The sequence below is a fragment of the Cynocephalus volans genome, chromosome 18, assembly GCF_027409185.1.
Source record: "Cynocephalus volans isolate mCynVol1 chromosome 18, mCynVol1.pri, whole genome shotgun sequence".
Lineage (NCBI taxonomy): Eukaryota > Metazoa > Chordata > Mammalia > Dermoptera > Cynocephalidae > Cynocephalus > Cynocephalus volans.
This window is the reverse complement of record NC_084477.1, coordinates 6,768,535-6,912,713: the sequence shown is the minus strand read 5'-3', so window position 1 is coordinate 6,912,713 and position 144,179 is coordinate 6,768,535. Positions and strand designations below refer to the sequence as shown.

The 144,179-nt window shown below is 40.0% G+C and overlaps 2 protein-coding genes, 1 non-coding gene and 2 pseudogenes across 3 annotated transcripts; 2 read left to right on the top strand and 3 right to left on the bottom strand.

Moving 5' to 3' along the window:
- Positions 1-39,077: 39,077 nt before the first annotated feature.
- LOC134366380 (immunoglobulin-binding protein 1-like) lies at positions 39,078-40,874 on the bottom strand. The gene has a single exon (XM_063082709.1). It carries the CDS (start codon positions 40,241-40,243, stop codon positions 39,230-39,232), a length of 1,014 nt encoding a protein of 337 aa, XP_062938779.1. The 5' UTR covers positions 40,244-40,874; the 3' UTR covers positions 39,078-39,229.
- Positions 40,875-40,893: 19 nt separating this feature from the next.
- On the bottom strand, positions 40,894-143,721 carry EFCAB2 (EF-hand calcium binding domain 2). Its single transcript, XM_063082710.1, has 7 exons — positions 143,408-143,721; positions 96,745-96,829; positions 59,873-59,945; positions 46,143-46,222; positions 45,511-45,553; positions 45,337-45,403; positions 40,894-41,009 (listed from the first exon to the last, which is right to left on the bottom strand). The coding sequence occupies exons 1-7, from the start codon at positions 143,430-143,432 to the stop codon at positions 40,894-40,896; spliced, it is 489 nt and encodes a 162-aa protein (XP_062938780.1). The 5' UTR covers positions 143,433-143,721.
- Positions 70,291-70,852, top strand: LOC134366470 (large ribosomal subunit protein uL6-like; annotated as a pseudogene).
- Positions 73,566-73,668, bottom strand: LOC134366539 (U6 spliceosomal RNA). Its single transcript, XR_010022336.1, has one exon. It is a non-coding gene; the product is annotated as a U6 spliceosomal RNA (small nuclear RNA).
- On the top strand, positions 90,605-90,958 carry LOC134366474 (large ribosomal subunit protein eL34-like; annotated as a pseudogene).
- Positions 143,722-144,179: the final 458 nt, after the last annotated feature.

The following is a 144,179-nucleotide window of genomic DNA, read 5'->3' as shown; positions in this document are numbered from 1 at the left end:
TGTTATTGACAAATTTACACAGACTTATAAAGCCGTTCCCTTGTGCACGTTCACATAGCTGAGATCCCTGGAACTGGTGTTTCTGCTCCTTGGAGGGTGGTGTAATCTCATGTTGAAGGACCTGGGCTTCCACGTCAGACCACCTTCAAATTCCATCCCCCAGCACCCTGGCTCTGCAATCTTGGGCGAGCTACTCAGCCACCCCCCTCTTTCCTCGTCTGTAAAAAGAGAACGAATAGTAATGCTTAACCCTGAGGACTGAACAAGGTGATTTATATGAAAGACTGAGGACTGGGCTCAACCCACAGAATAGCTCCATGAATTTTAGCTATAATCATCACCTTTTGGTAATTTGAGGTAGGTGTTTCTGCCACATGGGGACACTGATGTCTGATAGAACCTAATCTTTGAAATCGGTCTGCATCATCGATCTCATTCTTGGAGAAAATCTCTTCCACTAAAAAAGATGTAACTGGGGAAAAAGCAAGAAGAGAAAACAGGGTAGACATTTTCTGCTTCTGATGAGAGTCAGCCCATCTCCACTCTGGTAATCTGCCCTTTGTATCGCAGGAGCTAGAAACCTGGGGACTACATTTCCCATTCTGCCAGCCAGGAGGCTTCCAGGCTAGGTTGTGCCCATGAGTGGCACTCACTCCAGTGATATTTGGAAGAGGAAGAGCTACAAGCCGCCTTGTTCCTCCTCCTTCCTCAGGGGGCAGACACGGGGACATGACTTTGGGTCTGGCGTCTGCGTGGTTCCTGGTGAATCCCACCTAGTGCTGCAGGCAGATGGGACACTGGGAACGGGTCCTGCAGCTTCTGAATCTTCCTGCTTTCCTATAAGCGATGGTGGGCCTGAGAGCTACTGATGGCTTTCCCTGACCTTTGCACCTGCACCCTTCCAGAGGCTTTGCAAGCCCCTAATTCCTTGTATTAAATCTCTAGCTGTTTGAAGTACCTAGGGTGGTTTCTGTTTTCCCCGACTGATTCACTGCCTAAGGGGTATCCCAACATATTCATTCAACAACCATTGATTGCAGGCCTGAGTGTTAGGAATTCAGCAGCAAACCCAACAGGAAAAGACGTGCCCTCCTGGAATTTACAGTGTAGAGGGGACAGTAAACCAGAAATCAGCAAATAAACTAACAAATGTTAGAAGTTGATATGTATAAGGCAAAGTGGATTGGGGGTGGAGTAAGGGACGTCATTGTTTTATAGGGCAGTCGGGGAAGGCTCCTTGCTAAGCTGAACTCTGAGCAAAGACCTAAAGGAAGGGATGGAGCAAGCTCTGTGGGGAAGAGCATTCCCAGCAGAGGGAATGGAAGGAACGGAGGCCCTGAGGCAGGAGTGTGCTTGGCTTCGCCTACTCGAGGAACAGCAAAGTCAGGGAAGGGGACAGTAAGAGATGACAGCAGAGGGACATTGGGAGCCAACCCAACAGCACCATGTGGGCATTGCAAGGGCTCTGGCTTTCACTGTATGGAGGTTTTTGATACAATCCGATTTATGTTTTATCCAGATCATTCTCTCGTGCTAGGAATAGAGTAAAAGGGGCCAGGCCAGGTCGGATGTCACTGCAACAATCCAGATGAGAGATCAAGGCAGCCTGGACCAGGCTGGTAGCTGTTGAGGTGATCCGTGCTAGCCGTGTGTGTGTGTGTGTGTGTGTGTGTGTGTGTGTGTGTGTGTGTGTGTGTGTGTGTGTGTGTGTGTGTGTGCGTGCGTGCGCGCGCGTTTGATATATATGTAGGAATGCATACTTTTTTAATTATGGTAAAATGGACATACCATAAAATTTCCCATGTCATGCACTTTTAAGTGTGCGGTCAGTAGCATTAAATATGTTTGCATTATTGTGCAACTGCCACCACTATCCATCTCCAGAACTCATTCCATCTTGCAAAACTGAAACTATATCCAATAACTCCCCATCCTCTCCACCCCCAGACCCCGGCAACCACTTTCTCCTGTCTGTCTCTGTGAATTTGACCACTCTTGGTACCACAGATAAGTGGAGTCATACAGTGACCGGCTTATTCCACGCAGCATAGGATCCTCGCGGTTCACCCCTGTTGGCTGGCCATTCTTGGAGGGTAGAATTTGGCAGATGGAATGGGGAGGGAGAGGGGAAAAGAGAGGAGGCCAGAATGATTCCAGAATTGGGGGCCCGAGCTGGCTGAATGGAAAGGAGGGCTAACACATCTGTCCACGGGATGCCTAAATTCCAGCATGTTCTCTGCTCCCCTTCGACACCTCCACCCCTGCCCAGCTCTGGGTGGGCAGAGGAGTCTTCACGCCTTGCTACAGCTTGTGGGTCCACAGGGACTGGTAAAACATTTATATCTTTCCATCATCCAAATGAAAGAAACAAGGGGATTGGGATGGTCATGCTCCCCTCCCCCAGTGTGAGTGAAACTGAGGACAACTCCAGGAAGGAGTCATTTGATCTGCGCATCCTCAGAATCAGCAGAGCATCGCGAACTAGGAGACCAGAGGCCGAGCAAACCACAAACGCATCATCTGAGCCTGAATAAGCAGTGAGCCTCCAAGCCCACAAGGGAAGCTTCCCCCTGGATCTGGCCCCACTGGTGCCAGGTGGCTCATGGTGGGCTTCACAAATGAGACCTCAGAGCCAGTGGCTTTTCACTTCCCACGGCCATTCCTGGGGTGGTGGCAGTAGTGTCCCCATGGTGGTGCCATTTCTCTGCTCCAAGCTTAATGGCTCCCAGAGTGTCAGTGCCGAGAGGAAGCACACTAGACATTCTGGAGAGCCCTTTCCAACCTCAAGGAGATTCTCAGACCACCCTCCAGGGCTGTGCCCTCTCTCCCAGTCTGAGAATGATGGTTTTGAGGACTCAGCTCCTTAGCACGTCCTTCAAGGCCTTCCCAGAGACAGCCTCAGCCTGCATTCTCCACGCTTAATTCCCACTGCTTTCTTGCACAGACTCCAACGTCCAACTGCACTCGACCAGTCATTAGTCCCCATGCATGATATGAGATCTCTCACCCACGCCTCTGTTTTTGCCTTTGCCTAGAACGGCCTTGCTCCCATCACCACAGATTCAGACCTTCCCTCTGACAATGCCACCTCCTCCAGGAAGCCCTCCCTGTTCCCTCCAACCTGTCTTCTTCCCCGAGTCCCTGTGGCCGTCTCCTGCTGATTCCTCTCTCGGGGCTGTGATTTCCTATGAGTTGGTTCCTTCTCTCCCATCAGCCCATGAACTCTCCCACAGTGCCATCCAGTCACATTCCAACGGGTCCCCTCGCAAGGCCTGACACATGTTTTTTAGGCTTCAGAATTTGTTAAATGAATGAACAGATGAGACAATCATTTATATTAGTCAAATATACAATTAGGAAACACAAGGATTCCTGAAAGTGTCCGTACATGTCTGTCTCCTTGCTCTATGTCTGCTGCGTACATTGGTATTTCACATGCAAAATCCAATGAGATGGCAACAGAAAAACATCTCTTCTATCTCAGGTTTCTACCAACTTTCAGCTTCTCAATTGCCCTGTTTTGTTCTAAATCATACTCCAGATTTTTAATATGTTCTCACTGACCCGTTCGTTTTTCTTTTTTTGCAAAACAAAAACAAAAACTTTAAATTTTGTCCAATAGTCCCAAGAAATTCTCCCCCTAGAGAATGTCATTTAAGTCAAAACAAGGGTAAGTAACTGTCGTGGGTTGAATAGCAGCACCCAAAAAGATATGCGTAAATCCTAACCCCCTGCCTTAGTCGGTTTGGGCTGCCATAAAAAATATGATAGAACAGGTGACTTAAACTACAAGTACTTATTTCTCACAATCTGGAGGATGGAATTCTGGGATCAGCATGCCAGCCCGGTCAGCTTCTGCTGAGCATTGCAGACAGCCGGCTTTTTCCTCTAGCCTCACGTGGCTTAAAGAGTGAGAGCTAGTTCTCTGGACTCTTCTAAGGGCACTAATTTCATTCATGAGGGATCCACCCTCCTGGCCTAATTACTGCCTAAAGCTCCACATTGGGTATAGGATTTCAACATGTGAATTGGGGGGGGACACATTCAGTTCATTACACCCCTATACCTGTGAATGTGACTTTATTTAGAAATAGGGTCTTTGCCGATATAATTAAGGATCTCAAGATGTGATTATCCTAGACTTAGGGTGGGCCCTAAATCCAATGACTGATGTCCTCATGAGACAGAAGCGAGAGCTTTGAGACTTAGACACAGGAGAGAAACACAGGCGAGAAGGCCACGTGAAGCCACAGACAGAGCTTAGAGTTACTTCGCCACAAGCCAGCGAGTGCCTGGAGCCTCCAGAAGCTGGAAAAGGCCAAGAAGGATCCTCCTCTAGAAACTTCGTAGAGAGCATGACCCTGCTGTTGCCTTGATGTTGGACTTCCAGCTTCCAAAACTGTGCAAGAACCCATTCCTTCTGTTCTGAGCCATCAAGTTTGTGAGCTTCTCATGCCAGCCTTAGGAAACCAACACATAACCGGCTGCATCAGGCCACCAAATGACACCCAAACTCTGTTGCCCGGGTGGGCCCTCGCCTCGCCCCCCACCCACTGTGCCCTGTCTCCCTTTCTCTTTCCTTGTTTCCCTCCCCTTCCTTCCTCTCTCGCCCCTCCTGTTTTCCATTTTCTTTCTGCTTTTCCTGTCCTAACCTCTCTTTGTCATGCCAGGGGGACTCTGAACCTCACGCCACCTCCCAGAAGGCCTCCACAGTGAATGCAGGACTTAGGCCTCACATTTCACCAAGTTGGAGCCGAAACCTGTCATTTGTAGTCAAAGCCTCAGCAACGAAGCAAACAGCTGCACATCACGTCATCGCCAAGTCTTAGCCCATGTCCACCCTATCAGACCGTCACCTCTCCTGATATCCAGTCATGTTGGTCATTTTCTACATGTGTGTGTGTTGGTCTTCTGAGAATTCTTGTTTTCCAAAGTAGAAAGGCTATATCGTCTTTTCTGAGCCTGAATGTTGCAGGGGTTGCTGTGCTGGGAGGGACTACAGTGTGACAAGGGGTGGGGTGGGAAGGTGTCACCCCATTTCCTACGACCCTCCGCAGCAGGGAGAGAGCAGAACAGACAGAATGTAAGATTTAAAAAAAGGGCTTTCTAAGTACTCCATCCCAGTGTCCTCTCTTCCCTGTAGCCTGTCACTGCTGTCCTCCCTGGACCTCTGGGCTTTCTGTCACTGAGCCTGAAAAAAGCTCAGTGAACAAAGAGTGAGATGTCCTAGCAGTGCATGTAGGATATCAGCAAAAGAGGGGTCCTGGGGCAGGAGGTAGATCATGCCCACGTCCCCGCGGGGCTCAGCCATGTCCCCCCCACCCCCGCAAAACACCACTCATAAATCACCTTTGACAGTTTTGCATGAATGTGCAAAAGTCCTCTTTTTGTGTCCTTAAAATTTCTTTATCAAAGAAATACATGAACAATAGTTTCAAAATCAAATATCAAAAGACTTATTTTTTAAAATCCCTGTCCCAGTATCCCTTCCCCTCCCACCCAGGCCCCTCTCCTCTGAGGCCACCATTTTGAGCTTTTGGAGGTATTTACCTCCATTTTTCTAAACATGCTTACGCTGCTATTTCTTGATTGATCCCTTCGAGACATGCGCACCCTATTCAGAATCATAACCCCCACCCACCCTGACCTGGAGATCATGAGTCCCTTTGCCCTGCTCTGTTTTTCCTTAGCACTTACATGTTGTATCAGTCCATTTTATGTTGCTATAACAGAAACACCTGAAACTGGGTAATTTATAAAGAACAGAGGTTTATTTGGCTTACAATTTTGGGACAGCTGCATTTGGCATGGGCCTCAGGCTATTCTCATGGCGGAAATTGGCAGCAGCTGGCAGGTACAAACAGATCACATAGCAAGAGGAAGCAAGAGACAGGAAGAGAGGAGGAGCCAGGGTCTTTTAAACAACCAACTCTCATGGGAACTAACAGAGCGAGAACTCACTCATTAATCCCCCTTCCCCCAGGGAGAGCACTAATCCATTTATGAGGGATCCACCCCCACGACTCAATCAGTTTCCAACACTGCCACATTGGAGATCAAATTTCCACATGAGTTTTGGAAGGGACAACACATCCAAACTCCATCACATGTTATAACATACTTTATAATTTACATATTTATTATATTTTTTGTTTATTAACTGTCTCCCAGTGATAAATTACACAAGGGCAAGGAATTACTGCAAGCACCTACAACAATGCCTGGCACATAGTAGGTACTCAATAAACATTAGCTGGTTAAATACATAAGTTCTTTACACAGATCATCTCCTTTAATCCTTACAACAACCTCATGAGGTGCATATTATTATTATCCCATTTGACAGATGAGGAGATTAAGGCACAGAGGCATTAAGTAGACTGTCTAAGATCACACAGCTAGCAGGTGGCAGAGCTGGAATTCAAACACAGGTACCATAAACGGTGCTTACATGATGGCAAACATCATTCACTTCTGGAACATTTATACCATGAGCTATTTGTGCTGGGATGACATTGTCTCTCTTGTACCACCTCTTCTATTTTCTAGAGCTGGTAATTTCTTCTTTTCCCCCAATAGTATAATTTTCTCTATACTTAGCTTATATTTTCTTCCAAGTGCTGCATTAGATGTAATAGGCACTTAGCAGTGGCTGGTTTGAACTGTTCTCTCATATCAGGTCACCTAGCAATCCCCCCGTTTTTTCCTCAAGCCCCCATCTCCAGCTCCAGTCACATTTAGTTGCTTTCTACATCTGCTAAACAATTGTCACTGAGACTTTCCTTCTTTGCTGACCTGACTTAGATCCACTATTTCCTCCATCCTATGGCTTCCTCTTTCTTGATTTTCACCCTGATTTTGCTGAAGTTGCTTCTTAAGAAGCCAGGGTCAGGGTGCATGCCTTTCTGAGCTCTTGCTCAGCTGGGAATGTCTGTACATTACCCTTACATGGGAGTCAGGGCTTAGGTGGGTTTAGAGCTTGGACTGCAAATGCTTAATGGTATTTTGGCATCAGAGCTGCTGGTGAGAAAAGCCACGCCATCTGACTCGTCTTCCTCTGTACCTGCCCAAAGTCACACATCCACAGGTAGAGCGTGGGATGAAGTGTGGGATTCTAGCTCTTTCCCCACGCTGTGCTCCAGGCAGCCCAGTCAGAAATAAGGAAATGAGAGTAATGAGGGAGCCTTTGTTGGAAACACCAAATGTATTGAATCATTTCCGTGGATCTTTGATTCCGAGGCACACATCGGGTGCCAGCCACAGCGGCCACCTCTTAGCACTCTCTGACTCACCAGGCCTCACTATCAGGGCATATTTGGGCAGAAGACGGACATCACCCCCCCAGATCATCCCTTCTCAGCCCTCACTCCTTCCCCCTCTCCCGCATCCCCTCCACCCAGGCCTCAGTGGTGAGGCCGTGGCTCTAGAAGACAGAGACAGTGTGGCTCAGTGCTGCAGGTACAGGGCTGTTGGGGGGAGACCTGGCCCTGCCACCTCCCAGGGTGTGGCCTCTGCTGAGTGACTTCAGTTCTCCGGTCCTGAGTGTTCTGCTTTGTCTCTACAAATGGTGATACAGTAATACCCGCTCTTTCTACCCCATGGGTTTGTGGTGAGAACCATGTCATGGGAAGAATGTTGTCAATAGAAAGGCCTCACTTTAATGGAATTGAGTGCTCTTATTTTTGTCCTCCATGTTTCCTTTTTTCTATCTCAGTCTGTCCCATTCTGTCCTTTGTGATCGTCATTGTAGTGGATTGATTTATGTCCCCCCAAACTCATTGAAGATTGAATTGTGTCCCAAGGTTTATGTATTAGGAACTTAGCCCTCACCGTGTTAAGAGGGTGGGAAATCCTATTACGGTCATTGAAAGGTGGGGCCTTGAAGAAGTGATTGGATTGTAGGACTGTGTAGTAGTGAATGGATTAAAAATGGTGATCAGGGGCGTGGTTCTGAGGGCTTTAGAAGAGGAGAGTCTGTCTGTCTCTATCTCTCTGCTCTCTCTACTTCCACCGTCTTGCAATGTGAGACCCTTGGGTCACTGTCACCACCACCAGATGGACTTCGGATTTCCCAGTCTCAGAAACTGTAAGCAATAAATTTCATGTTCTTTATAAATCACTCAGTGTCAGGTATTTTGTTATAAGCAACAGAAACGGACTAATACAAGCATGTATTCCACAATCACTTACTGAGCACGTGGTATGTGAGAGGCACGTTGGGAGACACGAACAGGGCTCCTGCTGCCCTTGGGCACAGCCTCAGTCTCCCCAGGCCTGTGTGCTCATCCGTCCTATTCTACTCCCTGTTTTCTTACCGTTTCACTACATCCACCTTAATCCGTATTAGGGAAGAGATTCTTCTCTAACAGGTCCCATTCGGTAAGTAAAAGAAATGTTTTTTTTCATTTTTACTGAAATCCGTGATCCTTTTTAAAAACATGGGTGAATACTATCTGTATCTTTTTCTTTCTTTCTCTGTATATTTTTTCTTTTTCATTTCATTTTGTTTAGTTTGGTTTTTTCTTGTGAGTTTTTACTATCCGTTTCTTAAAAAAAAAAAAAAAAAAGTCTGGGGGCTGGCCAGTCAGCTCAGTTGTTTAGAGCACAGCCCTGTAACTCCCAGGTCAAGGGTTCGGATCCCTTTACCAGCCAGCTGAAAAAAACAAAACAAACACCCACCAAAAAAAAAAAAAAAAAAAAACCCACAAACCTCCAGTAAAATAAAATGATAATTAAGAAAAAAAAAAAAGAACTTCTGTCTCTAAAGCAAATTCCTTTTTACTCAAGGAATATTTGTTTATTTATTTACTCATTCATTTATCTGGAGTATCATTGACCCTCTTCAGAAATAAGGTTCTCGGCAAGTTTGTTTTCACACTTGCAGGCAGAAACGTTCAGTCATGTCTGTGTCCTTGTCAATTCACAAAGTTGTGCAATCCTTGAAGTGGTGGATTATCACTTTCACGTCATCCTAAATAAAATTGCAAGCCAGAAAAACAAATATTCCCTTACAAAAACTCTTTAAGTGTCTGAAGAGTTTGTGGTGATAATTATCTCTACGGAGTGGGACAGTTCTCTGAGGCTGACCGCAGTCTTCTAACCTGAAGTGTTATGCCTATTGCATTTGTGAACATGACCCCATCCTGTTATTTTTACCATCCTAAATGTGCCCCATGGCCCCTGTTTGGTCAGCTGAAGGCCTCCTTTTCCAGTCTGCGTGGTCCTTCTGTCTGCAGAAGCGCAGGATCCTGCCAAACTTGCAAGGACACTCTGGCTTTCTGGGAAATCCCATCGCCCCAGCCACTAATGGGGCCAAACGCACTGGGAGGGATGCGTGGAAGAGCCCTGAGGTTGTTCCACACGTTGAAGGAAAGAATTGCTATGCCAACTGCACCTGCTTCTGCCTTCCAGGGAGGTATTGTGATTCACACAATGTGAAGACTAAATCTTGGCCTTCCCTTTGGAGAAGGCAAAGAGAGAATTTGATTAAGTTAGAGAATATTATCATGGGGAAGTTCGTGCTAGCACTTGCATTTCTAAAGGGAGATGCACAGAATGGGTGGCCTAAAGGGGAACAATTGCTCTAGGAGGTGAAGAGAGGAGCTGACCCTGAGCCAGAGAGGGAGAGGCAAATCCTGGGGGGAGGTTGGGGTGCGAAGAGAAGACAGGGGTGGTGAGAAAGTCCCCACAGCAGGTATGATGAAGACAAATCTTTAAGTGGGCTGATATCACAAACGCTCATGGCCCGAAGACATTGCAGTGGCTGCCGACAGGCATTTCCCTGGTGGAGGATCCCAGGATCAAAGTGATCTCAGCCAAGCACAATGGAACCACAGTCCAGGTTCCGATCTGGACCCCACGCAGAGGAATTGGTGGTGATCGCCAAGTCTGTGACACTGGAACACATCGCTGAGCGCTTCAGGCCTCTGACTTTGAATGGAGCTGCCTGGAGATGAGTATTTTACTCGGCTGCAACTAGGACTGAGGGGTTTGCACCTTGGTGGGCAGTGCCCCTGCCCTGGGTACCCCTTCAGTGCTGAGCTACAAAGCTGTGGATGCCACTCTTCTCCAGGTGACTGACACCTGTTTTCCTTGCTTCCTTGTATAAAGTATTGATACATGTTACAGCACGGATGAACCTTGAAAACCTCTCAATGAAAGAAGCCAGACACGGAAGGCTACATATTGTATGATTCCACTTACATGAAATGTTCAGAATAGGCAGATTTACAGAGGCAGAAAGCTCATTAGCAGTCGCCAGGGAGTGGAGGGGACAGGGTGAACTGCTATTGGGTCTGGGGTTTCTTTCTAGGATAATGAAAACGTATATAAGTAGATAGTAGGGCTAGCTGCATAATTCTGTGAATTATAAAAGCCTTGAAACTGTACACTTTAAAAGGGTGAGTTTTGCAGTGTATTCATCCTTTTTGTGTTAGATCTGGGTAATTTACAAAGAAAATGAAATCTATTTGCTTACAGTTTCTGAGGCTGAGAAGTCCAAAGTCCATCTGGTGGTGGTGACAGTGACCAAGGGGTCTCACATTGCAAGATGGTGGAAGCAGAGAGAACAGAGAGAGAGAGACAAACAGACTCTCCCCCCTTTTAAAGCCCTCAGAACCACGCTCTGTTCACGATTTTTAATCCATTCACTATGGTACAGTCCTACAATCCAATCACCTCTTCAAGGCTCCACCTTTCAATGACCATAATAGGATTTCCCACCCTCTTGACGGTCACAGTGGGGGCAAATTTCTGACACAACTCAAGCTTCTGGGAGCTTTGGGGGGACATAATTCAATCCACTACAGTGTGTGAACTATATCTATAAAGCTGTTTTGAAAAAAATGGGCTAATATTAAAATTTAAATTGGGTGCCATAATGTGCTACTAAGTAATGCCAACCTTCAGCTAAGGCATGCCACATACAAAGTGTCAGGGTACTTTGAAGCAAATGAAGGAAAAAGAGGTGACGTTCTATGTTTGGATGAATATGGAGAGAAGAGAACAGCTAGAAAAAGGCAAGATGCAGAGAGGAGACGAAGAATTAAGGAAGCGAAAAATCAGATCAAGAGGTAATGAGAAGCCTCAGAACTGTGAGGCCCCTAGAGGTTTGCAGTAGGGGAGCCACAGGCAGGACTGGATGATTTACCTCCTGTGAGAGGTATAGGGACTGCAGAAGATATCTGCTCATTTCTGCCCTGCAGGCAGTCCCTGGCTTCTGTTCGGATATGCACCTCTCCCCCACCCAGCCCATGCACTGCGTGGAAGACCAGCCTGCCTTTGGTTATAGAGGTGGGACATCGCCATGTGCCTGAGCTAATCAGTGATGGTTCCAAGATAGACTTTGCTTGTCAAGTCAGAATAAAGTCCAAGACTATTGTTCCATGACTAGGGATCAAAACACTGTTTCCTGGTGATATATCTCTGCAAGGGTAAGTCAAGAGCTGCCTTCAGCCACTTTGAGAATATAAGGGAAAGGGGTTGCCTGAAAATGGAGCCAACCCAAAGAAACAGAACCAAGAGTTAGACACTAATGATGGCATATGAGCCCTGGATCAAGCTGCATCTGATGCTGTGTCTACTATGGGACTGTTCAGGTATAAATGAGTCAGTTAATTCCTTTTATGGGTTGAGCTTTCTGTTACTCGGAGCAGCAAAGATCACATCTACAGTCAGGTGATAGAGTGTGAAAGTACATAGATTGTGCAAAATGCACCTATTTCCCTGTCGTGTTACTTGTTTCTTTGTTCGAGGTTAATAAAAAGGAGCATAAACCTTCCTGAAAATTCTGCTTATGAAATATTTGCATGAGTTTCATAATTAACACAAATATACAGAAGTTTCAAAACTAAAGAAAATGTAGTTGACCAAAATTAATTTTGAATTGTGTTTGTTCTAAATATTTTCAAAGTAGAAGTCTATGTTTGACAAACCCAGATTTGAACTGGTTTCACACCGTTCCTATCAACACCTCCTCCGTCTGGTTTTTGTAAAAGGCTGGGTGTCACATTGGGAGTTTAGTAGATTACGAAGTCAGAGGGGGCCGATCCTAACATGGCTCTTAACTGTTAATCTGCACAAATTGAATTCAATTTGTGTTTTCAGGTATCAACCACGAGGTGCCTCCTACCTAAGAAATTAGCTCAGAAGCTCTTCATTGAATGTGCTAAGTGACAAGTGTCTCTGCATCTAAAATGGAGATTATAGCAATTGCTGAAAATGTCACAATCAGTGCTTGGGTATACAAGAGACACACCCAAAACAAAATGCTTGAGAAATGTTGAAAATAAAAGGATAAGCAAAAAAATTTCCCAGGCAAAAGAAATAAGGAAAAGGCTGGGATCTAGTTATATACAGACCAGAATATTTACTGCCACTTATTTCGGAATTTCTGAAAGATTGAAAACAACCTCAATATTCCTTAAAAGGAGACTCGTTTAATTTAATACAATATGGTACATTCGTTCAATAGAATACGATGCAGACGTTGAAATGAATGAGGTAGACATTTCTATATCTATGCACTGAATGTAAGGGATCTGCTGCTTAGTGGAAAGCACATGATGCATAGACATTTTTAAAGAACACTACCTCCACCCATACACAAAAACTCCATAGAATCGGTGCACTCAGGAGACAGGGAACTGAGTGCTTGAGGGACAAGTTTACAAGGAAGAATTCATTTTTACTCTGCATTAGTCCGTTTCTGTTCCTTATAACAAAATTACCTGGAACTGTGTGATACATAAGATAATGAAATTTACTTCTTACAGTTTCTGAGGCTGGGAAGTCCAAAGTCCATCTGGTGGTGGTGACAGCAACCCAGGGGTCTCAGATTGCAAGATGGTGGAAGCAGAGAGAGCAGAGAGCAAGACAGATTATCCTCTTCTTTTAAAGCTCTCAGAACCACGCCCCTGACCACCATTATTAACCCATTCACTACTGCACCGTCCTACAATCCAATCACCTCTTCAAGGCTCCACCTTTCAATGACCGTAATAGGATTCCCACCCTCTTAACAGTCACAGTGGGGGCCAAGTTTCTAATACATAAAACTTGGGGGACATGATTCAAGCTTCAGTGAGTTTTGGGGGGACATAACTCAATCCACTACACTCTATGAGCCTTTATATAAAAATACCATGTGTATTTTTATTCATTCAAAAAATGAATTAGGTAATTCATTATTTTTACGTTCTTCAGGTTATAACCATCCATCTTATTTTAACTAAATGGCCAACAGCCTCTCTCTGATGCCCCAGCATATACACTGAGATCAGTTCCTTCTTTGTTTTTATTGAAGCATAATTGGTTATACATATTTTGAGGGTACAGCATTGACTACCACCTCCTGTGTACAACATGTGATGTTCAAATCAATACTATTAGTATATTCATCATTACTAATCACGATTATTCTTTGTGCCCCTTATCCAGTCTCTCAATTCCTTTCTCTTAATGGTCACTTCTATTATGAAAAAGAAGTAAACTCTCTCTAATTTCTTACATATTATCTTCTGATGGAGTTTGGGGTTAACTAACCCTTAATGCTATGTTCAAATCTGTGGTCAGTTATCACTACTAAAGTCATCAGAAGTGAGAAATTATTTTACTGAAAATTATGACTAAGCCTTGTTGAAGAGATCATACTCTTTTTTTCTATTTGTTAATTAGAAGCACTTACTATAATAAACGGTAAACCTACCCATGATTTTTATTCTTCTTATTAATGGTCCAGCAAACTGAAATTCTCCCATTGCCACATCACAGCCAGAAGCAAATTGGGTCCTGCCAACATCTCAGAGCCACCAGCAACCCAAGAACACCCACTTCCCTACCACCACGGCCCAGCCCCTCTGAGTGAGTAATGACACCCCTCTCCCCAGCTGAGCGCTGTCGCTGTGCAGACCAAATTTTCTCTTTATATAACGTCTGCTGGAAATCAAAGCATTCCACCAACTATTATCATCATTATTTTACAGCAGGTAGCATCTTCTGGGCAAGGGTTTATAATTAGTTCCTACAATGCTCCAGAAGGAGATACATGGGGCTCTCTCAGTTCTCCAAAGGAAGCTGCAGGGGCAAACTTTGAGGGCATCCTAGAAACCACATCCTCCCTGGCCTCCAGGCCAGCCCCACCCAGCCCACCTGCCCCTGCACTGTTCTGGACCCCTTTTCTTTCCTTCAGAATTTACTGATGGCTCCTGGAACAAACAAGGCTGCAATTTCAATCTCAAAAATGCACCATAGAAACTATTGTTCATCCTCATGTTGTTATGGAATGGACTTGACAGAGAAGCAGTGGCACTCAGAGGGTTGGAGAGTCAGGTGTTTTATTACACCAGCGGGCCCACATGAGCTAGCACACCAAGATCTGAGCCCCGAGTTTAGGTCATACAGGGTTTATATAGGCAGACTCTTCCAGGTTCTTTTAAGTTTTGTTTTCTCAGCATTCATGTAGCTAGTGCAATAGTAATTTTCATTTTCTCAGCATTCATGTAGCCAGTGCAGTAGCTATTGCAATAAGCGAGCACGTTCATGAAAGCAGAGAGGGCAAGCAGTTGATTAACAGTGAGGCTGATGCAATAAGCAGGTACTATTTCAAAGGCACAATAGGCTACCGAAAGAATTAATTTTGAATTTTCCCAACAAAGTCCCCTTCATCTATTTCTCGTGGAAAATCTTGGATATTTTTTGACTCTAGAGTCTTTCCATTGTCAGGATGATGTAAATATGGAAGAAGGCGGATAGGGCAGGTCCATCCCATAGTTTCAAACTCATTCCAACTTAGGTGGTTCTCAAGTACCATCACTGAGGCTTTTGCTTGAGTGACCATCCCACAGCCTGATAGTCATTAATTCCCATTTGGGGCACATTGAAAACTAAGGGAATGTGCTTTAATTTCTATTATCACTTAATGGTAGAAGGAAGCCAGATTTAGTAAAATGCATCTGAATGCAAATTGCTTAACCCTGGATATCTTTAGAAGCTTCTCAATACTGGTGAAAAGAAAGATGAAAAACAGCCATTTTCTTTACAGGGCTTACAGACTTCTATATTGATATTTCTGAATGTCAGATAAAAGCATTGCTGGCTTGGCTTTGTAAGTATTATCCACAAGACGAGAGATCAAATAAAATACTTTCTACCACACAGCACACAATAAAAGCTAAAGAGCCAGGATTTTATTATACAGTTCTTCTGTGTGTTTCGTTGATAAAATATTTCAACAAGACTAGCTTTTATGCTGTTTGGACAACATTAATCTTTGTATCTATAGTTTAAGGCAAAGAAAGGTTTTAGCTAGACATGCAAGGTGGCTGAAAGCCTTAGAAATATATAAATAAAGATTTTATATTTATGGTACGAAACAGAAACAAGAAACCCAGGCACTTTCTTCTTGCCCCAGATGATTTCTTGCTTTTTGATGCCTGCATCTGTCTGATGAGGCCTAGGTGAGCTGGTTCTTGAGGTTTTGTGCCCTTGCAGATGCTATTTCTACCCTAAACATCCTCTCTCTCTCTGTATTAGTCTGTTTCTGTTGCTTACAACAGAAATACCTGAAACTGGGTTATTTATGAGAAAACAAAATTGATTGCTTACAGTTTCGGAGGCTGGGAAGTCCAAAGTCCAGAGAACACATCTGGTGAGGGTTTTCTTTGGTGGTGGCTTTACAGCAATACAGGGGTCTCACATGGCAGAAATGGTGGAGCAGAGAAAGAGAGATAGCTCCTCATGCACTCTCCTTTTAAAGCCCTCAGAACCACACCCATGACCACCATTATTGACCCATTCACTATGGCATGGTCTTAAAACCTAATCCACCTCTTCAAGGACCCACCTTTCAATTACCATAATAGGATTTCCCATCCTCAACAGTTACAGTAGGGATTTAAGCTTCAATGAGGTTAGGGGACGTCCAATCTATAGCACTCACCCACTGTTTCTCTAGAAACTTCCTATTTCTTCTTCAAAACACAGCTCAGATGTCAGCTCCTAATTTCTAGACACCCCAAGCCAGGGTTATTTTGTCTTCTGGGCTGCAGCAGCACTGTGCCCATCATGTTACCTGGCACTGGCCCCTGGTGGTGTGATTTGCCTATTCCCACACCTATCTCCCTCACTAGATGATGCGCCCTGTGAGGTTAGGCTCTCTCTGAGCCCTGCTACGTGTTTGGTGTCTTCAGTCAAGGAAGGAACTGACTAGCAAATAAATGAATGAGAGTGATTGACAGAGTGAATGAATGAGGTACTAGTTTCAAAGCTGGGGAACTGAGCTGCATTGGGAACAAACAAATCCGTGGTCACCAGGTCACCCAACTGCACTTCTCGGCCTAAGAGTGCACCCTGGTATCTCTCGGGCAAACCCTGGCATGCATGCCAATGAGGGACTCGACAGCAGAGGCTGAGCAACAGCATTCTAAAACCTTTACGTCCTCTTTTTGGATGCTTTTTAAATATATGGCTCCCTTTTTATTTCCACTTCATTAAAAAATAAAATACAGCAGTGCAAAATCAGCTCTCTTTTATTTCCTGACCAGACACCTCCATGATGTCATGGTGCACCAATGGCTGTCCTAACAACCATGACAAGCACCATGCGAGGACCCTGGATTCAGGCAGATCTGAGTTGGGATCCCCATTTCCTCACTTCCTAAATCTCTTGTGTGTCAGCTTTTTCAATAGCTGTAAACTGAGGAAAATTACAGTAACTAATTGTAGTGTTTTGTGAGGATTCAGTGAGATAGTATAAAATGTCCAGTGTGGTGTCTGGCCCATGACAAATGCTTAATGACTGTTAGACATTATTATTATTGCTTTAATATATTTCCAGCCTTCGGTCCCATTTTCATATTTGACCATACAAATGTTCATACTGTATGTTCATAAGTGGCATATTAATTTTAGATTAGAAAGTGTATGTTTTCTAAAGCCAGCTCTAAAGGAAGGGCTGACATATCCTCCTTCTGCTGCTATTCCAGGTGATAACCACACGTTAAACTTTCATATTTCCCACAGTGCTTAATACAGTGCAGAGCAAACCAGTGGGCCTCGTAAAATGCTGCAGAATTGAATATATGCTGAATCAAATAATGAAAAGACAACAGAGTGATGTAAGGATATAGTCCATGCAGTAGACGGAGTCTGTGGTCAACAACCTCCAAACTAACTGAGTTAAGATCACTGAAAATAACTCTCAGATAAATGCCTAATAGCTTTTCTCAGAATTGTCATAGAGGAGTACTTGGAAACCTCATAAAATTGGCATTTTGACTGTATCTTGTTTGGCTGACTCACCTGTAAAACACTGTGATGAGCTTTTCAGGGGGTACAACTTTACAGAAAAAATAATCTTGGAAGCGCCACAGAATAAGCAAACATATTCTTTAAGGACCAAGGTAAGGCGTATCCTGGTTTTCAAAATATAAGATGTTCTTATAAAAATTACACTCAAAAAAGCATAAAGAAGTGATGTGGATTGATTGTCCTCCCAAACTCATTGAAACTTAATCCCTTTAAAAGGAGAGAAACTGAGAAGCTTAGTTCTCTCTTGCTCAGCCATTTTGCCATGTGACACCTGCATCACTAGAGAGTCCCCACAAGGAAAAAGCCTTCACCAGACATGTTTCCTAAACTTTGGACTTCCCAGTCTCCAGAACTGTAAAAAATAAATTTGATTTCCTTATAAATTACCCAGTTTCAGGTATTCTGTTCTAAGAAACAGAAATGGACTAACACAAGAAGGTATGGGGAGTTACTGTTTAAAGGATACAGAGTTTCAGTTCGGAATGATAAAGTTCTGGAGATGGACGATGGTGATGCTTGCACAACAATGTGAATGTCTTTGATGCCACTGAACTAAAAGTGGTTAAAATGGTAAAATTTTGTGTTATGTATATTTTACCACAGTAAAAAAAAAGTATAAAGAAGGTTAGTAGTTTCCTTTTTGTTTTCCTTTATAACTTACTAAAAGCATCTATTAGCATCTGGTTTAAGAATGTAAAGTGATTAGCAATGTAAATAAGATTATCTACTACAAAAAGATATTTAAAACCTAAAAAAAAATAGTTTAAAAGTCACATGCTTTCACACATCTCTCTAAACATATGAACACACATATAGAGTAAAATTTTCAGCTATAGATATCTCCTTTAGATAATTTGGAGTTTCCCAATCATCTTAAAGGTGATCTTAAGCAATAAGAATCATCTATACAGGAAATTTCAAAGTTGGAAGAAAAAAGTTGTCTTTTATGAAAGTGCAGAGAAGATAGAAAATAAAAAAAATAAAATAAAAGAACAGGCACTGGAAATATTTTCAAGAGGAATCACCAAAATTGCTAAATATCATGCAAGTAAAAAATATTCCTGTCACCTTCATTAATCTATTCACTTTTGCAGCCCTACAGAAGTCCAAGTGCACTGGGAAGAAAGTGTTCTTTGCTCCATATTTTTTGCAAATGACTTGTGGAAGATTCGACTTGTGGCTGGGGAGGAAGGAGCCATACTTTTCTTTACCAATCATACTTTTCTTTTCTTTTCTTTTTCTTTTACTTTGCCCCACGGTCAGCAGGTAGGCAGAGGCTTGGGCACTGCTGTCCCGCAGGTCACCTGGCACCAGACGCACCCACGTGCATTTGGTGGCCTCAGCTCAGTGCACATGAATGTTTGACCAACACCCAGACCCAGGTGAAGAAAGGAGGAGGAAGTCTGTCTCCCTGCTGCCTGTTTTATATCCTTGCACTTTCTCATGATGCCCTATTGCCAAAAAGTGAATTATAAAGTTGATTTTTAGCAGCAAACTATGCATTGTTTGGTCTTTGGTCTTCTGGGATATATTTATCAGCAAATTCACTCTTCTGATTGTGAAGCCAGGTTTTTACAAGTTTGGACACGCACTTGTTTCTTGGGTTTTTGTTGTTGTTGTTGTTGTTATTAAAGGAGAAAAGTATTCTTTTCTCAACTCTCTGTGAGCTGGTGTACTATAGTTGACCTGGGTGGAAGTTTCTTCCTAGTAAGAGGCTTTCTTCCCTGCCATTTTATGGTGGATAGGTCCACACTAAAACCTAGCAAATCCCTTAGGCTTTTGGTGTCAATTCAGTAGTTCTTTAAGGAGCAAAGATGGCAGAATCCCCAGGACCAGCCAGCCACTGACATGTTCTCTTACCACCTTTCTGTGGCTGCAGAACCACTGGCCAGTGGGACTCAAACATGTCCTATAAACATGACCCAAGTCACAGAGCCTGAAGAGCTTTCGAGGAATTGTCTTGTTTTGGTCTTCTATGCATAAGCTGGAAAGAACACTAGACTATTCCTTGATATGAGTGAAGATTTTGCTGTGGCCCTTGAGGAAGCACTGTCTAAGTTGAAAGCCACTTAACATTATGTGGACTTTTGCTAGAACCCAGAGCATGGTCCATTAGAGTTAACACTCCTATTTCTTTCCTGCCCAGTAGAATATACCCAGCAAAGTCAAAACTGGATTCTGTCTTATTTAGGAAGTCTCATTCCTCAGTGTTGGTATGCCTGGTATTAAAATGAAGTCAAATTTTAAAAGTTAACAGAGGCCTAACTCTAAGTTAGACAATGGGCCAAGCACCGAAGATGAGAAATTAGGGGCCTACAGTTTAAAAGGGGAAGTTAAATAAATCCATAAGTAATTATGCTACAAGAAAACATATAAAAAGGTAGAAAGATACAGAAGGAAGCAGTTATGCAGGGTGTGGAGGCAGGAGGGTGCTTGCCTTCAGGAAAAATCTGAGAGCCTTTGAGTGAGTGGAAGGAGGGTTTGCAAGGTACGGGGCAGGGGAGGGGGCCAGAAAGGCAGGCTGTGGGTAATGGGGACCTGTGGGCAGTGGGGACCACAGCTCCTTGGGCCTTTACCATTTTAATAGCTGGCTTGACTTCCGCTGCCTGAGGGCTGCAGGGGCTCCCTGCCTCCAAGCGCTGCAGGAGGGGAACGGATTGCTGCAGAACTGACCCCTCTCCATGCCTGCTGAGAGCTGGAGTATAAAGGACCTAGCTCCTTCACCCCTTCTGTGGGATCATCCGAAGCTTCACTTCTGCAGTGACTCCATGAGTCCCCAGCAGGACACAGCTCCAGTGACCCACAGTGGTAACTGGCTTGATGACACACCCTTTACCAGCCGGCTTCCCTTCCCTCTCTCACTTTCCTACTCCCCTGCTATTGTTTCCTGGGATCACCTCCCAAATAAATCCTCTACGCCACACTCGTTGTCTTCAGATCTGCTTTCGGCAAAACCCATACTAGGACACTTGCCATGCCCATACCTATAGAGAGATACTTCTGGAAGCAGATGGATAATGGATTGGACTGGGTAGCATGATGGAGCCTGGAGGCAGAGTTAGGAGGCTGTGGCAATCGTCAAGGATGGAGGTGATGCAGGCTGGAAGCATCTGGTATTGTGGCCTTAGAGTGAAGGAACGGTCCCCCGACACACTGAGGCAGGCCCTCAGTGACCGATGCACGTGATCTAGGTTGGGCAAAGAAGAGAGATGAGAAAGAAGAGGAGCAGGTTTTGCTGCCTATGAGGGGCATTCAACTGCAGAATGTCTCAGGGAAGTGTTAGAGCTCAGGTTTAGATCTGGGAGTCCTCGGCTTGCACGTGGTAGGTGGCGTCATGAGGCCACTTGGGGAGAGAGGATGAAAGGCAGAAGAACTAAGGCAAGCAACTTGGGGACACTAATACTTAAGGGGGGGGGGCAGGGACAGAAAGAGTGCGTCTTTGAATCCAAGGAAGAATTTCAGCCAGAAAGGGTGACCAAGGAGCATGAAATGTTGCAGTGAATTCAAACAGGTTAAGGGACTGGGACAGGCTAAGGCTGCTGGTATGTCTCTGGTGACCTCATCGACAGTCTCAGTGGAGTGATGAAGACGGAAGTCACATTGGAGAAGGCTGAGAAATGGAGGGGGGGTGCACAGGAGCTCAGAGAGTGTAGAACATGCTTCCAAAATGCTGGGTGGCGCCGGGAAGAGGCGAGAGAGACCGTGGATAAAGGGGAGGTAACTCTGAGGGAAAGGAAGGTGTTTTTAGAAAGATGGGGTAGACCTGGAGAAGGCTGGGAAAGCAGGGAGGGGATGGTTGGTGGCGGAAGGTCGCCGAGGGTGTCGCAGCGGTGCAGGACGTGGCCTCGGTCTCGGGCGCCCTCTGGTGGCCAGACCCTGCTCCCTCGGTGCCTGCGCCGCGCCTCCTGCCCGGAGGACACCGCAGGGGCCACCTGGTTTTTGAAAGGGAGACCTGGGAGTGATCCAGCCTAAAGGATCCAGGTCCGCGGATCAGATCAGAAGGCCCTGGGCTGGGGTAGGAACCTGAAGAAGAGTTGTCCCGAGCGGCCATTCATTCAGTGGTGGGGTGCAGAGAGCAGTCCCAGCGTGCCCGGGCCGGGGACCAGCCCGAACCCTTGGCACTGTGATGTCTGTTACATGCATGCACACACATTCATTTTTCCCCATCTTGACTCCACCTCCACTTTTGCAATAGGCAAGTGCATCGAGCAGATAAAACTTCACGAACTGACCTTCCCTGGCATGGGCTCCGCAGGTTTCGTGGTTTCCATGTGCAATTGGTGCGAGAGCTCCCTGACCGCCCTCCTCCCAGCATGGTTCTCCACCATTATCGACTGTGCCTCATTGCTCACTTTTGGATCTGTAGCCCCGCTTCTGTCTCTGTCGCTGGCTGTGATGCCTGCAGGCCTGACCTCGCTACGGCGTGGTGGCTCCCCAGCCCTTGATGTGAGCCACATAATTGAATAACATCCATCAGGAAACCAGAAGTGCACCCTTTCTTTGGAGTTCGATTACAACTGTTTGGAAATAGTCCTATTTTCCATACATGAATTCGTAATTCTTGCATTAAAAGAATTTTGGAATTGTCCGGTTAATTCCTCGTTACTGCAGAAATTAACTCGAATTTCTACCTGGCTTACAAGTTCAAAATCTTTTTTGGGGGGGGGACTCAAACCCTTGACTTTGGTGTTATAACACCACACACTAACCAACTGAGCTAACTGGCCAGCCTTCAAGTCTAAATTCAGTGGTAACCAATGCATGTTGCTGATTGGCCAAATTTATAATGAAACATAGAAATAACAAGGTGCAAATCTGAATTGTGTGAGCAGTTTTCTTATTTTTAAATATACGCTATTTAAAATGTATAATTTAAATTATTGAAATATATTAAAATGTGTGTATTAGTTGATTATTTAACACATTTAGTTGGGAAAAATATATATTCAGAATTGTTATGAATTCTTGGTGTACTACTATCATTTATCAAAATGTTCTAAATCATCTCTTTCTTAACCCTAACCCTATGTTCTTTGGGACCTGTTTTATCAACCTGCTATAGCTTCATTAAATTAAGTCCAAACACTTCACTTCCCCCCATGAAAAACAGATTCACTGTGACAGAAATAGCAGTGGAACTGCTAATGCAAACACTGTAAAACACAGAATAAGGTAAAAAGAACGTTACTGGGTGCAGCTTGGGCTAGCACACAAGCCAAAGAGGGGCTTGTGCTTCTCATAAGGGACACGAGCAATTTCAAGGCCCCCTTGTGACACATAATCATAAAAATAAAATGCACATTTTTTAAAGAAATCAAGAAATATTTATTTTGAAAACTTCAAGAAAAGAAGCAAACTGCTGTACTGTTGCTCTATAAACTGCATTTTAAAGAAACCATAGTCAAGGTGGAAAATTATCTTTAATAGAGGAATTCCATTGCATAAATGCAGAAGGAATAGCAGAATCTTTTAAAAATCACCATTTTGCAACTCCTAATAAAATAATGTTTATGGCAAACATTAGGTGACAGGTTGATGGGGAATTTTATATTGGCTGAATCAGGCTGACAGCAACCGAGCCTGCATAGTGACACAAAGAGACGATCCAGACATGTGCTTGTGGAGGGAAGGGTAAAAAAGTTCACCACCTCCAATGAAGCTGATTTGCAAACAAAAACAAAAACAAAAAAAAAAACTGACCTTGAATTTAATTAAGCCTCTAGATATAAAAATTGGCCTAGAGGAAATACAGAGAATAGAGGGACATGTTAAAGAACACCACAGAAATGTAATCAGACAAGTCCAAAATGTGGACAATTCTATGGGATCAAAGACTGAGCTCTTCAACAAATAAATGGCAAGAACCAAAGGGGAAGGGAGTGTTACAGATTAAAAGACACATCAGCTAAATGGACCTTGTTTGAAAACTGACTGTAATAAACCAACAGCAAAAGCACATTTGAGACAACCATGATAATTTGAACAATGATTGTATCATATGATTTTAAAGAATTATTGTTCTTTTTTTTCTAGGTATAATAATGGTTTCATAGTTGTGTGGGGGGAAAGTGAAGGAGGTCCTTACCTGGGAAAGATAATACCAAAGCGCCTACAGATGAAATAATGCTATGTCTAGAATTTGTTTTGAATTAATTCAGCAGAGGTGCAGATGGAGGGGAAAGGAATTGTTTGTGGTGAGAGAACAGTTGAAGCCAGACTGGCCATATGTTAATGGGTGAAGGACACGTGGGGATCCGTTTACCCTATTCTTTCTGGATTGAGATTTCTTAATAGAAAGTCCTTTTTCAGTCACCTAAACTGCTGATTAGTGCTTTGCAAAAGTAATTCCAAAATAACTTGAGTTTGGTTGTGATCCATCCAGACTCCTCTCCTGTGTCCCATCTTCCCCATCAAAGCAAGCACCCCCTCTTAGTTCCCCAAAAGAAATTTGAACCAACTGGTCATTGCCTCTGGCTCTGTGTATTCAGTCTACAGTGTCCTCTGCCTCTTTTTACTCTGTTGTATCCCTGAACCCACTTTCCCTTCTCAGGTTCAAGTTTACAGATTTTAGAGCAAGAATGTGCTTTCTTTTTTGTCACAATCGCCTTCTCAGCTTGCAGTAATAGCCACTCTTCCTATCCCCACCTTTAATGGATCTAGCTCTGGTACCAGGGAGTTCCGAGCCACACAGTGGTTTGCAGGCCTTTTTACTCTGGTCTCACCTCCTGTGACCTTCCTCTATCACAGGGGTAGGGGATGAACATAAACAGTTCTTACTCTGTCTCACGGCTTCCTTTCTCCTACCCTTATGAGGAAGACTAACCTGATTGATCAGAGACAAGGATAGGTGTTAAGCTTGGCTTTTAACACTTTTTTGACAAGTCCATACTGGGCCTGCCTGTTACTCTGTTTAGCATTTTGTAGATGTTGGTGGTGTTCTACCAACAAATGGGAATTTAAGACAAACCTATAAATCCTCCTCCCACTGGGATTTAAAAGTCACTTGTTACATTGATTATTACAATGGATTCAGGGGCTCTGTATACATTGCTTTCCCTGTAGATGAATCCTGTGTTGATTTGAGAAATAGGAGGCCCACACTTTGGCCTCTGGTTCCAGACGCATTCTCTATTCTAGCTTCTAGAGTTGGGAGATATTTGGCTGCTCATAAACTGTGTTAGAGATTCCTGTGATCCCTATTTAGCCAATGAGTTTTATGTCTGTGCACTATTGTGTAGAAACGTGGTGGAAAAGCAGGCAATGGGATCTGTATATTTCTAAATGAATCAAACATTTCCTCCTCTACTTATTCCCCAATAATATACCATTAGGCCCACTTTGGGCCCTGATTTCAGATCACCAAAGATTGACAACATGCCATTAAAAACTAATTGTTGGGAAAATGGAACAATATGGTCAGGCTCCCCTTGCCTCAGAGCTGGTTCAGGTTGGTTCAGTAAACATTGTATGTGTGTGGGTGGAGTACATACACCTGCGAGGTTGTGCCACTTTGGCTGGTGTTTTACTGCCTCAGGCGCCCACCCTGCGTGGCCATGTTTTTTCCAGACCTGCAGCTTCCAAGGACCGTGTGGCCGGTTACCTAGCTCATAGACCTGCGTGGAGGGGTCTGGTGACCCAGCCTGGCATGTGAAGGGTTTGTGATCCAGTCTGTGAATGGGCTTGAAGGGTCTGGGAGCTCCAGACCCAGCTCTAGCTCAGCCATCAGCCCAGTCGGTGCAGGATTACCAGCAGGTAAAAGAGCCACGACAACTAGTGTGGTTGCCTAGCTTTACAGGCATCACGAGCAGGATTAAGAGCTAGACAATTGAAACTGTGAGCAGGATTTGCAACATTAGCCTCGCAGTAGCCTTTGTCATAGCCAGACACTAATCTTGTCCAAGATGAACCTAAAACATCTTATTAGCTATACCCAGGAAGCTCTTAGAGCCAAACTGAAGAGGCTTCCACTAACCAAAGATGGGCCATGAGCATCAAGAACAACAACAGTGGATTGAAACATACAAATCTTCATGAGTTTATAAGGATACTGAAAAGCAAACAAACAAAAGCTAATTGGTCATGGTTAGAGAATGCTAAGAACACCCAATCTTTATTTTGAAACTGGTAAATAAAGGAAAATACTCAAATATTCATCCTGCCTTTACTACAGGACTGTGCCACAGGTAACCAAATACTAGATAAGGAATATTTTTCTTTAAAGAAAATTTTCAACTAATAAATGGAGAAGGAATGATACAATTAGATTATCACCCTTTTGCAACCCCTGATGTATTAATAGACCTAGTACTCATCAACAACAGCATTGACAGCACAGAGACTATCAGATATCATGTGCTTCCTGATGGAGGAACACAAGGCCTATAAAGCAATCTCCCCCCACCCCAAATTAAACCTGAAATTGGTGGACCCTAGATCCAACTGCCAATTTACTGGTTGAAGAGCACAGAGGAGCCTGTTCAACTAGAAAACCATGGGGGTGAAACCAGCAAAACCCAGCCTGGGGGAAACTACAAGAAACAACTTGGTGTCTTCAACAATGAAATTGCATGGAAGAAGAAAAAGCTGCAACTGAAAACTACACATTCCAGGAAACTTACAAAACATGTGAATCAATCACAACAGTGGTGAAGCTTGACTCCTAATTCACACTGTATTTTTTCTTTAAAAGTCACTTATTAGATTTGTGGGAAAATTGATCATTTGAACACTGGATATCTAATAACATTAAGCAATTATTTTTTTAGGGGTCATCATAGTATTGTAGTAAGGTTTGTTTGTTTGTTTGTTTTTTGAGTCCTTTTCTTTTAAATATACCTATTGAAAAAATTATGGATAAAATGAAATGATATTTTGGATTTGTTTCAAAATAACAAGGAGGGAGTGATATATTGAGACGAGGACAGGATCGGCCTTGAGATGCTGGCTGTCACCTAGGACGATGTCACATGGAGATTTACTGTAGCTTGTCTACCAACGCTCCCTAATGAAACATTTTACAAGAACACGTATATTGTAGTTTGAAAATGGGAGATTCCGCTCTGCCTGGCAGGATAATTTATAGAGTTATCACTTTGTATTTTACTTTTACTGTTAAAAGAGGAAAAACAGCAATTTTTCCTCACCTCCTCTGCTTTCACTACCCCCTGGACAGACCAACTGTGCTTTGAGTTCCCAGGGACTCTAGGGCTTCCCTGGCAAACGCAGAATTAACAGGCTTTGTTTTCAAAAGCCTTTGCTCAAACAAAGAACAGAGCCGATCTGTCTGGAGAGAGCAGGTGGGATCTCTAGGCCAGGAGTGGGAGGCCTGTGACCTTGTGTCAGAGGAGGGACTTGGTTCTGACCACAGAGAGGGTGGGGGGTTGGGGGGAGACTATCAGATAGCTTTGCTCTTGGCTATTGGGCAAATGGCCAAGGAAAAAAAACTTCCTTTTTTTCTATGATTTGGCTTTCACACAGCTTTCTTTCCTATAATTTCACTATAGTCTTAGCAACTATCATGTCAATATAATTCCCTTTAAAAGTCTGTTGAAAAGCCCCACTTTCAGAGATGTGCTCAGGTTCCTATGGCTTTCCTTACAGTGGCCCAAGATGGTGACAGGACTTCCCAGTTGAGGATGACAATGACTGAAACCAATTTTGATGGTCAACAGTTGTCATTTTCTTGGTCAATACTGTTAGGTTTTAGAGATACCATGTGAGCCCCCAGATTCCTGTATGATACAAGGTAAACTGAGGGCTCTTCATACAGTGATCGGCCAGTAGGGGCTTGGAGTCAGACTTGATTTAGAAAAGTGAAGTGCGGTTTCTGGCACACAGTTGGAGCGTGATGTTTGCATTTCACACTGGAGAGTCACATACTGCCCATTAATTCCTTTCTGATAGTTTAAAATTAAGAACCCCAAATCTCTATGTGCTTACATTTAAACACAATTTTTGTTAATGGTTTACGTTTGGAAGCCACCACACTGGCTTGGCTAGATGCCACCCCTTTAGTTTGTAATGCAGCCAAAAACAATGCCAGTGGGGCCGTGCCTCGACATCCTTCCACTCAGGTAAGAGAGGGGATCAGGACTTGTGAGGAAAATGGAGTAGTTTAGTCAGCCCCCCTTGCCTCAGGTGCAGTTGGGGGTAGTGCAACACATTCTTTGTAAACAAGTTGTGTGGGGTGGAGTTTGTGCACATGCACACCTGTATATTTTTAGCTTGTTGCTATTCTGTGTTTCTTCAGAGTGTGTGCAGCAGTAGCTCTGAACTGCTGGTTAGCAGAGCCCATGTCTAAAAATAGAGCATGTTTACTTTGCTGGCAGCTGTTCAGTTTCTCTTTGGACTGCCTAGCTCTTAGACATGTGTGTGCGGAATAAAGCTTACTATCTCTTCAACCAAGGCTCCAGGGACCTTTTTCCTATTACCTAGCTCATAGACCTGCGTGTGAAGGGTTTGTGACCCAGTCTGGGCAACATGCTTGAGGGGTCAGTGAGCTCTAGACCCAGCCCTAGCTCTACAGGACTGAAGATCACAAGAGTTTCAAAGAAGCTGGGAAACCATGAAGATCATCGTGATAGTTTCTTTGGTATGTGATGAGAGGGGATGTTCTTAGATTTCACAAGCAACTAAAAAATTTGGTGTTGTCGTTGAGCTGGACACAAAATACCTGCAGTATTTTCTAATCTAGGTGAATCCAACTTGTCTCAGAGAATCTGAAGATCATTGAAACTGGATGATGGAGGCCCTCTCTGGTCCTGGGGAGGAGGGACAGAATAGGATCTGGGATGGTCCTGATGGTGTGTTTGCTTGGTGTCTTTGCTGATCTTTCTCCTTGGAAAATGGAGTTAGTTTGGTCAGGTCCTCTTGCCTCATGTCATCTGCTGTAAACAAGTTATGTAAGAGTAGTGTTAGTGTGCATGTGTGCCCATGTACTCCTTGGCTCGCTGCCACTGTTGCGTACTTTGGTACATAAGGCAGTGGCTCTGAACCGCTGGGCGGCAGAGCTTGCATTGGAATAAAGCATGTCTATCCTGTTATCGGCTGCCAGAATCTTTTATCAACTACCTGACTCATGCGACCTGCACAGGACAGAGTAGAGGGATCTGTGATCCAGCCTGACACTCCTCTTACCTATGTCTAACTTTGGGTTGCCCCCAGGTTCAGTGCTCAGAGCCCTTCCCTACCTACCCTCCCTCCTTAGGTGATCCTATCCAGCCCTATAGCCTTAAAGGTCATCTGTACACTGACCCCTCCAACCACAGGCTCTCCTGAGCTCCAGGCTCATATAGCCAACCTGGAGGTCTAGTTGGCTTCTCAATACAAGTGTGCCCCAAACCACACTTTTGATCTTCTCCCTAAACTTTATCTTCACTAATGGTACCAAGTTGCTCAGACCAAACCTTGTGGTCATCCTTGACAGTTTTCTTTTTTTCCACTCACATCCAATTCATCAGGAAATCCTTTGGGTCTGCCTTCCAAATGGATCCCAAATCCAACCACTTCTCACCACATCCACCATTGTCACCCTGGTCTGAGACTCCATCTCCCTTGTGACAGCCCGCTAACTGGTTCAACACCCTTCCATGGCTTCTCTTCACATTTAGCAAGTATCCTAAGTCCTTTCCCTGGTCTACAAGACCCTCATCTTCTGGGCCCTGCCTACCTCTCCGTCCTCATCTCCTACTTCTCTCTCTTGGACTACTGAGGCAGGACAGAATAAAGACACGCCTCAGCGAGGCTGCTCATGAATATTCAGACTGGATCAGCATTAGCCACCTTTTTGTTTTGCAGTTAATAAACCTATAATGAGTTGATGACAGCTTAACCGCAATCAGCTTAACCCTGGAACTTTGCAGATTCTGAACAGAAACTTAAAACCAAAAAAAATTCACAGCGCCTGCACTCCAGGAGGAACAAAAGTGCAGACTAGACCAAGAAGGGCAAAGTTAAGGGAAAAGTGACCCCACTGCACATGACCAAAAACTTCAGAAACTTGGGAACACATGACAGGAAGCTGAATGCAACCTTGTGTCCACCTGTCAGGCCTTAATTACCCTAGATCCTCCCCCACAGCCTAATATTCCTCCCCTTAGCTACTATAGAGAAACACCCCTGACCCAGAACAACATATAAGCTCTCCCCTTAGGAATCCACAGGACATTCCTCACTCGCGAGGATGCCTGCACACCCTTCTGCACGTACTGTTGCTTTGCAATAAAGTCCTATTGTCTGAGTGTTCCATCTGTCTGTCCCTCTTCCTTTTCTTCTGCTGAGTGGATACTCTCCATGCACACTTCACTCAATGCCATGAAAGATTCTCCTTCACAGTTTGACCCAGAACCTAAAAGCCACCATCTGGTATCACCACCATGGCCAGGGGGGCCTCCTTGCTGATCCTTCAGGCTGACAAACATGTGGCACCTGACATTCTCTCTATGAAGAATGCTCTTCCCCAGTGCTCCGTCACTCCCTCCAGGTCCCTGTTCAATTGTCCCCTCCTTAGAGGGGCCTTCCCATATCACTCTGGCTAGCACAATACCCCCTCACTGTCTTACCCCTTCTCTTGCTTTACTTTTCCGTATCCCAACATGATGTATATTTGTTGATGTATTTATTGTCTGCCTCCCAAACAGAATTCAAGTTCCATAAGGGCAGGGATTTTGTTTTGTTTACTACAACAGTTCCTAGCACTAAATAAAAATTGAATGAATGAAGTTACAATGACATGTACACCCTTTCCATGAAGTCTCTGAGGTTGTGAGTTCAGGAATATATTCCTTATTCCTAGAAATCCTATAAGCGTATGGACCCAACCCCATTAAATAATTGAAAAAGATTTACTACATAGAGAAATTGTTTATATGGTATTCATTCATTCAGTAGACATTTACCGAGCATTTTGCAAATGATAGACACCACCCACCAAGCACTGTGTGAAGTTAGCCCTTAATGCTCACAGTAATCCTACTGTGATTTGATTTCTGCCACTTTACAGCTAGGTAACAGAGGTACAGATATATTCAGTGACTTTTCCCAGGTCACAAATCCTGTACCATGCACAGCTGGAATTTAAAAGCAGATCCATTCTTTCCCTAAGCCATGCTATAAGGTTATTTTAGCATTAGTCTCAAGCCATCTCATTCTGTAACACCCCCAAAAGGCATTTGTGGTTCGTCCCATCAGTTCCTCTGGGAGATCCTCTATGAGTCCCCCAGGCACAGCTGGTGCTGTCCCCTCTGATCCCAAAGCACTTTGCTTAAGTGGCTGGACAAGTGTTGCTCATTGTTACTATTTGTCTCGCTGTCTCTCCCACAGGACTGAAATCTCTCTGTCTTATATTCACTTTGGCATCTCTGGCACCGAGCACAGTGCCTGGCACACAGTGGGATTCAGGAAAAGTTGACTGGATGAGTGAATGAGTTGCGTTAGGAAACGCAGCCTCAGAAGCTGGCGGTGCAGCAGATGGCCAGAGGGCCCCCGCCCTGGCTGTGATCATTCTTCAGTTGTTATTTGCATGCTTATTTCCCCCGTTCCTATTTCGTTGCTTGAATATTTGTGACATTTCCTGCTAACTGTTCTGTGCAACAGTGGCCCATTCTCGCTAATCGCCTCCTCCAAGTAATAATCGTTCTGAATGAAAACGTATCTCTTGTGTTCAGATTCTGTCTGTAATGTGCTTTGTGGGACTCCATTTCACAGCAGCCAGGGGGTTGTCATTTCTATCTGAGAAAACAATCTGTGAACCTCAAATGGGGTGCCTCCTGGAGCTAATCCAATTGAATCCTTCAGTACATGGCCATGGGCCTTTAGGAGGCTCCAATAATCAAGGGAATGCCAATTTTAAAAAATCAACAAGACACTATTTTTTGCCTTTCACATTGTCAAAATTAAAAACAAAAATATGCTAAGGATGGTTTGGGATATGGGAACATTCTTTCTCTGGGATAGATTGAAACACATTAACAACAGACTTAAAAATAGGTCCCTGTCATTTTAAAGTTGACCCCACAGTTCCACTTCTAGAAATACAGCCCAAGCAAACAATTAAGATTTAACCACCCGGGGAGTTGGCCGGTTAGCTCAGTTGGTTAGAGTGTGGTGTTATAACACCGAGGTCAAGGGTTTGGATCCTCGTATAAGCCAGCCACCAAAAAAAGAGTAAAAACAGAAAAAAGAAAAGAAAAAGATTTAACTACTTGTATGTTCTTCACAATTTATTATAATAGTGAAAAATTGAAAATTATTTAAACAACCAAGAATAAGGAACTAACTAAATTAAGGTATGTTCAAACAATTAGAAACCATTCAGTCACTAAAAGTTATGTGTTAGGTGAGTACAAGAAACCCAGAAAGATTGCTCATGATGTATTAATTTAAAATAGCAGATTATATAGTAGCATGTGTGGTATGATCCTGTAGTAAATACTTATTGTATTTATTTATTTATTCATTTCTCCTCCTCAATAGTACCCTGATTTCTTACTAGAATATTTTCTCCCTCCAGTTGGGTATAGTTTTTTGTTGGATGATTCCTGCCTTCCATGATGAATGCCTAGGAGCAAGGTCCCCCCTGGGCCTGCCCATGCCAAGCTTAGCCCAGCTCAGCTCAATGGGGACCAATCCTCTCCCAGGACTTGGACCTGAGCCAGTGCAAAGTCATCCCCTGTAGTGGCAGCCCTGGCCAGGCTGTTCCAGGTATGGGGTGGTTGCTATGGTCTTGCTCCCTGTTTCTTTGCCCCTGGAAGCCCCCTTGGCTCCTGTCTGCTCCCAGCCTGGCCTCCTAGTTTCCTGTAGGCTCTGTTAGCACCCCTTCCCCCAGACCATGTGACTTCCAGTGAAGTCCCTTTTGCTTCAGACAGGCCAGCTTGCTTTCCATCCTTACGGTCAAGAACCCCAACTGATAGGCTCCATAGTGATATTTAGAAGTTATATAAAGATATATATTCTTGGGAAAAGGTTTCAGCAGAGATGAAGCAAAGTGTTCACAGTGGTTAACTTTTGTGGAATTAAGGGGTTTTCCTCTTCTTTTTTATTTACTGGTATTTTCCAATTTTTCTTTAATAGCTACATATTGCTTTACAACTACTGTAGACATTTTTAGAGTATATTACACGTTACACTGTTTTTCCAAAAGACCCTTTCCTCTGGAGATCCTTTATAATAGTCATCTTGACAGGGAGACATATGTGCCTGCAGGGTGCAAGATAATTGATTGGGGTGCAAGAAGAAAATTAGAATTTCTGTTTTAATTTATGTTATCTTATATGTTAGGATCAGATCTCACTGACATCTTCACTGGGGCTGCACGTCGCAGAAGGCAGGCAGATGTCCTAAAAGCAGCAAGGGGGAGCCTTCACCCATGTGGGCACTTCCATCTTACTATTGCAGGGTAATTACTAAATTTATGGATGCCCAGTTGAATGGAGGATTTACGAATGTTAACTAGTGTATTAGTCTGTTTCTGTTGCTTATAACAAAATACTTGGAACTAGATAATTTATAAAGAAAACAAAATATACTGCTTACAGTTTTGGAGGCTGGGAAGTCCAAAGTCCAGAACATATCTGGTGAGGGTCCTGGTGGTGGCGACAGTGACTCAGGTGTCTCCCATTGCAGAAATGGCAGAGCAGAGAGAGACTAACCTTTCATGTTTTCTTCTTTTAAAGCCCTCAGAACCACGCCCCTGACCACTGTTATTAATCCATTCACTATGGCATGGTCCTGCAATCTAATCACCTCTCCAAGGCTCCACCTTTCAATTACCATAATAGGATTTCCCAATCTCAACAGTTACACTGGGGATTAAGCTTCAACGAGGTTAGGAGGGCATCCAATCTACAGCAACTAGCTGTAACAAAACTAGCCCTCGTAAATTTATAAGAGGCTTAAAAAGTTTCCTACCAAGTAAATTTGAATTAAAGATGATACTAACACTGTAAGTACAGGCCAGCTTCAAGGCGACAGAGCTAACAATTCTAGTATGAGCTCTTGATCAGCTATGTAACAAGATCAAAACAGTTAACAGTCTAATCATATTCGATAAAGAGTAACTAAAAAATCTTGGAAATTATCAGAAGATCCGTTGGAAAATAGATTTATCTTTACTATCATTCACAATGAACTTTGACTAAGTGAATATCATGCCTTGAGCTGGTAACCAGGGTTGGAAAGTAACCACTGCAGCTAGCAAGGTATTTTAAAACTAAGCATTCAGAACATAAAAACAAACCTTGACTTTTTAAAAAAACATATTCAAAGTTATGTGATACTCAATCCATACTTGTATTAATTCCATGAACTTAGTGATAGATGGTTAGAAGCCTCTTTTGAGATTTCTTTCTGGGTAGCTGAAGACTTAGTAGGGAAACAGCAAGGTGTATGTAGCACGTTGTCCTGCCACATCCTGATTTTCATCATGTGCTGTTTTATTTCATCTCCTTCTCCAAAGAACTGGAGTTGGCCCCAATTTTTCAACTTGTGATTTTTTTTTTTTTTAGAAAAATAACAGTTTCTCCAAATGAATGAGCATTTTCTCCGGTAGGTGAGGTGAATAATTCACACGGCTCTGAAAGTCCTATGACATAGCAAATTCAAAAAAAGAAGAAAAAGCAAGCAAGCATACCTCTGAAAACATCCTAATTCCACATTATAGAAATAAATTTAACATCTTATGATTAATAGTGCCATGACAGCAAATCTGGTACCTCGCCCCCAGCACCCCAGGCAGGCTCACCACCTTCATGTCACCCCATAGATTAATTCGCTGTTAGCTACCTACTTCCCCACACTCTCTGACTGTCCATCTCCAGGCAGCATACCTCCATCTATGTCCCTTCCTCTCTCCTTCCCTGACTAGGTGGCTTTCTATAATAATTTGTGTCATACCTTACAGCTTTTAAAGAATTTTCACTTTCATTATCCCCTTTAGACTTCATATCAGCCCTGTAAAGTGGTTGTTCTTTGCATTCTACAAATTAAGATGCAGAAGCTCAGCAATATTAAATGCTTCTGTGCCAATCACATGATCAGTAGATGGCAGCGCCCAGCTCCAAACCCCACACTTTCACAACGTAATACTGCTCCAGGTAGTGGTTCTTACAGCTCAGTGTGCCTAATGCTCCCCTGAGAGTACCTGTTAAAAATATAAGTTTCTGGGCCTGACCTCCAGAGATTCTGTTTTAGGGTCTGAAATAGGGACTGCCTGAATTTCTAACAAGCAACCCCACCCCCACCCCCAGGTGCTTCTGAAACAGGTGATTGACAACCAATCACCTGTATATTCCAAAATACACAGGCCTAGGAGACAGCTACCGTGCCTGGCATGAGCCAGGCATAAGTGACCGTGAGGCTCTCTGCTTATTTGAGCTGCCTAGAGGGTCACGTAGTGACATGGATCTTCTTCAAGGGATTGCCCATATAAACAAGGTACTTTGTTATATGGATGCAGTTTGGAAACAGATATGAAGGAAGACAGTAACAAAGGAAAGATCTAGACACATTCCATTCCACAGAAAATAATCCTGCCCTTAACTACTAGCCATAATCTCAACTACCCTACCTTGGGCCCTTGTTTTTGAATCCCTTAAGCATTTGGAACTTGGACATTGGTTCCTGCAAAGGGGAGTAAATCCCTGCACTGCTTCTGGAGGGAGGACTGGAGTTGGGCTTTTCATTTTACAGGGGTGCACAGGAGGTGAAGTGCCTGACCAGTGAGTCACAGGTAAAGCCAACCTCAGAGTTCAGGATCGCCAGGCTCCCAGGCCTGCACGGGGCTGAGTCATGCAGCATCCCCAGCCCAGAAGTGTGAGAAGAGTGGTGGCATTCCACAAGGCCCAGCAGAAGCCAAGAGTCATAAAGCTATGCAAACTTTCTGCACAACAGACCAAGCACTCTTTTTACCAGGATGCCACTGTGGTTTAAATCGGACGTGGAGGACAAGCCAGGAAAGTTGAAGAAGTAAAATACACATGGAGATGGTTTGAGTATAAAGAAAAATGTTCCCTTTGCAAACGTGGTATGCTTATTCTGCAGCTAGGAGAAATAAAATGAGATTTCGGTGGGAAGTGTGTGTTGCATGTTTTGGTGGCCTTAAAGAAAAACACACCTCTATGCTAAAGATAAAAATTGATCACATTCTGTAAAGCCAACTCTATGACTACAAAAGAGAGGCGATTCCTTTGAGACAGGGTGTAAAGTCGGACATCAGGCAGAACTTTTGGAAGGATTCCAGCAGGTAGGACTTGGGGGTACTCAGTCCTGCTGTGTGATGGGAACCCTTCTCTATGCCTGCGGTGTGTGGGAGCCTGTCCTGCAAAGATGATGTGATGTCACCACGTGACTGTCCAGAGATGGGGTTGATTCACTAGATCGCATTTCTTTGGCATAAGCAGGGCTGGGCAGGGTGATGGGCTTACGGAAGACAACTCAGAGCTGTCTTCTCCACTCCAAACAAGTCCATGCCTGGGTCTGTGCGTGACACACCAGCATGCGCTGTTGCACTACATGTCGGTGCCAGCCAACTGCTGGCGAGTGACATGCCCCTGGGAAGACTTATTTCATGTCTCTGCCACCCTCCTTCCCGGCTGCAGTGTGTTGCCTATCATAAACTGCCTGTCTGTTAATGCTCTGAGGGTCACCACACCCCCTGCCTCCTGCTTCTCTGCCCTGACCTCGAGGCACGTGGCTCAGTGTCTCTGGGTGGCCATCCTGACATGCGTGGCTGAGTGAGTTGGTACTTCAGTTCTCCATTTGGATTTCACCTTGGGGAAATCTCTGGTCACCCTGGAAAAACTTTATCCCGGGAAACTATTGAAGGAAGAAATGGCCTCCATTACTACCATTGCTGTAGTTATTTTTCATAAACCCTTCCATGAGTGATGATTCCTCACCATTCACTACTTGTTTTTAATGGGATGGCCACATATTAACTATATAAACAGGGACACTTCTGTGAGTAAAAGGGAGATCTATTAATAATTATGCTGGGACCGCAAGGGCAGGCTGGGACTACCCTGGGCAAACCAGGACATAGGGTCACCCTGCTTATGAAGTAGGTGACGGGAGCAAAGAAGACACATGAAGCAGAGTCTCAGCTGATCCCAGCTGACAGAAAACTGGAGCAAAAAATAACTTTTATTGTTGTAAACCACTGAGATGGGGGATTTTGTTATCACAACATAACCCAGCAAAAGCTGACTAGTACACCCCATACGGCTGCCTAACTTCTCCGTTACCACCTCTGTAGAATGTGGGTAACTAACAGTTCCCATATCATTGGGAGGTGTGAGGATCCAGGGAGTCAATCTATGTAGAGCACTTAGAACAGTGCCCGGCACAAACGAACATTCTAATAGTAACATAAGAGAATAAAAGAAACACTCTAAGAACCCAGTGAAGCTAGATTTCCAGCAGAACAAGTGACTCACGGATGGCAGGAAAGACCACCACCCCTGCACCTACCCCACCGGCTGTTTGCCCTTTAAGAGACCCTGAGTCCCTGGACCCCTCTCTTCCTTTTCCCCTAGTGCTTTAACCCCACAGACCATCCTTACAGCTTCTTTTTTGCAGATTCCTTGGCTCCCTCATATTCCTTCCATCTCACCCACGTGACAAACCCTTAACCTCAAATCCATGCAGCGATCTACCACTTTTGCTCCTGAGCCTGGGCGACTGAACAAAACCCCCCAGGATTTCTTGAAAATCCTCACATTTCTCTACTCTTTCTCCTATTTCCTAGAAGAGACACTTCAAAATTTTATCATTCTTTTCTCACATGGGCTCTTTCTCTACTCTTTCTCCTATTTCCTGGGAGAGATACTTCAAAATTTTTTCTTTTCAAGCTCTATAACCTGCTACCTTTCTCCCCAAAAGACATTACAGGCCACTAGGCAGGGACTCGATAAATTGGCTCACTGTTCCTACCTAAGGCCAGTCCCTTTTTTGCTCTGGAGACTGGCCCCTCCCACCTTCTTGGTGTCTTCAACTTCTCTGCAGGTTTTTAGTTTTTAGCATATGAACATGCTTGTCCCTGTCCCATCCTCCAAAAACCACTCCCTCAACCTGCTGTCTCTCTCCTTCTCTTCTCTTGCGAGAGGTCCCCAATGAACTCTTCGTTGCCAACGCGTCTGGGCGTTTTTCCATCTCTGACCCAGCTCACCTCTCTATGACGTGACATGGCTGCTATCTCGCTTCCTTGTGACTCTCTCCTATGGTGGCTTCTAAGATACTTCTCTCTGGCTTTCCCTCCTCTCAGGCTCCTCCTTCCAGTCTCTTTTTTCGGCTCTTTTTCCTCTGCCCTCCCTTAAATGCTGATGTTCCCCCTGGTCCTGTTTTTGACCCTCTTTCCGAGGCATTCATTGAATGTCTCCCCGGGGTGTCCCAAGATGTCCACAATCAAAGTCATCATTCTGCTTACCAACCCCCCACCTGCTCCTTGGGTTTCTTATCTAAATGAATGGCACTATTACTATACTTACCCATTGTCCCAGCTAGAAACCTGGAATCCATGCTTGACTTTTCCCAATCCATCTCCCACCAACCAAATAGCCTACCAACTGGTCTCTCCTCACTTCTAGTCTTGAACCTTTAAATCTATCTTCCATGCTGCTTACAAGTGAGCTCTTTTTCTCTATGATCTTCAGAACTGTCCAAACTCTAACGCTAAGAGCTGAACTCTACACCTAAGTCAATATCTGTAATGATACAGCTCCTGTCTGCCACTCCAATTCTCTCTCTCGTCGTGTCCCCCAAATCTCCTACATGCCAAACGTACTGAACTATTTTCAATTTCTAGATTGTTCCAGGATTCATGATACCTTGGGTTATTGTACCTGCTGCTCGCCTGCTGAAATGCCCTGTGCTCCGGTGCCCATTTAGTAAACTACTCCTCCTTTTGAAGACAGGTACTGCCTGTTCTGGGAAGCCTTCTCTACTTATGAGCACATTTCATCTCCGAGAAAGCTCCCTCTCTCCCAAAACTGAGTTAGCTGCCTCTCTTATGCACATCCACAGTATCCTGAATGTGCCCCTATCTGAAATGTGGTTGCTGCACCTTATCTGATGATCCTCATTAAATGTTTCGTGAATAAATGGAAAGTGACGAACAGTCTCTTGGGTAGCAGCCTCCTCTCTTAGGGGCAAGACTGCATGCCTATGAGGCAGAATCACAAGCAATCTTGTACGTACACACACATAGCGGTGAAGCCATCTTTAAACAGAGGGTTTTGTGTGTGTGTGTGTGTGTGTGTGTGTGTGTGTGTGTGTGTGTGCGCGCACGTGTGCGCACTGCGCACGTTTGTTGTATAAAAGAATATACAGGTTATGGAATATTATTTTCCTCTTTGCTTGTAAGTCCCCGTGTATTTTCCCATTATGACTCCATGTGCTCAGATAACTTTATCTGTTTCATTCAGCATCTGTACCTCCTTGCACACCAAGAAATTTCTCAATATTCTTATTCAATATTCAAAACAATATTCCCATTCATGAAAGATACCCTGAATAAGTAAGAATCTTAAAGGGCAGGAGAAAATTGCCACTACCTTACATTATCAATTTCCAGTCAGACTTTTTTTTTCTCTGCACATGCCCATTAATAGAAGGGACTTCTATTATTTTTTAAAGAGAATTCATACAGACATTGATTATACAGAACCATTTCTCAGTGCTCTTTTCTTTCCATTCAAGAAATTAGAATACCTCATGATGAGGAAGATAAAGCCAGAACAAGACTGCTAGTTCATTATTCAGGGTACAGGCACACAATGACTCATTCGACACTTTATTGAATGCAGAGTAAGATTCAGCATCTTGGCTTTCGTTGAACACAGCTGAAGCAGGATTCTAGGCAGGGGAAGACCGCACAGTTTTCCTTGGCGGGGAAGATGTGTGGCCTGTCGTCTTGTCGCGCTGTGGGAGATCAGCCCATGTTCTGGCGGTTGCCATAGCCCCTGGGATGGGCGTCCTTCCAGTCATCCCACTCCCGCGCTCTGTGAAGCGTTTGCTCATCATCCTCTTCCTCCTTTTGTTCTTGATCTTCCTGGGCTGCTCTTTTGAATTCTGGCGCTGCCTTGGCTATTCCCGGATCTGGCAACGTTCCATGTTTCTGACGCTGATCATACCACTCACTCACTGTCATGGAGGCCACGCTTGGATAACCAGCTCCAAATACCTTGGCTTGGGCCGCGTCCCGAGTGAGAATAAAGGGCTTCACTGCCGGCCTCTCCTGACGGGATGAATGAGAAGCTGATGCCTCTCGTGAAGAGCCTCTTTCTCTCAGGATCTTTATCTCCTGGTCAATGCTCTCGATCTCCTCTAAGCTGAGGCCAACCCACCTCCGAAGGTGAAGGAGGTGGTATTCACGAACATGCTCGTCATCTGCTTGACCATTTTCCACAGCAGTCTTCAGTGCAGACAACCTTTGCTCCACCTCCTTCTTCTGCTTGTATCTCTCTATTTTAGCCTGTCTTTGAGATGCCATAGCAACGAGGCTAGGATAGGCCATGGAGGAACTAGCAGCGTTATTTTCAGCTGAGTTGTTCTTGGCTTGGGGCAGCTCAAACTTTGCCACCTGATAGTAATGGCACTGAGTTAAGTAGTTCATAAAATGTTCTCGAGCCCACTGCAAATGATCTAGACGCTTGCTGGGGTTGACTTGTTTCAGGGTGAGAGCTCCTTGAAATGCTGGCACCATCAGGTACTTGAGGTCGGTGGAAGCAATCTCTTCCAAATCTTCATTTCGGCTGAACAAGTCGAGCTCCAATAACATTTCGGCAGCCTTCTCAAGGAGGTCCAGTCCCTTCGACACCTTATCCTGGACTATCCGGGAACCGGTGGGTTCAGTCACTACTTCCATTTCATCCAGGAGCTGCTTGCTGGTTTCGAACAGCTCGGGGAGCCGTGGCAGCAGTAATTCGTCTTCAGCAGCTGCCATCTTGTGGGGGAGCTTTAGTCAGTCTTCTTTTCTCTAGACTCACAATGATCTCAAGTCCTTTCCTATTCCATACATGGTAACATGCTGGATCAGCAAATTCAGAGTTTTACAAGAAGCTGTTATAATCTCAAATGAGATTTATAATTGGCACTCATAAGGACTCAATCACCAATATTCATTTCAATAACTCTCCTTCCACATTCAGATTGCTGAAGTGTTTGTGGTTTAAAAAATAAGCCTTCATTATAATAAGCTATTTGTTTTCAGTTTCTGGTCCTTTTGCCCCCTCTCAAGATCTTTATATGCCAAACCTTGGGACATTATAGTCATTCTCCATTTTGTCATTCTATTTGAAAGTAATGTGGGTTTTATTGTAGCAAATAAACAACAACCCACTTTAGTGTTAAAATGTTTTAAGAACAGTTTTCAAGTAATTAGCAATTTGTCATTCCATAAGGCTAAACATACTAAATAAATTTGTGTTTTAAATTATTATAATCATCTCCAAAAAGCAAAATATCTTGAAATACTTATGTCGCAAGGCACTAAACATCAGATATAGGAATTACAAGATAAAATGTAACATTAACAAGGAAAAGCAATTTTTTAAAAAACTGTCCTTTTGATGAGAAATTTAGTCTTTAGAACACTTAATTGTCATCTACCACCATCATTGTTATATAGTCCTTGTAATGAATTACATTTGATTCTGGGTCAATTGCAGCAGACAACATTTCTTCCATTTCCTCTTGAGAAAAAGGCTCACCTGGGAAGAACAAGAAAGGAACTCATCATTTGCAATCATCTGATTTTTTTTTATTTCTCTTTCCACTAGCCAGTGTCACTGTTGTGGTGCCCCATGTGCTCCCACTGTGACTAGTTTCTCTCCCCGGAGCTGTCCAGCCAGCACCTCATGACAGTCCAGAGGCTCAAAGGGCACACTCTTGCATACCTTGGCAGATTCTGGATTTGTTTTTACCCTGCAGATATCACAGATCAAACGACATATACAATCCATCACTTCTGCCAAAACATCAGAAAGATGTAAAGACATCATGAACAATGTTGTTTATTTATTTAAATTAAAGCTATTGAAATTACCAAAGAATTAGCCTGAAGCCTCCATCCTGCAGGGATTCTAATCATTATGTTCAGTAAGAGTATAAAGAGATGATTAAATGGCTGCTATGCAAAATTGCTGAAAAGCAGATAACAAAGACTTGAAACTGTAATGATTTTATCTCTGAGTATTTCCCAACCAGGTCTGGCCAACTTAGTGATGCCAGCTGAATGAACCCAGTGAGAGATATTCATCGACTGTTTCAACTATAACAGAATTTGTTATAGTTTGGCCCAGTGTTGGTGTCCAATGAAACCAAAAGTTGGATAGAAAAATCTGTGGACTTTAATTGGATTGGCCTCACCAAGGTGAGAAGCAAACTCAGGAAAAATGTTGGAAAGGCTGTAGACTATTTAAGATAGAACTTTGTCCTGACATTAAACAAAAATACAGAAACATCCAAAACACCATCTTATCCCTAAAGAGTTTTAACCAAGCAAGTGAGTTACCAAGGCCCGAGGCTTACCTACCTTATGAGCTTAATCACCTGCCACTACGAACAATGCTTTCTAAGATGAAATTCAGTTACAAATACAAAAATTATTCAAACAGGGATTTTGATGACAATGAAGACAGTACTATCAAACAAGGGAAATGTGCAGAGTTCTTTTGAAACCATGCTTACATCCTAAAAAAAGAAAAAATGCCAAACATGCTAAAAAGAAATTCTGAATCTTTCTTACATCTGATTGTTAAATACTAAATACAATGCCAAATGACTTACTTTTAACGTAAGTCCTAAAAGAATACTAATAACAAACATTTATTGAGAACTACTGTGTGCCAGGCATTGATTTAAGTGCTTCACATATATTAACTAAGTTAACCTCCCAACTGCCTCAGGAGTGACAAGAACTGGTATTAACCTCATTTACAGCTGAGGACACTAGTACACAGAGAAACAAGGCAGCCTGCCCTCACTAGCGAATGGAGGAACTGGGTTCTGAATGCCAGCAGTCCACCTCATGGTCTGTAAGTTGAATTACCACACCCTACTGCTTAGAACAAGACCTTGCTCACAGTAAAATACAGAACGTAGTTACACCGCTTCCTTGGCCAAGAAAAGAGATGTGCCATTTTGATTAAGGATGAGCAGAAGATAGCTTAATGGGTAAAAGCATAAGCTTGGGTGGGATCCAGACTACGTGGGTGCAAATGCTGGCTGTCTCTTACCACTGTTAAGATCTTGGACAAGTCACTTAACTGCTCTGTGCCTCAGTTTTCCTGTTTATAAAATGGAGATGATACTAATACTACCTATTGCATAGGCTTGTTATGAGGATTAAATGTGTTATTATTTGACTAGCACTTAGTACAATACCTGGCACATAAAAAGCAACATGTAAGTGTTTGTTTAAAACATTTTTTTGAAATCTTCCCTGATGCTAAATACTATCTGATGCAATACACATTCCTAGACACGTGGACCTCTGTCTTGTAGGAACTTGATTCAATGTGATTTATTATGTTTATTATATGATATCCTGGGCATTTAGAACGCATACTCTCAAACTGATTAATGTGTCTGATGCTCTGTGGTATTGTGAAAAAATTGTGCAAATAACTTTAATCCATATTGTTTTTCTTTTTTTCCCCTTGCAGAACTCACAGTCTAAATCCATATTGTTAAAAGCACAGATTACTTAAAAACAACCCATAGAATTCTGAGAATCTCAAAGCACCAATTCTTCAGCAACTATTTTACCAGACTAGCCAACTGTTATACTTAACTGATGGGTCTGTTACATTTAATAATAATACCTTAGTTTGTATAGTACTTTACATCTTACATATCACTATCAAACATATTAGCTCATATAATATGAAAGATATTTAATATTTGTTGAATGAATAATTGAAACCATGTGTACTCTTATCTGAAAATAATCATTCTATGTTTAGTCCACTGAGATACCCAATAGTTAACTTTTAAGTACTATTAACTCTCTGAAAATATAGCTTTTTGGAAATTATCACAAAGCACCTCTGAGAAAACCACATGATTGCACTCTCTCTGTACACACTGCAGTCTGTTCCTGATTGCCCTATTTTAGTTAGTAGCATTATCATAGTACCCATCATGCAAGTCAAAGCCTTGTCACTTTTGACTCTGCTCCCATCTTTGTCCCCTGCTCTCTGTTACTCAGCATGACCCATGGATCCTGCCATAGAGGGTCCTTTCCCTTCTTGCCATTACCAGGGCAGGCCCTTATTAGGGTACCTTCACAGTGGTGAAACAACCTTCTAACTGGTCTACATAGCCTAACCGCTTTCTCACTCATCTAACTAACCTACCAGCACTAGAGTAACCTTTCCACAACTAGTCTTAGACCGTGTGACTCACCTTTTCAAAACCCTATAATATTTCTCCATTGCCCATGGGATGAATTCCCAACTCCTGAGCCCAGGCCTCCACAGTGTAGACCGAGTAAATCTATCTAAACTAATTTCCTACTGTTTGCCAACATGACTCTCTTCTGAACACCATTGCTCATTCCTACCTTCCGGTTTTTGCTCACAGTGTTTTGCACATCTGTGTGTCTCCCTCTCATCACCCCCTTCACCCATTCGTCATTCATCTGCTCATTCATTCGTTCATTTAACAGATGGTTTTTCAGATCTCTGTGTGAGGGTACTGTAATGCGTAAGATTTTACCTCTGCCCTCGACAACTCACCTGTGTAAATTCTACCGTCTTAAGGAAACTATTTTCCCTTTAAGTCTTCCCAGACCAAGCTTTCCAGGCTCATCCAGCCAGGATATTTACTTTTCTGTTGTCTTACATTATGAATTGTTTTATAAGTTAGTTTTATTTCCCCCAACACGACTGTAATAACCTTAAGAGTAGGAGCAGATTTCAGTATCATTACACCTTACTACACTTACTAAGTACTAAACACACAGTGGGCACGTGATATTAATGAAACTGGACTGTTCTGGGCCATTTTGACTAAATTCACCTTGCCTAATATAATCCAGGATTTACTTCCTTTAAATTAATCCTTAGGATTAAGAGGCTAATGCTTTGAAAGTCTAAACATTCCCATAAAAGTTAATCCCTAAGATAATTTTAACAATGTCCTAAGAGTGGCAGTTCTGACTGTCATGACTGGGTCACTCTTACTCTTACTTCCTCCTGTGTTCCCAACTAAGCGTGGATCAAAGATGGTCAAACCAGCTGTGCGTGCAGACAGTCTTCATTTTCCCTTGTGGTTCTGTCTCAAGTGACTAGCAAGTCTGCACCATTCAGGACTCAATCTGCGAACCAGTGAACTGAACAAAGGAGACAGAGCTCTGACTTTGTATGGGAGGAGGGGAGGTGACCAAGAGAAGGACGGTTTCAAGAGACTGTCTATCAGGCTACTGACCTTCAGGGAAAACAAATTTACACATCAACTTAAGCAGAGAGAATTGCCAAAGGAAATATGTCGGCATATATGTGTGTGGGTCTTATGCATACATGTGTGCACACAGTCCATGTTCAAAACAAATATATATGGTTGCATTAGCTGAAATTAATGAAAATTTTTGTATAAACTCATATTCAGTGGAGGCTGTATTATCTGTAACTTCACCAACTGAAAAGCTCTTTTAAAAGGAATTTCTATATACTCTAGATATTCAGTCCAGTAATAGGAATTGATTTATAGTGATTGATAATTCATGTTTTCCAGGTGGCATACCTTTTATTCTGAAAATACTCCAAGTGAATGGAATGACAACAATTTATAGAAGTGAAAAATTATTTTACAAAGTCCTGGCAGGTAATAATCTATCTCCTTTACCCTATCCTTTGTCCTCTTAACCCCCACAAAACAGAAACCATCCAAAACCAAAATTATAGGAATAGTAAATAACTCTATTTAACCAGAACGATTGATTTTAAAGAATCCCCTGTAGCTTTTGCATAATTATTGTTAAAAATGTATTAATTCCTTCCATAAGTCACTGTCATAAGTAATGAATCATTCTACCTTCTTCAGTCATATACTTGATCAGTTCTTCCTTAGTAAGAAACCCACGTTTAGCTGGATCTAAAACCTAGGGGAAAAGAAAAGGTACATGTTATATTTTTTGCTTGGTAAATAAATTCTACATAATGAATTTTTCATATAACTATGTATATAAATAACGTGGAGTTTACATACCTCAAAAGCTCGAAGAATGACATCTTCTGAAACTGGTCTGTATCTATAATTACGCAATTAAATAAATAAATGCCACAGTATTTATTTCAGTCTCTACATAACAAATGACGACATAAAACAAAATAAAAGCTGCTAACATGCTGGGATGACAACACTTCCCCCACAGAAATCATTGGATTTCTGGATATGAAAGTTGAAAGTACCTCACCTCCACAGGAAATATTTAGTGCAAAATCACTAGCATGTTTGATGTTATCTATTAGCTTTTTGGAAATCAATTTATCTGGCAAAGAAACATCTACAATAAACTGACTATGGGGACCTAATGCTACACTTTTGCTAGAAGAATAATTAGAATTAATTCTTATTTATTATCAATAATTCAAAACAGAAGGTAAAAAGAATGCTGTTGATGTACGATCTTTGTGGTTTTACTTAGGTTGATACTAATGTGGTTGATATTTCTAAGTACATATCAACTGGCAGTTCAGACGGATACTAAAAGGTTAGAAGGAAGCTTACCCTGAGATATATTGGTTGAGTAAAATATACAAAGTAAAAAAGCCAAGTGTGTTGAAATTAATGTAGTAGGATCGTTAACTTTGCCTTAACGATTTCATTTACTTACTTACCTTTTTTCCAGTAGTACTTTGGTCATTACTGGAAGAAATTTTTCATATCGAATGTATCCAGTGGGTTCTTCTTCCTCTACCTAAACATTCAATAAAGAAATAGCCATTTATTCATTCAACAAACATATGAGGGTATTTCAAAACATTCGTGGAAAGATTCAGATTATCTTTTCATTCTATTTTTGCACGGACTTTTTGAAGTGCCCTCGTATTCGGCACATACTTTTTCCAAGCACTGTGCCTCTGCTGAGGATTTGATAATGAGCATACTTGAGCATGATCTGTGCTCACAGAGCTTATATTCTGGTAGGGGAAACATATATTAATCAAGAAACAACCAAGTGGAGAGTCTAATTATAAATTTATGGAAGCTCAATGAAGTAAAGGCATATGGGTGTTATGTGCCATAACAAAGGAAATTTTTCTAGACCAGATCAGGGAAGTCATTCACTTGAGCTGATTTGTAAAGGATACGTAGAAGGGAACAAGACACAGACAGCAGGGAAAAGCCTCCCACGTAGAGGAAATTACATGCATGGGGACTCCATGGGGACACTTTAGAGGTCATGAGCAAGGTGGAGAATGTCTCAAGATGAGGCTAGACAGAGAGACAGGGACCAGACCTTGCAGGGCCTTGTCGTCATGAAAGTGATTTTGGTTGTTATCCTCAGAACAATGGGAAATCACTGAAGGTCTTACGGCAATCTAAGCAGATATTACAAGGTCTTGGATTGGAGGGGAGACCATGGAGAGAGAAGTGGATGGTTTCAAGAAATATTTAAGAAGTAAAATTGATAGGACCTGTGCTGCATCCATTCTGACTGGCACAAATGGCATGAGGGATGCCTTTCCTGAGATGAGGAGCACTGAATGAGGACCAGGAGAGGAGACTGATCACTGTCTCAAGGACCAAACTATACCTAAAGTCACTGCAATATTTATTAAACACCTACATGGTAAATGCAACTTTGTTATACCACCACTAAATTAAAAGAACACAATACCTGAGAAAAGGAATTTTGGGTACCTAGCACTATTCAACGAGAATGAAACAGATCCTTGCCCAAGGGTTCAACTTTGATGGAGTGGCTGAGCAAAACAGTATGGATCTTAGCTTTCTCATCAGGGTATTTATGAGGCTGTAAATTTTCCACTCCTTTTCAAAAATCCTATTAAAAGGCTCATAGATCCCAGCTCAACAGATGAGTTTTTAACAGATTTATTCTTTGAGCAAAAAATAAGAAATCTATAAGCTGCTGCTAAATGACAACTATTTTTTACTGTTTATACTGAATTCATACTTAGTGTTAGTAAAGCCCTCAGACTCTACTATCAGCAGAAAATTTAATCCAGCTAATGACAGAATAATATGCTGCAGAATTTCTGAGCCCATCCATACATGAGCAATTGTCTACAGCTGCCTCTAGGTCCAAAGTGAGCATTTTGCAAACTAATGTTCATATGGTTCTGCTGTGCCTGAGTGGTACTCTGTAACTCTCAGCCCCAGGAGCCCCTTAAAAATAAAATGTCAATCTCATGAGATTACCTGCAGAGCAATAATTAAAATTAAAATGTTGAGTTTCTATTCTGATTACTCCAGAAATCTGCTCCACAAGCCAGAGCAATGACCTGCTTTCTTTCCCCCACTCCTGACAAACCACTATACAACAGAGATTGGAATCCCTCTATCTTACGACATCCTCAGGCATCTACAAACTGTTCTTAGTTTTCCCAAAGGATTTTCAATTCTGTAACTGTCTCTCCATCACGTGAAAACTCACAAGTGACACATGATCGCTTCTCCGTGGTGAAAACTCTGCAGATCATTCTTGCCTAACAGGTCTTTGTGGAGCCAAAATTGCACAAAAAGAATAGGTTAAAACAAGATCTCCAACTAATCAGAATAGCAGAAGAGGAATAAATTTTCCTTGGCTTTTTAAAGAGGGATAATAAATAGGAGGCCTTGTGGTTAAAAAGTAAGAAGAAACATGGTAAGTCCATCTTCAACTTAGAAACTGTAAAAATCTTTCTATGACCCAACACTGTCCTCTAGAGGCCACATCTAATCTGTTCCTTTGCACAAAAAGATGCACAGTATAAGCAATGACATTAAAAACAATATAAGTCGGCTGGCTGGTGAGCTCAGCTGGTTAGGGTGTGGTGTCCTAACACCAAGGTCTAAGGGTTCGGATCACCGTACCGGCCTGCTGCGAAAAACAAAACAAAAACCAAGTATAGGATAATTCTAACTACAGCATTCAAGGAATGTTTAATATTACCAGACACCACTATATTATAAAAGGTTCTTCATGTTTAAATAACCTTTTTATTTTAGAATAGTTTTAGATTTACAGAAAAGTGTGAAGATACTACAAGAAGTTCCCCTATACTCCCCACCCAGTTTCCCCTATTGCTTTTTTCTTCTTTTTCCCAGATTTATTGAGGTATGATCAGCCAATAAAAATGTATATATTTAAGGTGTACAACGTGATGGTTTGATATACACACACTTTGTGAAAGGATCGTTACAATCAAGCTCATTAACATACCCCTCGCCCTGCTGAGTTACCTTTGTCAGGGGTGGGGGTGGAGAACACTCAGGGTCTACTCTATTAGCAAATTTCAAGTTTAGAACAGATCATTGTTAACTATAGTCACTATGCTGTCTGTACGTTAGGTCTTCAGAAATTATTCATCTTATAAGTTAACAGTGTGTACCCTTTAACCAACATCTGCCCATTTCCCCCACCCCTGCCCCTGGTAATCACCCTTCTATTCTCTGTGTTTAGATTTTACATATAAGGGAGATCATGCAGTATTTGTCTTTCTGTGTCAGGCTTATTTCACTTAGCATCATGTCTTACAGATTCATCCTTTTGAGCCAAATGGCAGGAAGTCCATCTTTTTTAGAGATAATATTCCATCGTGATATCACATTTTCTTTATCCAATTCATCTGTCAATAGACAATTAAGTTGCTTCAGTATCTTGGCTATTGTGAATAATGCTGCACGAACATGGTAATGTAGATAACTATGAGATTCTGATTTAATTTCCTTGGGATATATACCCAGCAGCAGGATTGCTGGATCATATATTCTATTTTTAGTTTATTGAGGAACCTCCATACTGTCTTCCATAATGGCTGTACCAATTTACCTTCCCACCCACAGTATCTAAGAGTTTCTTTTTCTCCACATCTTCACCAACGCGTATTATCTCTTGACTTCAATAATAGCCATTCTCAGAGGTGTGAAGGGATATCTCATTGTGGTTTTAGTTTGCATTTCCCTAATGATTAGTGATGTTAAGCACCTTTTTGTACACCTGTTGGCCATTTGTATATCTTCTTTGGAAAAATGTCTCCTCAGGTCCTTTGCCCATCCTTTAATTGGGTTATTTGTTGTTTTGTTTTGTTTGCAATTTTGTATGCATTCCTTATACATTTAGGATATTAACCCCTTATGAGATGTATGATTTGCAAATATTTTCTCCCATTCCACAGGCTGCCTTTTCATTTTCGTACTGTTTCCTTTGCTGTGCAGAAACATTTTTATTTGATGTGGTCCCACTTATACTTGCTTTTGTTGTCTGTGTTTTGGGTGTCATATACAAAAAATCATTGCCAAGACCATGTCAAGCAGTTTTTCCCTGGTTTCTTCTAGTTTTGTGGTTTCAGGTCTTACATTTAAATCTTTAATCCAGTTTGAGTTGACTTTTTTATATGATGTGAGGTAATGGTCCAATTCTATTCTTCCCTACACAGATATCAGTTTTCCTAACGCCTTTTATTGAAGAGACTGTCCTTTCCCCATTGTGTATTCTTGGTGCTCTTGTCAAAGATCAGTTGACTATCTATGCATGGGTTTATTTCTAGGATTTCTACTCTGTTCCAATGGTCTATATGTCTGTTTTTATGCCAGTACCATACTGTTCTGATTACTATTGGTTTGTAATAAAATTTGTAATTTATTTTATAATGGAATTCTTCTACTAACTCTTACATCACTATGCTATACTTTTCACAACTAACAAACCCATATTAAAACATTATTATTCACAGAACTCCAAACTTTATTTGGATTTCATTAGTTTTTCTAAAATGTACTTTTAAAACATAATATATCCCTCTGTCATAAAAAGAAACAAGAAGTACAGGGTAGAATACCACTTCTTGGAATTTGGAAACAGGGTAAGGATAGGGGAGGACAGGAGGTATCATTTCTGGTGCAGGACAAGCTAGTTAACTTTGTGAGCCCATCAGTAAGACAGAATAAAAACACTACCTTCTAGAAATCTATACAATGATGCCTCAATGATTATTTAAATCCATAGATTAAAACGTCCTTAAGATTTAGTAAAAATATATCAAATATTGAACCACAGTTTATTATACATAGAGAGAAACAGACAGAGTGTTATGGGTTGCGTCCTCCCCAAGGTTTATCTGTTTAAGCCCTAACAACCCTGAGTACATCAGAATGTGACCCTGTTTAGAGACCGGGTATTTACAGAGGTAATCAAGTTAAAATGAGGTCATGAGGTTGGGCCCTAAATCAATAGGTAGAGTTTGGATGCGTTGTCCCCTCCAAAACTCATGTGGAAATTTGATCTCCAATGTGGCAGTGTTGGAAACTGATTGAATCATGGGGGTGGATTCCTCATGAATGGATTAATGCTCTCCCAAGATGGGTGGAGTAATGAGTGAGTTCTCACTCGATTAGTTCCCATGAGAGCTGGTTGTTTATGGGACCCTGGCACCTCCTCTCTCTCTTGCTTCCTCTCGCCATGTGATCTGCTAGCACCCACCAGCTGCCTGCCGCTTTCTGCCATGAGCAGAAGCAGCCTGAGGCCTGTGCCAGATGCAGCTGTCCCGGAATCGTAAGCCAAATAAACCTCTTTTCCTTATAAATTACCCAGTCTCAGGTATTTCTGTTATAGCAACACAAAATGGCTACCTACAGCTGGTACCCTTATAAAAAAGGGAAAATTGGACACAGATATGCACATAGGGAAAACACCAGGTGAACATGAAGACAGCCATCTACAAGCCAAGGAGAGAGGCCTGAAACAGATCCTTCCCTCACAGCCCTCAGAAGGAACAACCCTGCTGTCACGATGATCTCAGACTTCTGGCAGTCAGAACTGTGAGACAATATACACTTCTATTGTTTAAGCTGCTTGGTTTGTGATACACTGTTACAGCAGCTCTATCAAACGTTTTACACACACACGCACACACACACACACACAAATAAATATGTATGACATATTTTTATCCAAAGACTTTGAATCACTATCATCAAGCAGAAGTCCCTACACCTATCAACTGGAGATTAGCAAAACAGATATTCAAAATTCAGAAATGTATTCACAGTGTTGATACTGAAAAAATGGTGCAGTCCAGAGCTACGTTCTCCAGGAGACAACTCAGTTAACCAACTTATAATGAAATGAATACAAGAAAGAGTCCCTAGAGTATAGCAGACATGTTTGACTAGACTACAAAGTCCTTGTCATTTCTTCAGTAACAGCACAGTCATACTGTGAAAACCTACTTAACTTCTTTCTGTATTGGTTAGGGTTTTTAAAAAAAATAGACAATGCCTTTTTTGTACAGATATATCACAATAAATTCATTATGTTAGACCAAGAATAGTTAAAAATATTCTTATTAAAATTCATCCTCCAGCTTCACATCCTCATTTTTAATACAGGGAGAACAGTAATATCTACCCTACAGGGTCGCTGCGAAGGTTGCACGAGATATGACACACAGGTGCTTTGTGAACCGTGGGAGTCTTATGGTGATGATGATGATGATGATGATGATGATGATTTCTATCAGCAGCATTTACTCTTCTGGTTCTATGACACACAATGACACCTCTTCCTAAAAGAATTAATCTCTGGTGCTGAAATTTCAGGCACATCCTCGATGACCCACCATACGGACCTAACAGTTTGTACAGAAGTTTGGCCCAGCCACCCATCTGTAAAATCCATGTGGAATGTACTGATTAAGATAATGTATTAAACTGCTAGGCATGTTGAATACCTTGTCCCTCCCCACAGGTCTCTTTGGACTGAAAAGAGAGGGACAGGAACAGACATCTACCAAACTCCACCTCCCTCCTCTTCAAAAGACAAAAACAGACAAAACAAATATATCCTGTTATTGTAAACATGAACGAGGCAAAGTTAGTTAAACCTAGTTTGTTTCTTCTAAGAGGAGGACCAATGTGCTAAAAAACAGGTAAAGATTCGACAGTAACCAAGGCAGCATTAATGAATATAAAGGGAGAAAGCCTCTTTGTGGGAAGATCCTCCAGGTGTAGCCTGCTAAAAAGTACCATTTCCAGTGAATTTATCTTAATTAACCACATGCCAGCAGATGTTGGCCTGGAAGACCAAGGCCCTGATATACCGGCTTCTCCTCCTCCAAAGAATTACGGTGGAGTAGGAGAGGTGAAGAAAATATACTGCTCCCACTGCTACCCAACATGGCCCACGTGCATTCTCGAGACCTTCACAGAGCAGTCAGGCATTTCCAGTCTCTGCCTCCTCTTGCCCAATACGGAGGCGTCTCAATAAATACGTCAACTCAGTGGGACTTTAAAAAATATCAAAATTTATCTAAGCCGCAAAGCACTCAACAAATACTGTTTCTTACTCTACTTTGGTGTTAAGTCAGTTCTCTTAATCTATTTTGCATTTGAGGATATACAGGCACAGGGAAGTTAAGTGCCTATTTGAGGTCCTAAAAGTCAGTCAGGTGTTTTGATTGGGATCACAGCCTAGAGTTCTTCCATTTCCATAGAGAAATCGTCAGTTCATCTCTTTTCCCATTACAGCATTATTTATTTTATTGCTGAACCCACTGAATAGGCACAATAAAACACACAGTGAAAATTCATTTCTCCCCAGTGACATAACAATCAGTCAATAAACTGAACTATCTCATGCTTCACAAAAAAGCAAGATAATATCAGTAGTTAAGATGGCTTATAAGGCATCTGCATTTCAACTAGTTCCACGTGACCAAGTAAGATATATATACAAAAAATTTTTTAACTGTTTGTAAAAAATATAAAAACCATGAGATATTTCCTGTTATGCTCTAAACAGTACAAACACAAATTTTGACATAAATCATGTTTCAAAACCAGGACATACATACAAGTAAGAAAATATTTCTCTAGCTTGGATAGAATAAGAAAAATTCATTGGCATTTACCAAAAATGTTATCTTTACAAATGAAAATTTTTAAGGCCACCTACTTCAGAAAAATTATTTAAAAATTCCAGAGGTGGTTGTGCAAAAGTTAGGATGTGTGGTCCTTCTGGGTTATAAATTCCTTTCCTATTACTGGAAATATTAAAAATAGGAAGAGGGCTGGCCAGGTAGCTCAGCTGGTTAGAGCACTGTGCTGGTAACACCTGTACCAGCCAGTCGCCAAATAAATAAATAAACAAACAAATAAATAACGAGGCTCCCTTCTGTCTTGTTTCAGCTGTCATACTGTAAACAAGTGTCCTTTTAAAAAAATAAAAATAAAAATAGATTGAATCATCTCTTGGTTGGACCATCAGAGCATCCAAAGATCAACAGGTGGCTAAATCAGGCAACAGGCAAGTTCCCTTGCAACTGTGAGTGTCTATAATTTGAAGTGATGGGGAGCAAGGGTGAATCAGGGGGAGCCTATCAGGGGCTCCAGCTACACTAATTAGTTTCAGGTTCAGTTTCTATCTAGGTGTGAGTGTAACTCTAGGGGTAGAGTCCTCTTGTATTTGACAGAGCCAGCAAGTGTTGGAGCTAAGGAACTCTTCAACTCCATTCATACCAAAAAAGCAATTGTTTCAATTTGTGTTGCAATAAGGTTGGAGGAAAAGCTTTACTCTGGGCTGAGATTTAATTTAAGCAAAGGAATGGTGTGAACACGACAAATATCTGACTGCAGTGATGCATAAAATGTGATCCCCCTTTTTCCTAATAAGAAAAATCCTCTAAAGTAGTTACAGTCAAGTGAAATACATAAATTTTACTAGGCCCACAGATATATTTAAGATCATGTACATAAGGGTATGTTAATTTTAAAATATTGCTCTTCATTCTTACATTTTAAAGAGCAATTTTATGCAAATTTTCAAAATGCATCTTCGACAGTGTCTTTTTGACCGCTAGACAACTTGTTCTTTTCTTCCCTTTTTCTTATTATGAGATAATACATGTCCTTTGTGGAAAACTAAGAAATACATAAAAGCATAAACAATACAAATCACCTGTGAGTTGATGCTGTCATGTAGAGATTACCTCGCTATATATAATGATGGAAGATTTTGTTTTATTTACACAATTCTATATTCACATAAAATGTGTGTATGTGTTAAATATATATGTATGTTTATATTTAAGCAAAAACAGAATTCTAGCCTATCTGCTTTTTTACTTAACATATTGTGAACATTTTACCAGTGCATTAGTCTTTTTGTTTTAATTAATAAACTTTATTTTCTAGAGCAGTTTTAGGTTCACAGCAAAACTGAGTAACAAGACGGAGAATTCCCATATTCCCTTCTCTGCCGCCCTCCCCCCACACCAAGCTTCCGCTACTATCAACATCCCCCACCAAACTGGTACCTTTGATAGAACAGACGCGCCTACACCGACACATCATCATCAGCCAAAGTCCGAGGTTTACATTAGGGTTCACTCTCGGTGTTGCACATTCTACATTTAGACAAACGCACAGTGACACGTATCTGCCATTACAGTATCATACACAGTAGTTTCACTGCCCTAAACATCCTCTGTGCTCCACCCCTTGATCCCCCACCCTCCCCAACCCCTGGCAACCCTAATCTTTTTACTATCTCCATAGTTTCGCTTTTCCAGAATGTCATGCAGCTGAAATCATACATACATTTAAACAGTTTGATCTCTAAAACGATAACAAAACATTTCACAATATGGCATTTACCCCTAGATGTCCACTATTATGGAACTTTGATTTTCTAAATGTATTTGATAAATACAGACAGTACTTCAAAAAGTTCATGGAAAAATAGAATTAAAAGATAATACAGCCTTTTCATAAACTTTTGAAGACCCCACATATGTACTTTTTTTCCCTCATTTATCTGGGAAAGTTCAGAAAGCATACTCACAAAGCTATCTGAACATATTAAACAGCTGTTTAAGTAGATTGCTAGAATTTAATTAGAATAAATTGTGTTGGTATACAAATACAGAAAAACATTTACAGAGCTTAGACAGCTCAGTGATCCCCACTGGTCCATACTGCTCCAAATACCTGTAATTTACAAGGTTATGTCAATGTGCCTAAGGAAAAGGTAGAGATAAAACTTTGCACCGAGTACCCAACAATTAACAGTTGGTTCCTCACAGTCAGTAAATGTAATCCTCATTTAAAAAACCACTTTATTATTATACTCCTTTTGCAGCTATAGAACCAGGCTTTGAAAGACTATGGGACTCACTGAAGGCCAAATAGCTATAAGTGGTACTTGAATCAACATGCTCTTTGTTTTCTTAATTGGTTATAAATATTCATGAGATACAAAGCTGATTGTCACCCCTCATGCCCAAGATGTGAAGACCAGATGCATACTGGCAGCATACCCATTACCACAAATTTGTAATGTACCCCGTGTCCCCTATCCAATTAGCCCCAACCTCCCTCTCCCTCCTCCTTTCCCCCCCACTCCACTTTGTATCCCTAGGTATGTTCTCTCCCTCTGCAAGTCCAATGCACCACTGTGGTCTTTCTTTCCTTCCTTCTTTCTCTCCTTAGCTCCCACTTATGAGTGAGCACATGCAGTATTTATCCCTCTGTGCTTTGCTTATTTCATTCAACATAAGTTTTTCCAAACTCATCCATGTTGTTGAAATGGGAGAATGTCATTCTTTTTTATGGCAGAGTAGTATTCCATGATGTATATACACCACAGTTTCCTTATCCAGTCATCCATCGATGGACATTTAGGTTGGTTCCATGTCTTGGCTATTGTAAACAGAGCTGTGATGAACATGGGAGTGCAGGTATCTCTTCGACATGATGATTTCCATTCCTCTGGGTATATACCCAGAAGTGGGATTGCTGGATCATATGGAAGATCTATCTGTAGTTGTTTGAGAAACCTCCATACTGTTTTCCATAGTGGTTGTACTAATTTACAGTCCCACCAACAGTGCAGGAGCATTCCCTTCTCTTTACACCCTCGTCGGCATTTGTTATTCACCATCTTTTTGATATAGCCAGTCTAACTGGGGTGAGATGGTATCTCAGTGTAGTTTTGATTTGCATTTCCCTGATGATTAGTGATGTTGAGCATTTTTTCATGTACCTGTTGTCCATCTGTATGTCTTCCTTTGAAAAATGCCTATTCAGCTCCTTTGCCCATTTTTTAATTGGGTTATTTGCTTTTTTAACTGTATAATTGCTTAAGTTCCTTATATACTATGGATATTAATCCCTTGTTGGATGCATAGTTAGCAAAAATTTTCTCCTACTCTGTAGGTTGTCATTTCACTCTGTTGGATTGTTTCCTTTGCTGTGCAGAAGGCTTTTAGTTTGATATAGTCCCATTTGTTTATTTTTTCTTTTCCTGCTTGTGCTTTCAGGCTCATGTTCATAAAGTCTGTGCCCAAACCTAGTTCCTGAAGTGTTTTACCTATATTTTTCCCTTAGGAATTTTACAGTTTCAGGTCTTATACTTAAGTCTTTGATCCATTTTGAGTTGATTTTAGTATATGGTGAGAGGTGCATATTTAGTTTCATTCTTCTGCATATGGATATCCAATTTTCCATAGTACTGGAGGTACTAGCCAGAGCAATCAGGCAAGAGAAATAAATAAAGGGAATCCAAATTGGAAAAGGCAAGTCAAACTGTCTCTATTTGCAGATGACATGATACTATATATATAGAAAAACCTAAAGACTCTATCAAAAAACTCCTAGAGCTGGTTAATAACTTCAGTAACATTGCAGGATACAAAATAAATGCCCCTAAATCTGTTGCATTTATATACTCAAACAATGAACTAACAGAAAGAGAAATAAAGTAAGCCCATTCACAATTGTCATGAAAAAAAATAAAATACCTAGGGATCAATTTAACAAAGGAGGTGAAAGATCTCTACAATGAGAATTACAAACCACTTCTGAAAGAAATTAAAGAAGACACAAAAAGATGGAAAGATATTCCATGCTCTTGGATTGGAAGAATTAACATTGTGAAAATGTCTATACTACCCTAAGCAATCTACAGATTCAATGCAATGCCCATCAAAATACCAATGACATTATTCACAGAAATGGAAAAAACAATCTTAACTTTCATATGGAACAACAAAAGACCTCGAATAGCCAAAGCAATCCTGAGCAAAAAAATAAAGCTGGAGGCGTAACACTACCTGACTTCAAATTATACTACAAAGCTATTGTAACCAAAACGGCACGGTACTGGCATAAAAAATAAACACTCAGACCAATGGAGCACAATTGAGAACCCAGAAATCACCCCTCAGGCTTACAGCCATCTCATATTGGACAAAGGCAACAAAAATCTACATTGGGGAAAAGACTGCCTTTTCGACCACTAAGTCTACATCTTCTGACACTATTTGTTTTACTTTGGCATAGAAACCTGTACAAAAAGAGTTGGCAAAATTTTTCTGTAAAAGGCCAGATGGCAAATATTTTAAGCTTTGCAAGCCATATGTTCTGTGTTGCAACTACTCAACTCTGCCCTCACAGTAAGAAAACGGCCATAGATAATATGTAAATAAACGAGTTTAGCCACATTCCAATAAAACCTCATGTACTGTCAGGTAAAAATTATAGGAAGTCATTGTTTTGTTTGAGCTCTGTACTCGGCCAGAACAGGCCAGACTAAAAATCAAAATGGAGTCACCCTGCTGAAGTTCACCAAACCCAAACTAAATTGTTGTCTGACCTTTGGAGAAATCAGGAGAGAGAGGTAACAGCCAATTTCCCCAACAGTCCAGTTTAAATCTTCAATCAGCATGATCATGAAGTTTCCTGCACTTTAATCCTTACACACACAAAAAGAAGTAACCTGATAATCAGTTATTTTTCTATTGCTCTGTCTCCCTGTACCTGCCTTAAAAGAAAAAGTAACCCTGAGAGGTAAAACATTCTCCATTCTTTGCTTCTGCTTTCTTCAGTCCTCCTCTGTCTATCAAGCTAACACATTGGATTACTCATTCTATTTTATGGAATGAGATGTTGCCAGATTCTAGAATCACAATATAGCCAATTGAGATCTTTAAACTAAATTTGCTGTAATTGTGTCCTTTGACATTACACACAGATGGTGGGCTAGATTTGGCCCAGAGGCCATGGTTCATTGACTCCTGAAATAGTTTATTAAAACATGCAAACAAACCACAAAGGAAGTACGATCTAAAGATGCTCCTTTTCTGAATGTCAGAGGCATTTTTCATGACTGTTACACCTACTGTGCTGAACGTGCATCAGTCATGATTTCACTGTAAATTCACCTTCCAGTTCCTATCTCTTCCACAGAGCCAGCCTGCCTCTCTGTAATGCCAGTTCCAGCTTTGTGGATATAAACATTTTAAGTCCGTGATCGGCAGCACCTTTTTTTAAAAAAAAAATGTGAGCACCAATTCAGGAAAAATAAGCTTTTCCCTCTAACCTTAGTAAAAATAGCTTTATTGAGCCCCCAAATGGAAAAACAACGTATTCTTACAACTGAGATTCCTTTATCAAATATTTAGAGATGTTTTTAAAATATTGATACTGCTTTTTAGTTACCAAGGTACTAAGATCTAGGAAGAGTCATCTTTCTAATCTTTATATAGTACTTTAGGATTCAAAACGTGTCTTCTTGCACATTATTTCATACATCTTTGAAGCCGACTTCGAAGTAGATAACATTATGGAGAAACTGATACTCAGCAGAGGTTAAGTGACTTGCCCAAGGTCTCCATTCCTTCTCTTCAACACTGAACACTGCACATTGAGCAAGTAAATACTATGCTGGGTACGAGGAGTGAGGAAATAAATAAGACACCACTCCTTGCCTTTTTGTCAAACTGAAAGCTGCATTTGAAATGAGATCAAAGACCTTTCTGGAAAGCCAAACGGGGCATAAAGTTCTCATCGTGGGCTGCTCATCCAGTGCTTTATCAGATAATTCTCTCCAGGGATGCACCTACACTATCGCAAATAATCATTTTTTTTAAACTCTCAAAATGTCTGGTCAATGTAAAGTTAGTTCTCATTATTTTATCCTATTTACTACTTGTTCTGAAAGTTAGTTTTATTTCCCCCAAGTAAATATAAATTCCTTACATTCTCTGTTTCTGTCCCCTTTGAACCGATATTATTTACTACATTCCTTTCATCTGTCAATAGCCTTTCTCGTATAGTCAGTCCCTTGTGTCTACTGATCTTTCTTCAACTTCATAAAGAGAGGATAACTAATGTGGATTCTTTACTTGATCAGTTGTGGAACTAGTTCACAGTCATTTCTTCAAGATCTGATCTTAATTCTTTCAGATCCTGCTGGCTGGCTAATATGCATAGCTGTCCTAGTATTTTCACTGAGCACATTCTGCAGTTTGGGGCATTTCTGGTTTCAGGTAAGGATCTGTTGTTAATTTCAAAGAGTAGCTGTCACACAGAGTCTGAGGCATGAGACCCTCTTAGCCCTGCTTACCTCTGCGATCAGATCGTGGAGCTCTCCTTCACTAGGGCAGCATCCTAAGGACCTGACAATTGTTCCAATCTCTCTGGAAAAAGAAGTTGCCAGTAGTGTTAGAAGGTCAACTCTGAAAACATATCTGTAAATTATTTCAAAGCATATGTCACAAAGCAAACCAAGTCACTCAAAGATTGCCTCATGATTATAAAAGAGACTTTCTAGGGAACCAAAGAGAGATAAAAGAAATGTTTTCATTGATTGGGAAATGAAAACTCTAACTGGGCCAAAATAAAAAAATCTACAAAAGGAACAGAAAGGGGAGGGGGAGAGTAAGAAAAATAAATATCAGCCCCTTACCAGGTGATTCCAAGTGTCACATAACTCTTTGGAGCCTCAGCTTCCACACCTATAAAATGGGGATGATGATGTCTACCCCAGAAGTGTGTGGTGAAGTTATGTTAGTGGCAGGGTACTTAAAAGCATGGCTTCTAGTACTGAACTGCCCGGGTTCAAATCCCAGCTGTGCGACTTGCCAGACTGAGCAGGTTACCTACCTAACCTCTGTGCACACAAGCCTACCTGGTAGGTAAAACACAGCACCTTCCTCAAAACACTTAGAACTGGGCTGGGGACACACTAATGGGGTCAAATAAGATGAGCTATTGTACTATAGAGCACAGCTCTTGGCAGAGTAGCACTCAATAAATATTAGTTACTCACCTCACCTGCCCCCATAATTTAACAAATAACCTAAGAAAAGTATAAATTCTATTCAATACTCTCTGGATACTAAGACGGGGGATCTGAAATAGATTACTAAGTATTTCCATTCAAAATGATTAAAATGAAAGTTGTGATATTTGAATGTCAATTTTATTTCACAGATATTCACTTAACTGGAATACTTAATTTCTTTACTATTTTAGATAATTTTAGTGGAATTATATTTACTCCCTATTTTACTGAGAAACATTTTAAATAAGAATTTTTAAATTCTTCACTTAAAGAGGTTGCGGGACAACTACCAACTTAAGAGAAAAACCTCAAGTTGATAACTGTGGAAGATAGAATTCTTATTTTTCTTTTACTGATTTTCCTTCATAATAAACGAAGGACCAACAAAACATGTTATGTCCTCATGCCAACTGTATTTCGTAACTCCCTCAGCACCTCAGTCTCAGCATTTCTACATGGTTTTTCATGTCCATATCACCTACCTGGTCAGGATCTGAATGTGATAGTGTTACTAGAAACTAATAACATTTTATCAGATGGTACTATCGCTCATTAAGTCCCTAGAGATGTTCCATGAAACTGGAGAACACCAATGTAGTAAATGTTATTGTGACATCTGTGGAGGACACTGAACATTAATAAAGCAAATGTATGTTACAGGGCCTAACTTGTAGCTTAGTGGGGCTACAGCCCTGTAGTTTCAGCAAGGCCAAAGCCCTGTAGTTTAAGGTAAAGCCTAACTTTTTAGAATTGCACATAGAAACTCTAATATTGGGAAAAACAGAAAACTTTCCCAGGCCTAAAGTCTCTGTTGCAGATTAAAAAAAAATTGTAATTGGGGGGGAGGGGGGAGGGAGAAGGGAGGGAGGTTATGGTGATGGGGAGCAAATAATCAGCCACAATGTATATCAACAAAATAAAATTTTTTTTTTTTTTTTTTTTTTTTTTTTTTTTTTTTTTTTTTTTTTTTTTTGTCGTTTTTTCGTGACTGGCACTCAGCCAGTGAGTGCACCGGTCAGTCCTATATAGGATCCGAACCCGCGGCGGGAGCGTCGCCGCGCTGCCAGCGCAGCACTCTACCGAGTGCGCCACGGGCTCGGCCCCAAAATAAAATTTTTTAAAAAAAAATTGTAACACACTAAAATTGCTTGCTCTAAGGGCAATCATCCTTGGTGTTGCTAAACCTAATGATGGGAAAGTATGTGAGCTAAAGGCTTCAAGGTTGATGGTTGGGGGATGTTCCACATTTTGTCTTTGCTTGTTTCTTTAAATTGCTTGGGGAACTAAGTGTTGCCATGACGATTATCTCATTGTTCTTTTTGTAACCACCTGTGTTCCTTTTCTGTAACTTTCTTGCCTGGACAATAAAAACTGGGAGAAAACCTGATTCAGGGTTATTCCTAGGAATTCTTATCTCTTGAAGGAATCCTTCCTGCGATTAACCCCTTCTGGGCCTCTCACTGCTTTGGGTAAATGGGCTTTGAGTAATCCTTTATGTCTCCGTCACCCTGGGAAGAGGTGACATCAGACCTGCTATTGTATACATTAGAATAAATAGTTAATGAAGCAGGGACAGAAAAAAAAAAAAGGATTTGATAAGTATTCACAGATTTATATCCTCCAAAACATCCTACACCTTTTGGTGTGAGAATCAGAGAATTGCTTAAACTCCAGAATCAAAGAGATGAGAGTAAAATCTGCATTAATTAACAAAATGAAAGGGAGGGCAGGAAAGGAGCAGGGGAAGAAAGTCCTTGCAGGCGAAAATTTTGAAGAGATATGCGGAAAGAAAATTCTTGTCCTATGCTGTACAATTCAGTAGCCACTAACTACATCCGGATATTAAGCATTTGAAACATGGCTAGTCTGAATTGAAATGTGCTGTTAAGTGTAATATACACAAAGATTTTAAAAACCTAGCATGAAAAAAATGTGAAATATCACATTAATAATTTGTAATATTAATTAAATGGTGAAATGATAATATTCTAGACATATATTGGGTTAAATAAGACATACTGTTAAAATTAATTTTACCTGTTTCTTTTCTACTTTTTAAAAAACGTGACTGCTAGAAAATTTCAAATTATATATTAAAAACTCCTTTTGGACAGTGCACTTCTAGGGAACAGCTGGATCCAGGCTTTGGGAAGAGAGGCGGATAAAAAGAAAATCAGAATTACGGCAGGCTGTGCCAGCAGTGAAACCCCCCTTGTGCTTCTCTGAGAAAGTTTAAGCAGTATTTGAATCGTTTTTCAATGTTTGGGGGATACTGGATTGTGGCTTCTTTCTAATGTGAAGACTGCACCCAGGGTAGCCATTTTATGCTCAGGTAGCTGAAGTACTGTCTCTGAGATTCTGACACAAATTTCCATACTTTAATAATAACGCATTAACATTTTCTTGATACTTGATTTGCACAATATTTAGAAAGTACTTTCACATACACCATTTTACTTGATCTTCACACAGCCCTGTCCTCGGTACCTAGGTACTATTATCCCAATTCACAGAAAAACAAACTAAAACTCAGAAAGGACCGATGGCTTGCCCAAGGTCGGACAGCTAGTGAGTGGCAGCACCGGAGTTAAAATGCATTTTTAATGATTCCAGATCCCATTCATTCAACAAACCAATTATGAGTGCCTGCTGTGTGCCAGAGACTATGCCACGTGCTAAGGGTACAATGACAAATAAGATACAGAGTGTCCTTGCTCTTATGGAATTTATGTTCTACCACAGAATAATGATGAACAAGCGATTACAATACAGAAAGTAAATTGGGAAGGGGTGTGGTGGCTGGTAAAGGATGTCATGGACATATAGAGAAGGGGCACTAACCTAGACTGCAATTATGGGGCCAGGAAAAGCTTCCATCAGAATTAAATTTAAGACTACTTAAAGCTTACATGGGAAGAGAAATGTTTCAAGCAAAGGAAATAGCACATGCAAAGGACCTGAGATGAAATCGTGGGATAGTCAAGGAATCAAAAGTTCAGTGTGGCTGGAAAAAAAGATATGAGAAGGAAAAGCAAGAAAGTGAACTGGAGTCCTGAGAAGTGGGCAAATGACATGTAACTTTGAAACCATGCTAAGGAGTTTAAAGTTTTTCTAAGTGCTACAGTGTGATATTGAAGGGTTTTAAGTAGGGTGGTGACAAGATCAGACTTAAGTGAGGGCTCTATAATCAAATATGGCAGAAAATGATACATGTTCAAAGTTGTTCAATGCAGCATTACTTGTAATAAAAATAGGCTAAAAACAAACTAAAGGTCCAACAACAGGAGACTGACTAAATGTTACAGTTCATCCATGCAATGGAATAACATTCTGAAAACAAAAATGAGGTTCTTTACATTCAGATTTGAAATGATGTCCAAGATACATTATTTTATGAAAAAAGTAAAGTGCAAAGAAAAAAAATTTTATAGTTACAATTTGTATTAGAAAGAAAACAAAAAGAAATGATAGCAATGTATCTCTCATCTCTGGAGCGACACACAGAAGCCGGTGCCATGAACTGGTGGGTGGAGAACGCCTTGGCAAGAGCAGTGGCAGGGCCAAGGCAGGAGTACATCTTTTCGCCACATACCTTTTCAATTTCAAACAAATGAACACATACATTTTAAATTAAATAACTTAATAAAATGGAATGAGTATTCTGGCTGCAAGATAAAAGGCTGTTGCTTTAACCAAGTAAGTGGTCTGACCAAGAAACAAGTAGCACGGGCCAAGAGGAGAGAACAGACTCAAGAATTATTTAGAGGGATTCATCAGACTCCATGAACAGCTGAACCTGAGGGAGAAGAGGCTCAGAAAAGAATTGAGGATGAATTACCAATTGGTAGTGAGTTACCAATATCAAGGACCATTACCATTACCAATGTCTGAGTTCGGAAAAAGGAAGGAGAAACGAGTTTAGGGGACAGGGAGATGAAGAGTCCGATTTTGGACATGCTATGTCAAGAATGCAAGACTCTGACCATTTTTCAGGGTTAAGTTTGCAGGAGCAACCTGCAGAAACAAGGTGATCTGTCCGTCCAGGACAAAGAGCAGCTGGCTTACTACTTGCTATGTGAGCTGTAGATCCCTCAGGCTCAGTGTTCCCTTCCTGTGACGTCACCTGCTGGCTGTGCAGGCATCCATCTGGGTGTCACCGTGGAACTTGGAGGGCTCAGGAATTGACACCAAGAAGCTGATGCTCGTGATGCCTGCTGTGCCAGGAGTGATAATGTCCTTTGTCGCTGACCCAAGAGTCTCAGGTCTTCTGTCAATATCCATGAAACAGTAACAGGCTAACTTGCTGGCTTCCAAGGAGGGTAAAATCAAACCACAGACTTGACCCTTAGGAGAGTGTGAAGCTCAGGAGAAAGATCTGAGCGGGAGATGCAGATCTGGTAATGAGGCCAGGGGAGCAGAAGGGCTCCTCTAAGAAGCATGTATTAGCTGGAAGGGACAATGGTCCAGAAAAATGCTGAGTGCCCACATTCAAGGCATGGTCAGAGCAAGAGGAACCTGCACAAGGGACAGAGAAGAGGAGCCAGAGGGGTAAGCAAAAATCCTGGAGAGGGAAGCTAAGGAAAAAGGTGGAAAGACACGGGGTCATCACTGGTGGCAGGTGCTGCTGAGAGGCCAAGGAAGAGAAACTGAGAAATGTCCACTGGAGTTAGCAAAAAAGGAGATCAGCTGTGATTGTGATGAGGGGAGTTTCAGTTGAAGGAAAAAAAATTTTTTTAATTGAAGCTTAGTTGATTGTACTATCTGTGGGGTACAGAGTTGAATACCAACACCTGCGTGCAGTGTGATGCTCCCATCAGGATAATTAGCATATTCAGCATTACACAATGTGACCCTTTTTCATGGCCCTTTACTGTTTCCTCCCTTACCCCCTCCTTTCCCACCTCTGGTAACCCCAGTTCTGTTCTCTCCTGGAAGTTCAATGTATTATTGTGATTGTTCTTCCTTCCTTCTTTCCTTCTTTCCTCCCTCCCCCCCTCCCTCCCTCTCTCTCTCTCTCTGTCTCTCTCTCTTTTTTCAGTTCCCACTTATGAGTGAAGATGTGCAGTATTTCTCTTTCTGTGCCTGGCTTATTTCACTTAACATATTTTCTCTAAGTTCATCCATGTTGCTGCGAATGGCAGGATTTCATTCTTTTTCATGGCAGGCTAGTATTCCATTGTGTAGATATACCACGTTTTTGAGAGAGAAATCTGATTGCAGAGGGTTGAGAAGGACAGATCTAAGCAGTGAAGGGGAAGGAGGATGCCTGGGTGGAGGTGGGGGGGACGTGGTGTCAAGGAAAACTTTCAAAAACTCTTTAAGACCAGAAAGATGTGAGCACGTTTGAATGTTAATGGGAATGAGCCAGTGCAAAGAGGAAGGCTGAGGAGGGCGTCGTTCACTGAGTGGGTGGGCTTCCTGAGCTGGTGGGAAGGCCAGGGCCAGGCACTTAGCTAAGCTCAGTGTCCACACAGCCACCCTCATCCTCGGTCCAGCCACCTGCGAGCTGCTGCATGTGAGAGGGTGGCAGCCTCTTCCTTACAGTCTTAACAGATCCCCCCCTCACTCTTTCCACTTCCCCTGGAAGATCTATCATCATCCTCTTCTCTCTGAGCTGATCTAACTCAATGTCTCACTTTGCTTTAGGTACACCACGGAAAACAAAGCCCATGTGACATCTGGGCATTGAGCAACTTCTTCCTCTCTAGTCCTGAAACACAAAGACCTGACTGCTGTAAGCAAAAAAGCAAAGGTTCATTTGTTGATGAGCCCACAATGGCCTGGAGAACAATACAACAACTTTCTCAAGAACTCACCCTGCACACCTGCAAGCCGATCCACTAGCTCACCTGTCCTTTGCCCAATACGACTTTCTTAAGAACTCACTCAGTATACCTGCAAGGCAATCCACTAGCTCACCTGTCCTTTGCACAATGCGACTGTCTTAAGAATTCACTCAGTACACCTGCAAGCCAATCCACTAGCTCACCTGTCCTTTGCACAATGCGACTTTCTCGAGAACTCACCCTGCACACCTGCAAGCCGATCCACTAGCTCACCTGTCCTTTGTTCTTTGCTTCTGTTGATACTGGATGAGATGCCCTCCCCCTGTAGAAAGCTCTGGGGCCCTGGAAGCTGTGGTCAGGCTCCCTGCAGCCGAGCCTGGCATAGAGGGCTGCTGTGCCCCTGCCTCGGGCCTAGACCTCTCGGCAGCACAGCAGTTTTCCTCCCCCGTTTCTCCTAAAGACTGCACTAGCCTTGGGGTCCTGGCACAATGTAAGAGAGCAAAAGAGGAGCCATAGAAACTACTAATAGTGAACTTTTTACTGGTCTTGACAATAGGGAAATGGGATCTGACTGGACTTAGAAAAGTAGAGACACGTGACTTATCTGTTACCTCAAGTCTTAGTGTGCAATTCACATCTCCAACCCTGGAGTGAGGTTTGGAAATCGGATGATGAAAAAGTTCCCCTGTGAAGACGTCTTCCCTCGATGTGGCACAAGGCACAGCCGTCTGCTGCGAGGGGATGGAAGGGAAGGAGAGAGACATCTCTGCTGTTTCTGGGTGCTCTCTGCCCCCCCACTCCCACCATGACTGGCTTCTGCAGGCACCTCCTCCTCAGGATGGAGGCTCCGACTGTACTCGGGCATTCAAAAGCCTCTGCGTCACCTGATGTGCTGGACGTTTTCTGTGTGCCCCTCCAGAATCCTCTCCATTCTTCTCCCCCCACCCAGTTTCCTCAAGGGACAGAGATCTCTCCTTGTGCCTCAGTCTCCCTTGCCTCAGGCCACACAAGGCACAGCACCGCAGTCTGCTGTTGCTGCATAACGAGCTGCCCAAAATGCAGTGGCTTCGTCAACGGTGACTTATTATTTCTCATGATTCCTTGAGTTTGCTGGGTGGTTCCTCCACTAGTTCCTCCCAGGCTCATGCATAGAGCTGCGTTTAACAGTTAATTCGTCCGCGCGCACTTGCTCTATATTCTGCAGTCAGCTGTTCGAAACTGCCATCATCACCATCCTCAACTCTTGGCCCCTTCACCTTCTCTCCTGCCACTCTGTTTATCTGAGCATAACCCTGAGCATCTCTAATCGTCACTTTCTGTGTGCCGGCAAATCACTGCTGAAAAAAAACAATTAACGGAAAATCAGAGCTCACTACAAATTCATGCCGTCCAACATCAAATGTGTCCTGGACGTGGCCCAACAAGCCTTTCACTCATGTCCTGTTGACTTCCTAGCAAACATGCCACAACAGCTATTCTGGATCATCCCTTGCCTCTGGCTCCAAAGCACTGACTCCACCCCAGCAGAAGTCCTCATCAGCCCCTTCGCTGAACAGGTGCAGCCTTTGGGCCTCGTTAGAGGTGTGCACTAGACCTCTCGTGCTCTTGGCCTTGGAGGAGTAGAAAGTGCTCTTCTCTAATAAAGCAACCCCCCCTTAGCTCTTCTTAGTTCAGTCTCCCTGCTGTCCTCCCTCATCCCTGTCCCCTCTCTTCCTCCCGTAAACCCCCTACTGCCCCTGCCCACATACCCCTGGATGCGAGACAATCTCTATGGTTTAAAATATGCTGGAAAGCTAAGAGAATAAGCAGAATCATAGAGCTGGACAAAAATAAGATCACCGTGACCTTAATAAGAGTACCTGCAGAGGAGAGGGAAGAAAAAACCCAAGAGTACCAGTGGTAAGAGAACTTAGATCGCAAGTGTAGACAGAACACACAGTGGAGGAATATGGCTGTTAAAGAGAATGCACACTGTATGAGTCTGTTTCTATTGTTTATAACATAATACACAGAACTGGGTATTTTATAATGAAAATAAAATGTATTTCTTACAGTGTCTAAGGCTGGGAAGTCCAAAATCAAGGGAACACATCTGGTGAGGGTCTTGGCGGTGACTTCAGTGACAGAGGGTATCACATTATGAAATGGCTGAGCAGAAACTAACTTCTCACTCACTCTCCTTTTAAAGCCCTCAGAACCACGCCCCGACCACCATTATTAATCCATTCACTACTGCAGGGTCCCACAATCTAATCACCTCTTCAAGGCCCCACCTTTCAATTACCATAATAGGATTTCCCACCCTCAACAGTTACAGTGGGGACCAAGTACCTAATACATAAAACTTGGGGGACACAATTCAAGCTTTGGTGAGTTTTGGGGAGACACAATTCAATCCACGACATACATTGTAACTAAGAGCTAACACAGAGCACTTACTACATGCCAGGCGCCATTCTAGCTCAGAGCACATATTAACTCATTGCATCCTCACAACAGCCTTACAAGGTAAGTACTATTGCTGCTCCATTTTACAGATGAGGAAACTGAGGCCCAAAGATGTGAAATAACTTGCCTGGCACCACACACAGCCAATGTATTCAAGCAGTGACTTCCTCAGGACTGGGAAATCTCAGTAGCTGTGCAGAAGTCTGACGTGAGAAATGAGTTAAAAACAGGGATGAGAACAGGAACAGATTCTCTCACAATGTCCGAAAAGACTAATTAGCTTCCTGGCTTAGGAATGGACATGACCTCTAAGTCTTCAGGAAGAACAGTCCTCACATCTCTCTTGTATCCCTTGACCATGACCATGATCTGCATGAACATGAGAATAAATATCTTCTGGCTGCCAGGTTAGCATTAGTAGAATGCGTTTCTACAGAGTTTTATTATTATGTGCCAGGCCCTGTTTTAAAGTGCATTAAATATTCTTATTCACTTACTCTTCACAACAGTTCTGTGAGATAGGTTATTATTTTACAGATAAGAAAACTGAACCGCAGAAAGGTTAAGAGATTTTCCCAAGATCACACCATGAGTACATAGAGAAAGTGGGATTCAAACACACACAGTCTAGAACCCACGCTACTAACACTGCAACTCCTGCCTCTAATAAATCTCAATTGAGTATTTAGTTAGTCTTAAAGGAGAACTTTTTTTTTTTTTTTTCAGTGGCTGGCCAGTAAGGAGATCCAAATCCTGGGCCTTGGTGTTACCAACACTGTGCTCTAACCAACTGAGCTAACCCGCAAGCCCCAAAGAACTTCTTGAGTATAACAAAGAAAGCTGTGGATATTCTACCTCACAGGAGCTTGCAAGATAGATCCAAGGGTCACACACTTTTGACCCAAGGGACAAATGTGGCCCTCAGATAATGTTTTGTTTAGCATAGGGTTGGTCTGTTTATTTGTTTACATGTATACATACATGTCATGAGTACTGTCCTGTACTCTGATTCACACATTTATGTTACAGGCGGGTCCTCGTAAGAATCTGTTTATCACTACTAGAAAATACCAGTTTTGTACTGTTTAGGAATTTATCTGCGAGAAGCAGAGGAATGAGCCAATGACCTCTTAAAGTTCTCCCCAAGTACTCTAATTTTAAAATTATTTTTAAGAACATACAAAGACACGAAACCTGTGGCTATGTAAAATAATATTCTTAGAAGATCCATACTGGAGCATTTCAGGGAAAGGTTACAGTGTCTACAACTTACTCTCAAATGGTCCTATAAAATGATGATTATGATGACGACTATAATAATAAAATGTGTGTGTGTGTGTGTGTGTGTGTGTGTAGAGATCAAGCAAAAGCAAATATAGCAATTTGTTAATAACTGTTAAAACTTGGCAACACTGGACAGATCTAAAATACTGTCTCATGCTCTTTGCCGCATCTACTGTGAGAATGAAGACCATTCTCAGCAATCAGACTGTCAACATTCCAGAAAATGCCGACATCACTCTGAAGGGATACACCCCGGAGGAACCCTGCGGAGGGACTTCAATCACATCAACATAGAGCTCAGTCTCCTTGGAAAGAAAAAGCTGAGGCTCTGGGATGACAAATGGTGGGTATATAGAAAGCACTGGCCACTGTTCGTGCTGTCTGTGGTCATGCACAGAGCATGATCCAGGGTGTCACGCTGGGCTTCTGTCACAAGATGAGGTCTGTGTGCGCTCACTTCCCCACCAATGTTGTTATTCAGGAGAATGGGTCTCTTGTTTAAATTCAAGATCTCTTGGGTGAAAAATATATCCACAGGGTTCAAATGAGGCCAGGTGTTGCTTGTTCACCATCTCAAGCCCAGAAAGATGAGTTAATCCTTGAAGGAAATGATGTTGAACTTGTCCCAAATTCAGCTGCTTTGATCCAGCAAGCCACATCAATTAAAAACAAGGATATCAGAAAAATTTTGGATGGTATCTCTGCCTCTAGAAAAGGAACAGTTCAGCAGGGTGATAAGTAAGAACTAAGAGTTGTCCGGCTATAGAAACAAGATATAGGACGATTCCCAAGGCGTGCTTGTAAATTTTAATGATGGAATAAAAGTCCTCTATTGATTTTGGGACTTTTTCTTTAAAAAAAAAAAAAAAAAAAAGATATGTGTGTGTGTGTGTGTGTGTGTGTGTGTGTGTGTGTGTGTGTATGTATATCTATATATCTATATAGAGATACAGATAAATATATAGTTTCATGAAATGAAAGTTGAGATGAGGTGGGATATCCATCTACCATTCCTTGCAGGTAAAAGAAAAGTATATGGAAACGATGAAGCGCTTTCATCCCTCTACACACACAATGAAAATAGCCCTGTGAACCATTCCTAGTCCTGCAGGATGAGAGCTGGTTGTCATGACTGGGGCTTGTTGAGCGCTGTACTCAGGTCATCAGAAGTGGAAATGACTAGCTCCCTAAACATGAGCAGCAGTTGCCAGCTGAAGGGTCTGACCTCTGGCTCCAAAAGGCAGCTGACCAGGCAGGTGCCTCTCAGTGGCCATCATTGATTGCATTGCCCAGTGAAGGCAACATAGAGGGCCATGGAGAAGAAAAGAACACATGGGCAAATGAGGTAGGGGAGGTGGTGTTTAAATACAAATAGCCCCTTCTTCTCAAATGTTTCTTTATTGTAGAGAATACTAACATTAATAAAGCAAATGTATTTCACAGGGCCTAGCCTCCAAAGTCTTGTATTTTCAGGTATAACCTAACTTTTTAAAATACGTATAGAAATGTTAAGCTTGCAAAAGAAAGGAAACTTTCCCCAGGCTAAAGTCTCTGTTGTAGATAAAGAATTGTAACACAGCAAAATTGCTGGCTCAAGGACAGATGCCCTTGGTACAGGTTAACCTGCTGATTGATGTGTTAGGAAAGTTACTTGATTGCTATGTAAACATACTAAAGAAATTGCTGTAGGGAAAGAAAATATTTCCTAAGAACAAGCTTATGTTGGTGGACCATCTCAACTTTTTACTAATTGCGTTATGGAATGTCACTTTGTTATTTCACTGATGTTACCAGCTTCTATTGTTAAACTATACTTAGCCATAACTCCATCTATGTTCCTTTTCTGTAACTTTCTGGCCTGGAGAATAAATCTGAGAAAGAACCCCAGATCGGTTAATTTCCCAAGGAGGAATGCCTCTCTCTTGAGGGTTCCTGGAAATTAACCCTTTTGGGGTTTCTCACTGCTCAGAAGAAATGGGCTTTGAGTAATCCTTTGCATCTCTGACACCCTGGGGGTGTGAGATGACACTTTATTCAAATGATATGGAATGAGATCATTTATTTCAAGAGGCCTCCTCCCAAGTTCCTAGAGTCCTTGAGATGGGAGTAAAGGGAAATTATAGCAGAAGCAAAGATGACTCAGAGCTTCTCTTGTTTTCTTACGTCCTGAAATTTAAGGCTAGAGGCACAGAAGATCAAGTGACCCTAGAAGCTATTGTCACATCATGATCCTGGTGCCAGGAACATGGGAACACAGCAGAAGGGGACAGGTGGGCCAAAAGAACTCCAGATGGTATTGGGAGGGAGCTGGGATCCTGGCCATTGTAGAGGAAACCATATTGCTAACACTTCAGCCTTGGGGGTAGTAAGGCTCCAAAAGGTGAGCTAAGAAAAAAAGAGAAAGGCAAGGAAGAACACAGGCCAGAAAAAGATGAGGACATTAATTTCAAGAAAGAGACAGAGGTCTATAAAGGGAGAACTGAAAAGGAAAATGTAAGAAAACACTGAAAGAAGTGAGCTAGGGAATAGAAACCTCATAGCTTAATAATGAAAATAAAAGAAAGAAGTTAAGAAATAAAAAAAAAAAAAAGATAGACAGGAACTAGAAAATGAAACAAAAACATAAAAACGGTAATTGATAGAATCATATATAACATCAAGATGTATTAACCTAGTTCTACTAAATAAGACTTTTTAAATCAAGTGAATTGATTGAAAATTATGTTATAGTAACCTTTTAAAACTATTTTTATATTATTAAAATTATTAAAGTATCTAAAAGTATCCAAATAACCTCTTAAAACAACTCTTTAAAAAAACTGAAGCCAATGTAGTAAAAAAATAAAATTAAGAGTTTTTAAAAGTTTAATAATTCCTTCTTTTTGTCAGGTTTTTGTTTTTGTTTTTGTTTTTGTTTTTTTTTTTAAAAGATGACCGGTAAGGGGATCTTGGCCCTTGACTTGGTGTTGTGAGCACCACGCTCAGCCAGTGAGCGAACCGACCATCCGTATATGGGATCCGAACCCGGGGCCTTGGTGTTCTCAGCACCACACTCTCCCGAGTGAGCCACGGGCCGGCCCTTTGTCAGGTTTTTGGGGGAGAGCAGAGAGAAAAGACATAACTCGTTTGCTTACAGTAGTGTGCTGGTTATCAACTGGCTCCTCAGGGGGGAAAAGCTGATTTGTAGTGTTAATTGATTTCCATTATGTAAATACATCCACCATGAACAATTTCAAGCTACCGACTACCAAGTGAAGTCACTCAAGGTGGCATCTGGAGGAGCTGCATGATAGCATACCTTTATATGGTCTGTCTACCATACACTAGGCATAAACAACCTCGAGAGATAAATGAGTGAAATGTAGAAAAGTAATTGCTAACTTTTGAGTATTTATTACCTTTTTTTATTGTTAATGAAAAGATTTATTTTGTATTTAATACAGAACAACCTGAAAAAACATATGGAATGCTTCACGAGTTTGTATGTCATCCTTATGTGGGGCCCATGATAACCTTCTCTAGATTGTTCCAAGTTTAGTATAAGTGCTGCAGAAGCAAGTGCCTTTGTTTTTAATAAAAGTTAATTAAGTTTATATAATTTATTTTTTAATATAAACTAGTTTTTAACCGTGGCTTGCAGAATTCCTGAAAATTTAACAATCAGCTCTTGTGAGCTGGTACAAGTCAGCACAATTTGGCTACTGTGAGTCACGATCACTTCATTCAGACAGTTAAGGTGGTTAGAAACAACTCACTTAGTATTCTACGATGTATACAAAACAGAAATCGAATATAACTCTTGTAAAAAACAAAACAAAAAATAAAACACTTTTTTCCTTAGAAAAACTATTTTCTTCCTTTTAAATCAACTGCATAGGATGTTTTTAAAATTGCCAACATGTCAATTTTGGTAGGGTCTTCAGAGAAAATGAAAATCGACTATTTCATATGAAGTCTTTAAAACGTGCAGAGACATTTCATTTCTTTTGTCAGAGGAGATCTCATTATATTGATAAGTACAAACTAACTCCAAAAGCCTTTATGGTTAAGTATAAGAATTTGTTTCTGCACCTACGCCATATATAGAGTAATAGACATGGGAGTAAAATTATCTCATAGCAAATGAGTCACAAGAAGGTGGCCCAGGAATGCCATCATCATTTAATTATACACAGCATTTGGACCACTTGAAAAGTTTGGCCCGGTGAAGACTGGTTCTTGGCGGCTAGCATTCGGTGGGTGTAATATCACGTTCCTGACACAAGGTGGAGCTCGTGCCATTGAGCTAGGTGGTGAGTCTTCTTTTTAAGGGCAGTCTAAAGGTCAAAAACATCCCTCAGTGAAGACCTGATTTGGGACATTTGATGCAATTCTAAAGGACAAAAGAATATGTAAAACATTTTCCTTTCCCTATAAAATAGCTGGTATTAGGCTAAGTATGAGAGAATGTTTAAAGCAATCCAGAAATTCCTACGAGCAAAACAGGATTTGAAAATGATTTTCACTCATTTAACAAATATTTGTTGAATACTACTATGTGCCAGGTACCATTTATAGTACAGTAGAGAACAAAACAAAGACCTTGCCCTTCTGAAGGCATTTTTGATACATTAACCTTATTTTGGCAGAGCCAGGAAATGAAGCTAAAATAATGGTTATTTCTTTATTCAGCATAACTACTCTGTTCAAAAAAGGCCTCTTCATATACCAACATCAACTCAAAATGGATTAAAAACTTACTTATGTAAACACCTGAAGCTATAAAATTCCTAGAAAAAAACATAGGAAAACACTTCAGGATGTAGGACCTGGCAAGGACTTTATGAATTAGACCTCAAAAGCAGAGGCAACAAAAGAAAAAATAAACAAATGAGACTATATCAAGCTAAAAAGCTTCTGCACAGCAAAAGAAACAATCAACAGCATGAAAAGACAACCTACAGACTGGGAGAAAATATTTGAAACTTATGAATCTAACAAAGGATTAATAACCAGAATACATAAGGAACTCAAACAACTTAATAGTAAAAAAACAAATAATCCAATTTAAAAATGGGCAACAGAGCGGAACAGACATTTCTCAAAAGACGACATACAAATGGCCAACAGGTACATGAAAATATGCTCAACATCACCACTCATCAGGGAAATGCAAATCAAAACTACACTGAGATATCATCTTGCCCCAGTTAGACTGACCATTATCAAAAAGACAGAGAATAACAAATGCTGGTGAGGATGTGGAGGAAGGGGAACCTCCTACACTGCTGGTGGGACTGTAAATTAGTGCAGCCATTATGGAAAATGGTATGGAGTTTCCTCAAACAACTACAGATAGAACTGCCATATGATCCAGCAATCCTACTACTGGGTATACACCCAAAGGAATGGAAATCATCATGTCGAAGGGATCCCTGCACTCCCATGTTTAACGCAGCTCTATTTACAATAGCCAAGAGTTGGAACCAATCTAAATGTCCATCAACGGATGACTGGATAAGGAAAATGTGGTAAATATACACAATGGAATACTACTCTGCCATAAAAAAAAAATGAAATTCCACCATTTGCAACAGCATGGATGAGCTTGGAGAACATTATGTTAAGTGAAATAAGCCAGGCACAGAAAGAGAAATACCACATGTCCTCATTCATAAGTGGGAGCTAATAAATAAATAAGAAAGAAATAAACAACAATCATAATAACAAGTTGAACTTTCAGAAGGAGAGAACAGAACTGTGATTACTGGAGGCAGAGGAGGGATAGGAAAGGGAAGATAGTGAGAAATTGGTTAATGGATGCAAAACAGCTAGTTAGGAAAAAGGAGATCTATTGATGTTCAGGTGAAGATAGGCATCTATAATTAACATCAATTTACTGCATATTATCAAATGGCTAGAAGAGAGGTGATGGAGTTTGGATGCGTTGTCCCCTCCAAAACTCATGTGGAAATTTGATCCCCAATGTGACACTGTTGGAAACTGATTGAGTCATGGGGGCAGATCCCCCATGAATGGATTAATGCTCTCCCTGGGGGAGGGGTATTAATGAGTGAGATCTCGCTCTGTTAGTTCCCGCAAGAGCTGTTTGTTTAAAAGACCCTGGCACCTTCTCTCTCTCTTGCTTCCTCTCTCTTGCTTTCTCTCACCATATGATCTGCTTGTACCCTTCAGCTGCCTGCCTCTTTCTGCCATGAGCAGAACAGCCTGAGGCCCACACCAGCTGCAGCTGTCCCAGAATCGTAAACCAAATAAACCTCTGTTCTTTATAAATTACCCAGTCTCAGGTATTCTGTTATAGCAACACAAAACAGACTAATACAAGAGGAGATCGAATGTCCTCAACACAAAGAAATGATTACATTTTGTAATGATGAATATCCTAATTATCCTGATTTGATCATCACACAGTATACACAGGTATTGATATTTAACTCTGTATGCCACAAACATGTACAATCAATTACATTTCAACAACGATAACAAAAAATGTTCCCTCTAATCAAGTAAAGATAATTTTCCACTGCTATCATATGCTTCCTGACCTCCTGGTTCCAACTTGTTGCAGTATTATTTCTTGTATAGTTCTATGTGCTAGAGTTTACACCCCCAAATGAACTCTGGATCTCCTGTGTATTACAGGAGAAGAGCTCTATAAAATACTGGACATTACACAAAGTGATACTATAAATAATTTAACAACATAGTTATTTTAACAACTGCTGTGGCTCAGACACTGCCCTAGGCACCATGAGTACCATGGTGAATCAGACAAGGTCCCTGCTCTAACTTTGGGACTTACAATCAGGTGGTAGAAAGCATAAACATATATAAATATGAGCTAATTTTAGGTAGTGATAAACATCGTGAAGAAATCACCACCATTTATCATTTCCATAACTATATGAGTTTGCTGGGGCTGCCATAACCAAATACCACAAAAAGGTGGTTTTAAGAACAGGAGTTTGTTTTGTAACAGTTCTGGAGGCTAGAAGTCCAAGAGCAAGGTGTCAGCAGGTTTGGTTTCGTCTGAGGCCATTCACCTTAACTTGCAGAGGACCACCTTCTCTCTGGGTCCTCACCCGGGCATCTCTGTGTGTGTGCGCATCCCCAGTGTCTCTCTGTGTGCCCAAACTTCCTCTTCTTATGAGGACACTAGTCAGACTAGATTAGGGCCCACCCTAATGGTCTAGTTTTAACTTAATTGCCTCTTTTTTTAATTTATTTATTTTTTTTTTTGTCATTTTTTCGTGACCGGCACTCAGCCAGTGAGTGCACCGGTCAGTCCTATATAGGATCCGAACCCGCGGCGGGAGCGTCGCCGCGCTCCCAGCGCAGCACTCTACCAAGTGCGCCACGGGCTCGGCCCTTAATTGCCTCTTTAAAGACCTTATCTCCAAATAAGGGTACATTCTGAGGTACTAGGAGTTAAGACTTCAAAACGTAAATTTTGGAATTCACACCCATAACAATAACAACAACAGTAATAACATCTTCTACCTTGCTACCTCCAAACTTGTCTGGCCTGGCCCACTGTAGTAGCCCTCAAACTGCCGTTCTCCAGTTACCTGAATCTACTCTCACAGCGGCCAGAACAATCTTTTCAAAATGAAAATTGAATTGCATAACTCCCGTCTTTAAAACTCTCCGTGGCTTCCCTCTGAGCTGGAAGAGAGGAAGGTATTAGTTGAAAAACTGGTGAAAGTCCAGTAAGATCTACAGTTTAGTACATGGTATTGGACCAATGTTAATTTCTTGGTTTTGATCATTGTGCTATGGTTATGTAAGATGTGAACCTTAGGGGAAGCTGGATGAAGGAAGTACAGGAACTCTAACTCTCGAATTATTTCAAAATAAAATGTTTTCTAAAACACTGAAAAGATAGAATTTTAAAATAATAGCATAATGTCTTTTTTTCCTCTGTAGTGAGGGAATGGAGATATCTGGGTAATGAAATATTTTTGTTTTTATTTTTTAATTTTTTAATTTTTAATTTTTTAAAAAGATGACCAGTAAGGGGATCTTAACCCTTAACTTGGTGTTGTCAGCACCACACTCTCCCAAGTGAGCCACGGGCCAGCCCGGTAATGAAATATTTTTAAAAGAGTATTAAAAATATTTTTACATACATTAGGGGTATTAGCCATCTACGATATAAGATGTAAAGATAAAGATATAAGATAAAGTTGTCATTTATCTCTTGATTTTTTAAAATGTTTTTTGTTTGTTTGCTTTGAAAGTTTATTACGTGGCTGAAGGTGTCAGTCTTTTTACTTCTGTATTGTTTTGAGTCATTTTCCTACTCCAGGTTTATAAAGAATTCATTCATATCTTTTAATACTTATAAGATTTTATGTTTTACACCTAGATATTTGTTGCAAATAGACTTTATCTTGGCATACAGCATGAAGTACAGATCCAATTTTATAGTTTTCCAAATGACTATCCAGTTATCTTTTCCCCACTTATTGGAGATGCCATCTATATCCTATGTTAAATTCCCATATGCACTTGAGATTATTGCTGGATATTCTATTTTATTTCATTGATCAGTTATACTACACTCTCTTAACTATAGATGATTTGTAATATGTTTTAATATCAAATAAAGCTAAACTCACCTCCTTGCTCTTTTTATCAGTTTTCTTGGCTATTCTTGTGTAGTGGATTAAATGTCCTCCTTTTCAATTCAAACTTAATGAAGCTTGAATTGTGTCCCCCCAAGTTTTATGCATTAGAAACTTGGCCCCACTGTGACTGTTAAGAGGGTGGGAAATCCTATTACGGTAATTGAAAGGTGGGGCCTTGAAGAGGTGATCAGACTGTAGGACCCTGCAGTAGTGAATAGGTTAAAAATGGTGGCCAGGGGTGTGGTTTGTTGGACTTGAAAGGTGAATGAGGAGGTTACTCTCTTGCTCTCTCTGCTCCACTACTTTCACAATGTGATACTCTGCCATCACTGTTGCCACCACCAAGGTTCTCACCAGATGTGTTTCCTGGACTTTGGACTTCCCAGCCTCAGAAACTATAAGAAATTAATTTTGTTTTCTTTATAAATTACCCAGTTCTGGGTTTTTGTTATAAGCTACAGAAACAGATTAAGACATCTTGCTCATTTGTTTTTTCATATGAATGTTAAAATTCACTTGCCTAGCTCCAGAAAAGATTTGTTGGTATTCTAAATGAGGTTGTGTTAAATTTGAAAGTTAATTTAGGATTATTTGACATCTTTATGATTTCAAGTCTTCCTATCCAAAAATATGGTTTGTCTTCCATTTTTAAGTCTATTTTTATATCTTTCAGATTATCCTAATGTAACATTTGTATATTTCTTGATACATTTATGTCTATAAATTTTAGCTTTGTTGTTGCTATTGTAAATAGGCCTTATCTTCCATTATATCATCTAACTGGGCATTGTTTGTATAGCTGAAGCCTCTTGATTTATATATATTAATGTTATTTCCCACTACTTTCCTAAATTTTCTTTTTCTTTGTAGTAGTTTTTAAATTAACTCTCTTGGGTTTTCTACTTAAACATATATCTGCAGATAAAGATAGTTTTTCTTTCTCCTATCTTTCCTACCTTCTACCATATTTCATGTCCAATATTTATGCTTCTGTTATCACTTGTCCAATTGTGTTGGCTAATGCCTCTACTTAATACTAAATAATAATTTCAACTGTGGATATCCTTATCTTATGCCTGACTTTAACGGAAATGCTGCTAATACTTCCTCATTAAATAAGAAACTGGATTTTGAGCTGGAACATACATACTTCAAGCTAAGAAAGTATTTCCTCAGTTTTTATTTTACCAAGTCTTTAAAATTACGAATGTATGTTGAACTGTCAAATGTTCCTTTATCTATAGAGATGATCTCAGATCTATTTATATGATGAAATATATTAATAAACTTCCTAACAAAGAACTATTTTTACATTCCCGAAATAAATCCCAGTTTGCTTTACTGTGCTATTAAACTGTCTTGCTAATATATTTACAATTTTTGTATAGATATTCATAAGATCGTTCTGTAAGATTTTTTCATGCAATCTTTATTAGGTTTTTGGTGCTGATATACTCACTTTGGAAAAAGAATTTGGAAGTTTTCCTTCTTTTCCTGTTTACTGGAAGAGATTAAGTACAATTAGGAATAAAATTTTTTAACTTAGAATTCTATGAAACCATATGGATTGAAGCCTTTTGGTGAGAGCGCCCTTTGAAAAGCGCTATTGATTCTATGGAAATTAGTATGTTTAGATTTCCTGTCTTTACTTGGATCAGTTGGTTTGTTTGCTTTTTTTAATCAAAAAATAATATATATATTTTTTTGGTGTGACCTTGGTGTTAGCAGCACCACGCTGTAACTAAGCTAACCGGCCAGCCCTATCAATTGATTTAAGTGTATAATTCAGTGGTGTTTAGTATATTCACAAGGTTGAGCAACCATCATCACCACCTAATCCTAGAACATTTTTATCACCCCATAAGGAATCCCATACCTGTTAACAGTCACTTCCCATTCCCCCCTCACTTTACCCTCCAGTAACCACTAATCTACTTTCTGTCTCTATGCATTTGCCTATTCTGTACATTTCATGTAAATGTCATACAAACATATGGCCTTCTGTGTCTGGCTTCTTTCACTTAGCACAGTGTTTTGGAGTTTCATCCAAGCTGTAGTATGTATCAGTACTTCGCTCCTTTTTATGGCTAAATAATATTCCATTATATGAATATACCACATTTTGTTTATCCATTCATCAACTGATTGACTTTGAGTTGTTTCCACTTTTTTGGCTATTATGAATAATACTGCTATGAATATTCACATATGACTTTTTGTGTAAACATATTTTTTCATTTCTCTTGGGTATATATATACCTAGGAATGAAATTGCTGGGTCATATGCTAAGTCTGTGTTTAACTTTCTGAGGAACTACCAAACTGTTTGCTAAAGTGGCTCCACCATTTTACATTTCTACCAGCAGTGCACGAGAGTCCTGATTTCTCTACATCCTCACCAACACTTGTTATTTTTCATTTTTTAAATCATAGTCATCCTAGTGGATCTGAAGTAGTATTTCATTGTGGTTTTGATATGCATTTCCCTGATGACCAATGATGCTTAGCATATTTTCATGTGCTTTTGACCATTAAATATATTCTTTAGAGAAATGTCTGTTTAAATCCTTTTCCCAGTTTTCAGTTGGCTTATTTGTCTTTTTATTGTTGAGTTGTAATAGTTTTTCATACAGGATATTCTGGATACTGGATCCTTATCAGATACATGTTTGGCAAATATTTTCTCCCACTCTGTGGCATGTCTTTTTACTTTCTTGATGGTGTCCTTTGAAGCACAAAAGTTTTTAATTTTGGTGAAATCCAATTATCTGTTGTTCCTTCCTTGGGTTGCTTGTGCCTTAGGTATCATTTCTAAGAAACCCTGGCCTAATCTAAGGTCACAAACATTTACACCCATGTTTTCTTCTAACACTTTGATAGTTTCAGCTCTTACATTTCTATCTTTTATCTATTTTGAGTTAATTTTGATAAATGGTGTAAAGTTGGGATCCAACTTCATGGATATCCAACCATAATTCTTTGTACCCTTACCCCAACCTAAATAGCTTGGGCATTCCACATTCACTGCCTCAGGGAAAGGATAACTCAGCAGGATACAGACATCAGGTAGTGACAAGGAAAGCCTAGTTATTAAAATGGATAATTACTTGTGTGGGCGTGGCTTGGGTGTGCTATGTGTGCCAGCACCTGTTTCTGCCTGGCTTTAGGCTGTGGGTTCATGAAAGCCACTTGGTCTTGGTAGGTTGGGGAGCTCTGGGAGCCAGCTCTATGCTGCTCTTCTGCATGCAGTTCCGGACTACCCATGCTGTGGGGCAGCTCGGTAAAGCCACCACACAGACACACTGTTATCCAACCTTTTCCCCAAGCTCTAATTTAGATTCCTTTGAGCACAGTAAAATAATTCTTGTTGCTCCATATCCTTGTTTATACCTTTTATTGGTAGCCTTTGTACTAATGAAGTTTGTTCTTCAAGTCCCTGTTCAAGTCTTTTGCTCATCTTTCTGGGGTTTGTGTGTATGTTTCAGAACTCCCCATGTGATTCTAAAGTGCATCCAAAGTTAGGAAACCCTGCTCTATTCCACATGCCAACCTATCTATCATCCTACAGCTACAGTTTTCTTTCTAAAAACTCAAATCCATCTTATCACTTCTCTGCACTTATGGATTTGTATTGCTCACACAGAGAAATCCAGGTTCCTTAGGGCAGCAAACAGGATCACTCGCTGAATGGACCCCTGGCTCACCCTTACTCATTCACTTCCTAATAACATTGCACAATTAGTTACGTGCCCTCAAGTACTGTTAGTGGCACTGTGCATGAACAAGAAAACGTTGTATGAGTTACAGAACCCAAATATTAAATACAGTTTGTCTTCAGTAAGTTTATAACTTGGAAGAGACAAGAAATATAAGCTTTTAGCTAAAAACGTAAGTAATTATTGGAATTAGCTGGGCAAAGAAAAGATGGCCTAAAATGTGCTCTCAGTGGAAAGTTGGAAACTATTACAAAATGCACTCAGTATTTAAAAAAAAAAAAATTGAGTGTTACTTCTCAGTAATTCAGGAAATGAAACTGAAGACAGCAATGGGTCAGGAGCCGGCGTAGCTACCATGCCTTTAACCCAACCAAAAGCTTATAGCACTGACAGCCTGGCTTCGGGCCTGGTTTCATTACTGCACTATATAGTGGCATCTCTAAACACTTGTTCCTGATTCCTTCAAAGATGAAAATAATGAATTCCCATGCCACCTGGAACACTGATACTGTAATCAAATCTCTCCCTTTCTGGCCACTTGAATAGCACCCACACCAGTCCCGTCTTTCCCACCTCTCCCCAGGGAAAGAACAGATTTAGACATCATGCCTTACTACTTATGTGGATGAAATGAATGAAGTTTCTGTCACTCCCTTTACCTGGAATATATAGAACACTGAATTCTATTGCTACAGTTGACCACAGTGAAGATGGAGTTACTGGATCTGTGTACAAGGTGGTACCACTAGTAACTAACCCCTACCACCGTCCTTATTCCCCCTCCAAATAAATTTGGGGGCAATTTTTAAAAACTCCTGAACTTTCTCATGCAACTACAAATGTATCTGATATCCACTGCCTGTGATTTGTGGAGGAAGTCTTACAGGGAGACATTCTTCATTTCATGCTTGACAGGACTAGCAAAACGACGACAGCTCTTCTGCACCCTACCAGCCCCCTCTGAAGGGGGCCACCCTAGGAACCAACTGCAGCCAGCCTGCAACAGAGCTCACCGAGATTTCTAGGTGCTCCAAACCCTTCCTTGGGTCCCTCTGGAGCAAGTGCAATAATGCCAGTATTTGAAGATAATAGTCACTGCTATAAAAAATCCCAACCTCCAGTAGCTTAACATAATAGTCATGAAGGTGGCTTACATTAAATCAAACATGGATTCTCTTGATCAATGGGTGGCTTTCCTTTAAAAAATCATTCAGGGATCCTGTTCCTTCTATCTTATGGTTCCACTATTTTCAACATATGGCTTCCAACATCACTGCTATATGTATAAAGCTGTAAGGGGGGCAAAGCCTGAAGGATCACACATGGGAGGTTTTCATGGACCAGGCCTACAAGCGTCACACATCACCTCCACCCATATTCCAATAGCAAAAACTCGGTCACATGGTCTACCTAGACCATAATTCCCAGCTCCCCTCTATCTGTAAGGGAGTCTAGAACTATAGTGTAGCTATGTGCTCAGAAGAAGAAAAAATAGAATTAGACTACCCAACCTCTACCATGGGGAGAGAATCCTAGCATGACATGAATCCTAGCACTTACTAGGGAGGGAGGTCATAATAAACCAATGAGTTTATTACAGAGTTCCACTTCTGGCCTAGAAAATGGGTTGGAATGGCCTAATATGAGGCTCAAACAACCGCATTAGGATTTGGAAATAACTATATCAGAGACACTGAAGTCCCTGCCAAATCCATAGTCCCCTTCTGAGAGTTTCTTAATGTACAGGTTGTAAGCTCTGTACCATTTGATCTGCCTCCCTAGGCACAGTTGCTTGAACCAGACTATTTAACCAAAAAATGGCATCACTCTGTAGGCCTGCAAGAGATGGGCCGATGACATGGTCTGTTAAGAGCTCTGCTCAACAGAGGCACACTCTGCTGAATATTGACAAATGACCAATGCAGGCTTTTCTTCTTTCTTCCTTGAGAGTTTTATTTTATTTTTTTTGGTGGCTGGCCAGTTATGGGGATCAGAACCCTTAATCTTGGTGTAACCAACTGAGCTACAGGGGTTCTAAAGCAAGACATACAGAAATGGGTACAGATGGGAGAGAGAGAGAGGGAAGGAAGTAGGCAGAACCACAAGGCATCAGATGCCATGAGCAGGTAGATGCTGTGGAGTAGGAGACACACAGTGGAGACTGACAGTCAGTAGCAAAGTAGGAAGGGGAATCTGGAAGAGAGAACAGAGCAGAGGAGTGGAGTCACCAGCATGTCAGATTACTACAGTCGATGTGGAGTCACCACAGCAACTTAAAATACCAGAGCCCCTGCACCTCCTTAATGGCAACAAATGTCACCCCAGTGCACTGAGAGGCTTGAATGACACTGAGATGGGTTTTTTGCTATTCCTTATATGTATAAGGAATATTACTCGTTATATGGCTTATTTCCAAATACATGCTTACAATAAATGTGCACTAAGTGAGGAAACTTAAAGATGACTTGGTCCCATACAACCTGAAAGAGCACAACCACTAGAAGGGAGAAAGGGTGCCAGGTTTCCAGCATATATTCTCTTATTTATTTGTTTTTGATTATACATATTTCTGGGGTACAGATTTGACTATCAGTATTTGTGTACAATATGTGAAGAACAAATCAATATTATTAGCATGTTCATTATAAATCATAATTACTCTTTGTGTTCCTTACCCAGTTACTCCCTAACCTCTCTCCCCCTCCCCTTTTCCCACCTCTCGTAACTATAGGTCTGTTCTCTCCTTTTGAAAGTTCAATGTATTATTGTAGTCTTTCTTTCTTTCCTTCTTTCTCTCTCTCTCTCTCTCTTTGCTCCCATTTATGAGTGAGGACATACAGTATATCTCTTTCTGTGCCTGGGTTCTTTCACTTAACAATTTTCTCCAAGCTCATCCATGTTCCTGTGAATGGCAGAATTTCATTCTTTTTTATGGTTGAGTAGTATTCCACTGTGTATATACCACATTTTCCTTATCCAGTAATCCATTGATGGACATTTAGGTTGGTTCCATATCTTGGCTACTGTAGATAGAGCTGTGATGAACACAGGAGTGCAGGTGTCCCTTTGACATGACGATTTCCATTCCTTTGGGTATAACCCAGCAATGGGATTGCTGGATCGTATGGCAGTTCTCTTTCAAAGCTAATGAAGATACTACCCTCACCTGTTCTCTGTAATGCACTTGCATTAAATCTTTCACACTTAATACGGCCAATGCTTTTCAAGTGAATCCAATATTATATTTTCTAACATATATATTATGTTGCGGAGAGCAGGTTGAGGCTGCAGGATGTGTGAACCTGGAAGCCACAGAGGGTACACACCCAGAGGCCACAGGAATTATATGCCCAGAGGCCCCAGGAAGTACACTCCCTGAGACCACCAATACTCAGAGAGCCTCCAGCTCCCCGACTTGTGTAGCCATATAGTAAAATTTGCACCTAATCTAGACAGTACAGCAAGCAAAACAGACAGACACCTACAATCCAGAGTCAACCACAGCTGGCCTCCAAAGATACCAAACACAGAAAGGGTCTTCTTTACCAAAACAGTCAAGTGCCCTGAAAAGAGTAGCCTGAATCCAAGTATTATTGGTCTGTCATAATACCATCCTATTGACCAACTTCAGTCTATAAAGCCGGGAACATAGCATAGTGGTATACCTAGGACCCTGCACCCTTTGTGATGGCCCCCGCTAGGCTAAAACTTATGACATTTATGCACTTAGCCTAACTAAGCTTGAACTGGAAAGCTATATCCATTATAGATCCCTGAATGCTACTGAGAAGCCGTTAAAAATGAGCTTCATAATGAGTTTGACACTACTCCATGGTAGCAGTACCATACTATGAAAGTATGCAACCACTTGAGTATAAAAAGGCGGGTAAGAAAATAATATATACGAATTTCCTTTAATGTGTATGTAATATTTCTGGAGTGACCCCTAGAAACGAGCACTTTGGTTGCCAATACTTTGGAGAGGAATTAAGTGGCTAGTGGAAAAGGGTTATAGGGACTTCTTTGTACTTTGTTTTCTTTGAATTTTTAACTATGTGAATATACATACTATCTATTCAAAAAAATTTTTTTAATGTAATTCCCTTTTCTGACTAGTCCCTTCATATCCTGTAACTGCTTAAGTTCCACTCTTCCCTCTCAAATCTTACTTCTCCCATACTTAACAAACTCTTCTTCCTATCTCAGAGCGGGTTTCTTATTTATCCTGCTCACAATCCTACTTAATTATGAAGATTGACATAACCTATCTCCCAGCGAGAAAAAAAAAAATCCTTGTTAGGAAAAGTTAAAAAAAAGGGGGGGGGGCTTACAGGATTTATTTTTTGGCAGTCTAGGAAAGGTATACGGTCTTTGAACAACTCCACATTGATATAAGTTTGAACCCTGTCACAATTACAGCAGCACCACATTACAAACAGCCCAAATTTCCAAAATTAGGAGATATATTAAATTACGGTACAGTCACACATTAGAACACCTTGCAGCCATTAAAAATGATGGTGTAAACTTATAAGATGTCATTCAAGTATAAAGCAAATATTTTAAACATGAAAGAACTCAGGGAAAATATCCATGAGCACTTTCTGGGGGAAAAAAAAAAGTCAACAGAATCCAGACAACAGAAATAAATCAAAGAATTCAAGGATGGAGGAAAAAATGAGAAAATGGTGGTTAGCAGTGATTCCATTCAAATACAGAAAAAATATGGTAAAAATTGTGTGTAAATACTTATCAAAGCATAGATATTCTACCTTGTCAGTGTAAAAATAATAATATACCTAAGATAAATTGAGCAGCTGGAAAAGAAAAATTGGAAGGAACTTAGAAAGTGCTAATGTTCTCATCTTTCACAGCAAGAAGTCAAATAACACTTTTAATATTTGAAATAGGTGGTTTTACAAACACACACACACAACTACAGCCTCTTAATGTTACTCTCAATATCTCTTCTGAACATAAATAATTTCTCTTAATGGTCAACAAACATTTGAGATTCCACAATTTCTTCAATTTAAATTAATTTTCTTCTTTTGTTACATTCGAGTAAAATTAAGTTAATACCTTTTATTTTTTTAAAAAAATGACTATTGTGTTCTTGTTTTAATAGAAATAGTCCTTTTATTCATTCATTTAAAAAATACTTACTGGGCACTTGCTACGTGCCAAACATAGTTCTAGGTACTGAACTAGCAGTTAACAAAATACTTGTAGAAACCCCTGCCCTCGTGGAGATATTCTAGATATTTTTCTTCCATAATTTCTTTCTTTTTAATTTCTTTCCCTTTCCTTCTCCTTTTTTATTAACTCCCACATTTCCACCCATTTGTCCTATTACACGTGGATAGAAAGATGTTTAGAATGAGTTATCTCACATTAATGATTATTATTTCAGGAAGCAGAATTTGGGGTGATTTTTATTATTTATTATTTTTTAAATTTGTTATTAGCATATTCATTATTACAAATCATACTTATTCTTTATGCCCCTTATCCATCCTCTCCCCTTCGCCCCATGGGATTTATAGGGTGATTTTTAAATAATTCTCTTTAAGTAGATCTTTTCTTTAATTGCAGTTCATCAAAAGGACTATGACAAGCAAAACAAATTTGTATAAAGCAACTGGAAAGTGAGATGGTGAAGAGACAAGGTGTAAACCACTCTTTAAAAAATATTTTTTAGGGCCGGCCCGTGGCTCACTCGGGAGAGTGCGGTGCTGATAACACCAAGGCCCCGGGTTCGGATCCCATATACGGATGGCTGGTTCGCTCACTGGGTGAGCGTGGTGCTGACCACACCAAGTCAAGGGTTAAGATCCCCTTACCGGTCATCTTTTTAAAAAAAATATATATATATATTTTTTATGTATAATTGTGAAATATTTCAGAGAAAAGTATAAGAAAAATACAACAGCCATATATCCAGTACTGAGATATAACAGATGTTAACATTTTGCCACATTTGCTTCAGATTTTTTTCCCAACAACAAAACACTGCAGAAACAGCTAAAGCCCCAACCGCCAACCCTCTCCCCTCCATCTTCAGATGCAACCACTATTCTGAGGATAATGTTTTTCATTCCTATGCATGTTTTTGAATTCATAAACAATATATACTTATTATTCCGTGTGTTTAAAATTTACATATATGGTACCATAATGTTTGCTTCCTTTTGCAATTTTTAAATCAACATTGGAAATTTATCCAAGTTACACAACGCAGTCTTAGTTTGTCATTCAATTCATTCATATTTGTGAAATATCATTGTACAAATAAACCCATTTTTACAATTCATTTCCAATTGAGGGGCTTGTGGCTCCAACAATCCCTATTCCTCTTTTATAATATGTTTTTCCACTGCACAGATGCAGACTCATTTACCTATGCTGTTTTTCAGAAGCTCTTTGAGTAGCCTCAAGCTCCCTCAGGTAATAATTGTTTAGGGAAACTGTCCATACAATTTTCTCCATGCTGCTCACACATTTTACTACCTGACAAAAATTAATTATGAAATGTGTAAATATCTCTTTAAAAATAGCATTACATATAAAGAAGCAGAGTACCTTCCTGTCCTCTTAGGAAGAGTTATTTCTAATCCATTACAAAAGGTTCTTGTTACCTACTTCTTATTGAATTTTAGACGGGACTGTAGTGGATTGAATTATGTCTCCCCAAAACTCACTGAAGGTTGAATTGTGTCCCCCAAGTTTCATGTATTAGAAACTTGGCCCTCACTGTAACTGTTGAGGATGGGAAATCCTATTATTAAAAGGTGGGGCCTTGAAGAGGTGATTATATTGCAGGACCATGCAGTGGTGAATGGATCAACAATGGTGGACAAGGGCATGGTTCTGAGGGCTCTCAAAAGAGAGTGAATGAGGAGGTTATTCTCTCTGCTCTCTACTTCCACCATCTTGCAAGGTGAGACACCTGGGTCACTGTTGCCACCACCAAACGGACTTTAGACTTCCCAGCCTCAGAAACTGTAAGCAATAAATTTCATTTTCTTTGTAAATTACCCAGTTCCATGTATTTTGTTATAAGCAAGAGAAACTGACTAATTCAGGGACCTAATACACAAGGTTACTGCCCATTGCTAATGAAACTGAGGTCTCCCTGTTAGTGAAACAGATGAATATTGGATGTCATGGGCATCACAGACTCATGCTGCGTTGAAGATGGAAACAGTGAAAAAAGAGACTCACTGCATTAGCAAGAGGATACATGGGTTGCTGGACGGAAAAAAGTTTGCCTAAAGACTAAGAAAATAATAGAAAAAATCTCCTATAGATGGAGCAGGTATAAGGTAGACAGACATAGAATAGTCTGGAATACTAACAATAAGGTCACTCTGAAAGGACAGTGAAGCTTAGGAATGGGACAGAGGGCTGTGGATGATGGGGAAAGGGGAAAGACCAGCACTTTTATTCCAAGATGGGACCCTATATCATCTTAGCTCACCAAACTGAGTACCAAAATCTGTTCTGAAATTGATTCGTATGAGTGTTAAAAAATATATATAAGTTGATATAGCCTTACTTCATAATACTTTTCAAAATTCATTCATATTTTTTCATTTGATATTCTTAATACACTTGTGGCTTATGTGGTGCAGGTATTATTATTTTAATTCTGTAGATAAGAAAAATGAAATAAAAAGAGAGTGTCACATAGAAATCAATGATAGAGCCAGCAACTGATTCTACTGACTTCTAGTGTACATTTATTGTTAGATTCAAAGATAAAAGAACACAGATTACAAAAAAACTAGATTTCTTTGTGAATAAGATTAGATTTACTTCCGAATTAAATTTATCAGCTAAATGACAAATTAGCTTCTTTACTTTAGAGGCACTCCTTGTGGGGTGTGTTTTTTTATTTTTTTAGGTTATTCTGGGTAACCTAAATTTATTCTATTAAAACAACTCTAAATAACTTTTGTTTATTTCCAGAAATCCATACTCTAAAGGTGTGTGATCTAACTTATTTTTAAATTTCTGAATGCCAGAAAGTAAAAATGAGTAAAAAGATAGATACCACAGACTACATATCACAGACTAAGGCTAACATCTTTAACATATAGAATCATAAACTCCCTCTCCCGGGGATGGCTTCTAGAGGTACTCAGGATGGTCTAGTGTCTGACAAACCATCGTAGCTTATCCTACAATACAGCCTCTAACAAAAGTAGGCTGTCTTGAACCTCTGGTAATAGAATCGTTTACCTCTATACCAAGAAGGTTGAGAAAGCACCAAAATCTGCATGTGGCGTGCACCTGGGCAGACTTCGAGGGGTTCGTGCAGTGAGACCTAAAGTTCTTATGAGGTTGTCTACAACAAAGAAACATGTCAGCAGGGCCTGTGGTGGTTCTACGTGTGCTAAATGTTTCTGTGACAGGATGAAGCATGCACTCTTTATTGAGGAGCAGAAAATCCTTGTGAAAGTGTTGAAGTCATGAGCATAGAGTCAGAAAGCTGAATAAAAAAATGAAACTTTTTTGAGTAATAAAAAAATCAAAACACGGGGCCGGCCTGTGGCTCACTTGGGAGAGTGCGGTGCTGATAACACCAAGGCCACGGGTTCGGATCCTATATAGGGATGGCCGGTTCGCTCACTGGCTGAGCGTAGTGCTGACAACACCAAGTCAGGGGTTGAGGTCCCCTTACCGGTCATCTTTAAAAAAAAAAAAAAAAATCAAAACACACATAAAAATAAAAAAAATCAAACGGCAAAGAAAAAAAAGGGACAAATGGTAAAAGGTCATGAACTGCCAGTTCAAACAGAAGGAAATACAAACGGTTTTTAGAGATATGAGATGTTCAAAATTCAGGACATGAAAATGAACAGTTTCTATTTTTCACATATCAGATGGGCAAAAATCCCAAAGTTTGCTAATTAAACTTTGTTTAAGAGGGAGTGGGGAAATAGGCATTCTCATATGAGGTGAGAGACTGTATTGCCAAGATAGCAATATCTACCAAAAATATTCCTGCACTCTGACATATTTCTAAGAATTTATCCTAGAGAAAAATTCTCACTTTTACAACATGACATGCATACGAAGATATTCTCTGCAGCATGAGTTATTATAGCAAAAGCCTGAAAACAAATGTCCATCAATAGAAAATTAATTCAATATTTTATGGTTCATTCATATAATGAAATAAGGAAGATCTTTATGTACTAGAAAATGAATAATCACCAAGATATATTGATGAGTGAAAAAGCAGAGTATGGAATGATTTATATAGTATCTCATCACTTGTGTTAAAACACACACACATCCTACAACTCAACAGCAAAAACCAAACAACCTGATTTAAAAAAGGGCAAAAACTAAAATAGATATTTCCCCAAAGAAGATGTACAAATGGCCAATAAGTACATGAAAAGATGCTCAACATTACTAATAATTATGGAAATACAAATCAGAGCCCAAACGAGATACCACTTCACCCCCATTAGGATGGCTATTATAAAAACGACAACAAAAACCACCAAAAAAAAAAACAAAAAATAAGAAGTATTGGCAAGGATGTGGAGAAATTGGAACCTTTGTGCTTTGCTGGTGGGGATATAAAATGGAACAGCAGCTGTGGAAAACAGTACAGTAGTTCCTCAAAAAATCAAACATAGAGCTACCATGTGATCCAGGAATTCTACTTCTGGTATACACCCAAAACAGTTAAAAGCAGGAACTCAAAAGGGTTTTTGTACACCAACATTCGTAGCAGCATTATTCACAATAGTCAAAAGGTGAAAACAACCCAAACGTCCATCAACGGATGGACGGATAAACAAAATGTGGTACAGACATATAATGGAAAATTATCCAGAAAAAGAATGAAATTCTGACACATGCTATAGCATGGATGAACCGTGAGGACATTACACTAAGTGAAATAAGCCAATCACAAAAGGACAAATACTGTATGATTCCACTTATATGAGTTATCTACAATAATCAAACTCATAGAGACAGAAAAGAGAGTGGTGGTTGCCAGGGACTGGGAGAGGGTAAGATAGGGAGTTACTATTAAATGGCAACAGAGATTCAGTTTGGGAAGATGAAAAAGTCCTGGAGATGGATAGCATTATTATTAACAATAATGTTAATGGCAATACCACTAACTTACATACTTAAAAATGGCTAAAATAGTAAATTTTATCTTATGTACACTTTGCCACAATAAAAAATACACATATACACACACACTTGTATTGCATGGACTACCTCTGAAAGAATTAAAGAAACTTGTCTTTAGAAAGGGGAACTGTATAGCCAGGAGATAGAGGTGAAAAGATTTATTTATCACTATACATTATTTGTACCTTTAGCATTTTCTCCCATGTGCATATATCATCTATTTAAAAACTGAATATTCAATCAATCTTATTGATAGATTTTTAGGCAAAGAGCAGAAAAATGTATGTAAGTGAAAATGTATTATGGTCTATGTTTTGTATGAGGCAGAATCAAAATGGCCCCAATTAGTGATACTAAAAACCTGCCCAATGTTTTTCAAGGAGCCAGCCTTTCAAAAACTAATTAATTAGGAAAATGAAATGCTTCAGAACTTAAAAAGATCAACACAAAACACATAGAAATATGTAAAAAGTTCTTACGAGGGGCTTGCTATGCACAATACAACATTGCTCATCCAGATTAAATAGGGAGAAACAAGTATTTTGACTTCTTTACTTCGAGAATATAAAGTGGAATATTAATAATAATCAATAGTTAATAATAATAGTTATTTATTATATAATAATTAATAATATAATAATATATAATAATTAATAATAATATTGTTTCTAAGCTTTAAATCCAAAGCTAATTTGTTCCAAGCAAATACTATTCTACAACCTTTAAAAATGTCTACTGACAACAGGAGTTTGTCAAACTTTTTGGTCTCAGAACCCTTTTACACTCTTCAAAATTACTGAGGTCCTTAAAGAGCTTTTGTTCATGTGAGTCATATGGGTCTATATTTACCATATTAGAAATTAAACCTTAAATTTTAAAAACACGTATTTATTAATTCATTTAGAAATAATAAACCCATTATGTTTACATAAATAACACCACCTTTATGAAACTATATTTTCCAAAACAAAAAATAAATTTAGTTAGAAGAATGGCATTGTTTTAGATTTTTGGAAATCTCTTCAATGTCTGGCTTAACAGAAGATAGCTGGATTCTCTTATCTACTTCTGCATTCAATCTCTTGTAATATTACACATCATGTAGGCTTTGAAAAACTCCAATATATGCTCGTGAAAAAAATTAGAACAAAAACAGCAAATACTGTCTTAAATGTATTACAAAAATAGTTTTGATGTGTCCCCTGTTTTAGGGACACACACACACACACACACACACGTCTCCAAACCACACTTTTTGAACTCACACCTCGCCCCGTGCATCTCTTCATCTGTATCCTCTGTAATATCCTTTATAGCAAACAGGTAAACCTAAGTAAGTGTTGCCCTGAGTTCTGTGGGCCACACAGCAAATCAGTCAAACCCGAGGAAGGAGTTGTGGGGACCCCAATTTATAGCTGGTTGGTCAGAAGTTCCAGAGGCCTGGGCTTGTGACTGGCATCTGAAGTGGGGGTGGTCTTGGAGACGGAGGCCTCACCCTGTGGGATCTGACGCTGTCTCCAGGTAGACAGTGTTGGAATTGAATTGAATGAGAGGACACCCAGCTGGTATCCACTGCAGAACTGCTCAGTGTGGTTTTCAAAAAACCTCCACACATCGGTGTCAGAAGTGTGCTGGGAGAGAGAGCATAGCGGGAGAAACCAAACTCGGCGGACTCAACTAGTATCAGACCGTAAGGTAAAGCAACAGGTCAGAATACAGCCCAAATTAGACCTAATTATACAGGCTGGCTAGTTAGCTCAGTTGGTTAGAGCGTGGTGTTGATAGGTCTAATTATACAAAATGTAGCATACTACAAAGTAGGTCAAACAATTCAAGAAGCAAATAAAATAAACTGTTGAGTAATTTGGGGGAAGAAAGACTATTTAGACCTTCACTTTTAGTCATATGCCAGAACCAAGTCTAACTGCTCTTACAAATGGAGAGAGCGCCAAGGCTGGGCAAGGCAGGAGCAGACCTTAATCTTCACTGCATTCTCAGAGCTTCCCGAGGGCCAGGGCACAGTCCACTTGGAAACGCTGCCCCACAGGAGAAACTAATGTGAGTGTCCACTCGGCTGCTAACCCATCGTGTGACCCTGGGCAAACTGTTTTGCTTCTCTGTCCTTAGTCTCCAGTTTATAAGAATGGATGGTAATGCTACCAGCAGCATGAGAAGGCTCACTACAAACTTTTAAGTGCTATACACATTAACATAAGGAATAAAAATTAGAAAGTGGCATCCATCCGTGTTGCTACTCCCCACGGCATAGCATTAATATTTTAATGCTAAAAACATTGCCAATTTTCTTAGTATCCCTCTTTATTTAATAAGGTAGACCATTTGAGTTATAAGAACATATACTTTCCCTCAGGGCTTCACTAAAGTTATTTTAACTTTGAATGGGAAAAAGATGCAACCCATAAACGTGTTTATTTTTACTGAATTGGCCCTTTTACACACACACAAAAATAAAATAAAAAAAATAAAAAGCCTGACATTACTGTTCTAAAGGACGTGGGAGATTTTCTTTGCACTGCTACTGTCAGGAAGCCTAAAGGCCAGAGATGAATCCAAGAAGTCCTTGAAGGGGAGGGGAGGGGACAGGAGGGTGGGCACTGTCGCATAGCCCAACATTTGCAATTAGAAAAATCCAATGTGACATTGAGTAGACTACTGTATTTACTTTCTCCTTGTCTCCCAAGACTGGAGATGCCAACACTTACCACACAAATGAAAGGATTAAATGAAGCCTCTTGTACCCAACAACAGTAAGGCTAGTTTCTCTTCTCTCCCTCCTTGTCTCTCATAGAGCTATACTTTCCCTGACTTCTCTAATAATACCTCTCTCCGCAGCCCCCAGGGGTAGAAGCCTTCAATGAGAGGTCTGAGGTCAAGGCGCTTGCCGCTCATGTACTAGTCATTTGAATGGCAGGCCAGAGCTGCATGCTCCCCACCCCTCTTAGCCCCATCACCAGCACCCCGGGCCACCCACTCATTCTCCTGCTAGGATACTCACAGTAAGGGACTGATGCTTCACGGAGTGTCATTCACATAGAATGCAACGTGACCAGAGCCACTTGGAGCTGGGCAGTGCTGCGGCCCTGCCCGTTACCCTCACAGTTTGCCAGGCCTACTACAGTGGAGGTGCTGAAGAGATGAACTTAAGTCCATTCTCCACCTCATCCACTGCAGCAAGGCCCGGAAACATAGTGGAGGTACAAAACAAAGCTTTACGAGGTGTTACTATAAAGTACTGAAACGGATTGCATGTAGTCTTGTACCTCCGGGTGTGTGCAACTAAGGAGTACATAGAGTTACAACTTGTCATAAATAAATTCTCATGTTGTTCATTCGGTTTAGCTCAAGTTTAAAGAATGTAGTCCCCTAACTAGCACTGGAAGTGATGGCACTAGTTTATAAGCTTCAAATAGTCCCTTTCCAGCACCATTTTTAAACCATTCCCCACTCTCTGCTGCACTCTGTACTAGGTTCTGAGTCTTGAGAGTGTAATCCCATGAAATAATCCTCGATTAGCCTGGCCTCCTGGGAGAAGAGTTTCATTGCCTTTCTTTGATGTTTGTAGCACACAGCCTACAGTTCTTACTAGACTCTAATCTCTTCTCCCTCCCCCCCCTTTTTTTTTTAGTCTAAAGCTTATCTTTGTCTACTGTCCTCCCCTCCAGATCGACCAATATTCATGTCTTTCTCTCATCTTTTTCTGTTCTTCCGTTTTGGTTCTTTTTGCCGTTTTACCGGGGACGTATAGCACTGCTTAAGCATCACTATTCTTTCTTTGTAATATCCCACTCACGGCTTGATAATACATATCGATGTATTCTAATTTGCTGAGTGTCAACTATGTGCAAAGCACTAAAGCAGAGTTTTCAGTCCACAGGTTGGAATGGGCAATGCGGACAGTCTTTCCACCAGACCACAAAGAATAAGAAACAGTATTTATTTGAAGCAGTAGTTAGCAAAGACCTTTAGCTAACAGGGAAACAGGGAGATGAACACTTCCAATAAATCCAAGGTACGACATAAAAAGCAGAAAAAAGAGCCCTCTTCTATTTTATGAGTTGCCTCAATAATTTAGAATTGTAACAAGCAAAACATTTCCAAACCTCACATCCACTGTATTATTCGACTCGTGGTCAAACACTTCAAATGCCTCTTTGATTTTTTTGTGAAATTCTGCTACTATTATCTCTGCAAAAGACAAAGTAAATAAAAATCATATTACTTCAATTTTGAATCCAAAACAAAAATTTCAGTGACCAAACTAGAAAACCTTAATAAGGAAGAACATGAAGAACACTTTCCTGATGTTTGTGTGTCATTCAGCATGTCTAACTTCCTCTGGAGGTGTCAAAGAATAGAACAGAGCAGATTCTTTTCTAAAGAATTTTTTTTCTGAGGCATAATACACATATACACTAATCTTAAGTACACAACTTAACGAGTTTTTACAAGTGTATATACTTTTGGAACCACTAACCAGGATAAAGGTAATAGAATATTTTCTGTCTTTCTTCTTTACTGTTTATTTGCACATATTTGTGGGTGCGTGTGTTGTTTTGATATGTACATACACTGTGCATTGATTCACTTAGGGTAGGTAGCACAGCTTTGTACCTGGTAATCCACCACTCCCCCCCCCCCCACCCCACACCCTCCCTTCTCCTGGTCTCTGGTAACCATTTTTTCACTCTCTACTTTAATGAGAGCCACTTTTTTCTTTTTTTTTCTTCTTTTTTTTAGTTTCCACATATGGGTGAGATCATGTGGTACTTGTCTTTCTGTGCCTGGCTTACTTTATTTAACATGATGGTCTCCAGTTCCATACATGTTGCTGCAAACGACAGTATTTCACTTTTTTAATAGCCGAATAGTATTCCATTGTATATATAGACTACAATTTTTTTTAACCATTCATCCATTGATGGGCATTTAGGTTGATTCCATCTCTTGGCTATTGTGAGTAGAGTTGTAGGTGTCTCTTCAAAATATTTTTTATGTAATTTTTAAAATTTTAACATTTACTTGTACATATAAGTGAAGTATAGTGTGTTGTTTCAATACATGCACATACTGCACAATGATTCACTTTGGGTAGATGGCATAGTTTTGTACCTGTAATTTCCTATCTTCTATTTCAAGTAGTTTAGGTAGAGTCCTAGCCTGGGAGGCAGAGTAAATCCAACACGACAGATGTTGTTTGCTTATCAATAGTGTATCCTGCCTGTCTTGCTTTATTGTAGCTGGAGGAGGGCTGAAGTTGGAAAATGAGAGGCATAAAGACTGGCATGTGACAATCCTTCAAAGAGCTCTCAAACTAATTTTGGGACTAAGACTTATTTATAAGAAACAGTCATGCATTCTGTGAATACTTATTGATTACTTACTTTGTGCTAGACACTGTCTGGGTGCTAAGGTTATAACAAGGAACAAAATAGACAAAAATCCCTGCCTCCATAGAGCTATTTTTATTGTGGAAGATCTATAAGCTTGTACATATTTGGAGAAATAAATAGTAAGTCAAATGGCGCTGAAAAATAGAGAAAGAAAGAAATCACGGAAGGGACACAAGGAGTTCTGGGGGTGTGAATGGGGGAGAACAGGGTGATATGGCAGTTTGGGAAGGCCTGCCTCAGTGGTAAGGTGACATTTGCACAGACACCCAAAGGAGGGCAAAGAGCCAGCCTTGTGAATATCTGCAGGAAGAGGTTTTAGGCAGAGAGAGCAGTAAGTGCAGAATAGTAGAAAAAAAGATCAGCAAGGTGTGAGTTTGAGCATGGGGAACAGATCTGAATGAGATAAGGATTCTAAGCAGCAAATGACATGGTCTATGTATATTCACCTTGGCTATTATGTTGCGAATACACTGGAAAGGGACAATAATGGAGGCAGAGAGACCAGTTAAGAGGCTATTGCAATACTCTAGGAGAGCGACTGATGGCGGCTTAGGCCAGGATGGTAGCAAGTGGATGTGGTGAGAAATGATAAGATTCTGCATATATTCTAAAGGACAGAGCCAGCAAGATTTGCTGATAGATTTGATGTTAGGTGCAGAGAGAAAGAAAGGGCTGACTCCAAGGTATTTGGCTGAGTAGAAGAATAAAGGAAAAAATTATAATCAAGTTTCAAAATGTATCACAGTAATTACACCAGAACACTCAGAATGGGAATGAGATATTAAGTATGAGTTTAGATAATTATTTTATATCACTTTTTTAGGGGTGGGGGGTTGCTGGCTGGTATGGGGATCCGAACCCTTGACCTTGGTGTTATCAGCACCACACTCTTTCCAAGTGAGCTAACTAGCCAGCCCTAGAGAATTATTTTAATTACAAATATAATACCACCAGACAGTAGAAAGTGGGAAATTTTTAAACCACTCACATTCTCTTTACCCTAATATAACTCCTAATAATTTTGCTGTATTTTCTTCCAACCTTTCTTCATACACATCCTTTTATATAGAGCATTTAATAACTACCCTTCACTCATTCAACAAATATCTACTGGATAAACACTACATACCAGTTATGTGTCAGGTGCTTTATATACATTCACAACCACAGAAGAAAGTATCCCATTCTCAGAAAAAAAAAGATATCAAAGCTCAGCAACTTGCTCCAAGATGACAGAGTTATTAAGTAAGCAGAGCTGGATTGAGCCTAGATTTTTCTCACTTAAACAATCCTGCCCTTCTCCCCACTACCACCCACTTAACTGTTAGGACTCAAAGTATAAAAACTATAACTCCTAATTATTTTACTCAAATGTTATATTTTTCCAGGATGCAACATAATCTATTGTATTAGTCCGTTTCTGTTACTTATAACAAAATACATGGAACTGGGTATTTTATAAAGAAAACAAAGTTTATTGCTTACAGTGTCAGAGGTTGAGAAGTCCAAAGTCCAAGGAACACATCTGGTGAGGGCCTTGGTGGTGGGGACGGTGACCCAGGGGTCACATGGCAGAAAGTGGCAGAGCAGAGAGAAACTAACCTCTCATATGCTCTTCTGTTAAAGCTCTCAGAGCCACACCCCTGACCACCATTATTAATGCATTCACTAGGGCATGGTCCTGCAATCTAATCACCTCGCCAAGGCCCCACCTTTCAATTACCATAATAGGATTTCCCACCCTCAACAGTTACAGTGGGGATTAAGCTACAGTGAGGTTGGGGGTGGGGGACATCCAATCTACAGCATTCACATAACCTTCCATTTTTAACAGTACCAAAAGAATGTACCACAATTTACTGATATTATTAATTTTTCTTTATGATAAATAACATGGCAGTGAACAACTTTCACTAATTTAATAAGTAAAAAATGAACGTTACCTCTTATTTAAATTTAAAATTCTTTGATTACAAGTGAGTCTGAGTAATGATCTGTGTTTACCACCTCTATTATGAATTGTCTACTCATGTTCTCTGCTCATCCCCACTGGGATATTCAATTGTTTAAAAATTTGTATGAGCTCTTTCAATAATAAAGACTTAACCCTATGTCAAAATCACTGCAAACAATTTTCCAGGTAAGTCATTTGCATTTTTTTCTATAATTAAAACAGTTCCATTTCCTTTCTGATCATCAAAATCATATACTACTATGAGAGGGGAAAAAAGGCTATAGAAGAAAGTTTGAATTAAGTAAAAATCATTACATATCCTGCGATCCAGAGTTAACAACTCTTAATGTTGTTCTCTAATCTAAATTGTGAGCATCTTTCCTTCTCAAATAGTATTACATCATCACTTTTAGTAACTGCTTGGTATTCCATCATAGAACTTTACCAAAATTTATTTAACCAACCCCCTAATTGTTGATATGTAGGTTGTTTCCAATTTTTCATTATTATAATCAATTCTTTTGTGAACAATCTTGCCCAGTTCATCTCTGTGCATTTGTCTTATCTCACTGAAACTCAATGAGTTGGACACAGTTGAACTTGTATAGGATATTGGGAAGGTTCTTGTTAGTCGTAATAGTATCTTGGGAAAATCTCACTAGTTACGACACTGCGACTGCACAAAGGTGATGTTTGATTTTTAAATTTAAGATCATTTTTAAAGCACGTTATCTTTTCTTTTTAGATAGCCACATCTGTTGAAATCTCTTCTCATCCTCTAAAGTTTAGAAAGTTATCTTTTGAAAAGGCTAAGAGGAAAAGAGAGAATCATCCTTTTTCTAGAGGTCTGGAAATACTCAACTCTATTTTATTCTACAATTTACAAATATATTTACTCTTTAATCCATTTGAAATTTATTTAGACATGTGATTCAAAGAGAAAGATTAAATTAACTTTTTCTAATTCACTAAACACTTGATTTCTTTCCTTCTACTTTATAATGTACTAAAGTCTTTTATGTGATTGAGACTATGTCTCTTGATCGTCTATTGTATTGGTCCATTCTGATTTGCATTTCTAGTCTTGAATCATTACTGTGTTATTTTATTTATTGACACTGTATTATTCTCTTTTTCGGGATGTTCATTAATATTTCCACCAGCTTATTCTTCCAAATGAAATATAGAAATCCAAATAGGATTGGCTCTAGTTCAGCAGTTCCTTCAACAAAGCATCAGAAATCCAAATAAGATTTAGATATTCCAAGTAAAATACCATTGGAGGTTTTACTGCTGTTGAAATCAAACTATACATTGAGAAATAACACTTAAAAATATTTAGTCTTCAAATCTAAGAGGTTTATATTTAGATATATATCCCTTTTTAGACCTCTAAATTAAATATTACATATTATGGTCTTCCTTACATAAGACACATACAATTCTCCAAGTAGATGATACCTGGTGGGTATTTTATGGGTTTTGTAGATATTGTGAGAGATTTTTTTGTAATCCTATAATTTCTAGTATTTGAGGTAAATATTGATTTTCTTTGCTATTGATCATACATCTGTTCCCGGAATATCTTTCTTATTAAATTATAATCCTTCAGTTGATTGCTGTATTATTAGTCCATTTCTGTTGCTTACAACAAAATACACAGAACTGGGTAATTTATAAGAAAATGAAATTTATTGCTTACAGTTTCAGAGGCTGGAAGTCCAAAGTCCAGGGAACACATCTGGTGAAGGCTTTCTTTGGTGGTGACTTCAGTGACGGCAGGGTTTCACATTGTGAAATGGCAGAACAGAGAGAGCAGAGAGATAGCTCCTCGTGCACGCCCCTTTTTAAAGCCCTCAGAACCACGTCCATGACCACCATTATCAATCCATTCACTAGGCATGGTCCCAGAATCTAATCACCTCGTCAAGGCCCCATCTTTCAATTACCATAATAGGATTTCCCACCCTCAACAGTTACAGTAGGAATTTAAGCTTGTAATATATAGACTTTGGGGGACACAATTCAATCGACCTACAGCAATTACTCTGTATTTTCAAATAATACATTTTTTGTTATTTTCTTATTTCTCCTCATGACTTATGGCACTGGCCAGAACTACCAAAGCAACATTATTGCAGAAAGTGATGATAATCCTTGTTTTTAAAAAACACTTTTCTTTAATAGACTAGAACACTAGTTTTTTACCAATAAATAGAATGTACTTTTGTTCTGAAATAGGTAAAACTTACAATTTAAGGCAGGATCCTACCATTCCTATGTCTAAGTTTTTATATTAAGAATAGGCACTTTTTTTAAAAAAATTATTTTAACTTACACATTGTAATTGCACATACTTATGGGGTACGTGTGATATTTTGACGCATAATATTGTGTGTAATAATCAGGTCAGGGAAGTTAATGAATCAATCACCTCATGTGTTTATCATTCCTTTGTGGCAAAAACATTCAAAAGCCTCTCCTCTAGCTATTATAAAACATACAAAACCTAACTGTTAATCTTAGTCAACAGGACTGTGCAACAGGACATCAGAACTTATCCCTAGAACCCAGCTGTAATTTTGTACCCATTAGCCGACCTCTCCCCGTTTTCCTTCCCTAGTCTCTGGTAACCACTCTTCTATTCTCTCAGGCGCTAACTTTTAACAACCTCTCATCAATATTTTCTCAAGTGTTTTCTGTTTAACACTCATTCTTCAAGGTGCTTCTCAATAAAAGCCTTCAGTGATCAAAAATGTCTGGGAAACTCTGAATATTATGTTTATATAATATTTATGTATATAGCTTTATATAATTATAATATATTTTAGTTTATTAAAGTCTTTGGGATATTCTACACTAAAGAAAATTGTTAACTTTGTTTAACACGGCATTTTCCAAAGTCACTAGATCATGGAACCCCTTTTTCCTAGTTGTCATCTATCAGGAATAATTAATGCCTTGACTGAAATCTGGGACTTCCCTAACTCAGGAATCATCACCCACCAGACACTGGTATAATGTGAATGGATTATAGGGGAACCTGAAAATATCGATCCTCTTATCTCTCAATGTGGCCAGATGAGATTGGAAGCAATCTGTTTCAGGGTTTCCCAGAGAAGGCCCAGAGCAGTACAGGATCTAATGACATGCCCCTTGGTCTGCACAGGTGGTAAGCACAACAAATGCCAGCAGGCACCCTCTGCTCCACAGTGCCAAGAAGGTGAAGCCAGACTTAGAATGCACCATTGCCCACCAAGGACGAGGAGCTCATGGAGCTAATGGACAAGTTCATGTTCCAGATGCCCAGGGAGCATGGTGTTCAGCCCAATGTGCAACCAATTGAGATTCAGGAGGCTCAAGGCTCTAAGCAGCAGACCCAAATCCTTGTCTTCACATATATTGGCTACTTCTGTCCCTCTGCAGCTGATGTGACCATCTAGTAGCAGCCAAGCTTGTTGCATGGCTCTAATAACCCATGCATGTTATATAAGTTAAATCTTTATCATTACTTTGAAATATTTGATATGAGAAAATTGGGAAACAAGCTCAAGTTCCCCCTTAATATTTTTAAGTATATTTGAAACTTTTAAATACATTCATCATTTAAAAATTTCCTAATACCTGTGGCTTATTTTCTTATGCAAATTATAAAGAAAATGTAATGATTTTTTTCATCAAGACCCATATGGATGTCCCAAATCTCTCCTCGTTATTACCCCAGTGTGCCATACTATATTATTATTTTCCATGTTCATGTTTTACAGTGATAAAAGTTGGAAAGCACTACCCTAAGATCATCACCTCTCTTTCAGTCCTTTTGAGAACGGCAGTTCATTCTCCAATGGCTCAACTATCTCAGGAATTTAAGGGACTATTAGCAATATTCTGCTCCCAACTGCTGTTCATAGTCCCTTACTCCTAGCCTGTCATATTTTTTCCAACTTCTTTAACTAAAAAATTTTTCAAATATATGGAAATGTTGAAAGCTTAGTATTATAAATTACTCTATGTCCAACACCTAGATTGGACTATTGTTACTATTTTGCCATTTTTTGATTCCTTCCTCTATCTGTCACTAAGCAAATTGCAGACATCATGATACTTCATCCCCAAATACTTCAGCATGCATCTCCTAAATATAGACATTCTCCTACATAATCCCAATGTTATTATGACATCTTAAAAAATTAACAGAAATTCACCAAGATCATCTAATACCTATTCTATATTGAAATGTCTCCATCTGTCCCCAAATGTCTCATAGCTACTTTTTTCAACCAAAAATCCAATCAAAGTTTATGTACTGCATTCGGTTATTTTACATACTTTTTGGTCTCTTTTAAACTAAACAGTCCTCCATCCTTCCTCATCCCCTTCCACCCCCATGAAATTAGCTTGTTGAAGAGACCAGGATAAACAATGTCTTATAGAATGTCCTACATTCTGGACTTGTCTGATAGCTTCCTTATTTCAACCTTATATTTAAAACTACTACGTCATTGTTATGGGTTACATATGTCCCCCAAAAGTTCACATATTGGAAACTTGACCCCATTATAACAGTGCTAAGAGGGTGGGAAATCCTATTATGGTATTTTTAAGGTCTGGAGGCTTTAAGACATGATTAGATTGTGAGGACCTGGATTGATCCATTCCTGGAGTCATGGTTCTGATGGCTTCATAAGGAGAGGGAGTGAGAATAATAGCACTCTTCTTCAACCCATTCCTGCCATGTGACACCCTGGTCACACGGGACTCTGTACAGAATCCCCACCAAGAAGGTCCTCACCAGATGCACCCCCTGGACTGTGGACTTCCCAGCCTCCAAAACTGTAAGAAATAAATTTAATTGCCTTATAAATTACCCAGGTTCCAGTATTCTGTTAGAAGCAGCAGGAAATGGATTAATACAGTCTATTAAGGTTCATCTCTTCAGGGCACACCACCTGCTACTCCTTCTCCTTGCTGTCTTCAACTGATTTGCTGATCATTATCCTCCAAATTCATTACCGCAACTAATGGTCACTTTTCAACAACGCATCCTCGCAATTCTTTATGATCAAAACCTTTCAATTCTGTTTATTAAACACTTCTGAAATCTGTCCCTTCGCTCCCATTTCCACCACCACTGCTTAAGGTTAGACCCTTATCACTTCTGTCTGGATTAATGCAGTCACTTCCTGCCTTTAATCTCCTTTCCCTCCCTTCTCACATTCCAGCCCTCGAACCATAGTCCACATTTTGCTGGGATGAGCTTTCTAAAAGACAAATTCAATCACGTGACCCTCTGGTTTAAATTCTTCAGTGGTTCTTAGGGCCCTTCAAAATAACATTCAGACTCCTTAACCAGGCACACAAAGCCCTTTATAAATGAGGCCTCTACCTACCTCAAAAGCATCAACTCTAAATACTTTCCTACACAGATCCTCCACCTTGGAAAACTACGTAGTTTCCCAGTGATCATGCTTTTTTCACACTGCCTTTGTGACTGACACTCCTTCTGCCTGGAATGTCGCTTTCCTCTTTCCTGGCTAACTCCTTATCATTCAAGTTTAAGAGCAACTTACCTTGTGAAGGCTGCCCTCCTCCTCTTTTTCAGTTAAGTATCCTCCTATGTAATCACATAGCACCCATGGACATCTCTATCATAATATTGTACCAAACTATACTGTAATTAACAGTTCACTTATTTGTCTCCCCTTCTATACTGTAAACACCTTGAGAATAACTTTGACAGTACCCGAACATACCAAAAGGTCAATAAATGCTTGCTTAAATAGTTTACTGAATATGAGATTAATCCATAGTTTCCCTTTTTGGTGTTTTGTTGGGTATCATTATCAGGGTTATATTTATTTCCTTCATATGATGAAACTGGGTGATGTTTCTTTTTTTTTTCCCCCCCCCATGGTATAGGACAATTTTTATAAAAAGAGAATTATCTGTTCTGTAAAAAATTGGCAAGGAAGCCATTAAGGTAGTATAATAAAATGAGAGAGAGCAAAATGTAATGGTTAACAAATTCAGCAATGTATTAAAATGATTATACACCATGACCACATGGGATTCATCCCAGAAATACAAGATTGGTTCAACATACAAAAATCAATCAAAGTACTATACCACATTAATGGAATGAAGGAAAAAAACCACATGATCACCACAACTGTTGCAGAAAAAGCATTTAACAAAATGCAAAACCCTTTCATGATAAAAACACTCAAAAAACTAGGAATAAAAGGAAATTTCCTCAACATGATAAAGGGCATTTATGAAAAACCCACAGCTAACATCATATTCAATGGTGAAAGACTTAATGCTTTTCCTCTAAGATCAGGAACAAGATAAGGATGCATGCTTTCACCACTACTTTTCAACATACTATTGGATGTTCTAGCCAGAGAATTTGGGCAAGAAAAATAAATAAAAAGTATTCAAATTGGAAAGGAAGAAGTAAAATTATCTGTTTGCTGATGACATGATCTTATACATAGAAAACCCTAAAGATTCCACAAAGAAAACTGTTAGAGCTAGTAAACAAATACAGCAAAATTGCAACACACACACAAAAATCAGTTGCATTTCCATATACTAACAATGAACAATCTGAAAGAGAAATTAAGAAAATAATTCCATTTACAATAGCATCAAAGAATAAAATACTTAGGAATAAATTTAACCAAAGAGGTAAAAGACTTGTGTACTAAAAACTACAAAACATTGCTCAAAGAAATTAAAGAAAACACAAATAAATGGAAAGACATCCCATGTTCATAGACTGGCAGACAATATTGTTAAGATGACAATATTGTTGGTTACGGTTTGGAATGTGACCTCCCTCCCCAAATTTACATGTTGAAGTCCTAATCCCCAGTTCCTCAAAATGTAATCTTATTTGGCAATAGGGCTATTGCAGATGTAATTAATTAAGACGAGGTAACAGTGGAGTAAGGTGGGTCACTAATCCAATATGACCAGTGTCCTCATAAAAAAAGGGAAAATTGGACACAGAGGCAGACATGCACACAAGAACACCGTGTGAAGATAAAGGCAGAGATCAGAGTGATGCAGCAGAAGCCAAGGAACACCAAAAAATGTAAACCACCAGAAGCTGGAAGAGGAACACGGAACAGATTCTCCTGATGTCAGACTTCTAGCCTCTAGAATTGTGAGACAATAAATTTCTGTTGTTTAAGCAACCCAGTTTGTGGCACTTTGTTATAGCAACCCCAGCAAACTAATACACTGCCAAAAGACATCTACAGATACAAGACAATCCTTATCAAGATCTTAATGGCATTTTTTGCAGAAATATAGAAAATCATCCTGAAATATGCATCTCAAAGTACCTTAAATAGCCAAAACAATCTTAAAAGAGAACAAAGTCGAAGGATTCATACTTACTGATTCAAAACTTACTACAAAGCTACAGCAATTAAAACACTGTGGTACTGCTGGTATAAGACATACAGCCTAAATGAACAGAACAGAAAGCACAGTAATAAACCCCCATATAAATGGTCAGTTGATTTTTGACAAGAGTGCCAAGAACATTCAGTGAGAAAGACGTCTTTTCAACAAGTGGTCCTGGAAAAACTGGATATCTACATGCAAGAGAATGAAGTTGCGCCCTTAATTTACACCAGACACAAAAAATTAACTCAAAATGGATCAAAGACCTAAACATAAGAGATAAAACTATAAAACTGTTCAAAAAAATCATAGGGTAAAATCTTCCTGGCATTGGATTTGGCAATGATTTCTTGGATATGACACCAAAAGCACAGACAACAGAAATAAAAAATACATAAGCTGGACTTAATCAAACTGAGAACTGTTGTGCATCAAAGGACACAATGAAGAGAGTGAAAAGATAACCCACAGAATAGAGAAAAATATCTGCAAAGCATATATCTGATGAGGGATTAATATCCAGAATATATAAAGAACTCTTACAACTTACAACAATGAGAAAACAAACAACCCAATTAAAAAATGGGCAAAGGAGTTGAAAAGACATTTCTCCAATGAAGTTATACAAATGACTAACATGTACTTGAAAAAATGTCAACATCATCAGTCATTAGGGAAATGCAATGGCTATTATAAAAATAAAAGGTAACAAGTTGCTATGGTTTGAATGTTTGTCCCCTCCAAAACTCATGTTCAAATTTAAATGCTATTGTAACAGTAGTGAAGGGATACCTTAAAGAGATGGTTAGGCCATGAAGGCTCTACCCTCATGAATGAATTAATCCTCTCATCCCGACAACAGGTTCATTATAAAAGGATGATTACAACCCCCTTTTTCTCTCTCTCTTGCCCAATTTCCTTCTGCCATGGGATGATGCAGCAGGAAAGCCCTCACCAGATGCTGGCACCTTGATCTTGGACTAACCAGCCTCCAGAACTGTAAAGAAATAAATATCTGTTCTTCATAAATTACCCAGTCCCAGGTATTTTGTTACAGCAGCACATACAGACTAAGACAAAAGGATTGCAGATGCTGTGGAAAACAGTATGGCAATTCCTCAAAAAACTGAACATCAAACTACCTCTGATCCAGCAATTCCACTTCTGGGTACACATCCGAAAGGATTGAAAGCTGGTACTCAAACAGATATTTGTACATCAATGTTCATAGCAGCACTAACCACATTAGTTAAAAGATGAAAACAACCCAAGTGTCCATCAACAAATGGATGAATAAACACAAGGTAGTATACAGTGGTATATTATTACATACAATGGAATATTAGTCAGCTTTAAAAAGAAAGGAAAAGGCCGGCCCGTGGCTCACTCGGTAGAGTGCGGTGCTGATAACACCAAGGCCACGGGTTCGGATCCTATATAGGGATGGCCGGTTTGCTCACTGGCTGAGCGTGGTGCTGACAACACCAAGCCAAGGGTTGAGATACCCTTACCGGTCATCTTTAAAAAAATAAATAAATAAAAATAAAAATAAATTAAAAAAATAAATAAATAAAAAATAAAAAGAAAGGAAATTCTAACACTACAACATGGGTGAACCTTGAAGACATTATGCTAAGTGAAATAAGTCAGAAACAGAAGGACGAATGTTCTATGATTCTACTTAGCTGAGGTACCTAGAATGCTCAAACTCATTGAGACAGAAAGTAGGATGGTCGTTGCCAGGAGCCGGAAGAAGAAAGGAATGGGGTGTTATTGCTTAATGGGTAGAGTTTCATTCTGGGATGATGAAAAAGTCTGGAAACAGATAGTGATGACAGTTTCACAACAATGTGAATGTATTTCGTGCCACTAAACTATACACTTAAAAATGGTTTAAATTGTTAAAAAAAAAAAAAAAGTCTAAGAATTAAATTTAAAGTCAAAAAAAGAATTAATCATTGTAATAAAAATGTTCTAAAATTGACAGTGATATTGGTTGTTTATATCTGTGACTATCCTAAAAACACCTGAATTATATACTTGAAATGGGTGAACTGTATGGTATGTGAATCACACCTTAAAAGCTACTATGAAAAGGCCGGCCGTGGCTCACTTGGTAGAGTGCGGTGCTGATAACACCAAGGCCATGGGTTCGGATCCTATATAGGGATGGCCGGTTTGCTCACTGGCTGAGCGTGGTGCTGGCAACACCAAGCCAAGGGTTGAGATCCCCTTACCGGTCATCTTTAAAAAAAAAAAAAAAGCTACTATGAAAAAAAGCAGGGGAAGGGGAGAAAAGGAAGGAGAGAAAGAGGAACAGGTAAAGGGACACAAAATTCAACTTCAATGTATATTGAGAAGTTAAAAGAAAAAAAATGGAGGGGAAGATAAAATTCTTAGACTTACAAGGAAGATAATTATGTAAGTAAACATTTCTACTGTTCTAATGAATAGAGTATATGTTTTACACAAACAAAAAAGTTATTGAAAATTTTAAAAAGAATACGCCAATTGATTAATGTAAATTTTCTTCTAGAAGAATCCCAATAATAGACTGACATTTTTGTGAAGGCAATCCATTTGATTATGGCAATATACATACTGGCAAACATTAAATCAAACGTATCCTTGCAAAATAAACATTTTATTCGGCAGCATCTTAATAACTCAAAGGTACATTTCTAGACATTTATTTCCCTGCCAAACGATTCCATTATGAAAATGTTAACTTAAATTTTGTAGTAAAATAATGTTTGTCTTAAAATATTGATAATAACCAAAAGTTCCTCAACTCTATCTATGATAATTTCCTTTCCTAATCTTACCTTTCCACAACTGGCTTACTTAACATTGATCAGAAAACCTTGTGTGGATTATAGTAATTTAGTGGTAGAAATATTCTCAAAAGCATTGATATAGGAGAGACAGAGTAAAAATTTTCAAAATACTATATGATAAATATGTTGCCATTATTTCATGCCATTCCGTCATTTGTTAATATACCTGTAGCCAAGGAGTATTAACTGTGGGTAAAATTGCTATAAAACAGTTTATCAAGAAATTCTTCACCTTGTAACTAATCAGTAAATCGAGTAATCAGTAAATTTCATCAAAATTCTCTACCTCTTTAAGATGCAAACACATACATATGGTGCCACATCAAAAAGTGCACAGATTAAAGAATTAACACGGGTACTTTACAAACTCTTCCAAAAAATTGAAGAGTTGAAGGAAACACTTCCCAACTCATTCTATGAGGCAGGTATTAACCTGATTTTTTAAAAAAGGAAGAAAACTATAGACCAATATCCTTTACAAATAGAAATGAGAAAATCCTCAAATAAATACTAACAAACTGTATCCAGCCACATATAAAAGGAATTATACACCATCATCAAACGGGATTTATCCCAGGAATGCAGGATTAGTTCAACATATGAAAATCAGTAATACACCACATTAATAGAATGAAGGGGGAAAAAACCACATGATCATCTCAACAGACACAGAAAAAGTATTCAACAATATCCAACATCCTTTCATGATAAAAACGCTCAGAAAACTAGGACAGCAGAGAACTTCCTCAATGTGATAAAGGCTGTATATGAAAAACCCACAACTAACATAAAACTAAATGGCCAAAAGGTATTCTGCATGCCCTGAGAATCAGTATGTTTTAGAAAGGAAAAGTCTATTTCATATTACTCTGCTACACACATTAAGGCAGGCTTCCACTGTATTCCTAAGGCTACTTTGGTCTAAGTTTATAGCAGAGATGCCAAAAGCAAGCAGCTTTGGGGAGTACTAGAGAAAGAGCCAATGTGTAGAATATCCTTTTAAAAGATATAATTCTAAGTTTTGTAGTGAGAGTACTTTGAGTCAAGCTTCTTATTATTGATGCACTATGTCAGTGTCCTTTTGTCGTGGTTCTTTTCATTTTGTAGAATACCAATTGCTAAACAGTTTCCTGTATGCTTACCTAATACTATTCTGAAAAATATTTAAGAATAAGAATTATAACAACTTAGTCATGTACAAAAATCAACCCAAGAAGGAAAATATTAAGAATAAAATATTGATTTGATATAGTCCAATTCTTAAACTTCCAAATTATGTCAATCTTCCCATAATAGAAAAACATAATCGGTCTTACTGATAAGACCGATACAACAGAGGAAGTTAGTATACTGGTTAAGAGTACTGACCTGCACAGCCTTGTAACACTAAGGTCAAGGGTATGGATCCCCCTATATCAATCACCAAAAAAAAAAAAAAAAAGAAAAAGAAAAGAGCACTGACCTGGAGCCACACTACCTGGGATCAAAACTTGGCTCTTAGACATACTAGCTGTGAGACCTTGGGCAAGTTACTTAGCCTCTCTGTGCCCAAGTTTCTTCATATGTAAAATGGTGATAATATCTTCCTTGGAAAACAGTATGGCAGTTCCTCAAAAAGTTATCACATGATTCAGCAATTCCACTTCTGGGTCACCCAAAGAATTGAAAGTAGAGATTCAAACAGGTACTTATTTATACACCAGTGTTCACAGAAGCATTATTCACAATAGCCAAAAGGTGGAGACAACCCAAATGTCTATCAACACACCAACAGATAAATAAAATTATGTGCATGCAAACAATGGAATATTATTCAGCTTTAAAAAAGAAGGAAAATCTGACTCATACTACAACATGGATGACCCCTAAAGACATTATGCTAAGTGAAATAAGTCAGACATAGAAGGACAAATATTAGATGATTCCACTTATCTGAGGCACCTAAAATGCCCAGACTCATTGAGACAGGAAGTAGAACGGTAATTGTTAGGAGGTGACGAAGGGGGAGATGTGGAGGTATGGTTTACTAGGTGCAGAATTTCAGTTTGGGGTGATGAAAAAGTTCTGGAGATGGACGGTGGTGACAGGTGCACAACAATGTGACTGAACTGAACTATGCCACTGTGCCACTGGACACTTAAACATGGTTAAAATGGCAAATTTCATGTTATGCATGAAAGGGCACTTCAAACGTTCATGGAATGATTCATATTATCTTTTAATTCTATTTTTCCATGAACTTTTTGAAATACCCTCATATTTTACCACAATAAAAAATACCTTCTCTCTGAGTTTGATGAAGGATTACATCAGTTAAAATGTATAAAGAATTTATATTAACGCCTGGTTCATATTAACAGCTATATATGTATTAGATATTAATAATGGCTGAACCTGACCTTGAATGAGGTACTGTTTCAAAATATACTTTCACAAGATCAAGACTATTCAAACCAATGAGCCTACATCATGAATGAACTCTTATGCAGGAAAACAATTTATTTAAAACCTTCATATAATCTATTATTTAAACAGATTAAAACCAGGTTGGCTTTAAAAAAAAAAAAATGCTGTTACTCCAACAGAGTCCAGCAGTCAGACTGGTACCTGACAATGCCACCTGTGAGCGTAAGCCCAGAGTTCAAGGCGGAAATAGTATCTCCTGGACAAGCTTCCCTATGGTATTTCAGATCTAGTAAGAACAGATCTTGAATAGACACCACGATAAATAAGTACACTTCATGCTAACTCAAATGTATTGTTGATTATAAAAATTGAATAACACACATATTTTAGACAAGAAAATGGGTTAACAGTCCTAATTTTCCTTCTGAACACCATTATTTAAGGTTCCAGGTACTTAAGCCAACCAGCAAGCCAAAACCAAACTAAATCATCACTTTCCCCTTCTTGACTTTTTCTGGGTGGTGATTATTATTTTTTAAAGTATTCCTGACTTTTATTAACTAAATTTTTCATCTTAAAAATAAAAAAGCCAGATTAGCTGTATAATTTCTTGCCAAAATATAAGGCCTGGTCTGATCACATTTGGCTAAAATACCATAGAAAGATGTCACAAAGCTGTATTAACCTATGAACATTTTCATGTTAACCTAATGAGAGCTTTAAAAAGTTTTATTGTTGCCAGGAAAAAAAATTTTTTAACTCATCAAAGTAAATGAAAGTATAACAATATGTCTTTGGAATAATAGATGTTAATGTTTGCAAAAAATATTTCGCAACTTACATGGCTCTAATCAACATTTCAAAACAATAACTGAAAATATACCTTCAATTTTATAATCTTTCATGAAAATAATAACTATCAGGAAAAAAGCTTGATTTAGAACATAACAAATGAGGCACTCCAGGAAACTATTATATTTTGAGAAATACATTCTTTACGTTTATTAAAATGAAATGTAATATGATCCAATGTGTTATCACCAATTTGTAAAAATATTTGGATAATCAAAGTGCTTCTCTCTATATTTGTGTAAATGTAACATTATTGTAAGTTAGTACTAACTGTAGTTCATTATGTCTTCATTAGGTATTGATACACTATAGATCAAGATTTTATAGACATTTCTAAAAACTCTCATAAAAGTGTTCAGCTGATGACATATTTAGGTCTTAATGACTAAATTATGTCCCCCCAAGTTCTATGTATTAGAAGCTTAATTCCCACAGTAACTATTGAACGTAGGAAATCCCATTACAGTAGCTGAAAGGTGGGGCCTTAGAAAGGTGATTAAATTGATAAATTAATAATGGTGGTCATGGGAGTGGTTCTGAGGGCTTTAAAAGGAAAGCACATCAGAGTCTCTCTCTGTTCTGCCATTTTCTGTCATGAGAGATCCCTGTGTGCTGTAAAGCCATCACCAAAGAAAACCCTCACCAAATGTGTTCCCTGGACTTTGAGCTTCCCAGTCTGTGAAACTGTAAGCAATATATTTCATTTTCTTATAAATTACACAGTTCCAGTTATTTTGTTATAAGTAACAGAAATGTACTAATACAGAAAATTGGTATGAGAGAAGTGGGGTGTTGCTTATAAGAGATACTTGAAAATGTGTAAGTGGCTTTGGAACTGGGTAATGGGCAAAGGCTGGAAGAATTTGAAGGAGCAGGCTAGAAAAAGCCTAGCTACTGGAGGGAGTTTAAAAGACAAGAAAACCAGGGAAGGCTTAAAATGTTTTAGAGACTGGTTAAATGGTGGCGACCAGAATGCTGATAGAAATATGTGTTACTGGACAGCAGTTCCAGGTTCTTGGTCAAACTGTCCAGTCTCTCATGGGACTGAGTGAAGTCCACATCGCAGAAATCATGAAAGAAAAGGAAAGCAGGATAGACTCATGGAGCATTTAAACTATAGGACTTTATTATAAAGCAAAAGCACGCGCAGAAAGAAAAAAGTATGTGTGGGCATCTCCACAAGGGAGGAAAACCCCATGGATTCCTAATGGGAGCGTTTATATGTATTTCTGGGATGGGGGTGTTTCTCTGTCCTAACTAAGGGGAGGAATATTTGACTGTGGGGGAGGGTCTAGGGTAATTAAGTCCTAACAGCCTGATCCAAGGCTGTATCAGCTTCCTGTCATGCATCCCTGAGTTTCTGAAGTTTCTGGTCATAAGCAGTTAAGTCACTTTATAGTCTAATGTGATGGATGGAAAGTCGTGTGCACTTTTGTTCCTTTTAGTGTGCAGGTGCAGTGGTTTTTTGTAATCTGCAAAGTTGCAGGTGTAGCACGCTAATTGGTAGGGTGGTTAAGCTGTCTCAGTGCACCATGGATTCATTAACTGCTAGTGCTGAACCAGTCCGAATATTTATGAGCAGCCACCCTGGGGCGTGACCCTATTCTGTCCTGCCTTATATGGACTGTAAAGACCATTCTAAGGAGGTCTCAGATGTAAATGAGAAGGGACCTATTGGAAACTGGGTTAAAGATCACTCTTGCTATGAGCCAGCAAAGAACTTGGCTGCATTCTGTTCATGCCCCAAAGCTTTATGGAATGTGGAACTTCAAGGTGCTGACCCAGGGTTTTTGACAGAAGAAATTTCTAAGCAGCAAAACATTCAGGAAGCTGCAAGGCTACTTGTAATAGCCTATGCTGAATTATGGCAGCAAAGGCATGACATAAAGCCAGAATTTAAAAGGTAAGGAGAGTATAAAGATTTGGAAAATTTGTAGGCCATCCATTGGTGGAGAAGCAGAGAGCATTTTCAAGAGAAAAATGAAATGGTGCTAAGAAGATTAGTAAAAAAGAAAGGGATTATCAAGAAAAGGGGGGAAAGGCCCTGAGGCATTGCAGAAGCCTCTGGGACCAACACTTCCATCTCAGGCCCAAAGGCCTAGGGAGACAGAATGGTCTCAGGGAACAGGCCTGAGGCACCCTCCATGGGCTCACTGCCCAGGGCCACCTCTGGAAGCAGCTTCCAGCACCAGCACCCTGGCTGCTTTGACTGCTCCAGCTGTGGCTAACCTGACCCCAGGTGTGGCTGGACCCACAGCTTTGGAAAATATGACAGAAGCCTTGGCAGCATCCACGTGGTACTAGGTCTGCAGGCCTGCAGAATGCCAGAGCTGCAGAGGCTTGGGAGCCTCCACCCAGACTTCAACAGATGTGTGGAAAATCCTGGGGGTCCAGGAAGAGATCTGTTGCAGGGGCGGATTCACTGCATAGAGACTTTGCTAGAGCAATGTCAAGTGGAAACATGGGATCGGAGCTGCAGCAGAAAAACCCCAAGGCCATGCCTAGTGGAGCTGTGACAGCGGGACTACCATGGACATCCCAGACTTGTGGAGCTACCAGCATGCAATGACAGCCTGCGAGAGCTAAAGCATGGCCTCAGACCAGGAAGCCATAGAAGCAGAGCTGCCCAAGGACTTGGGGACCCAACGCCCACACCAGCATGCAGAGGACATCAAACATGAAGTCAAGCTACATGATTCACCAGGGTTGAGATCTGATGCCTGCCCTGCTGAGTTTCGGACTTGCTTAGGACCTGTTATGCCTTTTTCTTGGCCTATTTCTCCCTTTTTGAATGGGAATATGTACTCTATGCTTGTTCCACCATTGTATCTTGGTAGTCAATAACTTGTTTTGATTTCACAGATGGGACGTTGAACTTAGGACAATTCAAGACTTTGGGAATGGAATGAATGTATTTGCCTATGAGAAGGACATAAACCTTGGGACCGAGTCAGAATGATAAGGACTGAATTGTGTGCCCCCCCCCCCCCCGTTTTATGTATTAGAAGCTTAATTCCCACTGTAACTGCTGAAAGTAGGAAATCTTATTATGGTAATTGAAAGGTGGGGCCTTGAAGAGGTGATTAAATTGATGGATTAATAATGATGGTCATGAGTGTAGTTCTGAGGGCTTTAAAAGAAGAGGATATGAGAGTCTCTCCCCCCTCCCACCCCTGCTCCACCATTTCTGCCATGTGAGATCCCTGGGTCACTGTTGCCACCACCAAGATCCTCACCAGATGTGTTCCCTGCACTGTGGACTTCCCAGCCTCTGAAACTGTAAGTAACAAATTTTGTATTCTTTATAAATCATACAGTTTAGTTATTTATGTTATAAGCAACAGAAATGGACTCATACAGGTCAGGAGGGGAAAAATCAATTAAGAACAACAGAACGTTAAGAGCTGATAGATTTAGGAGTCATTGAACCCTATCTCTTACCTAATGGAAGAATCCCCTCCCTCTGAAACATGCCTAGGCAGTCATGGATCAGCGTTTGGTTTATTGTTCTCTACTGTAAAGACTAATCACATGTTTTTTATTTGTTTTTAAGAAGCACCGCATTAATAATAACTACCACTAATTAAAAATGCATTTACAGAAATCTTTTTTTAAAAAACAAACAAAAAACCATCTATACTCAGTCCCCTTCACAAGGCACAAAGTCCTATTTAAACTTTCACTCCTTATTAGTCATGTCAATAGAAATTTAAATAAAGCCATAATTCATAAATTTTCTCTGGAAATAATCAATCTTCTTGCTACAGAACATGTTTATACTATAACCTTCTCATATATGAGAAAAGGGCTGGGTGATAATGCAAATAATTCTACTTAACGATTACATCTAATTCAATACCAGAAATATTATCTCGAAAATTAAATAAAGCTAAAATGTAGCATATAAGTTTTTAGTAAGGTATATGCACTTTTGCTGAGGTTGAGGGAAAATATTAGCTATTATTTAATTTCATAAAAATGGCATGTTCAGCAGGTATTCTATAAATTGTTACTTTTCGTAGAGTGTCCATTTCACAAAAAGTGGAATGACCATGTGTGGAAATAAGCACCATTACAAGAGGGTCAGGTGGTGAAACAATACCAGAACTACTAGTTAACAAGCACATTTTTATAATAGAACCACTGTAATTTATGCTTAATTTCAGACTGTCTTTGTATATTTTTAAATATATTGTATATCTACTGAAGGTTTACCTATTTTGATAAAGTAGAAATCTTCATTGTATTTTTTAAGAGTGATAACAAACAGAAACATTTTTCAATTATTACACACTCTCCATTCCCCATGCATTCTTATGAATATTTAGTAGATACTAATTTTTTTTTTTTTTTTTTTAAAGATGACCGGTAAGGGGATCTTAACCCTTGACTTGGTGTTGTCAGCACCACGCTCACCCAGTGAGCAACCGGCCATCCATATATGGGATCCGAACCCATGGCCTTGGTGTTATCAGCACCACACTCTCCCGAGTGAGCCACGGGCCGGCCCAGTAGATACTAATTTTTAGGAATGCTTTTTTAAATGATTATCCTTTATATTAACTTGGTCAGTTTTTTTTCTTTTTAAAAAAAAACTAATTCAAAATAAAAAGCAAAATTGTACTACAATGCAGTTTCAGAAAAGAAACTAAAAAGTATGAGGACAAGTTCAAGGTTTCACTCCTTAACTTCCCTATACCGTAGTGAGATGGAGCTAGAAGACAGGAAGCGAGCAAGGTGGGGACAGTCTTGAGTCTTGTTATAAGACACATTAAGGAGTTTGGATTTTTATCCTAAAGGAAATAGATATCAACCGAAGATTTATAAAGTAGGGCATATCTGGCTGGGTTTGTAATCAAGGAAGATCACTCTTGCTTCAAAGAGAATAACTCAACTGGAGGGGAGCAAGGCTGGAGGCAAAGAGATGGTTGGGAGACTGACACCGTGATGAGAAAAGATGAATGCATCCCCCTTGCGCCCTATACTTCTCCATAACAGAGTAACTTTTTGACCATTTCCCCCCCACACGCACACCCCATTAGACTGTAAGGTCAGTAAATTCAGAGGTCTCATCTGTTCTTATCACTGCTGTATCTCCAGGCCCTAGCATAAAGCAGAGACACAGTGGGTACTTAGTGCTCAACAAAATTCGTTATATGGATGATTAGATGATGAAAAATAAATGAATAAACCATGCAGAACCTGACCTTAATGTTATACCCAATAAGCACTGCACACTGTAGCTCAGGCAAGCTTCTAGCCTCGTTCTCCCAGGCACTTGTAACTACGGACACACACTGCCATATTCAGCCACATTTGAAAACTGCACTACAGCAATTACGTAATTCTTGAGTGGAAAGAATGAAGAAGATAGTGGGGAAGAAACAGGTGTCAGAGAATTTCAGATGGAGTTACTAGAATAAGTTAGTTACTAACCAGAGGCTTGGAGTGAGAAGGGTAAAGGAAAGGCTCTATTTCTTTCATTCAGTTATTTGTTCATTCTTTTACTCAATTAACAAATATTTGTTGAGTACTCACTATATACCAGACATTGCTTTTCAAAATATTTATAAATTTAGTTTTGTATTTTATTTATTTCATTTATAAATAATGTAGTCCACATGCTCTGGGCCCATGTCTGAGTTCATATCCCAGATTTACCAGGTGGTATGCAACCTTGGGCAAGTTACTTAACCTCTCTGTGCCCTATCCCAAACTAAAATGGACCTAATGATAGTTACCTGTCCCATAGGGTTGTTGCAGGTATTAAATACTATATGTGAAATACCTGGTACATAGTAGGCTTTCAAAAACATAAGCTATTATTATTATGCTAAATTGGGAATTTGTAACTTGGAGATATCCTAAAATGTGAAAGATGGGCATATTAGCTTCATTTCCAGGATGGGTGTAGGGAATAGGTTTGAACAACAAATTTTAAAAATGTACTATATGCCAGACATAGGTTAGGTCTTTTATCTACACGATTTTGTTTAAAAGCTAGAGTTCTGAAGTCAGACAAAACTGGCTTGAATCTCCAAGCTCTTACTAGCTTCAGCAAATTACCAAACCTGACAAGGGTCGGTTTCCTCATCTATAAAGTGAAGATAGTAATAATAATAGCCGCCTTGTAGGGTTGCTGGGAGGATTAAAGGGAATAATGTCTATAGAGACCCTGGCACACAGGACTGCTCATTATATGTGAGCTGCTATTATTATTTCTCAAAAAAAAGCATCTGGAATAGGCATTAATATCCTTATCTAACAGATGAGGTTACTGAGGCTTAGAAAGTTAAGTAAGTGATTCAAGGACAAGTATCTAGTAAATGGGAAGCTGACAAATCAAGTCCAAGTCTACATGGCTTCAGAGATTATATTCTTTTACCATGACTCTGCTTCTCGTTGCTTTTAAAAAACTACTTAGATTACAAATAAATAATATCATATAGTAGAATTGGCATTTAAGATTTGTGTACCTATAATTCTTCATAAGAAAAAGCTTTGAATCTCATAAGTTTCATAATACTTCTATATAGTTGTTTTTTTTTTAAAGGCATAAACAATTGCCTAATTTTGCTTTAACTATACGGTACATAATGAAATAGGACTCAGGGGTCCTAAGCTTTTGTTTCCTACTGAAGATATTAGTTCCAACTATGGCCACTTTTATAGCATATTTTTAATATGTTCCCACCATAGGGTCTTAACAACTTTAGGCCATGGAATAATACTAAAGTAGGGGTTTTAACCAGACATGAAGGTTTGCAAGCAACTCTTATTTTACTATATTCCTCTTACTCTGCTTCAAGAAACATTTCATAACAATAAAAACAAAACAAAACAAAACAAAACAGTGAAAACTTAACCCAAAACTTTAAAGAACAGAATTAGGCTGATTTTCATTCTTTATAGAGACAAGTTAGAAGAACAAACCTAGTGAGGAATAAAGCAATTTTTGAAAAATAGAGTGAACAGACAGGGCCAGCCCGTGCGTGGCTCACTCAGGAGAGTGTGATGCTGATAACACCAAGGCCACAGGTTTGGATCCTATATAGGGATGGCTGGTTAGCTCAATGGTTGAGCGTGGTGCTGACAACACCAAGCCAAGGGTTGGGATCACCTTACCAGCCATCTTTAAAAAATAAAAATAAAAATAGAGTGAATAGAAAAAAAAAAACTAAGGAGCATATAGCTTGAATAGAAAACATAGAAAATGGTGTGGAAGGAGGGATACATAAAATACATGAAAGAGACTTAGCGCTTTTTTATTCTAGTAAATGCAACCATTTGGGAGGTTTTCATATGATTATAATCTAAACCCAAAAGTTAAATTGAAGCCTTGTGTAATTTTAAATTCTAACATGTCATGATAAACTAAACTCCCATACTTATTCCTTTAGTGGAATAATTTTTTTCAAGATATAAACTATAAATATAAAAATTATTATTAAAACTCTATGAATTTAATGCATTAATTATGCACTCTCGGAGTCTTAACCCTTCATGTTGTAGACTGCCAACTCTATTTGTTTACCTTTTTATTTAAAAATTCATTGAATGAAAGATGACCTTGGGGAAGACATGGGGTAATGGAGTGAAAGAAAGATTGTAAGGGAGAGGCAGGAATGAAGGAAACCTGGCACTGAGTTTAACTGTTTCTTTCAAGAATATAGCTGGGAGAAAGAGAAACACACAATGGAAAGGTTATCAGGACCAAGGGAAAATTTTTTCAGAAGATTTCAGAACGTGGGCAAAAAGGAAAAAATCAGTCTAGATAGGAATCTGAAGATATAAATTCTTATTGCCTGCAAGTTAATACATTCAACATCACCCTTCACATTGATGCCAAAGTGGTGTGCATAAAATGCATATCTGATTACATGACTTCGCAGCTGAAACGCCTTCAGAAACTCCCCATCACCTACAGGATAAAGTCCAAGATCTTCAGCAATGGATAGGAAAACCTCCCTCTCTAGTCAGCTATTCCTGCCTTGGCCTTGACACCATATGCAAAGATTCTTAAGGAGGAGGGAACCAGTACCAGGCCAGTTATATGAGAATCACCAAAGAGCTTGTTAAAAATATGTATCTATGAGCTCTGCCCCTGGAAATCACACTTCAGTAGGTCTGGGGTAGGGGCAGGAATCTGTATTTTTACAAAGTTCTTCAGAGGATTCTGATGAACAGCCGAGTCTGGGAACATTAACATAACAGCATTTATAAAGAGCACTAGGCTTTGCATCCAGAAAAACCCCAGAACAAACCACGCTCTATCCTTTATAGGCTAAGTGGCCTTGAGCACTTGTTTTCCTTAAGGAATGCAGAAATTTTTCTCTTCTAAAATGATAATAATACCTTACTCAAAGAACACGTAAGTATTAAATAAAAATATATATATATATTTACCACATGTACATAAACATATACTAAATATGTGTGCAAACACTAAATAGATGTTAACTGTGAATAACTCTGTTTAAGACCCAACTGCTCAAACCACCTCCACCTCCTCCCCATTGCTTACCTTCGTTCACGCTCTTCTCTTACAACAAGGAGTAAGCTAGAGGGAGACTTTGTCACTGATAAATGACAGTGACAAAGAGAGGCAGAAGATGATTAAGACAGTGGAAATTTCAAAGGAAGAGGAATTTTTATCTGAGGGTGAAAGAGCAATAATTTGGAATTGGAAGTAAACTGATTCAACTTACTGAAGACAAAAAGGCATGGGAGAATGACTAGCCCTTATCCACGATGGCACCCAAAGAACTGGTATTCTGGGAGGAAAGCCAGAATTAAGTTACAACAAAGAGATGAGAGGGTGTTCTATAAAAAGAGTATTTGTGAAGAAGTTTATTTACATTAGAATAAGTCGGAGGATCCAAAAGACTCCATGAAAAGTGTTGAGAGGAAAGTCAGTAGAAGAATGAGAAATAGGTTAAAAACAAAACAAAACAAAACAAACAAAAAAAAAAGATCAGAGCTATATGGAGAAGAGAATATAAGAAAAGACAACTGACCAGAGGAGTCCACATAGAAAACAGATATTAAACAGCTGCTGCTGAACATATAGTGAAGAAAATTCATGTGTAAATACAAAAACAATACATTTCTCTATTCTTTTACGCAAGGCATAGGCCCCACAAGCCTTTTTCCCCAGACTTAGGTTCAAATCTATGTTCTCTTGTGAGTCTCTGAACAAGTTACTTGACCTCATTAGGCTTCAGCTGGGGGCAGCAGTTCCTTTCAGGATTGTAAACACCAGATGAACAACATGTGACAGTCTAACACAATGCTTGGAACAGGTAGGCACTCAATAAATGCTCAGGAACTCAGGCGATGAAATTCCTAAAGACAGGGATGTGGCAGACAACGTCCAAATGGCTCCCAATGGTTCCTGCCTCCTGGTTTTCACACATTTGTGTAGTCCCCTTCAACATTATATCAGGGTTGATCCATGGGACCAACAGAATGTGACAGAAGTAATGGCATGTCTCTTTCAATATAAGGCTTTCATATCTCTCTCTGTAATCACTAGTCCAGGGTGAAGCCAGCTGCTACGTTGTAAAGGCACTCAAGCAGCTTATGGAGAGCCCCATGGAAAGCAGATCCTCTACCCCAGTCAATCCTTCAGATGACTGCAGCCCCAGTCAACATCTTGACTACAACCTTGTAAGAGACTCTGAGCCAGAGCCCCACAGCTAAACAAACTGCTTCTTCAGAAACTGTGTGAAATAATAAATGTTTGTTGTTTTAAGCCACTCAATCAGTTTGGAATAATGTGTAATAACAAAGCAGATGACTAATAGATAATAGCAATAGATAACTAAAATGCAATAATACAAATAATACTAACTAATAATACTAATACAGTACCTGAAAGTGAAGTGTTGCCATAACAAATGCCTAAAAATGTAGGAGAGGCTTTGGAGCTAGACAGTGCTGACCTTTGAGTAGGTTGTAGGTTAGAGTTTAAAGGAAAGTGAGAAAAATCACATTGGAAATTGCAAAGAGGGATGCATTTCATGTAGTAGCAGAAATTTTGCAATACTGTCACTGTGTTAACCAGGGAATTAGAAAATATGCCTAAAGGGCTGGGTGACCTAGATAAGATACTAAAGGTGCTTCCTGGTTTCTTCTGGTTGCACACAATAAAATGCAAGAGAAGAAAGATAACCTAAAGGAAAGACTGTTAAATAAAAAGAAGCCAGAAATTCCTAGCTATAAAAAATTCCCTGCCTCTCCAGATGGCAAAAGATGCTAAGATAACAGGCGGCTTCTTAGCAAAGAACAAATTTAGGGGACTTCCAGGAAAACAAAGTCGAAACGTGAAACAGAGTAGTGTATTTAGCTGTAAAATCCTTTATTAAGACCTTAGAAAGATCAAATGTGGGGCCTCAAGGCAGCATTCAAACTAGCGAAAGAACCTCTAAGGAGTTTAAGGGTGTGTCCCACAGATCCTTTCAATCAAATAGGGCTTCTAAAGAAGTTTAATGTCTCTCAGCTGCCTCAGCAGAAGCCTAAGGTAGAGAATAGCCTATCCAAACAAATCTGTGTATGTGATTTTGATTAATGGACAGTAAGATTCATGGGAGACCCATGGAGATCTTAAGAAAACTGTATTTGCAGAAACACCTCCTGCCTGGACTGAAACGAACAAAGACATTACAAAATGAAAAAAAGACCTCTGGACTCCCAAAAATTCCACTCCCCAAAATTGCAGGCTTAAAATACTGCATAGCTGAAAACATGTATGATACTACCAACTCATAAAAGGAACGATGACAAAGAGGATAGAATGAAGAACCCAGGACAGAGCTAAGAGCCACTTAGAATCATTTCTGGGGGCCGGCCCGTGGCTCACTCGGGAGAGTGTGGTGCTGATAACACCAAGGCCACGGGTTCGGATCCTATATAGGGATGGCCGGTTTGCTCACTGGCTGAGCATGGTGCTGACAACACCAAGCCAAGGGTTGAGATCCACTTACCAGTCATCTTTTAAGAAAAAAAAAAAAAAAAAAGAATCATTTCTGGACAGTAGGACTGAGTCCCAGTCAAGAAACTTCCAACATTTGCCTGGCTCGTGTGTGTGTCCAATATGGGGATCTAAACCCATTACCTTGGGGTTATAAGGCTGTGCTCTCCCCCTTTTTAAATATAAGTGTCTGTGGATGTTATCCTCTGCCATTGTATGTTGGTGGTCAGGGGCAAATAGTTTGTCTCTTTAGTTCATAGACCTGCAGATCGAGAGAAGTTGTACTCAAGGGGCTATACTTAAGTAACTATAGCAAAGAAGCCTCATCTCCACCTGGGCTTGATTTAGATATGACATTCTGCACTCTGAACTGATGATGTGATGGGATGGAAGGCTAACTTTAGTGGGCTTTGGGAGAGAGTGAGTGTATTCTGCATGTGGGAGGAATGTGAATCACTGGAGGCCAGAGGGTAGACTCTAGCAGCCAGCTTCCAAGATGCCTCCCAATGACCCATCTCTTGGTATTCACACCACTGTGTAGTCCCTTCCAATACTATATCAGGCTTTGCTTATGTCACAAACAGCAAAAATAATGGTATGTTACTTCTGAGATTAGGTTATAAAAGATACCATGGCTTCTGTCTTGATCTCTGTCTCTTTCCCAGTTTCTTGGATGAATCACTCAATGGGATACCAGATGCCATGTCCATAAGGACATTCAAGTGGCCTATGGAGAGTCCCATGTGTCTGGACAACAATCAGTTAAGGAACCAAGGCTTCCTGTCAACAGTGATGTAAGCCCCAGACTTGATAGACACTGAGCCAGAATCACCCAACAAAGCTATGTCCAGAAATTGTGTTAGATAATTAGTGTTTGTAGTTTTAAGCTGCTAGGTTTGGGGGCAATTGTTTACACAGCAATAGTTAACTAATACAGGGACTATGTCAATTTCATTCCTTTACTTATGCAATCCTGGTTGCTTATAAAATTTTGTTAAATGTGTTTTCCTTCCTCTTCTGCCTCTTCTGGATTTGTCGCTTTCTCAATTTTATAAAGAGTTCAAGGTTTGAACATTTATTTTAAAAGTAGTATAAAAAACTCTCCTCACTAAACATGTACTTTAACATGTTTCACTGCTGTTGTCTACATTTTAAGGAAAATGTGTTCTAACTTAGCTTTAAAATGAGCAGGGTGGGTTTCTGTCTTGCCATAGTTTGCTATTTTACCCATAAACAGCTTTCATAAATTTGAAGAAAAGGTTTTTCTTGCTGAAGAAATTATCAAGCCTAAAAACAGTGTGCAGCCACAGATATGTCTATAAAAAGATGTCTGTCAACTGCATTTTATAGTTTAGAAGAAAGTGTATTGCAATTTTCAGCTCCCTGTCAACTATTCCTATCTATGATTTTTGGTGTGGTTCAAAACACACGGTCACAAAATGTTAAAAGCCTTCTATAACCCAGTTGATATGTTCTTTAACTAATCAGTCCAGAAAGTAAACTTTAACAGCTTTCTTTACTTTCTGCATTATAAAAGCCAGAAAAAAAAACTCTTTTTTAAAAAGCTCAGATCTCATGAAAATGTCTCAAAGGTATTAAATGTCAAGAAAAAAGTTTCCTTATGGATATTTGTTTACTGATTTTAAATAAATGTCAAGATCTTTACATGATTTTCTAGAAATTCGAAATGGTTAAAAGTTTAAGATAGCAGGTAATAGCAAAACATAGAGCAAACAGTCCCCCCTATTACTAACTATATATTTGATCAAACAGGCCCTGCTTCCTACCAGCCTATTTCTTCATCTGTAAAATAAGAATAATACCTTATGGGGCCGGCCCGTGGCTCACTCGGGAGAGTGTGGTGCTGATAACACCAAGGCCACGGGTTCGGATCCGATATAGGGATGGCCGGTTGGCTCACTGGCTGAGCGTGGTGCTGACAACACCAAGCCAAGGGTTGGGATCCCCTTACCGATCATCTTTAAAAAAAAAAAAAAAAAAAAAAAGAATAATACCTTATAGAGATGTTATTAAGATTAAATGTAATAATGTACATGTATATAAAGAGATTAACATAAAGTTGGCTTGTAATAAATAAGCTCTCAATAAATGTAACCAGAATGATAATCAGGAAGACCAATACCAAAAAAGAAACTGTTCACTAAAAATTCTGTCCCACCCCCCACCTCCAGGGAGGGAAAAGGAGTTGGGGATTCATTTGTAAATCGCCAATAATTTAATAAATCAAGCCTACATTATGGAACCATCATAAAAACCCTAAACAAAGGGGTTTAGAGAGTTTCCATGTTGGTGAATACATCCACATGCCAGGAGGGTGGTACACCCCAACCCCATAGGGAGAGAAACTCCTGGACTCAGGACCCTTTCAGACTTTATCTCATATAACTCTTCATTAGTCTGTTCATTTGTGTTTGTGACCTTTATAATAAACCAGTGAATGTAAGTCAAGTGTATTCCTGAGTTCTATGAGCCTTTATAGTAAATTATCAAACTGAAGGAGGTTGTGGGAACCCCTGATTAGTAGCCAAGTGGGACAGAAGTATGGGTAACCTGGAGACCCACTACTTACAATGAGTGAGTGGTGTACTTGTCTGGGGGGCAGTCTTGTGGGATTGAGCCTTTAATCTATGGGGTCCTAACTCCAACTAGTTAGTGTCAGAATTGAGTTAAACTGTAGGACACCCAGTTGGTGCCCACAGATAACTGGAGAATTGTTTGTTATGGAAAACCACACATTTAGTGTCAGAAGTGCTGTGAGTATAAACAGATCCTAGTAGTAGCAGCAGAACTGCTTTAAAAAAACAAACAAAAAAGTCATATTGATGGGGCTATGCCAAAGGGACATACGAGCCATCTGAAAGAGCTACCAATAGCCAAAGCTGGAACAATCTGAGCAAGAAAATAAATAAGGTAGTACTGCATCATAACCCAAAGTATAAAATAAATATCCATGGGTACTTACTGACATAAATGAATGACTGACAAAATAAACAAACAGAAGAGACGAATTTCCTGTTCAGAATTCCAAATGATGTATGTAGATTCTCTGCCCTCAAGGAGAAGGAAAATAACTCCACATTACTTAAGTGTGAGCTGTGCACAGTAACTTCCTTCCAAAGAGTACAGTATGGAAAGAGGGAACAGAGAATACATTACAGTGGAGAAACCTGACAAACACCACCTAGCTAGGTGATCAAGGTTAACATCACAAGTGATAAATTATATTGATAGTGTGTGCCATAGTCTGAATGTGTCCCTCGAAATTCACGTATTTGAAACAGTGCAGAAGTGCTGGGAGGTGGGGCCTAATGGGAGGTGTCTAGCAGAACCCTCACACATGGATTAACGCTGCTATAAAAAGGGCTTGTGGGACTGAGTTCACTCTCTCTTGCAATTCCGCCTTCCACCAGGTGAGGATGCAGAAGGTCCTCACCAGATGCCAGTGCCTTGACCTTGTACTTCCTGGCCTCCAGAACAATGAGCAAATAAATTTCTGTTCTTCATAAACTACCCAGACTCAGGTATTCTGTTACAGAAGCAAAAAACGAACTAAGACAGATATGATGTGATAAAAATGGCACTTTATCTCTGGGTTCTTCCTCCCCAAATCCCATAACCCTGGTCTAATCACGAGACAAACATCATACAAATTGCAATCAAGGGGCATTCTGATCAGCACTCTTCTTTTTTTCTTTTTTTTTTTTTAAAGATGACCGGTAAGGGGATCTTGACCCTTGACTTGGGTGTTGTCAGCACTACACTCAGCCAGTGAGTGAACCGGCCATCCCTATATGGGATCTGAACCCATGGCCTTGGTGTCATCAGCACCGCACTCTCCCAAGTGAGCCACGGGCCGGCCTCTGACCAGCACTCTTCAAAACTGTCAAAGAGTTTACAGAAAATAAGGAAAGCCTGAGAAACTGTCACAGCCAAGAGGAGCCTAAGGAGACATGACAACTAAATGTAATGTGGTGTCCTTGATGGGATCCTAAAACAAGAAAATTAGGTAAAAACAAGAAAGTCTGAATAGAGTATGGACTTTAACTAATAAAAAAAATTACTTTTATTAACATCTACTTTGAACAAAAATTTGCCACTATTTCTAGTTGCAATACAGCATAATGTTCTCTAGAATTGGACTACCTGGGTTTAAAGATCAGATTCACCATGTAATAAGCTTTGTAACCTTTCAAACAGTTTCTTAACCACTCAGATATTCAGTTTTTTCCATTTATAAAAAGAACACTATCAAGAGTATCTACCTCATAAAGTTGCTGCAAAGGGTACTACCCGGACTACAGTAACATTCAACAAAAGTTACCCATTATCATTACTAATTTTTATCTAATTTGGAGAAGTTGCTTAGTATCCCAAGCAAGTAAGTTATATATATTTGATTGAGAGAAAATAAGTTCTGTATTACTCATTCACATGAAGCATATGTGAATACAGAAAGAGAGAAAATAGGCAAAAATCTAATTTTATATTCAGTGTTAGCATTAGTTTTCCTGAAGTTATAAGCCTGACTGGAATCTGCTGACATTTTACTAATGATACGTTTTGAACTGATAATTACTACAATTTTTGCATTGGTTTAGACATTTAAATCATCTTTCTTAAAATATTAAATAAAGGGACCGGCCCGTGGCTCACTTGGGAGAGTGTGATGCTGAAAACACCAAGGCCATGGGTTTGGATCCCTATATAGGGATGGCCGGTTAGGTCAGCTGGGAGAGTGTGGTGCTGACAACACCAAATCAAACATTAAGATCCCCTTACTGGTCATCTTTAAAAATAATAATAATAATAATAATTTAATTAAATATTATATTTTATCCTCTTTAGAAATATATTCTTTACCTTATTTTTAGTTGTTCCTGTTCTACTAGGCCAGAAAAAATACACAAGAGACTTGTTTATTATAAAATAAATATAACTACACTAATATGCCAATATAATAATAAAATGCCTTTTAACTGATAAAAGTCCAGTTAGAGGCAAGTTATATCATTATACAGTGGTTCCCTTTTCTTTTTAATTCCATGTTAGATAATACCAAAGCCAACAATTCATATTATATATATTTGTTGGCAGTGGAAAAGTTAAGAAGGCTAAAAACTATGGATTATACTAAGTTAAAATCAAGTCACAGAGAGAAAAAAAAAGATTTCAAAAGAAGAAATGAATGATGATAAATCAGACGGAGCAGTCATAACTAAAATAGAAGTCAAATCACCGGAGGCTATAAGAGAGGTTTTTAAACAAATTGTGCCACTGAGTTTTTTCTGAAGCTGATGTCTATGTACGTATTTAAACACTTACGTAGGTGCTCAAAACCCTACCTACAGAAATTAAGGTAAAATAATAAGCCCCAAGAGAAATACTTACCATGAGAACTGTTTATAGCATACAAAAAAGAAGGTAAAGAAATGCCCTCAAGGTTAATTAACTGGAAGTACAAAAAATGTTATTTTTCTGTTTGACCCCAGTCAAACATACCTATTCCAGACATATGCTGTTAAAAAAAAAAGTCAAGAGCCCAGTTCTTGTCTGTTTTTGGGGGGGCAGGGGTAATTCTCAGTGAATTCTTATTTCATAAACAACTTGATCCAAAGACAAAATACCACCAAAACACCAGGCTTAAAAATGAAATCATCCCGTTTTATGCTAATCTGTGCTTTCATTTATTAAATGTTTATTAATCATCTACTACAAATGCATCTAATTTAAAAGGAAAACAGACCAGCTGCAATAAACTATAACAGATCAGTGCTAAAACTCAGTGAGGTATATAGATTACACTATAGAAACACAAGAGTGGCATCCACCTCAAACTTGAGGATGGGACTTAGACCAGAAGAGTCACAAGTTGGACTGGAGATGTGATATGGATTGAATTGTGTCCTCCAAAGTTTCATATATTAGAAACTTAACCCCCACTGTGACAGTGTTAAGAGGGTGGGAAACCCTATGGTAACAGAAAGGTAGGGCCCTTAAGAGGTGATTAGGTTGAGGACCGTGCCCTATTGAATGGGTTGATCCATTCATGGAGTAACAAGTTGATGGTTTAATGGTTGGTGATGGGTGTGGTTCTGATGGCTCTATAAGGAGAGTGAGTGAGCAGGTCAGCTCTCTCTCTGCTCCTGTCATTCTCTCTATGTGATAACTTACGTCACTGTAGAGTCACCACCAGGAAAAGGCCCTCACCAGATCTGTTCTCTGGACTTTAGACTTTCCAGCCTCCAAAACTGTAAGCAATAAATACTGTTTCTTTACAAATTACCCAGTTTCAGTATTTCTATTGTAAGTAAGGAAAACAGACTAATACAAGAGGTGTTAATTCATCCCTAATTCTCTCCTCCAAATCTTCACATCCAGTCACAAAGAAATTTAGAATCGCTCAACTCTAAAACCTTCTCTGCGATTTTCCCCTGCTACTACCTAATCCAAGACACCACTGTCGTCATCTACTCTTGCCCTGCTCAAATCTTCCACAGGAAAGCCAAGTGACCTCTTAAAAACGTAAATTGAATTGTATTATCACCCTGTTCAAAAAGCTTCGATGGCTTCCTTTTGCTCTTAGATAGAGGTCAGCCCCCTGACCTGATCTTCACAAAGGCCTGGCCTCTGCCTACTTTATAAACTTCATTTCACACCACTCTTCCCACCCTCACCTCTTCATTCCAACCACACTGGCCCTCATTGAATTCCTCTAATTAGTCATGCTCCCTTGCTTCAGGCTTTTGAGTTTGCAGTTCTATCTACCAAAAACTAGTAGGTTTTCAGCCCAGGGAATGCCACACTCAAAGCCCCTGGAGTAAGAAAAATTAAATTAGGTGTCCCTCTTCTGGAACCCTGAACTTTTTTGAACTATTTATCTCAAATGTAGTTAAATAATGATGTAATTCTTTAGTGGTTCTTTTCTCTAAAGGAAGAAATCTGAAGAGGGCAAGTAACAGCCCTTTCTGCATGTGACATTACCATCATATGAAGCAGGTTCTGCTGTACTTCTCATCTGTTGTAGTAGTCTGTTTCTGTTGCTTATAATAAAATACATGGAACTAGGTATTTCATAAAGAAAATGAAATTTATTGCTTACAGTTTCAGAGGCTAGGAAGTCCAAAGTCCAGGGAACACATATGGTGAAGTCTTTCTTTGGTGGTGATTTCAGTGACAGCAGGATATCAAATTGAGAAAATGGCGGAGCAGAGAGAGATTAATCTCCTCATTCACTCTCCTTTTAAAGCCTTCCAAACCACACTCCTGACCACCACTATTAATCCATTCATTATAGCATGGTTCTACAATCTAATCACCTCTTCAAGGCCCCAACTTTCAATTACCATAATAGGATTTCCCACCCTTAACAGTTACAGTGGGAATTAAACTTCTAACATATGGACTTTGGGGGACACAATTCAATCAACCCACAGCACAGGTGAAGAAATTAGAAGTTAGGTACCTCCCCCAAAGTTTTCCAGCTCTTAAGTGGCAGAGCTAGAGTTTGAACCCATGAGGATTTACTATAGATTTCATATTTTTAACCACTAAGCAATACTAATTACTAAATGAAGCCCAGGAAGAGGAAACAATATGTACATAGGCTGGCACTTTCATTATGGGAACAACAAATAAATTGTTAACTATGATGACATGTAAATTTGTGGACAGTGGTACCAAACATGAGACCAGAAAAAAAAAAAAAAAAAACCTGGAGAAATAAAACACCCTAGTCTGCTTTGTTAGAGTTCAGACTATTCTAAGGGTAGAGAATTTATAAACAAATAACCAGATTCTCAGCATGGTAGATGAAAACAAGTAAACCAGTTTAGAGGCTTTTGCAATAATCCAGTAGATAGAGAGATAAATGTGTATGTGTAAGGAAATTGAAGGAGTTTGTATTTTATGGCGTGTATTCTCTCTGCCATATATAAGTGAAGAAGTTTGCAGAATGAATGGAGAGGTGAGTGGATTAGAGGTATGAAGAGATCATGAATTTGTGCAGGTGATCCAAACTCTTTGAATCAATCAATATTGATCGATGCCATGACAGACAAAGAAAGATTACAGTTCTCTAGATTAAAGAAAACTAAACAGGGGCCGGCCCGTGGCTCACTCGGGAGAGTGTGGTGCTGATAACACCAAGGCCACGGGTTCGGATCCCATATAGGGATGGCCGGTTGCTCACTGGGTGAGCGTGGTGCTGACAACACCAAGTCAAGGGTTAAGATCCCCTTACCGGTCATCTTTTCAAAAAAAAAAAAAAAAAAAAAAAACTAAACAGACATGACAACTGAATGCAGTATGTGATGCTGGACTGAAACCTGTACTAGAGGGGGAAATGCTGTAAAAGGCACTGACGGGACAACTGACAAAACTGGAATATGGACTACAGAATTAGATAAAAATATATTATCTATGTTAAAGGTCATGGAGACTTTACATAAAAGATTCTCTTTGTTCTTAGGAAATACACACCAAGGTATTAAGGGATAAAGTGGCATTACTGTATGAACATACTCTAAAATAGTTCAAGGAGAAAAAATTAATAGATAGATAGATATATAAATAGAAAGATTTATTTTTTAAAAAGTGTGGTAAAATGCTAAAATTAATCAATTTGCACAATGGGAATCTGGGAATTCTCTGTACTATTCCTGTAATTTTTCTGTATGTAAATTTGAAATTATCTCACGAAGTTTTAATTATTTCACAACATTGTTTTAAAATAATCAATGGGGGCTGGCTGGTTAGCTCACTTGGTTAGAAGTTAGCGCATGGTGCTAATAACTCCAAGGTCAAAGGTTCATATCCCCATACTGGCCAGCCAGGAAAAAAATAAAATAAAATAATGTTCAATAAGGCTGTAGTCCATGAATGGAATATCTGAATTTCAGATTTCAGAGGTAGCACAAGTCTAGATAATGGCAATATCGAAAATATCCAGTTTGGCCTTGGAAGTAGGTGGCTGAGGGGTGATAGAGATAAAAGTCATTGAAATTGAGGCTATATTTTAGCCAGTTTTCCTGTCAATTCATTACATAGCATAGTAAATAAAAAATTCCATTTTATTTACTCATTTCACCTGAAGTTTTTTAATCTCTAAATTCCCTTTCTCTTTTCCTTTCAGGTTTTTAGTGCTTATAACTATTGTATCATTTAGTTACCAATGCAAATCAACTAACTAATCAAAGAAGTAAAGAACTCCTCTTCCTCATTACTAATGATCTTAAAAAGAATTTCAAATACCCATCTATCTGAATCTACTAGATATACTACCACTTTTCAGGTTTATTATCTTAGGTCCTACTCAGAATATTTAATCTATGTGATAATATTGAATTTCATATAAATATTAGTAATCGTTCAGCTACTACATAAAAAAATAGTAATAATAATAATGGCACACCATTCCCCACCATCAGCTGTGCCAGGTATCTCTACGTCCTGAGCTTCTCTGATTTAAAGTATTCAGAGTAAACCTTCAGTCTTCTACACGGATGGAAAGGGAGCAGTCACCTGGTTACTCCAGGGGCTGGGAGATCTAAGCACTTGCCTTAGGACTTTGATCCAAACCTCCTATATTTAGCCTCCAAAAACATGCCTTCAGAGATGGCTGCTGCCTCTAATCCTGAGCCTTTCACGGGTTTTACAGCTCAAATTTGTTTCTTTTTGGCTCCCTCTTCTACAGGCTTACATTTGTTTTCTTCAGTTCTGCTAGGTTAGTGAGCCCTCATCCATCTATCTGCTTACATTACCCATCTGTTCTTGCATGTTGTTATATTTTCTTGCATATTATCTATATTTTCCTTTAGATCCCTTAAGATATTAATCATCATTCTTTAAATTCCCTGATAATTATAAAATATTATATAACAGCCTGTTTCTGTTACTTGCTTTGTGTCTTCACACTGTTTTTCTTGACTGTTAGCATGCCATGTAATTTTTTGTTGGAAGCTGGACATGATGCATTGAGTAACAGAAACTGAGGTAAATGGCCATTAGTGTGAGGGCTTATATCAATCTGAATCTGGCTAGGAATAGGGCTGTAGCTAGGAATAAGAATCTTGGCTGTAGGAGCCAGATTCCTCTAGTGTCCTTGTTTTTCTCTCCCTATTGTCTTTGGGCTTCCCTAAGAACTCCTGCTTAAACAGAGACTGCATCTTGCAAGTCTTTCAGCTGTACTCCACTGTTATTGTACTGTATCCCTGTTGATGTGGTGGTAAGTGTGAGGAGCATTCCATAATCTATGGTTAAATCGTTCTTTTAGAGGACCTGTGTCTCTGCATTGTGACCTTCACAAGTGTTTTTCTAGCTTCTTCCCACCCACTTGGATAAGATAGGAAGGCTAGAGGGCACTGGAGTTGGCTACATGTAGATAGGCAGGATAAGGATTTGGTAAAGTCTTTTTCTCTGAGTGAGTAGGTCTTTGTTATGGAGAATGTTCTAAGCATATTTCAAAATGGTTGCTTTAGGGCCGGCCCATAGCTCACTTGGGAGAGTGTGGTGCTGATTATGACAAGGCCAAGGGTTCGGATCCCTATAAAAGGATGGCCGGTTAGCTCACTGGCTGAGCATGGTGCTGACAACACCAAGTCAAGGGTTAAGATCCTCTTACCGGTTATCTTTAAAAAAAAAAAAATGGTTGCTTTCCCTCTCCCCCTCCTAAGCAACAGGGGATCTTTCTTGGCTCTTCACCATGGTAGCCCTGGTGGGGTTCCTGGAAGTAAAACCCAAGAAAGTATAAGGAACCTCCTAAAAATGCAGGCCCCCAGGAGTTTCTCACTTTCACAGTAGTCCATACTCAACCTCCAACAATTTGTCAAAATTATCAAGTGTTTCCTCCAGTTTATGGTTCCAGCAGCAAAAGGAGTGATGACTTCCAAGCTCTTACCTGTTGGAGCTGAAACTGGAAGTCTGCTTTATCTAAGTCTCCATTTCTTCATTTGTAGAAAGTAGATAGGCTGGCCAGTTAGCTCAATTGGTAGAATGTGGTGCTGATAACATCAAGTTCAAAGGTTCAGATCCTGGATGCCCAAACCAGCCAGGCACCAAAAAAATAAGGAAGTGAGTAATAGAGGTGCCTACCACATAGGCTTGTTGTAAGGATTAAATGACAAAGTATATATAAAACATTTAGCCCAGTGCCTACTTCAGAGTAAGTGCTGCACAAATGTTCACTGTGGGGCAGCGGGGGAGGAGGGTTCAACATTTTTTAGTACTTTCTTCATGAAATTTTCTCCTCTGGGCTTTTAAGACACCATTTTCTCATTTTCCCATGATTTTGTAAATGTGCTTTCAATCTTATTCACAGGCTCTTTTTCTCTGCTCAGTTAGTGATTTAACCCAGGGCTCTAATCTCAGTCCCTCCTGTTTTCAATCAAAATTTCTTTCTTTCTACCCATGTCCTCTGGGCATTCTCAACCACTCCCATGATTACAATCACTGAGATAAGAGGGATGCTTTCAAACCATTCAACACAGATCTTTCTCATTTTTTCATTCAGTAGATAATTTAGGCACCAAGTACATATTGCTACCTATTTTTTAGGTGCCAACAGGCACCTAAACTCAATGTGTGCAAGATTAGAACATTGTTTACATAACTCTATTCCTCTTTATTCTCTCAGTTACCCAAGCAAGACATTTGAAAGTCATTCTTGTCTCTGACCTGAGTCAACATTCACATCCATTCTGTCTCCTTTTTTTAATTCCTTACTACCATTACTTTGGTTCAGGACCTTATCTTTCTGGACTACTATACTGGGACTCCAATTTTGTCCCACTCTAATCCACTCAATACATTTGCTCAAGTGATTTTTCTAAACAAATATGATTGTCTCTCTCGTTAAAAATATTTTAATTCCCACCAATGTTTTAAGAATAAAATAAAAAATCCCACCACACCTCCTAACCTAGACTAAATTTCAGCCATATTGAATGTCTTTGCAATTACTGAAGTCTTATGATTTCAAGCATGTTGTTTCTTCTTTTCCTGAAATATTTTTCCTATTTGTCCCCGGGCTATTAAACCTTCAAGATAAGCTTAAGATAAGCTTAACCTTCTTCAGAAAGCCAACTTTTACTTAAAGCCAACTTTTACTTAACATTCAGCAAATACTTTACCAAGCTCCTATGTGTCATGCTCTGGATGCATAATAGAACAAATATATGATCCCTATCATTTTGGAATATAAGAGTCTAGAAGGAGAAGCAGACATCAAACAATACTCATATAGGTAATTATAAATTGTAATTTGAAGAGAGAGAAAAAATAAATAACTGTAAGAGGGAATTAAAGGGGACTGTAACTTAAAGGAGGTATGGTGAATCAGGTGACTCTCCCAGGGCACCCACTCATTACATACATGCAACTATCATAGCACTTATCACATCATTATATCATTATCTCCTTAGCTGCCTGTCTTCCTAATTAGATTGGAAATTCTTTGAATGGAAGTTCAGAGAAATTAAGTGACACACCCAAGTAAAATGTGAAAAAGAAAGCAGGGTCCAAATTCTAGCCCAGATCTTTAGACTCCCAACTTTATTACTCAATTTTAAAAGTCAATTACTATATTACAATCTTAATATCTACAAAAGCCATACTAGAGGTTTAGAAAGTATTGTCAAGTACAGGATCTGGTAAACTTGTTTTCACAAATGGGTAAGAATAATTTATAATCAGCATACTGAGTTTTAAGTTTGTGGAAATGACATTAAAATAATGAGACTTTTTAAAATGGGATCCTGAGATGGAGGCTGTGAGCTTCAAACCCCCTCACCCCCCCCCCCCAACAATAGCATTTTAGAACGTACTTATTAGCCACGTGTGTTTCTTTGGGGTGTGTGACTTATCTGTTCATGTCCTTCGCCAAATTATTGCTTAGATTTTTCTAATTCATTTTTAAGAGTTCTTTTTTCATTAAGGAGGTTAATCTTTGAGTGTTAAACTTGTTTCTCATCAATTGACTTTAATTTGTGATGTTTTCCTTTGTTTCTGAGAAAATAATTTTCTACCTAAATATTAAATTTAAAAAGTTTATTTTACCTGAAAAATAAATAAATAAAAATAAATGCCCCCCAAATCTAACCACCCTGATATCTTCTGTGTTCCCAAGTAGTCCTTACCCATTCACACACATACTTTTTCTTTTGGTGGCTGGCTGGTGTAGAGATCCAAACCCCATATTGACCTTGTATTTTTATATACAGTTTTAAATGGCTGTAACCCAACAATTGATATGTTACAATTTACTCTGCATCCCCCATTTGTTGGACAAGTAAAGTGTGTCCATGTTTTCAAATTTATAACTTTTAATTGATCATTTTTGTACTTACAGCTTTCTTCTTCTTTTTGGAATATATGAGGGTATTTCAAAAAGTTCATGGAAACATGGAACTAGAAGATAACACGAATCTTTCCATGAACTTTCTGAAGTACCTTCGTACTTCTAAGGATTAATACCCAAAAGCATATTAAAAATCAAAGCATGTGGATATCATTTTTTCTTTAGTACAAATTTCCAAACTGCCTTCCAAAAACAATGTACCAAATTTTTTTTTTCATTTTGAATGTACTCAACATTTCCATTTGACTTTTTAAAATTGTCATAAAATAGACATAACATAAAATTTACTATCTTAACCTTTTTGGGTTTTTTTTCCTGGCTGGCTGGTGCAGGGATCAAACCCTGGACACCTTGGTGTTGTCATAACCACACTCTAACCAACCATTTTTTTTTTTTTTCTTAAAGTTCACCAGTAAGGGGATCTTAACCCTTGACTTGGTGTTGTCAGCACCATGCTCACCCAGTGAGCTACCCAGCCATCCCTATATGGGATCCGAACCCGTGGCCTTGGTGTTATCAGCACCACACTCTCCCGAGTGAGCCACGGGCCAGCCCTAACCAACCATTTTTAACTGTACGGTTTAGTAGTGTTAACTACATTCACCATGTTGTGCAACCAATCTCCAGAACAATGTTTTATTTTTTATTTATTTTTCTTTTTTAAAAGATGACCGGTAAGGGGATCTTAACCCTTGACTTGGTGTTGTGAGCACCACGCTCAGCCAGTGAGCGAACCGGCCATCCGTATATGGGATCCGAACCCGGGGCCTTGGTGTTATCAGCACCACACTCTCCCGAGTGAGCCACGGGCCGGCCCCAGAACAATGTTTTAGACCAACACAAACATCCAGGTAGAAATCAACAATTCGTAAGATTAGACTTATGTTTTTCTCAACTCTTACATTTCACGTCAAGCATATACTAATAACTACTAATTTCTTAGAATGTTCCAAGCACTTTCCTTCCTATTTATCAGCATTCCTTTAATTCTAGGCATTGTGGTGGGTGCTGGGGATATAAAGATGAATAATAAGACACTGTCCCCATTACAACAACGTTATGAAATAGGTATAATTATTCCCACTTTACATTTGAGGAAACTGAGAATCCTTAGGTTTAGCATCTTGGCAAAGATCAGATACTTAGAGCTTGGGGAAGATGGAATTCAAATTCAGGTCTTACTCCAAAGTTCACCCTTTGTACTATCCCACATACTACACTCTATACTGTCTATTACTATTTAAGGGAACCCTTTTTATAAAGTAATATTCACCTGTAATTTATTTTTTACTTTAGATTTCCAAGTGTTGGGTCTTCAGAGCAGTGGCACAATGTAGAGAATCAAAAAACAACACAACAAAAAAATCTGTAAAAACTCTTCCATCTATGACTTGATAAATGAATTGGAGGCACTTTATCAAGTAATGTTATCAAAGCACACAAAGTAATAAAGAATATTTTACAAAAATGAATTGGAGGCACTTTACCAAGTAATGCTATCAAAGCATGCAAAGTAATAAATATTGGTTAGTATAAAAAATAATAATAAATCCTAGAGTTAGCTTTGAGTATCTCCAGCTTACTAAGAAAACTAACATACCTTCCAAAGCTCACTGACCTGCCAAAAGTTAGAATTTTATACCTAAGCAGTTTGTTTCCTAGACATGACTCTAATTACAAACAGATGATCATTCCAGTCCTATATAAAATTCTCTAGGAGACAGAAATAATAACATTTAATGATCTAAAGAACCAACAGTTGCATTGATGCTCCATTTAAACAAACAAAACAAAATAGAAGGAAAAAAGAAAAAAGAAAAAGAATTCTGGCTGAGGAAATTTTAGAGAAATGGTAAAACTTCAGAAATAATTTTCATATCCCATTTCAAACATTCTCCTTTCAGTAAAAATAAACAAATAAGTAAGTGACTTTTTAAAAATTTACTTGATTCTAAAATTTTTTTTTAATTAGCTAATTATGGACATTTTTAATCTAGGAAAAAATAAATTATACTATGTTAAAGCACAAAAATGCTACAAATAAGCATAACAATTTCAGTGTACATAATCTTATAGAAGTTTTATAAATAATGCATAATAGCACCTCTAATAGATTTAGTTAATTTTTCTTACCAATATTCTCAATACCTATATCAAAATTAATCCCTAAATGTTGAAGAGGAGCAGACATGATGGCTACCCAAAAATTTAATTCCTCCTTTCCAACTTTTTAAAAATCTCAGGATAAAAGATTAGCTATTTAAAACACATGTATATGTCTACAAAAAAGGTTTTCTGTAGTTGTTTTTTAAAGACACGTCAGTGAATACCTTGGCACTGTGAAAAAACGTTTTGTTGGGTCACATGAAATAGAAGCATATAGCTTATATGTAAGGTCAGAGGGAAAAAACCCTAATACTAATTTTATGTACTTTTAGGTACAGAATAGATTTGGGGGAAATAAGTTGTCTTTGACTAATTCAGATGACCTGAATTCAAAAAACATTTATTGAGTACTACCATGTGGTAAGCACTCTGAAAGACACATGGGGTAACAGATCAGAAATGGCCCCTGCTCTTTTGGAACTTACAGGGTATATGGACATATACTTCGAAACTATCCTTTTTCTTTTGTGTGATTCCATGCTCATCAAGTAACTTCTGAAATATAAATTCAAGCTTAATATCCATAAAACCGTATATTACATTGCCAAAATTAGCTTACTGATCAATTTATCAACATACTATTTAAACTAATAAATCATTCAGGTTTGCACGCCTGTCTTTCACCAGCTGACTTTCAATAGCTTGAGCAAATCCCCCAAACCTGATCAATTCTGATTAATTGGTTAGATGTAATTTCTGAAGCTTCAGAGCTGAAAGTCAAATATACGAATGGAATATGTCCATGCAAAGCGAATCACTCTGTAGTTTATCCTCTGGCAAAATACCTTTATTTCATCATGTCCCTCAAACTGCAACTATAGTTAACTCATAAAACTGTTAAAAATAAATGAGATATACCATATAACAATGATTCTCAAACTTTAATGTACATATAGATCACCTGCAGATATGTTAAAAGGAAGACTCTGATTGAGTAGGTCAAAGCAGGGCCTGAGATTTTTCACTTTTTTTTTTTTAAAGATGACCGGTAAAGGGATCTTAACCCTTGACTTTGTGTTTTCAGCACCACGCTTTCCCAAGTGAGCCACGGGCTGGCCCTGAGATTTTTCATTTTTGACAAGCTCCCAGTTATGTCCAGGCTGCTGTCCGGACCACAGGGGGATAGAACACACCTGGAGCACTGTCTGACACAAAGACGGCTCAACACAGATAACTGTTCCCTCCCATTTGCGTATGTCTTGTCTCCCTTGCTCATCTCATCCTTCCTGGGAGCAAAGACAGTATCATTTTTATCTTTGTATCCACCCAAGTTCTAACCTAACCGGAATGCCTTCCATATGACAGGCATTAGATATGTGCCAACTGACTGAATAGCATTCAGCTTTCAACCATACTTCTGTGGTTATAGACAGAATTGTTTCTTCCTCTGAATCAATTTATTTTAAACAGAAAAATATTTTTTAAAACTGAAAAATAAGGAAAGCTCTCAACGTATTTTTTTTTTAAAGTAAAGATAAAAATTGATTTTGCAGTTACAGCGCAGTGTTACAACACCAAGGCCGAGGGTTCGGATCCCATTACGAAAACAAACAAAAACAACGAAAATTGTATTTGCAGCATATGCCAGTGCATTTTCTTTCTCGAACTGACCTAATCTTTTTTTTAATCCATAATTAACTTGTTAGTTTATCTCCTAATGATTTTTCCTTTTCTTTCTTTCTTTCTTTTTTTTTTTTTTTTTTTGGTAAATAAATAAGAACTTAAAAAATAACAATAACTAAATCATTCAGTTTTCTGGGGAAAGATTTAAAATTAATTTTTATTATTTATTTACTTTTTTCGACAGCTGGCCGGTATGGGGATCCGAACCCTTCACCTTGTTACAAGGCTGTGCTCTAACCAACCCAGCTAACCTGGCAGCCCCTGACATTAACTTCTAAAAAAAGGAATCACTTTCTTAAAATGCACCTCTACTTTTAAAACAGCACCATAAATTTATAAGGACACCTTAGTAAAGGTAACATCAATAAAGCAACCCTGGCTTCTCAGATTCCTCGTACGCCATCGAAGTCACAGTATTCCTGCTACCAATAGGTAGATCTTTGGCAGTTCCACGTGTCTCTCCGCAGATTTCCTACGACCCGCGTGACAAGCGACTAAACATCTCAGGGCTGGTTTCTTTCCTTGTAAATATACTAGTTGTTAACCTAACTACACTATGTTCCCTGCTGACAAAAATGGTTGGTTGATAGGATGTTTCAAGCACTCCAGCAAGGAAACAAAGTGGAGTATTATTTTCACTTCTAAAATGTTTACCTCAAAAAATAAATAAATAAATAAATAAAATAAAATAAAATAAAATAAAATGTTTACCTCTACAGTTCCATGGCTTTTTTGCTGTTTTGGCAGTGACTTTGCCAATTACCAAACACAAGTATTTTTGAATATCTAAGAGGCGGGTAACCAGGGATCGGGTTTTAAATCATACCGGTTATTAAAATCGTAAAGATCTTGCGGGGACAAGGAGGAGGGAGGGAGGCTTCGGTCATGGGCCACAATAATCAACCACATTGTATATTGACAAAATAAAATTAAATTAAAAAAATAAAATAAAATCGTAAAGATCTTGCAGACAGACGTGGACTACGTTTCCGCGTGCGCACAGGCCGCACATCAACCCTTGGATCCGGCCACCTTGACCCCGACCACCCAGTGTCGCCTCCGCGTCCCGGCCCAGCGGCTCGGGCGCGTCCCCGCTCAGTTTTGCTTCCTGGTCTTTATTAAAACTGTCATTTGAGGTGTCGATGACGGGCTTCGGGGGCGGGAGAGGCGCGCAGGGAACGGCCGTGACCTCCAGGCCGTCCTCCCGCGTCCTCCCTGAGGAGGTAAAATGGTGGCCGCGGCCGCCATCAGGCTGGGCCCGCGCGGGGCTACAGAGCGACCGGAGGGGATGCCGCCAGGTTGTGGCGACCACAACCTGTCCTCGCACAGGCCACAGGCTGGCGTGGTGCCTGCGGCCCCGAGTCCCCGGGCGAGGCCGTGCCCGCGGCGGCCCCGCGACAGTGAACGAGGACGCCATTATCGGCCTCCCCCCGGCGGCGCCTCAGCCGCAGCCCGCGCTGGAGTCGAGGCTCGGCGTGGGGGCGGGGGAGGGCGCGGCGGGAGGGGGAGGGGAGGGCGCGGCGGGAGGGGGAGGGGAGGGCGCGGCGGGAGGGGGAGGGGACGGGGGCGGGGCCAGGCGGCGTCCCCGGCGGGCTGCGCGGACGGGGGCAGGGCAGGGCGGCCTCCCCTGAAGGGCGGGCCCCTCCTCAGGCCGCCCTCTCCGGGCGGGTGGGGGCTCCAAATGACGGGGGACCCGCCCCACCCGGCGCTCCCCGTGGCTCCCCGGGTGGCGACGGGCGCAGCGGGCCTCCGTCCCCTGGGCGCCGCGGCCTTACCTTCCCTCTCTTTCTCGTCCGCCATCTTGTCGCGGAGCCCGTCGCCCGGGAGCGGCCTAGCGTCGCCTGCCGTGGCGGCGAGCCTGGCCGGAAGGAGGGCGGCTCCTAATCCCGGGGGACGGGGGAGGGGGAGACCCTCGGGCGGGGGCGGGCCCGGAGCGCGCGCCCTGTCCCCTCTTCCCGCCCCGATACTCGGGCGCGCGCGCGCACCGTCCGGCCTCCTGCCTCCCCCCAACCCCAGCGCCCAGGCCTGGACCCCGCTGTCTCCGGGTCTAGGATTATTTAATAGTACGGTTAGGAGGTAATAACCTCCTGTCCCCTGCCTCTGGTCCCCCCCTGTCCCCTGCCTCTGATCCCCTTGGGGACATACGGACACACTGCTCCCCCCACCCCTCCTGCTGGTAGACGTGGCGTTGTTGCATTTTTTTTTCTTTTCAAATTGCTGATTTGAAAACGCAGCCGAGTGCTGGGTGCACAGCGGGGACCCGAGGGGACGACAGCACCCAGCCGCAGTCTAGCCTCCCCCCCCCCCCCCCCCGCCCCCGCCTTGCACTCCACGCCGGGGAGCGGCCTGGGCTGCTGCAGAGGCCGCGCCTGCCCCGACGCCTGCCCTCCCTGTTTTCTCCCATCCACTCCTCGCCGCCCTGTCCCCGAAAAAGCGACTGCGCAGCCTATGAGAACTGGAGCTCGAACGGAAAAACTGGGCCTGGTGCAAGAGGAAACCAGAGCCGTTCGACTGTTATTGCTAGAGGAGAGGAATAGCTGTAGAAAA

Bases quoted from the DNA above. Each gene is read 5' to 3' on its own strand.
- LOC134366380 (XM_063082709.1), bottom strand. From the start codon at position 40,243: ATGGCAGCTGCTGAAGACGAATTACTGCTGCCACGGCTCCCCGAGCTG.
- EFCAB2 (XM_063082710.1), bottom strand. From the start codon at position 143,432: ATGGCGGACGAGAAAGAGAGGGAAG. The intron at 59,946-96,744 runs GTTTGGAAATGT...TTCTTTTTCCAG, and splicing joins AATAATACAGTGGATGTGAG to AGAGATTGGAACAATTGTCA. The intron at 45,554-46,142 runs GTAAGTAAGTAA...GCGTAATTATAG, and splicing joins AAAGTACTACTGGAAAAAAG to ATACAGACCAGTTTCAGAAG.